This window comes from Lygodium microphyllum, chromosome 28, assembly GCF_053477565.2.
Source record: "Lygodium microphyllum isolate KBCC chromosome 28, Lygodium_microphyllum_v1.1.10, whole genome shotgun sequence".
Taxonomy (NCBI): Eukaryota; Viridiplantae; Streptophyta; class Polypodiopsida; order Schizaeales; family Lygodiaceae; genus Lygodium; species Lygodium microphyllum.
In genome coordinates, this window is record NC_141162.1 from 13,916,545 (window position 1) to 14,060,723 (window position 144,179).

Consider the following 144,179-nt stretch of genomic DNA (forward strand, 5'->3'; position numbering starts at 1 on the left):
TACCAGCGTGTTCCTGGAAGTCAAGAACCCCCTATTGTACACTCAAATCCCGAGGGACCGGCCTCTGTAGGTAGAGGACCATGCGGGAAGATGCTTCATGAAGTTGTTGAGAACAGATAAGAAATTTCATCCATAGCTTTTCAAGCTTTAATAATAATCTTATTAGGCTTCAAAAGAAGCTTAATGAAAAGCTTCATCACTCAATTTCACCCGTCGGCGGCGGTAGCATGAATTGCCAGTCGCTGAATCTGGCAACGACATACTTAGGTCCTCCAAACCCAAGCTTAGTCATAAAAGACTAAAACTACAAGTACTCCAAGTCACTAAGGTCCTAACTTCAATCTTCAGCACTTACTATAGAGACAGTTCGTATTCAGCAACTCATGAATCAGTTTACTACCCTTTGGAAGCCCCTGTTCACACCTGTGAACTGACAGAAGTAGATTACATCAAACAATCGGCAATAAGCAGTCTATACGTACAATTATTTTCTTGGAAGACGGCTGTGACATCAAATTTCGCAATCGTAAAGAAGAAATACTACAAAAGCCAAACTATTAAAAAATATATACAAGCCTTGTAAACCCGCCGCTAACAAGGTTTCGAGTGTGTGAGGTCTTTTGGAATTTTGCAGGATAACTGATCAAACCATGGAAGATTTTATGGCTGAAGGTGATCTACTTGAACCAACAATGGAGCAAAAGTTAGATTTGATTATGATGCAGCTTCAAGAGGAACGAAGAGCAAGACAAACTTTACAAGCTCAATTGGCCAATTTGCAACGATCTATCACCGACCAAGATGGATCACAACCTGAAGATCTTATACGACGTACCATCGATGCAACACTTGAAGCCCAATCTATTCGGAAAGAAACAAAGATAAGTAAAAGAAACTTCAAATTCCGTACTTTCAATGGATCACGCGATGGAAAGGCTGTACTTGCTTTTATCAGTCAATTTGATTATTATTTTCATGAAGAATCATATGTTGAGAAAGACAAAATTAAATGTGTCACTAACCATTTAGTTGATCAAGCATCCTTTGTCAAGATTGTGGGAGAGAAGGAAGGAGTCTCACTTGAAGCTTTCTTGCTTGCACAATGGGGGAATACACACAAAGGTGGAGGCTGAAAACAGTTTTCCTCTTCTTAGTTGTGTAAGCCAAAAAGAACTCTAGTACAAAGAAATAAAAGAACCCTATATATGGGTCTCAAACCAAACTCAACTAACTAAGGTGGCATACTAACTGAGCCACGAACTAGAGTAGATAAGGATAGCTATCATGTAGCTATTATTCATGGGCGGTGTACCAACCGCGTCTGCAACTGACAAGTCGGTGACATAAATACACAATGGTCACCCTGGCGTATCACGAGTGGAGCTCGATATCTCAACACTCCCCCTCAAGCTCAATCCCAATTCCTGCACACCAAGCAGGTCTCTAAACTTGCGCAGCTTCTTTGCGCCCAATGCCTTCGTGAATATGTCAGCTATCTGATCCTCTGTGCTGACATAAACTAGATCAATAAGACCTAGTAAAACCCTCTCTCGCACATAGTGATAATGCACCTCAATGTGCTTTGTTCTAGCATGATAGACTGGGTTATTTGCCAAGTGTATACTACTCATGTTGTCACAATAAATGACAACTGGTCGATCTGTAGACTGATGCATATCATAAAGTAGCTTATGCAACCAAGCTACCTCACATGCAGCCATTGCTGCACCCCTGTACTCAGCCTTTGTGCTCGACAAGGCAACTGTAGGCTGTTTCTTGCTGCTCCAAGTGACTGCAGCACTCCCAAAAGAGAACACATATCCACTGGTAGATCGTCTATCAAAAATACTACCAGCCCAATCAGCATCAGTGTATCCATGCAACTGTATCTGAACCCCAGTCTCATAAAATAGTCCATACTGCAATGTGGACTTCACATACCTGAGTATGCGTCTAGCCGCATCCAAATGCGGTTTCCTTGGAGCCTGCATAAACTGACTTACCAATCCAACAGCATAGCTCAAATCTGGCCTGGTAATTGTCATATAAATCAAGCTTCCTACTATGTGTCTGTACATAGTAGGGTCTTCCAGAAGCTCACCTGCATCTGTGCTCAACTTCACATTCTCCTCCAAAGGAACTAAAATAGACTTACAGCCTGTCATCCCATACTTGGACAGCATATCCAATCCATACTGCCTCTGCAAGAGCTGTATCCCACTTGGTGATCTAATCACCTCAATGCCCAAGAAATAATGTAACTCTCCCAAGTCCTTCATCTCAAACTTCTGCTTCAATAGCATTTTCACATGAAGGATATCTTCATCACTGTCACCTGTCATAATCAAATCGTCAACATAAATGACAAGTAGCATAATACCTTTCTCTGTTTTTCTCACATAAAGTGAGAAATCTGCCTTGGAAATCTGAAAGCCAATAGTGACAAGATACTGTCCTATCTTGTCAGACCATGCTCTAGGTGCTTGCTTCAAGCCATACAAGGCTTTCTTCAACCTGCAAACAAACTCAGGATGAACAGCATGCACATAACCTGGTGGCTACTTCATATAGACCTCTTCTTACAAATCACCATGCAAGAAGGCATTCTTTACATCCATCTTATGTAAAGACCATCCCTTTGATGCAGCCATAGCAATGATTGCTCTTACGGTTGCCATTCTTGCAACCGAACTGAATGTTTCTTCATAGTCAATGCCATATGTTTGTGCATACCCCTTGACTACTAATCTTGCCTTGTATCTGTTCACAGAACCATCTGCATTGTGCTTCACCTTATAAACCCACTTACAGCCAATTACATTTTTACCTTTAGGCAAAGGTACCAATTCCCATGTAGCATTTGCTTCCAAGGCATCCATTTCTTCATCCATGGCTTTCTCCCATTTTTCTTTTCCCATGGCTTGCTCAAAAGAAGTGGGTTCTGGTTCCTGTATCACTTTGACCATATATGCATAGTGAATGGCTGTAAATCCATCATATTTCAGCCTATCCACAGGATACCTAGCTCTCGTAGACCTGCGCAAAGTAGGTTCACTCCCAGGTGCTCTCAAAACATCCCTGGTCTTCCTTACTACAGGTGTAACAATGGAAGGAATACCCAACTCATCATCAATGCTCTGTTCTGAGCCACTGGATTCACCATCCACATAAGAGTGACCTGCATTCACATCAAACATGGGCTGATCAACCTTCTCTTTTCCTTTTCGTGATACCTGCATACCACTATCTGCATTGCTTTGAGAAGATTCTCATGATCTCAATCTGCCTGTCTATGGCGAAGAATGTGAACCACTGCTAGAGGACGCTCCAGGTCCACTAATATTTTGTGACTGCTGCTGTGAATTCTGTGCAGCATTACCATTTTGTGCATCTACATCATCAATCACATTTACTGGTTTATACCAACTGCTCATCTCATCAAAAACAACATCTCTACTCACTGTAAACTTACGAGTAGAAGGGTTATAGCATCTATACTCTTTTTGCTGCAGAGAGTAACCAATAAAGATGCACTTCTCAGCTTTTGGATCCAACTTGGATCTCAGCTCATCTGGCACATGTACATAGGCAATGCAACCAAAAATTTTCAAATGAGAAATATCTGGTTTCCTACCAGTATACCTCTCCTTTGGAGTCATCCCATGTATTGCTGCAGTGGGAGTCATGTTCATTATATAGACTGCTGTAGCAACTGCTTCAGCCCAATAAAAATCTGGCAGGTCTTTTTCATTGAGCATGGCACGAGATACCTCTTCAATATGCCTGTTTTTCCTTTCTGCAATTCCATTTTGTTGTGGGGTATGACTGCATGAATATTGCTACTTTATGCCATGCTCCTGCAGGAACCTTGCAAACTCATTTGAGAGGTACTCTCCCCCTCCATCTGACCTTAGGCATTTTATTTGCAGACCTGTTTCTTTTTCAACCATAGCTTTAAGAGTTTTGAAATGCCCAAAAACTTCACTTTTCTTTTTCATAAAATACACCCAAACTTTTCTGCTATAGTCATCAATAAAAGTGACAAAATAATAACAGCCTCCAAGAGATGCAGCTTTAGTAGTCCACACATCAGAGTGGATTAATTCCAATGGCTTCTCACTCTCTTGAACATGTCTAGGAAATGGTTTCCTTGCCTGTTTTCCAAACTGACAGGCTTCACATACCTTATGCATTTCTGCAACCTTGAATTTGGGTAATCCTGCAATAATATTTTGGGCCTGCATTGATTTAAGTTGCTGTACATTAACATGACCAATGCGTTTATGCCAGATATCAATATCTGCAACTACATCGGTCCCATGTGCAAACATTGCTACACTCAATTCAGACATGTCTGTATCCAATGTAAACATTCTGGCCTTCTTCTTTCCTTTTGCTATCAAGCAACCTTTATTTTTCATATCCTCAACAAAGCATCCATGAGGATTAAATCTGACTTGCAAGCCCTGCTCAACCATTTGACCAACAGAAACCAGATTCTTGGTGATATTCGGGACATGAAATACATCGGACAGGTATTTCTTTTTCCCATCCTGCATAGACAAAGGAATTTTTCCAATCTGCACAATAGGATGTGCAGTATCATCACCAGTCTCCACAAATCCTGGTTTTTCCATTTTCCTTGCATCCTCCATACATTCTGCATGACCTGTCATGTGGTTTGATGCACCTGAGTCAACATACCATACATCATTGCTTTCTTCTGCACTTGTCACAGAATTGTTTATGTGCTGCACCATGAACAAATGCTCATTTCTGTCATCACCCTGTCTACTAGAAGATGCATAATTCCCTTGTTGCAGTTTTCCATTCATGATGTCATTCTGCTTTTTATAGCAGTCTTTAGTCATATGACCCATTTTACCACAGTAGTAGCATTCAACATTACTGTTTGCATTTTGACCTCTTTGCCATCCACCACGACCTCTTTGGCTCCCCCTGCCTCTAGAGTTACCACATCCTCCTCCATAGGACTTGTTTTCTTGAGTTTGCTGCATATTCTGATTTCTACCACGGCCTCCAAATCGGCCTCCTCTACCTCTGCCTCTACCTCTTCCAGCATTTGAGTAGAAGACAGCTTCTTTTGAAGTTCCTCCTGAGGAAGATGCACCACCATTTCTCTGCTCCTCAGAAATTAGAAGAGCAATCAACTCCTCAAAGTCAGGAAATCTTTCACGAACTGAAATGGATGTCCGAAACTGTGCATAATCCTTTCCTAGACCATTCAAGGTCACAGAAACTAAATCATCATCTTCCATTGGCGACCCAATGGAAGCAAGTGCATCTGCAATCTTCTTCACCTTCATGTGGTAGTCATTGATGCTCATATTTTCTCTTTGCACATTATGCAACTCTTGCTTGAGCTGCATTTTCCTGGCTTGCGTATTTGTGCTATACATTTTTGACAAAGTATCCCATGCCTCCTTTGGCGTACTTGCATCTTGAATATGCACAATCATAGAGTCTGAAATACTGATAGACAGCCAGTACATAACTTTCCTGGCTCTCTCATGCCATGCTTTGAATGCCTGCATTTGCTGTTGATTGGGAACATCAGAAAGAATTGGTTCTTCTTCATTTCCTGCAACAAATTCCCAATATCCTTTTCCCATAAGGAAATTCGTCATTCTAAACTTCCATGCTTGGAAGTTGTTCTTGTCAAGCTTTTCAGTGACAATCTGTAAGAGAGAATCAGACGCCGCCATTACAGAACACTGCAAAAAGTTCTGTCACTGCAAAGAACACAGCTTCAGCCTCACAAGGGCTAATCTGCAAAACTGACGAAAGTGGTATTTGACCACACAATCACTTCCTAGTGATGATTTTGCATCAACAGGCAACAAGGATGATTCTGTAACTCCCAATGTCTCTGCACACAAGCATACGATGCAATTTCTATAGTAACTTTTCACCGACCTGTAGAACAATGGCTGCACAGCATAAAACTGGGCCATTTCCTGAGTACGTGCAGAAAACTTCCGCCTCCAAAACAGGCCCTGAAATGGCCTCAAATCAAAAAAAACAAGGTCGCCGAGGGCTAAAGCCCCTTCCCGCAACATATACTGCCCTCTTGCTTCACCGTGAAGGGCGTCTCAACCTGAGACAATGCACTCTTGCAATTTCCGACTGTGCTGCCTGCAGAGATCTGCTCCCAAAACAGAAAATGAAAGCAACACTGCTCCTCTTACCAGAACACCGTGAGCTTGGATTGCTTTCTTGAGCTCCTTACCACGAACAAGGCTCTGATACCATGTCAAGATTGTGGGAGAGAAGGAAGGAGTCTCACTTGAAGCTTTCTTGCTTGCACAATGGGGGAATACAAACAAAGGTGGAGGCTGAAAACAGTTTTCCTCTTCTTAGTTGTGTAAGCCAAAAAGAACTCTAGTACAAAGAAATAGAAGAACCCTATATATGGGTCTCAAATCAAACTCAACTAACTAAGGTGGCATACTAACTGAGCCACGAACTAGAGTAGATAAGGATAGCTATCATGTAGCTATTATTCATGGGCGGTGTACCAACCGCGTCTGCAACTGACAAGTCGGTGACATAAATACACAACGGTCACCCTGGCGTATCACGAGTGGAGCTCGATATCTCAACATCCTTATGGTGGACTATGGTCCGCAAAAGCGTTGATTGTCCCACTACTTGGGAGACTTTCCAAAAGAAATTTTTGCAGAATTTCCTTCCTCCCCAATTCCACGAAAAAGCAATCAAACACTGGGATCTTCTACAACAAAGGGATCGCGAACCTATTTCACAACATACTGAACGTTTCTAGAATACTCTATTGCAACTACGTATACTTGAAGATGTACCTGAAGCAACTCATAAACTCAAGTTTATGTCTAGCCTACTTGGACATTTTTATGCGGAGGTCAATATGTTCAAGCCAACAACCCTTGAAGATGCAATTTCCTTGGCCCATGACACTGAAGACAAAATTCGCGGACAAGATAAGTGACCACAATAATTCCCAACTAATGGTAACTTTGCTTCCAAACAATTCAATTCAAATTTTCGAAGATTCAATCAAAGTCATTTTCTTCCATCTTCATTCCCTAAATCTTGGACAGGACCACCTGCCTTACCATCAAACACAAATCCAAACCCTAAGCCATCCCTACAGTCAAATCCCAACATTCCTAAACTTCCTGCCATTACCAATAATGTGTCCAAAGCAAAACCCATAGTTTGTTACAAATGTCATCAACCTGGACATCTAGCAGCCAATTGTCAATCCAAAAAGCCATGTGTTCATATCAATTATCTGGGAGCAATAGAAGATGAAGAACGTGAAGAGATGCCGAATTTCACGGAAGAAGATGACAACATTGGTACTACTTCTGATACTTTGCCAGGTATGCCAACTCCCCATTCCTTATTAACAATGAAATGTTTTGTGCATGGTAAAGAAAAGACTATTTTACATGATGATGGGAGTACATATGACTTTATTTCTACAAAATTGGTCAAAGAATTGAATTTACATATTGTTTCTACACACTATCGCATCAAGGTTGCATTCCTAAGTACGAGATTTAATGGAACATAAGAGGTGCATAATTTAGAAATTAAAATTGGTTATTATACTGAACGAAGAAATTTCTTAGTTGTATCTTTGCAGTCTAGTGACATTATCTTAAGAAAGCCCTGGTGTCATCAATACAATCCTGATATAGATTATTCTATGCATTCAATTAAAATTTATTTTCAAGGAAAACAAATCACACTGCATGGTATGCACGCTTCCAATAATTTTCCATTGCTTACTCATACTCAGGCTAAACATGCATTACGTAAAAGTAGCAAATCCTATTTAATATGGGTGAATGAAATTCAAGCTAAAGAAAAACATATGCATCCTAGGCATGCACAATTTCTTGCCCAATTCCAAGATTGTTTTGCTGTTGATTTACCACCTGGATTACCACCTGCACGTCCTGAAGATCATAAGATAGATTTAATTCCTGGAACACAACCACCATGTAAAGGCCTGCCATCTTGAGTTCGCGTTATGGCACAACAACTTACAATTAGCTCCTTTGAGAGTACTTTTTGCAAAAAAGGAAAAATTTTAAGATTGAACATCATGGAATGGTGCAATGTTTCAATAAGAAATGCAAACTTTTTATAATTCAAGCAATTAACACGTTCCAAGCACAAATTCCGTAAAAGATTTTCTTGAAGTACAAGTTTCCTTTATTCATCTTTTTTTTGCTTTTGAGATTTTGTTTGAAGTTTTGAAGTTCAAGTCCTGTTTTCTTTTTCACCTTACCCCCTCCCCCCAGGAATGATGAAAATCTTTCCTAGGATTAGAGAGTGAAGGGTTAAGGGAATTTACATGCATGCTTGCTGTGCTTTACTTCGTCATGATCCAATCATAGAAGTTTGGGTTATACTCCAAGTGAGCATGATAGTCCATGTCATGGGATCTAATGCATACATGTGTAATGTGGGTTAGGACATCAGTGAGGAAGTCACCGAAGTTCATTCTGCTAGCAATATACAATTCTTCCTTAGTCAAGATTCGATCAAAATAGGGGTGGACCATGACATATTCCTCTAAAGGTTGTTTGCACATGATGGGGAAGACTCTAAATGAGGTAGGAGCCACATAGGTAGGGTCATACTCAGCAATTTTGATTGCGCATCTCTGCTTGGCATTGGCCATGATTTGGTAGCCCTCTTGTTCCCATTGGAGATGTAGAGCGTACCATTTGTGTAGAAAGAAAGAGTCAGAGTTAGCTAGCTTTGTCAGCTCTTCTATTGCAGAGACCTTTCTCCTGCGATAGGATGTGATTAACCATTGTGTGCAAGCTTGCTCTTGAGAGATCTCACTATCAATCAATTGCTTGGCTACCTCATAAATCTTGATGAACACAAACTCATAGTCCTTCCAAGTGCATGGCACGAAGCGTACTTCCATTGCTAATGTCTCATCGAGGAAGCCTAAGTTACAGCCATTCATAGTTCCTGGCTAGCATGGTGAATGTGGTGTCCAAGCATTTGATGCAAGTGACTAATTCATTCCTTGTATTCACGGCTAGGTCCATGGTCAACGTAAGGATAGATTTACGCTTATAGGAGGGTCTAAAGCCTACGGGAGGTTGGGTTGAGTTGGATAGCTCAACTATTGATGCGTGTCTTCTGTGCTGTTCAATGGGGTGATTGTTGGCCACTTGTGCGATGAATTAGACTTGCAGCTAAATTGATGTGCTGCCATCTGCTTGTGGAGTAGTTAGGACATCAGAAGTGTTAGGTTGAGTTGGGCCTAGGAGTAGTTAGGACATCAGAAGTGTTAGGTTGAGTTGGGCCTAGGAGTAGTTAGGACATCAAAAGTGTTAGGTTGAGTAGGCCTAGGTCCCAACTAGTTGTGGCTTTGATCAATAAATTCATTGTGGTTCTATGGATTTGGTGATTTTTGAGTCAATGGATTTCTCACTCCTAGCTGGCTCATCACTTTGTGGAGATGGGTTGGAGGGCCTAAATTGAGGAGCATGCGTGCTGCTCCTAGACTTGGGCAACCAAATCTAGTTATTGCCTTCGTAGTAGCCTTGAGCGTGCAAGAGGTCTTTGGGCACCTATCACAGCTTGATCGTTCGTCTGTTTCTGTATCACCAGCTTTGTCTCCTAGGCTTTAGGTGTGAGGTTCTACAGTTACAGGTCCATACTGTTTGGTTGCTCCTAGGCAACCACGGTGGTCAATTGGGCATCCAATTGAGATGTTGCTTAGCAGTCTTGGGTGTGGCTTTTTTAGGTCGCAACCAATTTGTCTCGGCAGGGTGGGACAAGTTACAACCCCCCTCCTTAGACCTTGCATTAAGTTCCTCTATCGATGGCATTGCAGGCTTTGATGGAGCTGTGCTGCCCTTGCTGAAAGTCGTCACTATCTAAACATTGCCAATTTGTGAGATGAATGCACTGCGAGTCATAGTCAACATTATAGTGTGTTTTTTTTTTTGAATGCACATCCTAGCAGTGATTCCTTACCAGCGGCCTTGGCGTTAGGCATCACATAAAAGATCATAGGTAGGCTTTTAGTCTCGATAAAGACTGAGATTTTGCACTTTCCTGATAGAGATTGAGTAGGACTGTCCTCCAAATAGATTGAGTTTAGCATTGGTAGGCTGCTACAGGTAGGATTGACCAATGAGGGTCCAATGATTCGTGCGAAAGGATATTATAGTCACCTCCAAGATGTGTGTCTTCTGGGCAATCACTAATATGCATGGGTAGGCATATGCTATCGTTTCCTCATTCTCATCCTCTATCTTAGTGATGGTGGCTACTCTTATGATTATAGACATGTTTAGCATTGGAGGCTTGTGTGGTGGGTGCGCTGGTGTTGGTTGATTACTAGAGCTCCTGGCCATCATGCATAGTGGTACTCATGGTGGGACCCAACTCTTCGGTGGCAGCTGAGATTATGTGACTTTTTGGGACTCACCGCCTGCCTTGGTAGCCTATTTAAGATCCTCCTCTTCATTTGAGAACTGCAGATCAATGGTGGCAAGCACATGCATCCAATCCCGCTCGTCCTCGAGGCAAAGTATATACTTTGTTAGTGGTCCATAGGATTTGCTACCTTGTGAATTTCCTTTCAACATAGTAAAGATGGCATCTAGGTCAACCAAAGTGGTCTTCCAAGTATCCATCTAGAGTCTTACAGCCTCCAATCTATTGCCTAAGAATATGAGAGCGTTGCCTCCAATCAATGTCATGAGCAAGCTGCCAACTACTTGCTTTTCGTTAGGCTCCACACTCTTTTGCTAATGATCTTGGGCAATTTGTCCACCCATGGCATCTAGGCTCTGTCTATGTGGTGTTACATGGTGTAGATGCATCTCTTGATCTAAACTAAGTATGCGAGACTGATGTGCTCACACTAGAGAGCTCATCAAATTCGTCTTCCATGATGGGTTTCGCATCTTTTAGGTGCGCTTGGGCTTCTTTCACCCACTCCTTGAGCTTATCAACTACTTCTAATTGGTGCCTTGGATCAGGATATTCTCCAACCTTGGCACCCCTTTTCTGCTGTCTTAGAAGTAGATGTCTCTACTTTTGTGTCTGTGACTTGCTTCCCCTCTAGTAACATGGTGGCACTATCTATCTTAAGCATAATCCTCATCTCATTGTGCTTTTTCCTTCTTCCATGTCTTCTATTCCCTATTGAAGCTACATCAAGGTTGCTAGGTCATGGTAATGAAATACTGGCCTGCTTTGCCTGTGCTCAAATCATGATATTCAGTAGAATTGGTGTGGCTTTTCCATTAAGTGTTTCAACTCTGAATAGTCCGAATGGTACATATGGCATGATAGCCAAACTAGCGGATGGTTTCCACCTATGGCACTCAGAGTACAAGTGTGTGATGCCACATTCATGGCATCTCAGATCGAGCTTCTCTCAATTGGCTTGTTGCCTTTTTCAGAGCATCGTGATGAGATGTGTCCTGGGTGACCACACGTCCTGCGATGGGTTCTTGGTTCTGTCCTCCTAGACCTCTACCTCTTCCCCTGCCCAACGTCATCACTGGCAATTGGTTTGAAATCCATCAAGATGGGATTACCCTCTTCGTCATACAAGACATAAGAGTTCATGCATGCTTCGTCCTTGTTCAGCTCCTCTACATAGTATATTGGATCATCACTCGGTGGATGGGTCATGATGGGTCCAAGTGGTCTAAGTATCCCTATGGGGTTGATGTCTGTGTTGATGTCCATCCTAGGAACAACTGTCCATCATGATGGGTCCAAGTGGTCTAGGTATCCCTATGGGGTTGATGTTTGAGTTGATGTCCATCCTAGGAACAACTGGCTTTGAATCATTGGGTGCTGGGAGTACTAGTGGATGGGTCATGATGGGTCCAAGTGGTCTAGGTATCCTTGTGGGGTTGATGTCCATCCTAGGAACAACTGGCTTTGAATCATTGGGTGCTGGGAGCACTAGTGGATCTCCCTTTCCATAATGTGATGATGTATTCCCTAGGCAATAAGGCTGATTGTATGGCTATGGGTATGGCAACCTCCTCGGAAATCAACAATGCATTGCATCATGGCCAAACCTACTACAATTGGCACAGGGTCTAGATCTAAGATCCATGCACTCGGCAGGAAGGCGGTTTCCTCCACAATGCACGCATTGCACATGAGGTCATGTGGGCCTTCTCATCATCTCTTGAAGCTTAGCTAACTCTAGCTTCACATCTGCTAGCTCCTAGCTCTGATCGACATTCTTTCCCTTGTCTTGGGTGCTCTGGTTTGATCTTTCACTAATGGTCATAACCCTTTCTGAAGTTCTAGAGATAGTGCTGTCTTAGGTTGTGGGTCTTGAGCTCCTCTCTTTGAGTAGGTCATCCACTCGAATGGCTTCTTCAAAGACCCTAGCTAGCGCATCCCTTTGTAGGTTTGAGTTTCTCACCAAGGCTTTGTAAAGCTCTTCACTTCAGATTCCACTTATAAACATGGTGGAGACCACTCATTCACTAAGTCGCTCTGCGGGGCTGGGATTCTCTTAAAGAGACTTCGCACGTTAGTGACATGGTCTCGATATATTTCTTGTCCTTTTGACCAATATTCATCAATCCAACGATGAGGTTGTCAGAGTATCCCACCTCAAAGAATCTCTTGATGAAGAGACTCTTGAGGTTATTAAAGTCATTGCGTTTGGCACTGTTTAGACTAGTGTATCATGTCCGTCCTTTGTCTCTTAGGTAAAGTTTGAAAGCTTATGTACATTGAGCAAGGTCTGTGAGGCCATTCACCTCGCATACTTGCTCAAACTGCTCCACAAATACAGGTTGTTGAGTTGCTTAGCAACCATATGTATCTTGGTCTGGCTCTTAGAATTTGGGGTGATTCCTAATCCTACTAGCAACAATGAAGTTGCCAACGTTGCTCCGCAGCTATTTTATCTAAGAGGAGTCACTTCGTGAGAAGCTTGCAGCCTCTATAGCTCTCTCCTCTCAGTATTTGGTCATGTCCTAGCTCCATTGGCAAGAGCCAAGATACCTTGGACCTCGTATAATTCTATGTCTTGTCTTAGCTTTTGAGCTCGTTGCTCTTGATTGTATACAGCTATGCTTAACAGCGCTTTCCTTGCCAACATTCTCTCCTCCTCTAAATCAACTAAGATGTCCTCGGATGGTCTACCATGATGCTCCATTTTGGTTTGCAGGTCATACTGGGTCATTAGTTGTTGGGTGTTGATTGGGAATTCTCCCAAGTCAAACTCGTCATTTTCCAAGTTGGTGCTGGCTCCTAACATATTGTTGACCTCTTGAGCAACTAGGGCATTGAACAGATTGACCTAGCTAGGTAGATCTGTGTCCCTAATCGTGCATGTTGTTGTTGTTGTTTCTCCCGATTCAAGTCTCTTAGTCTTCGGCGACTGGGGTCCTTAGCCGTTGTTCAATGTTTGGGGTTTCCTCCTACTAGTGGGTTCGTTCAGCTTATCTTATCTTGGGTGAATTCCTTGTTATTTAAAACAATCCTCGATGTTATGAGCACTCAAATGCTAGTGGTGTGCTCCTCAAAGTGCGTTATGTGAAATTAGGCTTTTAGCTTTTCTATGAATGTCAAATGTTTAATTAACGCAGTGTGCAAATTCAATGAAAACAATACAATGCAGCATACACTTTCATGATTCTTTCATGCATTTAACAACCACTCTAACTAGTTTGTCTGGTCTCTATAACGTCCTAGATGTGTGGTCTAAGGGGTAGCCCTAATCCCCTTTGGGCACCCATCCCTTTTTTACATGCTCGGCCATTTTAGCCTAGGTCCTCTTTTCCTATTCCCTTCTATTTGCATCGTGCCTTCAGCCATGCTTGTCTACATTTACAAATTGCATAAGAGGAGGCTGACACTCTTTTACAATGATTTAGAGTGCACTTTTATGTTTAAAATGCACCTTTCCTCTTTTGTTGCCCTGGACTTTTAAGGTTGTCCTTGCGCTTCTGGCCGCCTTTTTTTGCTTTGACTCGCGTCTTTTTAATTTTCTTTTTGCTTTCTTTGCACTGGGGCTAACAAAAAGAAAATGCCTAGCACGTCTATGATCGAGGTAAAGCAAATATTACATGAGTTTGTTGTTGTTGGTTATATTGACAACAAATATATACTAGAAATATAATATCTTTTGAGTTCACAAATTAAGGCTATTGCACTTATCCAAGTTTTGGACATGGTCTCAAGAAATACTTGTAGGTGATAGTAATAGAGCAACAACTTATGGGTATGTAGATAAAAATTCCTCAACAGTTGGAGCTATATACGAGCATACTTAGACAAGAAAATTCAATCTATAGTAAGACTATACATATACCCTCTAACATGGCAGGAGCAAGAGTTGTAAAATGAGGTTGTGAATATCCTATTTTTTTCCATTGAGATTATTACAACCTTGAACATGATTTATTGTATTCAAATTTGGTTAGCAATGGTTGCCTTACCCACTATTAGTTTATCAATGACTTGTTAGAGTTTGTAGGGTAGTTGCTTGAAACATGTCATGGTCTAAAGAAGCCATTAGATAAAACTTGGTTGCCTAACACGTTGAAATAGAGTGCTAGAAGGCTAAAAAAGTTTATCTCTTTGATAGCCTTGCTAATCAACAATATTAACAAGCACCCTATAATTTACATGGACATGCATGTGTCCCTATGAAGATCTAATTGATACATAATGTGATTGATCTTCAAATGTTTATGGAGTTATTGTTATTGTAGATCTTGTGATCATGGTATTCAATCAAAATAACAACTTACATATCATACAAGATGTATTGTGATGATACCCTTTCATGAAATCAAAAGTACCGTAAAAACAAATAATAGAAAGCAATGTTCTGAACATTTAGTTTATTGCTCAAAATGAATGCATAGTCTTCCACTTGTAATATGATATTCAAAGTAAAGATTTTATTTCCGACTTCCAACAAGAATCCATGAAGAATTGATGGTATGAGTTGTGAATGTGGAATCAAATGTTGTTTTATCTCTATCGAAATGCCTTTTTAGATAATAAAAGAATGGCCCTATAGGGCCACAACTCCCTAAGGTAGTCAAATACTAAGTAAAATATTAAACTTATGAACCCAATGAATCCTTTTTTTGTTAAGAATTTGAAATCTAAATTCTGAACCACCTTGTCAAAGATATCTATGACCCATGTTCATATGGAGTTTGACTTGGTTGTGTTATGTTCAAGTATTTTGCATTAGAAGTGCTAGAATGTTGTTATAGATGAGGCTTTTTTGGACAAGGATTTTTAGTGCCTGTTGAAAATTTTAAGTAGGGAGGACCTTTTGAGTTTTGCAAATGATTATAGAGAGCTCACTTTCACATTGCCACTATGAGTCTTCTATGGTGAACTTTATTTTTTTGTGCCTAACCTTCCATGTTGCAATAGTTGTGTGCTAGAGGTCACTAGGGTAGCCTTACATCTAACTAGGAGTCTACAAGTGAAGTGTTCAAGGGCTGGTTGTTTGGGAAGGTACCACTCTTGCATCATCATGAAAGCTTGAGAAATGTGACAACGTGCAAGACCAATTTTCTCATTTGCTTCATTAGTGGTTGATTGGTTTCATTTTAAAAATATTGTTGCTATATGTGTCTATAATTAGTGGCATATGTACTGACTAGGTTGCTTTAGCAATGCTTGTAAGCAACATTGTTTGCTCTAAAGATCAAATCCAAGAAAGTGATCATGAAGCACTTTAAAATCAATATTATTTCCCCTTGAAGTATTACATTATAAACATTACAGTGAAGAACCAAATGAGGTGTAAAGAGAATTCCAAATTTGTTCACTTCAAACAAGATTTTGAGTTCTCATTTTGTAGGAAGCTTTTTATGCAAGCTTTTCATCCATTCATGTGATTCTTTCACATTAGGTGCAAGTGTCAATAATAGTTATAATAGGCTAATAATAATAATAATAATAATAATAATAATAATAATAATAATAATAATAATAATAATAATAATAGATTTTAATTACAATTGAGCAAATGATTGGCAATTGAGCCTTGAATCAGGCTAAAGCCCTTTAATAAGGCTTACTAAGTTGGAAGCTGCTGTCATTATTGACTCTAGCCCACCACCCACGTAAGTGCCTCACCTCCCCATCAATGCCATTACTACTTTGCTCCTCTCTTGGTTAACACAAGGACGTAGGCTAGAAATGAAGGGAAGAGCAAAAGGAAGAGGAGCAAGAGTAGGAGGAGGGGGAGAAAAGGAAAGATTGAAGAGAGGAGGAGTAGGAGTATTTGGAGAAGAAAAAGCCATGGCAAGTTGAGTTTAGCGTGCTTCTTCTTTGTGCGTGAGAGAGATGAGGTTCTTCTTTGTATGTCTGTGAGAGATGATTGTTGCAACAATTTGAATAACTATTTTGTTTTAAAAATTTCTAAAGTTTTTATTTTGATTTTCCTATTTGAATTGCTAAGGAAAATTGTCCATCAAAGTGATGACTTTGGGCAAAGGGCAAGCCCGTAAAAGAAGAAAACTATCCATCTATTGGGGGTGGGACTATATCGCTTTCATGGGTGCAACTCTATTGGCCCCCTACTACTGTTCACAAAAAAAATTGAGGTTTAATGTAAAATGAATTGCAAGAATTTTGAAATTTAAATAATAAATTTAAAAACCTTAGCTTTTACGAGATTTTTAGTAAAAAAATGGAAAATACATGTAAATTGGTTTCAAAATCCCTCCAAAATTTGAGTCGGAGGTTTTTGTATTTTCTATCAATTTTTTTTTCATGAACACTACCCCCTACCCTTGATCATTAACACCCAACAAAAGGAGATCTAGGGTGAATTGTATATCTTAAAGCCCAAACACATGCAAGTACATCAACTTGTGCATGCTAGTAAGTGGCCTCAAGCACTAGTGGTCATGCACAAGTGGAGTAAACGGTGGACCCCCATTCAAATTTATGCCTTGTGGCTGCGTAGAGGAACGAGCAACAAGCAAAATTGGCTTCCAAGAGAGAGAGAGTGTTGCGTGCAAATTGATGAGGGTATGCTTGAAAGGCATGTCACCTTAACTTGCAGAGTGAAACATAGTACCATAAAAGGTAGATCTACTTAGGAGACAGTCGGCGGGCGGGAGCTCCCTAAAAAATGGAATTCAAGCAAATGGTACCTGCCCACACAACATATACTTAGACTCTATAGCTGGCATTAGTAAAATTGACTTGCGTGTGTCCCGTTTCTTATCTCTATTTTCTGTTCACTGGCGAATCTGGAAAAGTGCCACGTCAACAGCTGAGTCATTGCATACGCAAACATTTTTTCATTTTATGCTTCGTCGCCTACCGACATACACATCGCTGAAGGAAGCAAGCAGGTGAACAACCAACCACGCCAACCAAGCAAGCACAGGAGGGCACGCGCTCACCAGCAGGTACGCAGGTTTTCAGACATGAATGAGAGAGAGAGAGAGAGAGAGAGAGAGAGAGAGAGAGAGGCGTTGCTTCGGAGCCTCTGCCGATACAATAAAATCATTCCTGTGCTTTGGCTTTTAAATGAACATGCCGGGAGGCCGGATCGTGGCCTTATCATTGTTTTGCCACAGCTTTAGGAACGCATTGTACTCATTTCATGAGAAACATGCGCATCGCTCGCATTCCGTGAGAAAAAAATTCGTATTTATCGGTGCATTTTATCAGTTCGATTTCAAGCTCTCATCCAGTGGAGTTGTCTTGTCTTTGCCCTTTCTTTGAGATGTTCGTCACCTGCAAAGAATTGGTTGTGTGATATGGATGTGTGTAAGATTGATAGACAGAGATCCAGAGTACAGTATTAGTAGCTCATTGAAAGCTCTTTCATCTGCACAGTAGTCTTCTTGACAAACATAGTTTAGTGAAACTTGACTAGAGCTAAATAAAACCTTCATTGAGGTGAGTGATCTAACTGACTTGGAAATTGTCATGATACTGAATGCAATCACACAACACTTCCTACTGAGCCAACATAATTGCTCTAACAATATAGATGACCTGGAGCACAAAACATCAAAGGTTGCATGCAATTTGAAGCCAACATAAAAATGTTGCTGCTGTGAATGCTGAAAAAAAAAGGAGATCACCTGGGAAGAATTAGTGTTTGCAATCACCATACTAATTTCCTTTTAGGCTCCTAGGCTCTTGGAATTGAGGGAACTAAAGCATTCAATCATAAGGAATTTGCAAATCCTTCTAATAGTTCGATTGCATCTATTCAGCTGGCTGCAAGTATTTCATGTTTCTGCAAGTTGGCTTTGATGGGCATGACAATTATAGACCGAGTATTTAAATAGCAAGTTTAGCATAATTTCTGTTTTGGGCCAATTATCATGTGCACAAATTGACATTTGGGGCTACAATGACTTACTCATACAATTGGAGTACTATATCAATAAATCTAGTGCAAGATTTCTTGGTTGAGATGAGTTACAATGCTCTTGTACGTAGGTTAGTGGTCTTTGTGCTGGCATTGTCCTTTGTGAGGTGGGCTTGGTGGGGTGTCCCATGGATGGAGCTAATTTATTCCACTTCAATTGTGCCTCCTTGATGATAAGCTAGCTTTTTGATATTATCCTTGAAGACCCCCAAATATGTATAAGGATTGACATACTCCACTAGCTGCTGTCCATAGGTAACGGTTGGTGTTGATCTCTTGACCCACTATGGGTGGTATTAAACACCATAACCGTGGCCTTACCAAGGTTAACTAAGGGTCCATTGTCCTATGCATAGAATATAGTGCATCTGGATGTCTTTGTAGTCCCTGTGGGGAATCAACTATTAGTATGATATCATCCCGATATCATTTGCATATAGTAAGAGGGGCTTCCAAGTACCAATGAGTGGGGCTCCTCTGTCTCCTTTGAGAGATACAGTCAAAGATCTCATCACTCTATAGTCCAATAAGTGTCAGTGAGAGAGCGCATCTCCACTTTACTCCAATGGTGGAATGAAACATGAGTTGAGAGCCCCTCAAGTGTTTGTACTTTGCAAACCACTTGCTCATATAATGGTAAAATACACCAAGTGAGCTCTCTAGGTACCCTCATGTTGTATTATCTGTGCATTAGTTTTGCTCCAGACATTGTGTTAAAGGTCTTATGGAAATCCACAAAGCAACAATAGATCCATCTCTCATGAGCTCTACCCTCCTCAATAATGGCTTTAAGTGTGAAGATACGGTCCATTGTCAAAAAACCTCTCCTAAATCCAACCTAACCCTATGCTCTAAGGCCCACTTTTTTTGATTGCAGACTCAATTCCTATCCTAGGATGATTTAATTTGGCCTATTTGTAGTTAACCATGATCATGTCGTAATTCATACTAGAACTTAGGAGGAACATGATAAATGTAACAAACCCCTCTCGAGTGAATGATGTGAACATATACAAGGAATAGGTAGATCAATCTCCAAATGGTATCAAGCCTAGAGCCTTGCAAAAGGCTTCAAAATTCTCTCTAGAGAGAGCTTTCATAAACACATTTGCCAAGTTGTTCTGTGTAGAGACATAAACCAAGGCAATTTTCCCTGCATGGAGCTTCTCTCTAACATAATGATAATGCACCTCAATATGCTTAGTGCGAGCATAAAAATTGGATTTCTTGCAATTGCAATGGCACTCTGACTATCAGTGTAAATAGGAGTGGGTAATTGCTGTCCCACACTAGGGAAGTTGAGGGTGAGTAGATCCCTAAGAGATTACTCTTCCCCCCTTGGGTTTGCTTAGAAAAACCCTACAGGATGGCCAAAAAGACTACAAGAGGGTTATAAGATTAGGGTAGGGGATTATAGAGGTGGGATGGGGTTGAGGGTAGAGGGCGGGAGGGCTGAGCTGGGGTTAGGGGAAGGGTGAGGCCTGGAGCACATGGTAGGAGGGATAGGCAGGGCGCTTGAGTTGGGGTTAGGGTAGGCCGTGAGTTGGGAGCAAAAGACGAGAGGGCTAGGGTGAGGGCAGGAGGGTGATAGGCGAGGCAATGGCGACAGGCGGGGTGGGGACGGGAGGCTTAGGCGAGTACACACACACACACACACACATGAAATGAAACAATATATTAATAGAGAGAGAGAGAGAGAGAGAGAGAGAGAGAGAGAGAGAGAGAGAGAGAGAGAGAGAGAGAGAGAGAGAGAGAGAGAGAGAAAGTTATATCAACGTCTACAATAGGCCAAGTTGGCCTATGAGACCAGAACGTTACATACAAAATGTCTGGGAGATTTCAAAAGTCCCAGTGAAGCTAACGTTTATGCTATGTTGAACTAAATTGAGTGGGTACAAAATGATATCTAGACTGGATACAATCTAGAGGTACTCCCATTGCGGTGTGGAACTGCTCCTGGAGTGTTCATCCTAGGATGTCCCGCATGGGTCGGTCTAACATGGAGAGACTAAAGCGGCGGGGCAGGGCCCTCCGATGGCGGCGTAGTATCCCTTGTATCTTCGACATGTGTCTTCTGCGGGGATGGGGGCCGGTGGGGTGTGGGCGTCGGGCTTTGCCTCTCGCTGTGGCTATTTCTAAGGTGGTCCCCCGGGGTCGGGAGGCCGGTGGGGGTTCGGTGGTGGGGAGGGTAGCTGGTATTTGGGAGAATTCGTTGAGTGTGCGTTGGTTGGTGGCTCCTTTTCTTTGCTCCGTGGTTCGTAGGAGGTGGTCTCTGTGGCGTCGTATTTCCAGTAGAAAGAGCCCCAGGCATCTCTGGTCTTTGAATTCCATCACCTTGGAGAGTGGTCCGAATCCTTCGCTGAATAGGCAGTGGAAGCGTCCCCGGATTTCGTAGTACACTGGGCATCTACAGATATAGTGTTCCTCTGTCTCTGGCTCGAGATGGCAGAGCTGACAGATTCGGTCTTCTGGGGGGAGGGGGTTGGCCCCGTATCTGCCCGTTTCGACCCGTAGTTGGTGTGAGGACGTGCGGATCTTTCCGATGGCACTTCTGACCCCGTGAGACAGGTGTTTGTCCATGTAGCTTGGGCGGGTGATGAAGCCATCTGGGGAGATGTGCAGGAAGTGCTCTCGGTAGAAAGCCTTCTTGGTTCCTAGTTCCGACGTGGGGGTCACCCATGTCCTAGCTGTGTCTGTCTGGATGGTATCCATTCTGATGATGCGATTCACCTCCTCTCGGCTGAGCTCCAGGTGTGGGCAATCTAGGCTGTATTGTAGTGGGGGGAGGTGTCCATGTGTAGGCCATGGAGCCGTAGCCAAGTCTCTGTTCGGGCATACCAGCACTCAGTGTCCCCTTGTGTTGCTAGCTGTTTGGATGACTCCAGGGCGAGTTTGGGGTACCGGTGCCAGGGTAGGTCCCATATTCGGTGCAAGAAGGTCACAGTTTGGAAGAGGGCCTCAGCCACGAGGGGCGGTGCCCCTAGCTCTGCGCGGATGATCTCGTGTGGTACGGAGGGCTTGCTTCGGATCATCCGTGAGATCATAAGTATTAAGGGTCTCTCCATCTGCTTCCATCCCTCATAGGTGGCCTCCTCCTTAGGCAGTGGCTGGTCTTGTGGGGCCCTCCGCGTGTGGTAGAGACTGGACCACCATATGGGAGGCCCGTATAGGAGGGCTGGTGTGACCAAGGTGTCAAAAAGCCAGAGCTTTGTCCAGGGTTCCTGGAACTGTATGCGGGCACATTGGTTCTCCATTGACCCGAGGGCTGCATAGCCTTGGGTTAGTCTATCTTCTGCTGCTTTTCTCAAGGTAAATCTCGGTCCAGAGAATGTAGTTCCCAGATAGACGTATCTTTGGACCGCGTCCACGGTCTATCCGCCGTATGTGAAGGGGGGTACCGACCGTCGGAGCCATTGGGTTGACGTGTTGAACACCATGACCTCGGTTTTCCCCAGGTTCACAGTTAGGTCTTTGTCTTGGCAGAAGGTCTGTAGTGCGTCCAGTTGGCGCTGTAGCCCTTCAGGTGTGCTGGAGATGAGGACTATGTCGTCCGCATATAGTAAGATGGGTATCAGTGTCCCTCCCAGGCTCGATCCCTCCTCGCCCAATCTATCTATGTACTCTGAGATCTCATCAATGTAGAGGCCAAATAAGGTGGGTGAGAGTGGGCATCCCTGCTTAACTCCGATGGTGCTGGTTATCTCCTTTGACAGCCCTCTTGGTGCCCGGACTTGGCCCGTTACCGATTCGTATAGTGCCACTATCCCCCATCGCATTTCGGTTGGGACCTCCAGTTCCTGTAGTCTCTGCGTGAGCCTCGCTCATGGGACTGTGTCAAAGGCCTTGCAGAAGTCCACGAAGCAGTAGCACACCCGTCTTCCGTGTGCTCTGCCCTCCTCTATGATGGCTCTCAGTGTGAGGATATGGTCAAGGGTGCATAAACCCCTCCTAAACCCTGCTTGTCCTGCCGCCCGATGTTGGTGTTGCTCTGCCCACTTGCTCAGCTCATGGTCCGGTATGGATCCATAGAGCTTGGCTAGTACATGGCCAACCATGATTGTTCGGTAGTTTGTGGGAACCATGGGGTCTCCGGTCTTCAGGATAGGTATTATGGTGTTGGCTGACCAGCTGGCAGGGAAGCCTTCACATAGGGCTTTGTTGAACATGTGTGCTAGGAGAGGTGCCAGTATGTCTCTGGCATGGGTCAAATGCTCTGCTACCAAGCCTTCGTGGTCTTGGGCACGGCCATTTTGGAGTCTATCAATGGCGTCCCGAACTCGCCCCGTGCTGAAGAATGTGGATGATCTGGGTCTGCTCCTTGGGGGCCGGGGTAGCTGGGGCTGCTTGGGTACTTGGTATAGTGAGGTTGCATATGCGTGCCAAGTGTCTGGGGAGGTGATGGGTGTCTGGGCTCGGGGTTCCTGAAACGCCTTCCATGCCTCTCTGCTGTCCTGTCTTAAGAATAGCTGGTAGAATTTGTGTTCCACTTTGGAGAGGTAGGCTCGTTTCTTCCGTCGCACTAGACGACGGAAGATCAAGCGTGCCTGTTTATGCGTGTGTACTCCCCGTGCTTCGTCCTGTTGAAGACGGAGCCGGGTTTCCTTGCACTCAGCGTCGTACCAGCTATTTTGTGGGACCTTGTTCGGAGGGGTGGAGTGGGGGGATGTGTGGGGGAAGTATTCGGCAGCCGAGGTGTGTAGTGTGCCCGCCAATTGTGCTGTGACCTCCTCCAGGGGTGCGTGGGGGTCCATTTCCTGCAGGCTTCAGTAGAGATGGTCGGAGTATGCGCTCGCCGTTAGCCTGGTAAAGTGGTACCTGGGGAATCTTGGGGGGGGGGTTGCTTGCTGGGGGGGTTAGGTCATACCTGTAAGTTATGTCAAATTGCAAGTAGGCATGATCGGCAGCCACTACGAGTGGGCGAGGTGATATTTTAAAGGACTGGATGTCGGGGATAAGTGATAGAGGGCCGAGGATATAGTCCACTGTGCTTGCTCCCAGTTTCTGTGTGGGTGCTCCATGTGCCCCCCGTCCGGTGCAATTGGCCGCGTGCTTGTGTGGGAAGCATGTGAGGGTCTCTGACCCGGGCCATCTGTTGAGATCGTTGAGGATGGCTAGTCTGTGTGCCCCCCCTAATGCCAGTAGGTGTTCACCATATTCGGTGCATTCAGCTGTCCTGTGATGCCCGGTTGAGTCCTATCTCCTCTGGTGCGATCTCTTTGTACATGTGGTCTTCGCTCTCGAAGAAGGGGGTTTGCCTCTGTGCTGTGCGTGCGTTGAAGTCTCCGGCCAACATGACATCCCCCAAGCTGGAGTAGTGCATGATATCTTCGTACAGTGGTAGGTATGGTGACTCACCCTTCGGTGATGCGTATGGGGAGTGTGTTGGTGGGAAATAGCACACCGCCATATATATGTCTCGGGGGCGATCTGTGTGTATCCGGATCCACATGAACCGGGCTTCCTCATCTTTCCGCATGACTTGCACCGTGGGCTGTAACTCCTCCCTGTACAACACAGCCACCCCTCCGGACCCTCGGGTCCCTCCTTTTGTTCGGGCTCTAGGGTGGCATGCCATCTCCCATCTATATCCCCTCACTTCTGGTAAGTAGGTGCCTGGGCTTTGGTGTGTAGAGGACGATGTCCTTGCCGGTGAAGGTCTCCTGGAATAATCGTGCATCTGTTTTCATAGCTCCGTTGCAGTTCCACACTGCAAACCTCAAGTGGGTCTCATAGGTCGCGCCCCGTCATTGCGTTTATCTGTGATGATGACACGACCATCTCTGTATACTGCCCATTTTCCCGCTTTGCGAGCCTCCAGGATCTGTGGCATGCATTCTTTGTTTTCCCTCTTGCTGATTAGGCGGCTGCTGCTCCTACCAGGCGCCCTGTTTTGCTTGCGTTTTTTGCTGATGTTAGCATCCATACAACCCACGCATCTGTTTCAGCTTCTGTTTTGATGTTTCAGCATCTCCTCTTGGCTGGGTGCTTACATTATCAGGCCGCTTTTACTGTTTTTGACAGTTTTTGACTGATTTTTAGACTTCTTACCACAATTTTTGTCTTATTTTGATTAGATTTTGGGTTATATTGTATGTGAACTCTTGTTTTTTGCAGCCTGTGCTCGTGGTTTGGCTATGTTCCCTCTCCAATTACCTTCTTTTCTCTACTTCTTTTCTAAATCCTCTACAGATGGTTGCTCCATGCACATCCACTGATGATATGTTACATGGAGATTCCTGTGAGGCTCTTGCAGCTTCAGAGAGGGGTTTGGAGACGAAGAAGTCGAAGGCCTAGTGTTACCATTGTGGCAAGAAAGGTCATTTAAGGAAGGACTACAAAGAGTTAGCGGCTTCCAGGAAGAAAAAGGAGCAGAAGAAGTGGGATGCGGACTCTTCCGACGAGCCATCATTTGCCTCAGATTCTAATTCCGATCCTCCGGCCCAAGCGAAGTCCAAGGTGCGGAAGGGATCCTCTTTTTCGGATCGTGGGAAGGGCTCCATGGCCCTTTCCTTAGTTGCTTTCTAGTGGTGGTGATGCGGTCATCCCTCACGACTCTCCAGTGCCAAAGAGGGAGTGTGAGAGGGTGATGAGATGGGGCAGCCGTGCCTCATCTATATTTCTATACAGATGCCCAGGATCCAGAGAGGGACATCCTTGACACATTGACCGAAGTCTAGCAGGTACAAATCCTGGAGCTAGGATTGATATCTAGGTTCATGATGGGCTGGTTTCTTGACAGAGAGCGGGTGGCTTTCGTCTGGAGCTCACATAAGGGGATACTTTGGCGGTCTGGTCAAAGAGGGGGAATCCATGGTCATTTATGTGCTGTGGCATTGGTGATAGGATGGTCACATGTGCTACTTCAGCGGCATTGTTGACAGACATTGAGAGCTGCTATGATCTTCTCTATCTTTAGGAGCTGGTACGATCTACATCAACATTAGGTTCTCTCCGAGACACCTTGGTGGTGGCTTGTGCACCCACTACTTAGGTATCCATGGTTTTACTATGATGGACATTGTTGTGTATACTATGATGTGACCTTATCATTGTATATTGTATTGTATGAGATCACCCATGATCTGAGAGAGGGTGTTAGCAGATTAGTTAGCTCATGGTTGAGTCTAGACTTGTGGTTCAGCAGGCTGGGCACAGAGACATTTTAGGCATTTTATTTGCCATTGTTTATTGTGGATTGGCATTATTTGCAGCCAGTCGACCAGCATTAAATGCTGGCCGACCTGTCATATTTTAGGCATTTATTTTGGCCTATTTATTGTTAGCCTCCCTCCTCCATATTCATTCATCACTGGACAGTTCTTGGAGAGAGGGAGGAGGTGCTAGTGCCTCCATAGCCGGTGACTCACATTGTATCTGTACTGTCTCATGTCTTGGTATATGGATTCCATTTCCCGAGCATACATCTGAGTTCTCATCTGTATTGTGTTATCTCTTTCTTCTCTTTTGTCTTGTGTTCAACAGTTTATTTCAACACATGTTTATGCTTCCATTGCTGCACCACTTCTGACACTATGATACCGTGAGTTATGATCATATGTAGGACGGTACAACTGTTTGAAAAGAATAATAAAGGAATATGTAATAAACAATACAAGAAGACTAAAAGTTGTAAATAAGGATAACTCTAACTGACAAATAAAAGAGCTTTAGCTGATACAATCTCATGGAGATGTAGAGGGCTCGCTCTAGCCTGGGCAATAATCTCCTGTGTCTGTTATGGAAGTGTCATCTATTTCGGGGTTTGGAACATCTAGATCAGCCTAGTTGGATGACTTGATCAATCAATATCCACCACATATGTATAGATGATTGAGATTGTGGCTATGTTAAACCCTCCTGGGTCTCTCTGGCGAAGAAATTTGTAAGCTCTCTCTCGATGGGATCCCAGTGTCTTGGAGTTGCTGTACTCTTGAGGAGCGAATCCTGAAGCCATCGTATCTCTAGGAGGAAGTCAACAAGGCACTATTGGTTAGTGAAATCCATGACCGTAGATAGTGGCCCAAACCTGTCTCTAAATAGACAACGGAAATGGCCTCAGATCTCATAGTGTGCTAGGCATCAATAAATATAGTGCTTCTTGTTTGTGGCTCTCGTCAACACATTTGGCATTTGCGTTGTTCTAGTCCATGCTAAAGCCATGTAACTCAAACCAAGCTAACATGTGTGCATATCGACATGAAGTATCACCCTTCTTGGGAAGTTGTCGAGGGGACTCAAGAGCCAACCGTGTGTATCTATATATGGGTAGATCCCATAGGTTGTGTACGTATGTGACTGATCAGGTGAGGGCCTCTACTACATGTCAGAAGTGGTGCAGCAATGGAAGCATAAACAACATGCTGAAATAAACAGCTGAACACAAGACAAAAGAAAAGAAAGAGATAACACAATACAGATGAGAACTCAGATGTATACTCGGGAAATGGAATCCATATACCAAGACATGAGACAATACAGATACAATGTGAGTCACTGGCTGTGGAGACATTGGCACTTGCTCCCTCTCTCCAAGGATTGTCCAGTGATGAATGAATAAATGGAGGAGGGAGCCAGACAATATATAGGCCAAATAAATGCCTAAAATATGACTGGTCGACCAACATTAAATGCTGGCCGACTGGCTGCAAATAATGCCCAAACCTCCATAAATAATGACAAATAAAATGCCTAAATAATCTATGTGCCTAGCTTGCTGAATCACAAGTCCGGACTTAACCATGAACTGACTAATCTGCTAACACCCTCTCTCAGATCATGGGTGATCTGATACAATACAATATACAATGATAATGTTGCATCATAGGACATACAACAATGTCCACCAGAGTAGAACCATGGATACCCAAGTAGTGGGTGCGCAAGCCACCACCAAGGTGCCTTGGAGAGAACCTGATGTCGATGTCGATCGTACTAGGTCCTCAAGATAGAGAAGATCATAGCAGCTCTCAATGTCTGTCAACAATGCCTCTGATATAGCATACGTGACCATCGTGTCGCCAATGCCGCAGTGCAAAAATGACCATGGATTCCCCGTCTTTGGCTCCAAACGAAAGCCACCCGCTCTCTGTCAAGTAACTAGCCCATCATGAACCTAGATGTCAATCCTAGCTCCAAGATTTGTACTCGCCAGACTTCAGCCGATGCGTCAGGGATGTCCCTCTCTGGATCCTATGCATCTGTATAGACATATAGATGAGGCACGGCTGCCCCATCTCACCACCCTCTCTAGCACTGGAGAGTCGTGAGGGATGTCCGCATCACCACCACTAGAAACCAATTGAGGAAGGGGCTATTAAGCCCTTCCCACGATCCGAAGAAGAGGATTCCTGCCGCACCTTGGACTTTGCCTTGGTTGGAGGATCGGAATCAGAATCTGAGGTAGATAAGGACTTGTCGGAGGAGTCCGCATCCTGCTTCGTCGTCTGCTCCTTTTTCTTCTTGGAAGCCGCTAACTTAGTGCATTCCTTCTGTAAATGACCTTTCTTGCCACAATGGTAACACTAGGCCTTCAATTTCTTTGTCTTCAAACCCCTCTTTGAAGCTGCAAAAGCATTAGTGGAATCTCCATATAGCGTATCATCAGTGAAGGTGCACAAAGGATCCATCTGTAGGGGATTTAGAAAAGAAGTAGAGAAAAGAAAGGATTTGGAGAGGGAGCACAGCCAAACCACGAGCACAGATTACAAAAAACAAGAGTTCACATACAGTATAACCCAAAAACTGATCAAAAGAAGCCAAAATTTGCTGCACAAAGTCAAAAAATCAGTTCAAATCTACCAGAAACAGCAAAAACGGCCTGTTCTGCCCGTCGCCCAGCCCAAAATAGTACTGAAAACAACAAAATGTGGGCTGCACACTCCATAAACAGGCGTAGGGAATTGTCGCTAGCAGCCTGACGATGAAAACACAAGCAGTTGGACAGCAGACGATGGCAAATCTGCAGAAAACGCAGGCCAAAAGGTCACCTGTATGGAGCAGCAGCTGCCTGATCAGCAAGAGGGAAAACAGTCTTGAAATCAGCAATAAAACACAGCAGAAACACAAAACCTGAAAATTGATACCATGTTAGAAGTGGTGCAGCAATGGAAGCACAAACAACATGTTGAAATAAATTGCTGAACTCAAGACAAAAGAAAAGAAAGAGATAACACAATACAGATGAGAACTCAGATGTATACTCGGGAAATGGAATCCATATACCAAGACATGAGACAATACAGATACAATGTGAGTCACCGGCTGTGGAGACACTGGCACCTGCTCCCTCTCTCCAAGGATTGTCCAATAAAACACAGCAGAAACAAAAAACCTGAAAACTGATACCGTGTTAGAAGTGGTGCAGCAATGGAAGCACAAACAACATGCTGAAATAAACTGCTGAACTCAAGACAAAAGAAAAGAAAGAGATAACACAATACAGATGAGAACTCAGATGTATACTCAGGAAATGGAATCCATATACCAAGACATGAGACAATACTGATACAATGTGAGTCACCGGCTATGGAGACACTGGCACCTACTCCCTCTTTCCAAGGATTGTCCAGTGATAAATGAATAAATGGAGGAGGGAGCCAGACAATATATAGGCCAAATAAATGCCTAAAATATGACTGGTCGACCATCATTAAATGCTGGCCGATTGGCTGCAAATAATGCCCAAACCTCAATAAATAATGACAAATAAAATGCCTAAATAATCTATGTGCCCAGCCTGCTGAACCACAAGTCTAGACTCAACCATGAACTGACTAATCTGCTAACACTACAATCAATGTGGCCACTACCTCAGCTCTGATGATCTCAGGTAGTACCGAGGACTTACAACTGATCATCCTAGAAATCATGGATACTAGTGGCCTCTTCATCAACCTCCATCCATGATTTGTGCGACCTGATTGTGTGGTGATCAAGACTGGAGCCCCATACCTATACTCCATAGAAGTAATGTGGATGTGACAAGTGTATCAAAGTCACATCTTAGTGTGGGGCTCATGAAACTACACCTATGAGCACATCCTCTCTGAGCCACCTAGTGCTACATATCCTCATGTTAGTCTAGTATTTGTCTTCTCCCTCATAGAGAAAGTGGGATTTGTAAATAGTGCCCCAAAATATGTATATCAATCCACACACTCCAACTCCTCCTTCCCATATGTGAGTTTAGGTGCTGATGTTTTGATGCACTCTATTGTAGTGTTGAACACCATCACCTTGGTGTTACCAAGGTTTGCTGAGAGCCTACTATCTAATGCATAAGAGTGTAGAGCATCCAAATGTCTTTGTTGTCCATTTGGGGAATCAGCTATAAATATAGTATCATTTGCATACGAGAGGAGAGGTATCCAAGTGCAAGCTAGTGGAGCTCCTCTATCTTCTCCCTGGGGTACGTAGTCAGCGATCCCATCGATATATAGGTCAACTAGTGTTGGTGACAGGGGGCATTCCTGCTTCACTCCAATGGTGGAGTGAACAGGAGCTGAAAGGCCCTACGGTGTCTATACTATGCCAACAACCCTCTCATATAGTGCCAAAATCCCCTAACTCAGCTCCTTTGGCACTCCTGTAGCATGTAGTCTATGTATCAATTTGTCTCTCAGATTGTGTCAAAGGCTTTGCAGGTTGCAGAAATCCACAAAGCAGCAATAGATCTGTCAACCATGAGGCCTACCCTCCTGAGAGAGAGAGAGAGAGAGAGAGAGAGAGGCTATTTGTACCATTGCGACAAAAAAGAGAGAGCTTATTTGTCTGTTTTCAGTATGCTGTAAATAGCCACGAAATTAGCTACGCCCTTTATAAGACTGAAAGATGGATTTTGGAGGCGTTGTTGTGAGGCGGATTATACCATCGGACAACAGCTGTCTATTCAATGCTGTCGGGTATTTTTCTTCATGTTGCTCTGTATTTCCTACTTTCCTGAGTTGTCATTTTGTGTATTGAACTCAAAGTAGTCATTGAGGTGCTATCTCCATACTATTAAGTCTAATGTAGACGGTCTTACAGGTATGTGATGGAGAATAACAAACACAAGGCATCAGAGCTACGACAGGTGCTTGGGGTTGTGAGGACAAGTTTTTTGATCTTATCAGTATATAAATTGGTACTTATTTGTTGAGCTTTACAGGTGATAGCTGCAACTGTAATGAGTGACCCTGCTACTTATAATGGAGCAGTTTTAGGGAAGCCTAATGAAGAATATAGTGCATGGATTATGGATCCTGAAAAGTGGGGAGGTAATGATTTACAACGAATGTTGTAGCTCTTTTTTTGGCTTGAAAATGAGTCTCTGTATTTAAACTTGTAATTTCTTTGTTTTTTTTCGTTCATTTCTATTCAGTTTGCAATAATTTGGCAGCAAGGCCATGATGTTTTAAAGATGATTAAAAATGGCACAGATGAGAGCCTTGGTATGCCAAACTATGGGCAATGCCATGGTGATGGTGATGAAAAATGAAAGTAAATTCTATTGTCCAGAACAACCATGCAAGGTTGAAAGCCACATAGGCTAAAAGAAGTAAGCACATTAGGCCCTAATGCATACATACCATTTATACAACAAACAGCCCATTTGCTAACATCCTCCACACTTGCACGTGTGTGTGACACATTTTTGTGCACGCACACGTGCACCAATCTGCTGCTACCCAGCCAGGAGGAGGTTCGCCCAGTTAGCCTCTGCTGCTGTCATCACCCCAGCAAGCATGAGCTGTCGCCAGCTGTTTTTGCTCTATATGAAGATGTCATCAACCTTATTTGGTGGCATGCTTCTGTGTTTTCTGCTGCTACTCCTATTGCAGATAGTTGCCTACTTTCTGAAGCAGCTGCTCATCTTCAGGTGCTGCATTTCGGGCTGCTGTCTATTCTGAAAGCTGTCACCTATCAGCTGATGCTGTTGCTAGCTGTTTTTGACCTTTTAGTCGCCATCATATTCAATGAGCAGCTACCTATGTTTTCGTACTTATGATACAGAACATAAAGGGGATGGACATTAGATTCACTTCCCAGTTGTAGAGCCAGATGGGCTCATCCCTGAGCTTGGGGCCAACAGCATACTTGGGGACCACCGCACCTTGAGAGTTAGCGTCCCATACTACCAATCTGCACCATCCAAGTGTATGGATGCATCGGTCATTGGACCTAAAGTCTAAAGAGTGCTGATCATACAATGATGTGTACAAATGTGTCATGAGTTCTTTAAATAGGATGCGACTGTCCTAGCCCTAAAGTGCTCCTAGTGTATTCACACAATGTCACTTTATGACCCAAGGTTATGTCAAATGTTGACACCAATCTGTATATCCAAGGATTTAACAATTTCTCCATTATTAATGATTGCTGTCCTTAGTAATATCCTTAGGGACTAATTGGGAAAATGACTCTTCAATGAATGTCTGATTGCCAAGTTGCCTTCGCCTTTGGGATTTTTTTCCACTCTATTAAATACTCAGGATAAATTGTCCGACGAGATTGTTAAGTCCTGTAGTCAAAGATGAATTTGGGTTTGAGTGGAATGTAACATGAAATGTTGGAGCTTGTTGGGATAAGGTGTTTTAGCAAGTGAGGTTCAGGGCTATCCTTTTCCAAGTCCTGAACTACCTGGGTCCCTCTATGGGGTGTTTGGTGCCTATCCCTGCCAATGCAATGTTGATCTTCGTGGAGCTATCAACTGAAGGAAGTGGAAATAAGTGGACTTGTTTGACGAAACTAGGGATGTAAGGTCTCAGCCTTGTGGTAGCATTTGCACACTTGTTGACAAATGTAACGAGATATACCTTTGAGTCATAGAACTTCCTCGATTGGGACAATCAATTCACCTTGTTCCAATTGTTCTTTCAAATGACTCGTGGGAACATTGGATGAATTAGGATGTCTAGAGGCAAATCCAAATGGTAAGACATGCTATTGATTTTCTTGGTAATTTGAAACAGTCCATAATACTTTGAAGATAATTTATAGTACTTGGTTGGTTGAATGGAAGTCCTGTGCGACTTTTAAGGTAAACCCACATGCCCTCCTAGGATTTTGAGGAAAATTTGGTTTGGTTAGCATAAAATGTAGTGTGATCTTGGGCTGTCTTATTGCTTTCTTTTGCAACCATCTATATTCTTGCATATTGTGCATGAAGTCAAGTATGGTCTTCATCTTTACTCCTTTGAGATTGATGCTATTTCCCGCATGCCTTGCACAAAGTCAACTATTGTTTTGGCTCATAATTGTGCATCAACATAAACTAGCTATAATTGGTAGCGAAATACTAGTATAAGCGGACTCAAATTGTGGAGGATAATGCTCCTTATCAAATCGTCCATGGGAGACATGTGCATTGTCCTCTTGATCTAACCATTGGTCCAGAATACTCCTAGGACAACATGGAAAATTGGGTTTCCAATTTTTGGAAGACTGTTTGCCAGAAATGGCTAGTGTATAGAGTATCAGGCATCGCCTACATAACACATGCTCATATGTTAGGTAGGCGATGGGTCAAGTGCAGACAGATGACATGATTGCAATAACATGCGTGAGAAGGATTGTGATAGCATGCAAGAGGATTGTATGAGAGTCAAGGCACTTGGGCATGTGGAAGACGAAGGTGATGGTAGGTGAATGATGTGCAGGTCATGGGTAGCAAGATTGTGCCTTGTGGATCATGCACAGCAATTCAACTTTTTTATTTTTGGGATAGGGGGGTGGGGATGTAGAAGACGTTCAAAATATGATGACTTGGTTGTTGAGCTAAAAATGTATTAGCTTGACTTAAGTAGCCTCAAAACATGCTTAATTAATGAAGAAAACCTTTTATTCTAAAAAGCAACGTGATCCTAGAGAGTTACTGTGTCCCACATGCAAAACCCTAATTTGGGTGTCCCAAACTTAATATAAATATGCATGCAGTTCACCACTCTCTCTAAATCTCGTTTTTGCAGGTTTTAGCAGCCATAACTCTGTTGTCCACATCCCGTTCGCGGAGGAGCATCGTGGTCAGAGCTTACACCAGCCACTTGCTATCATTTGGCGCTTGATTCCAGTCTTCTTCGCATGTTTGCTACTGTCACCAGGTCCCAAGAGCTGTCCTCTACGGTTGGGTGTTGTCGCCTATAGTTGGTTGCTGTTACCATTAGCTAGTAGTTGTCACTAGGATCTTTTCTCTTCTCTGAATACTGTGTTTGCAGTTTTTGGTTGCCGCCCTGACATTCTCTCACCTTTCTTTGCTGCGTTTGCACTTAACAATTGTCGCCAATGCTTAATACCCCTCTCATCGTAAAACTGCTCAAATGCTTTAGAGATATATTTATTCTCATTATCAGACCTTAGGAATTTTGGCCTATACCCAAACTGGTTCTCAAAAAGGGCAAGCCAATGCTAAATGGTAGCCAATATATCCAATATTTGCTTTATGGGGTATGCCTAGACCTTATGCGAGTAATCATAAATGAAAGTAATAAAATACTTCGTACCACCTGACGACTTATAAGGCATATGTCCACAAACATCAAAATGAACAAGAGCCATAGAAATTGTACATAATCCATTCTGTGAGTGTGCAAATTTGTAGCTCTCATCGTGTCTTCGTTTCTAGCTAACCTTTAAGAATGATCGTGGATTATACCATATCTTGGTGCCATTTTGGCTTATCAATGCTTCAACTATCTTCTAGAGTTTGATGAATAAGATCTTATAGCCTTTCCTCTTTCAATTTGTCCTTGTTTTCTTTATTGATGACATACTGATTAGCTCCTGATTTACAACAAGATACTACAGAATCATTTGTTATATGTGAATTTTTTTTGATGTATTAAGGTATCATAGATTCTTTGCTAAGGAGAATGTTCTTTTATGCAAATAGAAGCGGAGTACTTAGGCCCTATTGTTAGTGAGAAAGGGATACAAGATGATTCTAAAAAGGTATAGTGTATTAGAGATTAACCAACATCTACTACCACTACTTCATTTAGGGGATTTCTTGGTCTATCATCATTCTATTGCTTTTTCTCTCTTCTCAGGTATCTGCGTTTTCAGTCTTTCTCTAGCATTGCCATCTGTACTAGATCCAGCCTTCCTTGGTTGCGTTTGTTGATGTTCGACACTTGGAGGCATTTATGTCAAAGAATAGTAGCAATAGCCTCTTCTCATATGGTGTGGTGGGTTGTCAAAGCAATGTGATGATGAGGAGGCGAAGGTAGTTGCATGTGGTTATGAAGGAAGGATTTGGGTAGTTTATCAGTTGCCTCATAAAATGAATGAAGGATGGAATAATGTTGAATTGTTGGAACACGTAGAGTCTTTTCTTCTCAATAGCTTTGACATTTGGAATCTTCAAAAAGTTGTCTCTACCATGTTTTCCTTCATTGTATTCCTTGTCGTGTTGATAAGGATAGAGGCAACGAGTGGGTCTATCTTTGCACTAATGCTTTGGGTCTATCTTTGCACTAACGCTTTCATTGCATAGTGTGCTTGCTGCATGAGTATTGTATATTCATTATTTATTCACTTTATTATTCATTGTGTTCACCGTCTTTGAGTTACCCTAACCCTAACCCTAACTATGTTTTGAGTTTATCAGTCTGTGCTTTGTCATACGATTGCTTTCATGCTTTTTGTGTTTAAAGCATTTCTTCACATGGTATTAGAGCTAGGTACTCTTTGAGAAACCTTGGCCTTTGATTGGAAAGCTCATTCCTGAAAGCAAGAACAACAGAAGGGTCAGATGACTTCGAATACATTCACAATACCACTCCAATCTCCATAGCCAAACATGGACAGAAATGATCAAGAGTGGGCCTCTCAGCTTGCTACTACTCGATCTAACTTGGGCGAACCATCGGACTACCATGGAGTCCACATATTATATCAAATTTCTACCGCTGAGTAGAATCTCATCCTTATGCATAGGGCTCAGTTGGAGCTTGAAAGTAAGCTTGAGTTTTCTTCTTTAGAATCGGTGTAGAAAACTAATGATCTTGCAGGATTCCGACGGATTGGCCATCCGTAAGTGGAATCTGGCTCGGATTACACATCACTTCCACAGTACTTCTTTTTCGAATGCTAGGTACGAACCCTATTATTTCAGATTCTATGCCAACTGATTTTGTATTTTTTGTTGGATTGAGAGATGCTAATCAAGAAGGGACTCTTCAAAACAAGCTTTGGTTTGTGAGTAATGAGGAAGACATGTATTTCTTCATGAACTCAAAACTAGATAATAAGCTAAAAGAAGAACTTGTAAGTATTTTTATCCTTCCTTTTCCTTCAAATGATTTTATTTCTCATGGTCAATATGAGGTAGGCGCATCTTCATCTAGTGCATTTAATTGACAAAAGAAACCTACGATGTTTCCCACAACAACATCCATCACAAATCCATTTGGGGTCCTATACATCCCTCCCTTATCTTCTATTGCACATTCCTTTCAGCCTCCATTAAGTGCACTACATTATCCACCACACACCATATCAGGATGCTCTATAGTGTACACATTTGGGTACAGCCTTTAGGACCTCTATATACTTGTTTCCGGGTGGTGTACGTGTGATGGAGGCTTGATCTTCCACACACACACTTTCGAGTTTCCCCCCGTCAAGTTATTCTTCGAGTATGGATCGTTTTGGTATCATAGCTTGCCTCTATGGCATTACCTAGTGGACCATTCAATCATTTTGTAGTGCGCTAGTTGACATTTAGACAAGGCTATCGTGTCCCAGTGCCTCCATCTACACCTACGGTATCATATGGACCTATGTTTGTTTCGGAACCTTTGTAGCAATCGACAGTCATTGGATATCAACAACCTATTTTTGCCTATCCATCTTTGCCCCCTCCTACTTCTTATCCACCATTACTACCATCTTATCCACTATCTTATCCCATTTATCCATTTCTCAGACACCTCATGGTTCTAGTTCCTCATCCGCCAAGCATGCATTTAATGATAAGACTCGTTTCAAGGGTCAAACTATGCCACTTGGTTAAATTGATGAGGCATGTCTTAGACTCTTAGAACCTATGGGATTTAGTGTAGGGGATCGTGCACTTGTTTCATATGAGGTCGCCTGCTCATGGAAGGCTCGTAATGCCTCCGCTATTGTTGAGCTTATGTAGGGATTTTTGCGTGTTAGCATTTTAACTTAGCATCTGAGCATTGGGCACACTTGAATGATTGCTATGCGGCTCGGGATAGGACCCGTCGCATCAATTTGGATCATGAGCTTCAAAATTTAAAAATCATAGACAAGGATGACTTAAAAATCAAATTGGTTGAGTATCGATGTCTCCTCGCCAAGTTCTCAAGAACTGGGGCTCTTAAGTCCTTCGACGATCAACTTATACTTTGGTACATTCTAATTGATACAAAGAATATATGGGAGACACCATTGTATAAACTTTTGATTCTCTTCTACTTTAAAGCTATCATGATACTTTCTCGGTTAATGTGGCCAATGCCCATAGTGGATATTGAGGAATATTGACTGACTACACAATTCTATTGTCTTTTTCATTTTCAAGCTTGCCTCCCTTATTAAGGTGGATATGTACTTGTGGAATATATTTAGGCTGAGTATATGCATTGTATTGCACACAAAGTCACATGACACATTGAAGCGATATAGATCACATGAAGTCTCCACAAGATTGACAACCCTAATAAATGTGTTGTGTTCAAGATAAGGCTTGAGTGACAGCTCCTTTTGCTTGTGAAAAAGCTTCTACCATCTCTAATATCTTTCTTTTTTGTGGTGGATATCCCAAATCCAAGAACTAGACCCCCGTACCCTAGTTGGGTAACCCCTAGCAAGGAAAGCTGGGTGGTGGCAACCCTTAGTAGGGGCAATAGAGAGGCCAAATCCACACTGCCACCAGTCCGTCATCACTGTCCATGAACTACTCAACTCTAGAGGGTTTGTTTGATTAGTTTGCAAAGGTCTACATCGTCTTTTTAGAGACATTGGATACGAGTTTTGTTCACATTTGCGAGTTGCCTCGTAATGAGGTGCCTGTAGAGGCCCGCTCATCATAGTTGAGCACGTTAGTATGTGTTTGGCTTGTGGACAGTGGAGCTACCTATCACATGACTTCTAGAGCGGATATTTTTTATTTTTCGAGCCCCTGCAATCGAGAGTATCCGTATAGGAAATAACTCCTTGGTCACGATTTAGGCCCAGAGACGCGTCAGGTTTCCTATTGACTTGGGTCTAGATCTTGCTGCGTTGGATGATAACTATCATGTTCCCTAGCTTGGGGTGAACTTGTTGTCCGTTCAATAGCTTTGCTAGTTGGGCCGAGCGGTTTTCTTCACAATGACCACAATTGAGGTTCTAGACTCTCAGATTGGTTTAGTGATTACTCGAGGCAAGGCATAGCCTAATGACCTTTTACCACATGACACTTTCTTACCGAGCCGACTACCAATGATATGAAGTTCCATTGCTTCCAAGATTTGGCCACTACATGGGAGCCTACAACTTTGAGCTTCTTTGGTATTTTTGCTAGGACATCTGAGCTATAACTCTCTTTATGAGTTGTCGCGTTAAGGGATGGTTGAGGGTCTTTCATACCTAAAACTCTCTCGAGAGGTTTGTAAAGCATGTCAGCTAGGTAAGTAGCATCGTACACCCTTTTCTCAGTAGTCTATCACTCGTGCCAGGGAACCCCTTAGGCTCATTCATGTAGATCTTTGTGGTCCCACATCCACTACCGCCTTAAATGATGCACTATACTTCTTTTTGATAGTGGATGATTTCTCTAGATAGTAGATACATGTGGGTATACTTTCTCAAGCACGTTTGATGCCTTTATTTATTTTAGTGTTTGGGTGCTATTGGTCCATAACCAAATTTTCCATTGTGTGGGCACTATAAGGAGTGATTCTGGTGGCAAGTTTACCTCCCATGAGTTTTTTGAGTTTCTACAAGAGCCGTGCATTGTTCACTAGCTTACCTCTATCAACTTCCCTGTATAGAATGGAGTCGTAGAGCATAGGAACCAAACTGTCCTAAATACGACACGCTTTTTCTGTTTGTAGCAAAGCTTCCTAAGCGCCTTTGGGTTAAGGCTGTTAACACTTTAGTGTACATTCTCAACCGATGTCCGATTGCGGCAGTTCCTAAAAAGACTTCGTACGAGGCATTCTTTGGCTCTCTGTCTGTTATTTCTCACTTCAGAGTTTTTGGTAGTCATGCTTATATGCACACTCTTGATGACAAGATAGGAAAGTTCACCTCTCAAGCAGATGTCTTGATTTTTGTGGGCTATTTTTCTAAAGTGAAAGTCTTATCATTTGTTCGATCCTCAGACAAACAAGGTGATCGTTTTAGGAGGGATGGCATCTTTGATGGGAGGGACATCGTGTAGTCCTCTAGACTGGACTCTTCATACCCACCTTCGCTCACATTATTTGAGATCGTGCTTACTAAGCTGAGTCTATTTTCTGCTCCTAACCTTCATATAGATACTTTAGCTCCCTGGCCTTCTCTGTGAGACTTGTTACCACTAGTACTAGTAGACCATGCATGATTCGGGGATTCTTCCATTGGATCTTACTCTAGAGGACCCTAGGAGGTATGCTTAGCTCGGCCCCATGCTTCAAATGCATTGTTGTTTACAGTTGATTACATTGTATATTTTGAGCTAGATAATTGGCAAGAGGCTCTCCAAGACTCTCTATGGCGTGAGGCCATGGAAAAGGAACGGGACAATATTGACCGGAATGAGACTTGGACCCTGGTGGATCGTCCTTGTCACAAAAAGGTCATTGGGATGAAGTGGATTTTTAGGATCAAGCTAAAGGTTGATGGTACTTTAGACAAATACAAGGCTCGCCTTGTAGTGCAAGGTTTCAAGTAAAGGTACAACATTAACTATGAAGAAACCTTTGCACTTAACTATTGCTCGACCGACATCATTTTGTCTGTTGATTGCGCTCATTGCTCACCATAGTTGGCCGATCTATCAAATGAACGTCAAAAGTACCTTTTTGAATGGTTATTTGGAGGAGGAAGTCTATGTGGAGTAGTCTCTCGGCTTTTCTTCTACTGACCGAACTGACAATGTATTTCACTTGCAAAAAGCTCTTTATGGGCTGAAGCAAGCACCGAGGTCTTGGTATTACAAGATGGACGAGTTCTTATGTACTCATGGATACCATTCTACCCCTATGATCCTAATCTATACGTGCACGTTACTAGCACGGGGGTCAACTATATTCTGCTTTATGTTGATATACTATTAACTGACTTAAATTCTGTAGCTCTTGTAGAAATTAAGGCCTAGCTTTGTGCTACCTTTGAGATGACTCAAACTTAGGATTGTTGTCTTATTTCTTGGGGGTGGAGATTATGAGATTCGAGGGAAGTATCTTTCTGTCATAGTAGAAGTACGCTCTACAACTGGTGGAACAATATTGCACTGATCAAACATAGCCAGTGGCCATGCCTCTAGATCCCATTGTCCATTTGCACAAAGATACCTTGGGTCCGTCTTTTGATGCTTATATCTATCGTTTTATTATAGAGAAATTACTTTGGTTGATTCATACTAGGCCAGATCTTACATTCTTAGTTAGTTCACTTAGTCAGTATTTTAATGTATCTAGAATGTCTCATTGGACTGCTTGTCTTCTTGTGTTAAGATATTTAAGGTGTAGCTATAATTTTGGACTAACTTTTGGATATGGTTTATGTTTGCAGGGGTACACTAATTTTGACTGAGCGGGAGATTCTGATATCCAACGTTCTCATGGAGGCATCTCTACACCTTGGGCATGGCACCCATCTTTTGGGCCAGTCGTAAGTAAGAGGTGGTGGCGGCTTCCATGACCGAGGCAGAGTATCAAGCTCTCTTTGATGACACTACGTAGGCTATCTATGTGAGGAACTTGCTAGTTGCGCTAGTTTCCTTGTGAGTCGCCTATAGTTGTCTACTGTGACAACCAGAGTGTCATTGCCCTTGCGGGTAATCCTATAATCTCCCCTTGGACACGACACGTGACGGTTCATTACCATTTCACTAGAGAGCAGGTTGAGCTAGGCACCATTCGCCTAGAGTTTGTGCCATCAACAAGTGATAATTTTGTAGATATTTTGACCAATGTGGTCAACCAGCTGCTTCCTACAGCATCTACTATCTACCATGGATTGGCTTGGGTACACCCTCCTCTACTTTTTCAGACTGACAGGGAGAGGGTGCTTTCCTTTTGCTTCTCCTTTCAGCTTGAGAGGGAGCGGTTTTCTCAAGTGACAGTGATGATGTTTACAGCTTTTTACTTTCAGACATTCATTTATTATGTATTGTATATTATGGACATTTGTAACTTCATCTGCACTGCGAAGATGACATGATTGTAAAAGGACACTTGGGCAAGTGAACAATTCCCTTGCAAGGGCACTGTTCAAGTGGCACCATTGCATCGCATTCTGCATGAGCATGAATATTTGCATTACCCTATGTATCATCGTTCTGTTCATGTAAATATGAATCTGTGCGCATTTATTCCTTTTTGGTCACCCTTGGAGTGGTCGACTCTGGATCCATCATAATCGTGGCGTTGCATATGGCAATCTTCGAAGGCAATCTTTCTCTATGCTTGCATGCTAGTGTTGCTTGTCTCGCTTGCTTTCTCGTTTTGTCTTTTTCCCCACATATTCTCCATATGATTGGCACACACATACTTAGATATCCCTAGGTACTTATCCTAGTAGTGTGTGTGATTATTTTACTTTTTTAGAAGGTCTTGGGACTATCCATCATTATTTTCTCGTACTTCGGGGCACAATGACTCAATAGGACGAAATGACTCAATAGGACGAAAACTGATTCAAAACCTTTACTTAATACTAAATCTTTTGTATAGATTACACCACAAGTTCTTAAAAAAAAAAGAAAACAATCACAAAGTCCATTGTTGATTCCATCCACCTTTGCTGGACTTGGTAGGCCCTTGGGTAGTCAATGAGCACCCTTGGTCCAATGCCTAGGCTTCTTTGGGGTATTCACTTGGGCTTCTTCGGTAAGATAACCATCGCCTTTGTAGTCTTGGTAGGTCACTGGGCAACGAACGTATATCCTTTGCTTGATGCCTTGGCTACTTTGGAGTGGGATACTGTGGGTTACAAGCAAATATATTTCAAGGGCTTCTTTCTCACGGCTCAATTTGGGGCATGAGAGTGAGTATTGAGCTAAAAATGCATTAGTCTAGCTTAAACAGTCCGAAAACATACTTAATTAATGAAGAAAATCTTTTATTTTAAAAAGAAACGCGATCCTGAGAGTTACTATGTCCCACATGCAAAACCCTAATTTGGGTGTCTCAAACTTTCTAAAATAGACATGAAGCCCACCACTCTCTCTAAATTTCATTTTTGCAAGTTTTAGGAGCTATAACTATTCTGCCCACACTCTGTTTGCAGAGGACATTGCGGTCAGCCACCTGCTACCATTTGGCACCTGATTCTAGCCTTCTTCATGTGTTGTTATTGTTGCCAGGTCCCAAGAGCTATCCCCTAAAGTTGGGTACTGTTGCCCATAGTTTATTGTTGTTGCCATCAGCTCGCAGTTGCCACCAGGATTTTCTCTCTCCTTTGAATGCTATTTGTAGTTTTTGGTTGCCTCCCTAATATTCTCTTATCTTTGTCTATTATGTTTGCACCAAGCAGCTCTTGCCCAATATTTCTCTCTCCTTAGCTACTTGCATTTTTAGTCTTACTCTCTCCAACACTATAGTCTGCATCAAATCCAACCTTCCTTGGCTGCATTTGTTGGTGTTCGACGCTCGGATGCCTTTGCTGTGATTTGGGATCTGTTCGGAGCATGACTCACTCTACAACTCAAACTCTACCTTGATCCTAGAGATACGAGAGTTCGAGGTTCAATATTCACTGCATGAGCATTGTATATTCATTATTCATTCACTTTATTATTCATTGTGTTCACATCTTTGAGTTACCAATTCTAACCCTAACCCTAACCCTAACCGTGTTCTAAGTTTATCAGTTTGTGCTTTGTCGTACGATTGGTTTCATGGTTTTTGCCTTTAGAGCATTTCTTAACATCGGCATTGAGGTTGGCTGAATTTAGTAATGAAACAAAAGGTGGCTGAATTTGACATAAGGCCGCAGAGCTGAAAGTTTATCTTTGTTGCACGAAATCCAAAAGTAGATAAAGGACGCGTTGTCGGGTGACTTGGAGTCATCCTAGTGGCAATCATCCTAGTGGCATGTCAGCTATCACATCTTCATCGTCTTATGTTTGTGTAGAGTTGCGAGGAGCAATGAGTTAGTCCACTCGCATGTTGAAGCACATTTGAGATTGAGACAAGCTGGAGTGTTTGTGGCTTGATTGAGATGAAGATTGTTTGAGGCAAATTGAGATGGAGTGAAGAGCTATGCCAGGGAGGACAAGAGCCGATAATTGTATAAATCTCTACTTTATTGTTGTAATAATATATTGGCAATCTCTTCTATCTTTCTTGGGTTCTCTTTTCTTTTGTTGAGTCATGCATGAAGACTATAAATCTTATAGTTGGTGTTACATCAATAAATGTAACTTATGGAGAGACAAGCGCGAGGGATGACCGTTCGGGGGCCTTGGGCACCCGAACGGGGTCAAGGGGAGCCTAGAGAGTAAGTGAGTTTAAGGATAGTATGACTCACTGAAAGTTGACGGTTGGTAGTCAGATCAGAATGAGGAAGCCAGCAACCTTCTAGGTGAGGCTGGGCGGTGAATCAAACGATCTCTCTCGTGCTGTTGGGACAGTTGAGCAGAGGGGGCACTTAACTGAATCTCAGACATTATCATAGGTGATCAACATAGATGTTATCTAACATTGGTATCAGAGCCGTTAGGCGACGTTACCTAGAAAGAATCGAAAGGGCTTTATGTTCTTGTCACAATGGAAGCGTGGTGGGCTTTTTCGGAAAAAAACCATTGGGTTTGTTCCTATTTGGAGCCGTCGGGTCTTGTTCCTATCTGGCGCACTGGCGCTTTACTAGTCGGCAGCGGTGTTCATCAATCCTGCAGCTGTCTATGTCAACACGAAGCAGTCGCACCAGGCTAAAGCGGGTGTCGCCAGTAGGGAAGAGGGACGGTGGACGACAGGATTTGAACCTGCGCAGGCGTCACCAGCAGGGAAGGGGGACAGTGTAAGATGTGTCGGGCGAAATCCCGCCTTAGTGACAATAGTGGTCACAGCCAGTTTATATGTGACCTGGCCGAGGGAGTGTTTAATCCCATTTTCATCTTGTGTTTCTACTCGACAAGTCTTACTCTCACGCGTCCGGCACTGACAGCTGCTCTATCACTATAATAAGGGAAGTACCTCATCTTGTACGCAAATTTCTTATATTTGCTTTCTAATTCCAGTGTATTAATGGAGGGCAAAGAGAAAAAGGGGGTAACTGAAGATTCCAGTTCCGGGGACCATCCTATGGTGGATTCCCATGAAACGGAAACTCAAGAAGAACAATGGGAAGAATTTTTTGCTACATGAGAACAATTTGATGATTTAACTGCTCGTGTGCAAGTACAGGGGGCTCAAATGGAGTTGCTAACTCAAGCACTCACAGAAATAAAATCTCAATTAGCCTTATTATTAGAAAGGGATAAAAATAAGGTAGAAATCTCAGACATTCCATCTTCATCGAAAGATCTAGATGTGATTATGAGAGATCCTAGGGAACCCCACCAAAAGATGAGGGATAACCCTATGTTAAAAGATATGAAACCCCCTTAGTTTCTCGGGGAGGAAAAAGACAGATTTAAAGACACTATCTTTAATTTTCTCAAAAAATGGGAGGATTTGCACAAACTTAAGAATACTCCATTACATCTCCAAGCGCTGGAGGCCAGTTTAACCTTGGGGCCAAAGGCATATAAATAGTGGAGAACTTTAAAGGAGGCAATTAAAATACCTGAAACTTGGGCTCAATTTGAATCGGTCTTTTTGAAAGAATTCCTTTCTGAAAATGAAATGGAAAGAAATTGGGAAGATTGGGATTATGTCAGACAAAAGGGAAGACCTTTGCTGACATATCTGGAGGAGTATCGTGAGATAATCCTCAAATTGGAAGGAATAGATGAATTTCAAAAGACGAGGATTCATAAGGGGACTAGATAAGGCTTGTAAAAAGGAAGTGAAAAGGAGTTCACCTAAGATGCTTGAAGAGGCAATTAAATTTGCATTAATCAATGAAGATAATACGCGTCCAGGTGCACTCATTAGTCTCACTGATACGGAGCCCAAGAGTAAGGAATTTGAAGCCTCAACATTTGTAGACAAATTTAAAAGGAAAATGCCATTTCTTAAGGGCAATAAACAACCCTTTGAAAAGAAACAATATGTAAGGCCAAAGTTAAGTCAAGATGACTTTGATAAGGCCAAAAAAGAAAGGCTGTGTTTCAATTTCCTATCCCCTAACCATGCTACCTGGAATTGCCCTCAAAGGAAAAAGGGGGAAGATAAAGGAAAGGATAAGGACAAGGGCAAGGGAAAAGAGAAACAAATCCATGTAATGCAGACCCTGGAATTAAAGGGGCATGAAAAGTATAAATCTTTAGAGGTCTTGCACAAGGATGTACAACACAAGTGTTGTATGTCAACTTCTATGTGGCAGCCTAATTTTGGGCCACATGATTTAGTTAGAGTGCATGGATTGATAGCTGGAAAGAGGGTTAGAGTCATGATTGATGACTCAGCTACCCACAATTTCATAAATTATGCACTTGTCAAAAAATTGAAACTTCCCCAACAAAAGAGTAGACGTCAATATGTTGTTCGTATGATGCAAGGTCAGGATAATAAAATATGGGATACAATGGTATCCAATTTGGAAATTGAGATCCAAGGATATAAAGATAAACTTGATTTTCAAATTATGAATATGGAAAGAGCCGATATTGCTTTAGGGAGGGAGTGGCTATGGGGATTGGAACCATCCTTAAAACGTAGTTATCATCATAATACACTGGAATTTGAAAGGGATGGTAAGACTTTTGTGGTTCAAGGTGAACAGGAAGTATCTAACATTGGTCCAACTACCTGCTGGTAGTAAAACACATCCAGTTTTTCATGTAAGTAAGCTAAGGAAAAAGCTGGATGATTTGGATAATCTAATCTTAAATGATAATATTGAGGAGCTATTAGATGACCAATCTAACCCACATGAACTGGAAAGAATTTTAAATGTTTGTAACAGACGAACAAGGAACACTGTTTATCAAGAATATCTGGTCAAATGGAAAGATTTTTTAGAAGAAAGCTCAACCTGGGAGCGAGTAAGTACTTTAAGGAAAAGGTTTCCCAATTCAGAGTTGGACCTTCCAAGTATCGTTTTCGAGGACGAAACCGATTCTTAAGGGGAAGGAAATGTTACATTAATAAATGTAACTTATGGGGAGACAAGCGTGAGGGATGACCGTCCGAGGGCCTTGGGCACCCGAACGGGGTCAAGGGAAGCCTAGAGGGTAAGTGAGTCTAAGGATAGTACAACTCACTGGAAGTTGACGGCTGGCAGTCGGATCAGAATGAGGAAGCCGGCAACCTTCTGACCATGGATGCATTGTGTGAAGACTCTTTGTACATGGATCTCGTAATGTAAGTCAAGGCAACGTGAGTGACAATGGTGGTAACATGCTTGGAGGCGGCCTCACTTCATCAAGAGCTAGCTCTCCAAAGTTATATGACTTTCTAGCTTATGGAGCACATGTTAGGAGTGATTGGAGTGGTTGGTCATCCAAAATTCAGTGGATGAAGGGTTTAGTACAGTGGGCTTATCGTGCAACTCTCCACTAGCTAGCAATGAGAGGCATAGCACAGCTTGGGTGTCCCCAACACGAAGTTCACATAAAGGATCGGAACAAAGATAGGTTGGAGCACTCACTCATTCCAACTCATGTCTTTGATACTTTTAATGCTTCTCTACGGGGTGCCTTGGGCCATGCCAAACGTTTCCAACTATCTTCTACATCTCTCCCTAACCATTTAGTGGGTCTTTAAATCTTTCTCATTGAGAAGGAATAGGTGGTGATAGGGAAGAAATTAACCATTCCGAAGTTGAGATTGTGGAGGCAGTTGCAATTTTGATCGTCATGGCTTCTACCCTGAGGATGGCACCTTGGGAGATGTGGAATCTTTTGTTAGGAGTTGTGTGTGTTGTGTGGTCATCTCCTACTTGTGAGCCTTAGTCTGAGTCAGACGAGGACATTAGGAACTCTGACATTGTCTTTGTTTGTCAATTTATGTGTTTCCGACACTTTAGACGGAGGGCACATTAGTGCATTTCTTTTTGTGCACTTTTGGCCATTTTTTAGTGGTTTGACCACATTTAGGGTTTTCCCTCTTTTTTTTTTCCCTCCTGCCCTCCCACTTTCATTATCCATCATTGATCCTTCGTGATCAGCCAGCCCTTCTCATTCTCTCATCCCCCTGCTACAGAGTAGCGCCCACACTGATGCATAGAGCTGTGTGTTGGGGCTGACTGTTGCAGCCATGTACCTTCAGCCATTGCAGTGACATTGTTCCTCCTCTCTCCTGCGTTCTTTCTTTGTCTCCTCTCTGCGTTCACTTTCCTCTTTCCGTTGCGCACTCTCACATGGTATCAGAGCCATGCATGGGAGCCGGAGATCTTGAAGAGGAGCACTCTGTTCGAGGCAGCCCTAGTGCCCAACACTCATCTCAGGTGCAAGTGGCTCATTCTTAGGTGGACAAACACATGTCAACTCTTGCATTTGACAGTTGGCTGTTCTTCTCTGTCCTGGGTGGCATTCCAGCAGCCTGGGCGGCCTGTTTCTCAGGCATCTGCATCAGCAAACCCTGCATTTTCCAGTTGGGAGGCACATAGCAACCTGGGCGGCAGTTTATTACTGCTGGGAAGCTCTGTTTGCAGGTTCTAACCTGTGTTTGTTTCAGGTTACCAGCCTCAGCTTTGTGTTTCTGGCTTATGGGAAGTCTGTTGTGCTGGGCGGCCTATTACAGGTTTGGGCGGCCTTATCTCTGCAGCACTCAGGTGGGCTTCTCCAAGCAGTCAGTCCCTCTCTCAGCTGGGCAGCATCTATTGTGTGCTGGGTGGCCTGTTTACAGGCAATCAGAGTTTGCATTTTCAGTCATAGGGTTGTGTTCTCCCGCCTGCCGACACCTCTGCTTGCTGGACAGTCAGACAGGCTCAAATTTTCTGCTGCAATGGGAGGCACCACTGTTCACGATCCACTCTCGAGCTTAGGGAGTTGTCATTGTAGCATTAGAAGTCTTCGGTGTAGAGTCCTCAATGAGTGCTAAGTGTAGAAAAGCAGTCAATGAGGGTGCGGCCACCGCTCCAGAATCCTTCGAGTCCTTCTTCTTGGTGTCCTTATTGTCCTTGTCAGGGAAACCCTTCTTCCAATGACCGGTCTTACTACAAATATGGCATGCCGATTCCTTCTCCTTGTCCTTGTTGGATTTGTTGTCCTCCTTCTTCTTTTGGTACTTTTCCTTCTTCTGAGAGGCTTGACCAACCAAAGCCTCCGATTTGAAAGCATTCTGTCCCTTCAATTGTTTCTCTTGGTCCAAGACCATAGGAACCAACTCCTCCCACTGAAGAGTGGACTCTCGCCCTGATGCAATAAGAGCGGAATAAAAGGTATTGAATCGTGGCGGTAACTGGGACAATAAAGTGATCACCATGTCTTCGGAGGAAATAGGCTTTCCTGCATTTTGAACATGTATCTAAAGTTGCCGAAGCTTGTTGATGTGTTCCCGAAGCGAAGAAAACTTACTCACGGACAAGGTCCGCATATGCACCTCCAAAGAAACCCTCTTCATCAGGGTCATCCGGTTATACATCTGGTCAAGCTCTAGCCATATCTCTCGAGCCATCGTCAAGTGGTCGATGTGAGCTGTTACGGCTGTAGTACAAGACAGAAAAAGAAAAGAATGAATCCTGGCATTCAGTTTGTCCCAATTAGACTGGGGCCTTGGTCAATTCCGCATGAGCATTGGAAGAGAGTCTGGACTCATCTCTGAGGGCATGTTAATCTTCTCCATCACAAGCTCTGCCAAATCATAAGAGTCTAGAATGGCCAACATCATCACCCGCCAGATGCGGTAATTGTTACCATCAAGCTTCTGATCTAATGGAAGAGCCGGTAGGACAGGCAACTTCCTATCCATGATCGCGTGGAACTCCAAATTAGTCTCTGTAGACATGTTCACCTGCAATGCCTGCACAAACGCAAAATCAGCCCCCTCTGTTTGTGTAAACGCAGCCTATTAGGGCTCTTTGTGCAGCTTCGCGAACCTTCTTTAGCCGTCGGAGGCGATGAAAAGGTAAAATCTACAGTGGAAGGCCTAAAAAACAGCCTTCCTTCCCTTTGAACAGCAATAACTTGTAGCGAATTCACTAGTTGGACTCCTTTCCCGCACGCCCACACTCGCTTCAGCCTTGTTCCGATGCGTAGCTCTCCCGCTCGCCCTCGAATGCTGAAAACGCAGCCTTGTGTCGTGTTGAAATCTCCTCGTGAGGTAGATTCTTCAATCAATTAGTCTGATTTCACCGCTCTGATACCATGTCAGAGTGTAGCGATGCGGAAGTGTAGGATCAAGACTGAGATAGAGTGAACTCAGAGAGAAGAGAGAGAGAGAGAGAAGGAGACAGTGAAATGCAGAAAATCTGCAGTGTGACTCCACCTTGAGGACCTCGATATCCGTCAGCCTACGTGGCGTCAGTCACAGCAGGGTGTCTCTGTCAGATCTCAAGATCCAAGATGGTCAAAGTGCCGAACTGGAATTGCTATAAATAGCAGTGGAAAAATGCCACAAAATGACCAAAAAATAGGTCGGCTGCATTAAACAGTCCAACTGCTGTTGTCCTTGACCGATTGTGCTGACATGGCATCTGTCCAACTGGTTTGTCCGTATTGCGTGATGTTGTGGCATCCTGCATTGCTGATGTGGCACTTTGGCCGTACTGCTCGGCACACTATTGCCCAAGAAATGACTCTCTAAGAATTGATGCATATGCAAGGTCGACTTGGAAGTGCCAATCCAATGCTTTTTGGATAGGAGGGCATGCACACGATGATGGGGTAGCTAGGGTACTTTGGTGGTAGTACTAGTTTTCATGCTATGGTGGGCTAAATATCTTGTCCATTGTGTTTGGGACTCACGGAATTAATGTTGGTCATGCAAATGCTCTGTATAGTGTTGGTCATGAGAAAAAATGCTACTAGTAATATATGCAATGTATGGGAAAATGTATCTTGGTATGGTTGGTAGTATGCAAATTCCCATGTACAGTCACATTACAATGGTCCAAAGTATGCAAACAAGAATGTTTCCTTATGCATTTGGTGCTTCTAGAATGCCATGTACACAAGCAACTAGTCAACAGGATGCAATGCTGCATATTAGTTAAGTTGAAATTGCAGCAATTTAAAAGTACAAAGCACACCCAGATTGTTCTTCAACCAGTCTTGAGTGGTTTGGGTGGTGAAGGGAACTTTCGACGATTGTCTCTAAGACAAGTAGGTTGATGAATTTATTGGTGAATGATATGTGGGGCTTGGAGATAATCACGAACTTGTGATTTGCCAAAGGGGTTGCGACTACCATTCTTGCAATTTCAAATGAATGTTTATAGTTTTAATGCCTTGTTGCAACAATTGAGTCATCAAATTAATGGTCACAACTAAGATGCGTGCTTCCTTTTTGTAAGGTCTGCATTGGTTTTGATGTGATGAAGCTAAGCCGAGTAAAATGTATTGGGCACTTACAATGTGATGTGATGCCTCTTTCTTGAGGTTTTATCGGTAGAAAGGGACATCATGTCTTGCAATCTAGATAGAACTTTATTGATTTTTGCAATGTAATGCATATGAGAGTAATATTGTCTATAAATATTGTCTATAGAATGTTTGGTGTATGGTCTAATTATAATATTTGAAAGTTCATCTCTCTCTCTCTCTCTCTCTCTCTCTCTCAAACATTTGGTTCAATGTATAAGGACTTGGATTAAGGGGAAGAAAGACCAACAATCTAGTGGAGGTTTCGAGGAAAGTAAAGGTAGAGGTAAAGTTTCCATATGTGTCTTGGTGAAGCTCCAACATTGTTTCACCGATAGATGCAAAATGGATGGAAGAGGATGACTTGGCAGACTATCCTTAGTTGTTGCAACTTTACCAAGATGCCTTTCAGCTAGAGCTAACTTTAATTTAGGCTGACTCAGGTTCAGTAGAGCCGGGGTTTGGAGTATTGCTTGATGCTCAAGAGGGAGATAGCACTTCCACTCCACTAGTTTTGGACAGCTCTCATATGTAGTGGATCTTGGATGTATTCAGTATGCATCCAAGGTACAGTGTATTAGTTTCAGTTCAGTTTTTGATCAGTTTGAGAATCATTTATGGTCACTTTTGGAATCAGTTTTGCATCAGTTTTTGCATTAGTTATTGATTGGTTATTGCAATCGATTTGTGATCAGTTTGGGGTCACATTTGCAATAGTTTGTGATTAGTTATCAGATCAGAAAGTGATTAGTTTATGATCAGTTGATACTCGATTTTCAATTGTTTACAGCTGGTTCCATGGACAACTGCATGTTAGTAACTGCCATTGACAGTTTCAGCCATGGTTTATGCTGAGAATATGCTTTACTATGATTGTGAAGTTAGAAGAGTTGGGAATTATGAGTTATGAATGCATCCAATAGGTTTCTAGCAACAATTTCGGACAAATTTTTCACATTTATGTCATGTTTCTGCTAGCTAGAAATTTTCAGCAAGGTTTGGGGCATGTGGCATGGTTAGACAACAGTGGTGAATGTTGTGACTATGATGCCTTATGGAATTTCTAGTGCAATATGCTTTTCCTTTGGCACAATGCAATGCAATCGAGGACAATTGCAAGGATTTCAAGGGGAGGTCTATCATGATGTGAAATTTTGAGATGCTTTAATCTTGTTGATAACATTTGATTGAGTTATTAATTAAATGTGCAAGGTTGTTTAGCACATGTGATACACATGGTAGTTGTTTCATAGTAACAGACCAAGGAGCTCGAGGATGCAGTGGGTGTCAAAGGCAAAGTTGTGATAAGTATTTACAGAGATTGTCATAGTGTCCTCATCAACCTTGTCTTGGTCATTCTTGGCTAAAAATATCTTTGGGTCAAGATCATCTATCTAGTTCTTGGTTTGATGGAAATCAAGATCTTTTAGATAATCAAGCCAATCCAATTCAGACATAACTTTGACAAGGCTAGTATCAATGAGCAAACTCTTAGATTGTGAGGGTTTTGGATTTAAGCATATTTTCTCAATGATGCGGCCATTAGTTTCATAGTCCACTGAGTCTGAATCGAAATCTTAATTGTCTTGAATTGAAAGATAGTCCTGAAAGTCACGCATCCATTCAATATCTATGCCTTGCTCTTGTATTAGTAGTGAGACAAATAGGTCATTATGAAAATTAAGTAGGACTTGGTGCAAACTTGTCCATTTCCATATGGGGTTATTCAAGAGCTCTTTGAAGATAGTCAGATTGCTATCTATTCAATTATAGAAACAAAACCTCCATTTTCTAACGATTTTTAATTGCAAGCCTATTTGTTGGGGTCAGATAGCCCTAGAATGTGGTGGATGCTGAATCAGGAACTGCCAGTTGGGCTTTAGGGGTTAGTTGGTGTTAATTTTGACCTTGGGACAATTATTTTCATTTAAGTGTTAGTGGTGACACTAGGGACTAGCATTAATTAATTAATGCCAATCTATGGGTCAATAAAGGTTGGGGATCACTCCAGATTGTAAATGGCCTAGCCAATTTAATTATGGATGGGCACATTTAATTTTGGACAAGGTTAGAGGACTGAAATTAATTTTCAAGATTATTTAATTCTAAAAATTAATTAAATGACTAGATAATGCTGAAAAATGGGTTTAGAAGGCTGCCATTTGGCAAAAACGCCCATGCAAATTGAGAAAACGTTTTTGGAGATTGGGTCTTAGCGATTCAGTCAGTTTATAGCTTGGGAGAGGAAAAGAGAGAGCTATTGGTCAATTTTCTAATCAAAGAATAACAATTTGTTACAGAAGACAATAATTTGCGGGCCTCAACAAGCAGGGGTTAGTAGGGAGTCACCTTCTAGGGGCTAGCAATAGCATTGCTAATTGGGTGAGAGCATTTTGAAGATGCCTAGTAGTAGTAGGTGATAGCATTAAATGCAGGCTAGAGCAAACAACAACTAGAATTTAGGGTTTTCTCGCTAACAAAATAAGTTTTCTCTCTCATCTTGACTTTCTCTCACTTCTTGAACCCATTCTCAAGAGATCTTAGCATTTCTCAGCCATTTTCAGCAGATTTCAGTCAAATTTGGTGGACAGTAGAGAGATCTCTGCTGTAAATCCTAAATTTTGGCAGAAATTAGGGTTTTATAGCCACCTCGAGACGTGTGGCAATTGGTGAAGGCATCGTACACTGACTTCGGTACTTGAAATTTGTGTAATTGTCATAGAATTTAGATGCCAGTCCATATTGTAATTTGGGATAGCATTTGGCTAGTTGGTGGTTTCATTTGTCAAGTCTTGAGTGAAAAATCAAGGGGCAATTGGCCCGAATTGATTGTTGATTGTTTCTACAGCAAAGAGATTTTTTGGAATAACAAAGGAGATTGTGAATCTCAGCTTGTACTTATTCCATTAGCAATGAAGTTAAAGAAATTCTGAAGGGGTGCTAGTTTTGGGGCCAATAGGGTGTCTAATGCCCGAGATTATCAAGGTAATTTGTGCATTTTACGTTATATTTATTTGTTGATTGCTATAGTTAAGTGCTTAATCAGGGAATTATCGCGCTTTTCAAGAAGCAAGGTTGGTTACACTATCCCTCCACCTTGGGCTCCTCGTGCGATTACCATACCCACATTTGGATCCACTGTGCACACTTCTCGTATGCATGGTAGGTACTCAAGGATTCCTTTCCTAGTATAGTCCACTCCCCCATTCTATCCCCCTTATCCACCCTATCCACGCACCCTTTGTCTGATGCCTTGTTCTCATTGGGGTGATTGACTTCCTAGGTAAGATAACCAATACCTTTGTAGTCTTGGTACGCCATTGGGCAGCCGACCTGCACTCTTTGTCAAATGCCCTGGTGGCTTTGTGGTGGGACGCCTTGGGGTAAACATTGCAAGCCTTCTCTTTTAGGCTTAGTTTTAAGCCTAAGAGGGGGTGCTGAGCTAAAACATGCTTTACAATTGATTACATATTTAAACAGCCCCAACAAACGCTTAAACAATGAAAAATGCAAAATTGGTGTATTGCCCGAGAGAGATGCAGTGGTCTCCCAAAACCCTAATTTTTGGGGCATCCTTCAACATCTATAAATAGACGGGCTACCTACCATTCAGCCTTATCCCTTTTGTGCAGGTTCTCACTCCTTTGTTGCATTCGATCCATCTGCCATGGTTGGCTCATAGATTGCGTCGTCTTGCTTGCGTATTCGACATTTCATCAGCCAGGCAATAGGTGGCAGCTCTCCCTCTATAGCAAGCGTCAGTGCGGAGCTTGGGTTTGGCCCTTTTGGCCCTTCTTCCTCCTAGTGGCGATTGGTGACCATCTCCTTTCTCTTGGCACTGCATCATTGCTGCGTTTGTAGACTTTTGCCGTTGCCCACTGCCTTAGGTATCATCCTTGCTGTTGCCTTAGTCTTTTGACCCTTTGGTGATTAGCGTTTGGTGTTTTCTTGGTGCTTCACACTCCGATTCTGGTCACAGCACTTGGGATCCATCTCCAGTGGATGTCACTCTTCGACACTTCATTGCATTGCTCTTGGGCATTCTGTACACTCTTACATTTATTTGCAATGTTCATTCACTTTTACATGTGTTTACAACATTCATTCACTTAAGAGTTTCTTCTCTTTGTATTTGTCTTTGTGTTTGAGTTTTGAGTTTTGCATTTGCATTTTGCATTTGCATTTTGCATTTTTTATTTAGGGTTTGAGTTTTTCTTGTCTCTATTTGATTTCAGTCTTGGTTGTACATGCTATGTTTCCTTAGTGCAAACCCTAGCATATCTTCACAGTTCTTGAGAGAGGGAAGAGCATACAAGGCAACCTAGAGAGCGTGGGGAGGAAGAGAGATGCTTTTCTTTGGATTTAGGATTCTGGGACTTTCTTCTATTGTCAGCCCTGTATAGTTTGGCACTATAGATGACTAGTTATTCATTCAAGCCCTGTAATAGGCTTCCCCTTGTAGTATACTCTTTGGTATGAAAGGACCTTACAAGGTGGTTTTGTACTTCATATTTTTCCTTGGGATATTGTGTCCAAAGGGCATGCAAAACTAAACATTCTCTCTTCTTTTAGGGGGAGCCGGGGGGGGGGGGGGGGGGGGGAAGAGGGGGGGAAGAGAGCCACACTAGATCAAGCTTGAGATCCATGGTTTGGAGAATGACACATGTACGTCGTCTAAGAAGTTGGAGTTGACGTGAGCGATGCGCAGTGGCAATGCAATGTCCTGTGATGAAAATGTCAGGTAGAGAGTAAAATGTGAGCAAGAGTAGAGAGTGAGAGTTAGAGAGAGAGATGCACGATGTTCTTGGGTACAAGTTGTTGTGTGTACCTCTTTAGGTTTTAGATAGATATATATGAAAGTACAAATGTGCTAAGGGTGTGCTCACATGTGTGCACATATAAAAGGCACGATGGCCCTTTATTCCCAACAACCTCCCACCTAAAGGCAATCTGCCTTAAGAGGAGAAAAGAATTGGCTAATTCTAGGTATGTACAAAGCTGAAATACATATACCTATCCAACTCCCATCATCTATCAGCAATGAGCAAACCACTCTGTTGGAAGACCCTTTGTGAGAAGATCTGCAGGATTATCATCTGTATGTACTTTGACAAGCTCAATGCTCTTGGTGTCAAGTACATCTCTAATGAAGTGATACTTCACATGTATGTGCTTCGTCTTTGCATGAAAGACGGGATTCCGTGCATTATAGCACTCTGACTATGACAATGGAGAACAGGTAACTCTGTAATGCCAAGCTCTCCCACCAGACGTGAAAGCCATAAAGCCTGCTTGCATGCCTCAGTGGCAGCCACATACTCTGCCTCTGTAGTAGACAATGCAACACACTTTTGTAGCTTGGAGATCCAAGAGACTGCTCCTCTTGTGAAGGTAAACACATACCTAGAAGTGGACTTTTTGCAGTCCGCATGACCAGCATAGTCTGTATCCGTAAAGCCAATTACAGATGCCTTTTGCTTTCCAAAGTAGATTCACAAATCCTTTTATGCCTTTGAGGCATCTCATAATACCTTTCACTGCTTCCCAATGCTTTTTACCAGGGTTTGCTATGTATCTGCTAACCACTCCCACTGCAAAGGCAATGTCAGGACGTGTAGCAGCCGTAGCATACATCAAACTGCTAATAGCTGAAGCATATGGTATCTTGGCCATTTCAGCCTTCTTATCATCAGATGTAGGGCTGTCCTCTGCACTGAGTTTCACATATGGAGGCAGTGGAGCCCCAATTGTTTTCCCTCCCTCCATATTGAAACGCTGCAAAACCTTGGAGATATACTCCTATTGAGATAGATAGAGTAATTCTTTTGACCTATATCTGAGAATTCACATGCCAAGAATGTGGTTTGTATCACCGAGATCTTTCCTGTCAAAGCTGCCATGAAGACTTTGCTTCAGTGAGTCCAAGGTATGCGTATCCCTATTGGCAATCAGCATGTCATCAACATACAGAACTAAGATAATCAGGCTGCCATCTGTTGCCTTCTTGGTGTACAAGCAGTGATCCACTTGACTTCTATGAAAACCTTGAGACTGCATAAATGTATCAAACTTATGATACCATTCTCTTGGTGCTTGTTTCAGCCCATACAAACTCCTTTTGAGTTTATATACCATCTTCTCTTTCCCTTTTGCCACAAATCGTTCAGGCTGCTGCATATATATGTCTTCATGCAGATCACCATGTTTAATGTAGTCTTTACATCCATCTATATGAGCTCCATATCTTCAGCTGCAACCAAACCCAAAATGGTTCTCAATGTAGTCATCTTGACTACAGGAGAGAAGATCTCATCAAAGTCAACTCCATGTTCCTGCTTGTACCCCTTCACAACCAATCTTGCTTTGTACTTTCGCGAGGAACCAGAAGTGACCTTCATCTTGTAAACCCATTTGCATGGAAGGGTTTTCTGCCCTTTAGGCAATTGCACTAAGTCCCAAGTGCCATTTTTCTCAAGAGATTCCATCTCTAACAACATGGCTTTATACCATTTCTTGCTGTCCTGTTTGTCCATTGCTTCCCTGAAGCAAGACGGTTCACCATAGTATGTCAACATGACATAATCAGCCACATTGTTTGCACCAGGAACGAATCTATTAGGTTGTCTAGTAGCCCTAGACGATCTCCTAACTCAATGATCATTGTTTGTTGGCTGTTGAGCCTGCAAATTTTCATTTTCAGCTTGATGTCTTGTATTTCAGCCTGCAAATCAACATTAACAGCTTGTTGTCCTGGTTGTTCCTGCACATCCAGTGGGTCATCATTATGGGCAATGGTTGGCTGATCATTTCCAACATTATTTTTTGCATTTGCAGGTTAAGTTACAGCAGGTATTTGCTGTTGTACATTGGACACATTTTACTGTCCAAAAGGTATTTCTTCTCGGAATACAACCCTACGGACCTCCTTAGTCTTTTCGGGCTGTTTATGCATGTGATCTTCTCGGAAAATAACATCATTGCTACGTACTATTTTCCTTTTCTTGGGATCCCATAATCTATACCCCATTTCACCCTCGTCACCATATCCTAGGAAAATGCATTTACAGGACTTTGGCTCAAGTTTGTTGTGTTCTTCTTTATGAATGTGCAAAAAAGCCTCGCAGCCAAACACTTTCAGGTAAGCATATGAAGGTGGCTTGCCCGACCATGCTTCCTGAGGGATCCCCCCCCTCCCTCGGTCCCAAAGACCTGTTTGGTGACCGATTAATCAAGTGAATAGTTGTCATAATAGTCTTTGCCCAAAAGCCATGGGGTAATACAATATGAGACAGCATAGTATGGATTTTATCATGTATGGTCCGATTCATACACTCTACAACTCCATTTTGGGGTGGATTTTAAGGGACAGAGAACTTCCACTTTATCCCTTTGCTGTTACAAAATGCCTGAAAGGCCTTGGACACATATTCTCCACCATTGTCAGAGCGAAGACACTTAAGTGTTTTATAGGTTTGATTTTCCACCAATGCCAAGAATTTTTGAAACTTGTCAAGCACTTCGTCCTTGCTATGAATAGGGTTAAACCCATACCTTCCATGTAGCATCATCAACAAAGGTGACAAAGTATTTCTTCTCTCCTAAAGATAATCCTGGCATCTGACATACATCGGAATTCACTAACTCTAGAGGGGAAGATTTCAACGAAAGAGACTATTTATGAGATGTCTGTGCATGTTTACCATAAACACAATGATCACAATGCTCAAAATCAGCATAACGAAGACAAGGCAAGTGACCCAAACGAGAAAGCACTTTCATTCCAGTTTTACTCATGTGTCCCAACCGGCCATGCCACAAAGAAACACTTGGTTGCTCGGTCACGGAAACAACATGGTCATGCACACTAGATACATGGAGAGGATACAAGGTATCCCTTTTACAACCTTTGGCAATCACTCTATATTCCTTACAGATCTTCCATGTCCCATCACCAAAGGTGGTATGAAATCCATTGTCATCTAGCTGCCCTGTGCTAATCAAGCTCTTCTTGAGCTGAGGTACATGCCGTACATGCTGAAGTGTGAAGACAGAACCATGCTGAAATTGCAACTGCACACTACCCATACCTGCAATGTCACATGCATAGTTGTCCCCAAGATGGACAATACCATGTCGATCCCTTGTATAGTCAAAAAACCACTCACGATAAGGGGTGATATGAAAGGAAACGCATGAATCTAGAATCCAAGTGTGCATGTCATCATTCGTATATGCAAGTAAAGCATGTGTTCTAAAGTGTGAAGAGACAAAGAGTACATCATTTCCACTGTCACTGTCATGAGCGACTACATTCACCTCTTCAATTTTGACACTGCTATTCTTAGATTGACTCTCTTTCTTCTCTTTCTTGCTATCATCTGTCTTCTTGCCCTTTCCTTTCTCTTTCTTTCATTTGTAGCAGTCATGTTTATAGTGACCCTTCTTGCCACAATGATGGCATTCAATATCCTTACGATGTGATTTACTGCGTCCCTTGCTATTAGATTTGCCTTTCTGCGGTGATCTGCCCCTAGTATGCAAAGCACTAGAAGACTTATTGGATGCATTGTTCTGCCGATTCATTTCTTCTACCATGAGTAGAGCACTCTCTACATCAGCATACAAAAGCATCGCATTAGAATCGCTCATAGTAGTCCTGAATGTATCCCAATTCTCTGGCAGAGTACAAAGCAAGTACGTAGCCTTAAATTCTTCATCAATCATGAACTTCAAGGCAACCAGCTGGCTGAAAATGGAGTTCAACTCACTCAAGTGAGTAGACATTGCTGTACCCTCCATGCGCAAATCCATAAACTTTTTCAGCCAGTAAACTTGCTTGCGGCACTCTTCTGGGCATATAGTTCTTCCAGTCGAGTCCAAATAGCATAGACAGAATCCAAACCTTCAATGTTAAAGAGCAAGGCATTAGAAATTGATAGCTCGATGGTTGAGCGTGCAAGCTTATTTAACTCATCCCAGTCTTCCTATTCCATATTTGCGGCCTTTGCCCCTTTGGTCTTAATCGGCCTTGCTTACTTCTTCTGCAATAGGATATTATAGCACTGTTTTTGCCAAATTGCAAAGCTATGTGCTCCTTCAAGCTTCTTAATGTGCGTGAGATGACTGCTGTCACGGCTGCCAACCATGATTTTCAGCCCAAATGAGACCAAAAAATTCAGCAAATGCAGGCTCAAACTGTCACACAAGTGACCAAGGTATAACTAAGTACCAACTAGTAATAAATAACCACGTAAAAGCAGAAATTTCAGATCTGCAAATAAATTTTCAGAAGCACTAAACCTTGTGCTACAACACTTCACAACTAATTACAGCTGTTCCAAGGACAAATACATCACATTACATGAGAAGTCCCAAATTTTAGCCGCAATTTCTGTTGTACATGCACCCACGGGCACAAAATTTGACACTTATGGTCAAAAGCCCCAAAATTTTTGTGCTCAAAGCATCAACCATACATTTGCACTCTCTCTGACATGCATAGAATAGGCCAATTTGGCAAAATAGAGCAATTTCAGCAAAACCCCCAAAATTTTCAAGTGCTAGGTGTCCAAATTGCATGGAATTAAACCTGCATGTACATAAAATGACCAAATGGTATACAAATTTCGCCCAAACAGCAAAAGCCCCAAATTGCACGAGGTCCAATGTGCATCAATGTTGAGAAATTGGATAAATTTCAGTCCAATTCTTGCATGTACATGAAAAGCCCCAAATGTCGGAGGCTAAATATCACAAATTCCTGCAATTTTTGAGACAAATATCAATGTCGTGTCTTGCTCGCATCAAATCTGGACAAATCCCCAATTTTTTGGCACAAATTTGCCCAAAATTCTGAACTGTGCTTACACGCACGAACACCTGTCAGTGGGCAAAGGACTTGCTTTTAGGGAACCTTTGAAAAAATTAAAAATTTTGCAAAAGAAAATTGACGAATCTGCCCCATTTACAGCTGCCAGCCCGTCGCATGCTCGCGTGACCTGCTCATGACCTAAAAAACGACGTTTCAACCTGCGCTTGACTACACGAGTTGTTGCGTGACTGAAAACGTGGCCTGTTGACCTGCGCCTAACTGTGCGAGCTGGGGCCTGTTTGTCTAGTGAAAGAACAATGACAAGTTGACTTGCACGGACTCTGAGAAGTGCGAACACCTTAGCCGCAGCTCTGATACCAGTTTGAAGTGAGCGATGCACAGTGGCGATGCAATGTCTTGCGTTGAAAATGTCAAGTAGAGAGCAAAGCGTGAGCAAGAGTAGAGAGAGTGAGTTAGAGAGAGAGATACTCGATGTTCTTGGGTACAATTTGTTGTGTGTACCTCTTTAGGTTTTAGATAGATATATATGAAAGTACAAATGTGCTAAGTGTATGTTCACACCCGTGCACATATAAAAGGCACGATGGCCCTTTATTCCCAAGAGGAGAGCTCGCCAAGGTCTTTTTGGTAAAGGCTAGGAATGGCATCCATGATCCAACACAAACCTCTTGATTGTGACCTCAAACTACAACAATCAAGGTATCCAGTTAAGAGAGAGTTCATGGGCATAATGATGAATATGCTATCGATAGGGACTAAAGCTCTCGTTAAGAGGAAGAATGTGATGGCATCATTAATTTGAAGCTTAGGTAGAGCAAGAGTGTGCTCTATAAAAAGTGTAGAGGCCTAAGATGAAAATTTGTAAGATGACAAGGGTTAATTTGCCAAGGGCTTGTTAAATTAAAAGCTAAGGTTAAAGATGAAGCGTTGATTGAACCATGCAAATGAACTGGACCAATGAATGAGAGAGTAAGCCTATCCCTAAAGCAAGCCCCGAGTGTGAAACATTGAAATAATGATGATGTCTTTTTCTTTTGCAAATGTTTTGCTTTACACTATCACGCGCTTGACTTAGGTTAGGATGACTTTCTGACTATGGTCTTTTATGTTTGTCAAAAGCTTTTTATATATTTTTACATGTTGACTAAACTAAGGACAATTTTCATGAAGTTGTGCTTTTAAACCATAACTTTTTGTGACAGGTGCTATTGAGCTAGCAATATTAGCAGACTATTATACACGTGAAATTGCTGCATATGATATCCAAACCACTCGGTGCGATCTTTATGGCCAGGTATGCCAAACTTTTCCAAAGGGCTAGAATGTGCCTTGTCGCTTGTACTTTGGTGTAGCTTCCTCATGGTGTTTTAACTTTTAACCATAGGGTAAAGGCTATGGAGAGCGTGTGATGCTGATTTATGATGGCTTGCACTATGATGCCCTTGCTGTAAGTTAGAGCTTCAAAACTAATCTTTCTCCCTACATTTGTGACAATGAAAAGTATAGTCCGTATATTTGATCTGTGCTATCATTAGAAGCGTCTTTTTGCAGCTTCTTATAGATGTTAATTGGTAGAATGTTTGAGTGAAGGGAAGAGCATGCAATGGGAGTGCGTGTTAGAAGTGGAGCAGCAGTGTTGAGAGTGAGAGAGAGTGAATGCCAAGATGAGTATACTAGATGTGTCGGTACACAAAGAATAAAAATGTATTTATATGTTAGGGTACAAATAAGGGTGTGTTCACAATCGTATAAGTTTGCATGGAGACAAAGGGACCTTTAAACCCAACAACCTCCCACTTAAAGGGCCGAAGTGGTACCTTTAAGCTAACCTACTCCCACTATTCGAATGCAATGCTCATGTTGAGCCTTTGCAAGATTTTCATTGAGGACATTTACAGGGTTATCTTGGGTTTTGATCTTAGTCAGTGTGACAAGACCATCATCCAAGACCTATCGAATAAAGTGGTACCGAACATCTATGTGTTTGGTACATGCATGGAACATAGCATTCTTGGCCGGACATACGACACTCTGGCTCTATCACAACCAAGCACTAGAGTACTTGAAGAAAGATCAAAATACTTGACTAGATGGCCAAGCCAAATAGCTTCCTTAGAAGCTCCTGTGGGGCTGAAATATATTCAGCCTCTGTAGTACTCAGTGCCACAATTTTTTGCAACCTTGAACACCAAGAGTTAGCCGCACTAGCCAAAGTAAAGACATACCCACTAGTAGATTTCCTAGTGTCAAGATCTCCTGCCATGTTCGAATCATAGAATCCTTGCAACTCTAGTGTACCCTTTCCATAGCATATAGACTTCTCTTGTGTACCTTTTAATTATCTGAAAATACATTTCATTGCTTCCCAGTGTGGCTTGCCAGGATTAGACATGAATCTGCTAACAACTCCCACTGCATGAGCAATGTCACGGCGAGTTGCAATAATAGCATACATCAAAGATCCACAAGTTGATACATAAGGTATGCTCTTCATAGCACTAAGAGTTGCATCATCCTTTGGGCAATCAGCTTTGCTAAGCTTTGTATGGCACACCAAGAAGCTTAGCATCAACCATATTAAACCTGTCAGGTACGTTGCTAATGTACTTGTGTTGTGAGAGAAACAACAAGTGCTGCCCTCTTATCTCTTTCAATGCGCATGCCCAAAATGTGTTCAGATGTCCCAAATCTTTTATAGAGAAGGCTGTACTTAGCTGCCTTCTAAGAGCATTCAAAGTACTCTTATGCTTTCGTGCAATCAGCATGCCATCCACATACAAGACCGGCACGATAAGACTTCCATCATCAGCCCTTTTAGTGTATAAGTAGTGATCTACATGACTGCATTTAAATTCATGGTTGAGCATGAAGGTATCAAACTTTTTGTACCATTGTCTAGGGGCTTGTTTCAGCCCATATAAGCTGCGTTTCAGCTTACAAACTAAATGCTCTTTTCTTGGAATGGCAAAGCCTTCTAGCTATTTCATGTACAACTCTTCATCCAGATCACCATGAAGAAAAGAAATCTTCACATCCATTTGATCCAACTCTAAATCCAAGAATGCAGTGAGAGCAAACAAAACACGGAGCGTAGTCATCTTCACCATTGGTGAAAAGACCTCCTGGAAGGCTATATCTTTCTTTTGTGTATAGCCCTTAGCAACCAATTGTGCCTTGTACTTGGGCTTCCCATCAATACATTTCACTTTGTAAACCCATTTATTAGGGATAGCTTTCCTATCCTTGGGCAAAGGTAATAGGCCTACATCCTCAGGTATGTGCACATCATTGTAGGTTGCTGATTTTCAGCATTTTCTTGCTGCTGTAACCTGTTTTCAGCATGTTTTTCTTGTTGTCCTATTCCATCTTGTGCATCTATTTGTTGTCCATTATCTTCTAGCTGTAGCACAATGGGTTGCTGCTCATTTTCAGCATCAAAAGGAACAGAATCTTCAGCTAATGGCTGTTGAATGGGTGGCTATTCTTGCTGAAATTTGACCTTCTTTTTGTCAAGGTCACCTTTTTGTAGCATGTTTCAGCAACTTCACCTCATTAAATACTATGTCTCGGATGTGTACAATCGTCTTGCCTTGAGGAAGCCAAACTCTATAACCCATCTCTCCCTCATCTCCATATCCCATGAAGATGCCCTTGATGGATTTTATGTCTAGTTTGGTTCTTTGTTCTACAAGTATATGCACAAAAGCATCACAACCAAAGACATACAAATGGTCATATGAAGCAGGTTTGCCAGACCAAACCTCTTCAAGAATGCCATTTTCCAATGCATGATTTGGAGAGCGATTGCATACATGGATTGCAGTTTTAAGAGCCTCTCCCCAAAATTGTTACAGGAGACTAGTTGTGGACAACATGCATTTGACTCTCTTACATAGTGTGTAATTATATCTTTCATCCACACCATTCGATGCAGGATTGTAAGGAGTTGTGAACTCCCTTTTAATGCCATGCATCTCACAAAACTTGTTGAACTCATTAGAAACATACTCACCTCCATTATCCATTCTTATAGCTTCTAACTTAATGCCTTTTTGTGTGGTAACAAAAGCATGAGACCTTTTAAAGATATTCAACACTTCCTTTTTGCTCTTTAACACATATACCCATGACTTTCTATTGAAATCGTCAGTGAAAGTAACAAAGTACCGTGCACCCCCATATGAAGTAGTAACAAGCATGGTGCACACATCAGAGTGAGTAATAAGGAGACTTCACATGTTTTCCATATATGCAATCATTACAAAATTTGAAACTAGAGCCTTTAATATCAAATCTTCCTAAAGACCTTACCAAGTAATGCTGTACAATGCAAATAATGCAAAGTCCCCTTTTTGCTGCCTTTAACAATCAGCATAGAGCCCTTGTGGACCTTGTAAGATCTACCACCAAAGGTGGTAAAATACCCTCTTGCATTAAGTTGCCCAATTGACAATAGACTTTTCTTTATGCCAGGTACATATCTGACATCATGCAAAATCAGCTCTTGGCCTTTTTCAAGAACCAAGTGAATGGTACCTACACCCTCTATCTCACATGTATAGTTGTTGCCCAAGTAAACCTTGCCTAGGCAACCTGCAGTGTATTCAGAAAATGACTCCAAGGAGGGAGTAATATCAAAAGAGATACCATTGTTCACTATCCATGATTGGGACAACCCATAATGAGCTGAAAGTAAGGCATCAATTACTTACTTTTTGGTGATGTGCATATCACCTGGTGTTGTCATAGTGTCTACATTGCATGAGGCTGCAACAAGTATCTCTCTTGTGTTAGAGAGCTTTTCAATGACCACACTAGATGCAACATTTGCCTTTGCAACTTCTCTTGAGGGAGAGCCGTTATCATCTTTCTTGTCATCTTTTATATTCTTTCCCTGTTGTTTCTTTCTTTCTTGCTTTTTCTTGCAATACCGGCACTGGGGCTTTTTATGCCCTTTACGCCCACATTGATAGCAAGTAACATCCTACTGTTTGCTCTTGCTTTTACTTCTATTTTTGCCTTTATTTGTTGCATTACCTCTATTCTCTGACCTATCTCTAAGATGATAGGTTGAACCACTACTTTCGCCACTAGACTTTCTTCAGATCTCCTCATTGAGGATAGAGCCCCTAACACCATCAAAGGTTAAAGCAATGCTGTGGCTAAGTGAAGCAACCAAAGTCTCCAAGCTATTAGGTAAAGTCATCAGCAAGAAAATAGTCTTTAGTTTATCATTGAAGGGCTGCAAACCAGAGTCTTGTAAGAGGTGACTCAAAATCCTTATGAAAGTACTCAAATGCTCAAATGCTGGCTTAGACTCATCCAACTCCATGTTCACAAGCTTGCGCACGAGATGGACTAGATTTACTGGAATTGTATTTTCATAAGTATACATTAACTTTTTCCATATAGCGTTAGCTGTATCAAGATGCTTAATGTGTGTAAGTACATCATCAGATACATCCTTTTAATGTATGCAATGGCCTTCTTGTTGAGTCTAGCCAATCCTCATTTGCCATAGCTGGAGGCTTAGTTCCAAGAGAGCATCGTCACAGTCTTTGAGAAACCAAATGCCTTGCATCCTGTCCTTCCATCATAGATCAAAGCCAGTGCCATCAAACCTCTTGATTTCACGGAGGGATTTAGTGTCATTGCTGCTAAAAGCACTAGTGGCCATTTGTCAGAAAAAAAAAACCAAGTACCAATGCTGTAATTTATGACAGCAAAACAATACGCTGAATATTCAGCTAATTTTAGCCCAAAATTTCAGGAAATAAGAGCAAAATTTAGTGTCATTGCATTACAAATAGAGCCCAAAAACAAGTATAGCAGTAGAGGGAATGACTTTCAACAATATAACTAAAATTTCAGCACACATGACATGCATACATCACTGCCAGGTGACTTCCATTTCAGTAGTGCCACCAAAAATACATTTGCAACAATCCCAGATCTGCAAATGATCTCTAAGACTTCTGTACCATGAATATTCAGCAATACATCAACTCAATAGGAGCTTCTTGACATGTATATTGAATATATATTTGCCCAAATCAACTTCTTATACACAAAAAAAGAACCCACAAATTCTCTACAATTTCTCCAAAATCTCACAAGCAGGAGATAAAAGACTCAAATTACACTGCTTACATCACCAAGATTGCTTCAGCAATGTCCCCAAATTGCATTACACACATTAATTTTGCCAAAATTCACAAATTTCAGCAAAAGCCCCTAAAATTTCACTAATCAATTTGCCCGAATTGCATTAATATGTGTTCCCCTGAGACCATAAATGAGCAAATTTAGCAAAATTTCTCAAAATTTTGCAAAAGCCCCAATTTCTCAGGTCCAAATGTGCACCAATGTCAATAAATTCAGCTTTGCTAATTTCACTAATACATGAAAAGACCTAAATTTTCCAGAGCCAATGTGCACTTTGTTTGCAATTTACAGGTCAGATGTCATTGTTATGCATCAGCACCTTCAAATTTGGGAAAAGCCCCAAATTTCAGCCATGAAATTTCTGAAAAATTTTAATTGTGCTTCCATGCATGAATTGGGGCTTGTATAGATGTTCCAAGTCACTCAAAAGTGTCGAGGGGGACTGTCGACTGACTGTCGGAAGCTGTTGCAAGCTGCCGCCAGCTGTTGTGAGCTGTCGCCTGATCCTTCTTAGTCAAAACTGACTGCTGCCAGCTGTTGTGAGATATCGCCTAGTCCACGTTGACTTGGAACTATTGCGTGTGACCTGGGAAATGTTGATTGCCCTTGCTTGGTCAAAATGGCTGTACAGATATAGGGTTTTTGACTTGTCGCCTGTCTGTCCGGGACACACACATGCATGAAGCTTATGTCTACACTCAAGTTGGCTTGAAGCTGACGTTTCTATGCGCGGAAAAGTTGAATCTGACTCGCACAAACTTCGGGAAGCGCGCATATCTTAGCCATGGCTTTGATACCAGTTTGAAGGGAAGAGCGTGAAATGGGAGCGCGAGTTAGAAGTGGAGTAATAGTGTTGAGAGTGAGAGAGAGTGAATGCCAAGATGAGTGTATCGGATGTGTCGGTACACAAAGAATAAAAATGTATTTATATGTTAGGATACAAATAAGGGGGTGTTCACACCTGTATAACTTTGCACGGAGACGAAGGGACCTTTACATCGAACATTGCCAAGGTTGAAAGTACACATGTTATGTTGGTGGAGAAGTAACACAAGGTAGTACTTTTTCGAAAGGGGGGTTAATAAGTAGGGGCACTTTTTCCTTTCATATAGGTTTCATGTGAGAGCCCTATTTGATAGACATGAACAAGGGAGAAGAGAAGAGGAAGAGAAAGAGGAAGGAGTTATGAACATGACTAAAATACAATAACTGAGACAAGACACAAAAACACAAACATAGAAGAAAGATAACTTTGATGTAATGAATGAATGCTGTATATGAACGAGTGTCTATAAGATGCTCAAAGGCAGAGCTGTCCAACAGCTGATTGTGGAGATATGCTAGGGTTTGTGAGAGAAAACACTAAGTGTATTGTTAGGAGTCATGTTTTGTCATGTCTTGTCATCTCGTGTGTGTGAACCTTAGTCTGAGTCAGACAAGGAATGTAGGAGCTCTGACATGTCTATCACTTGTTGTGATAGAGGAAATAGCTCATTCTAGAGCAGTTGATTTATTGCCTTTTCAGTGCATTTTTTCCTCTAGTTGGGATTTTGTGTGCATTCCTCGGGTAGTTTTTGCATTTCTCCTTGCTTTACTTGCTGGACATTGTCTATTATTTTCGGGATTTTTCTAAGCATTTTTGGCATTTTTACCAGCATTAAATGCTGGTCGGCCATATTTTGGCCCCAGGTTTCAGGTTGGCTAGATTTTGGGGTATTTGGCTATTTATAGCCTTCTCCACTCAGTTTGACAAATCATTCATTCATCATCTTCCTCCTTCTTTGGCAGGTGCACACTCCGACTTTGTCATCTTCCTCTATCTTCAGTGCTGCCATCATCATGAGCTTGATTTGGTGCCCTCATTGGCGTTGTGGGCTACATGCAAGGAGTGATAAGTCCTCCTCCTGTATTCAGCATTCTTTCCTTGTTCAATGCAGATTTTCCTGCTTGTTTTGGAGCATGACAAGTGCACCAAAGAGGTTGCCAGCTGATCCACCTTCACCAAAGCATTTGTTGCAGGTTTGAGAGGGGGGATGAAGAAGAAAGGAAAGTGCAAGGATAAATGACAAGAGTTCTTCAGACTCCGATTCCGACTCAAAGAAGCCTAAATGCCCATACTGTGGGACAAGGACACATCTAGAGGAGAAATGTTGGAAGAAGTACCCTTACCTTTGTCCGAGAGCGAAGGATGGAGCTAAAACATCTGAGCCTTCTATCTTGACTCCAGTGGTTATCCATCAGTCTGTGTTTCCTTCATATTGTTCAATTGGAGGAGCCTTCTTTAGTGGTTGCCTCGTCTTTTGAAAGGCCTTGGCTGGTTGATAGCGGAGCTTCTAGTCATATGAGTCCATGAGGTGATTTGCTATAGGATCTATACCCTTTTGAGGGTTCAATCATTATTGATAACATTGTATTGGTGCCTATTTGTGGTGTTGACAATTTGCCTTTTTTTTCCGAGCGCACTTCGAGCTCCCTTTCACAGGCTCTTTATGTTTCGGACTTGGGCTTTCCACTCCTCTTAGTTTATGGCCTTACTAGGCTTGGTATCCGGGTTGTCTTGACCAAGTAGGCCATTTGTATTGAGGATTCTTCTACAAGGGCTATTATCGCAATAGGTTGGCATGAAAGCGGGCTTTAGAGACTTCATTCCCCTTCTCTTATGTTGGTTTCTCCGAGGCATTTGTCTATTGCTACACCCGTTCCCTCTTGTGCACCACCTATTCCATAGATTCCTTCCCATCCCCCATCCTCTCCTCTAGGTGGTCCCCTTGTATCCCCATTCCTTTTAGAGGGGAGTGATCTCAATGATGTGGGTGTGGATTCCTTGGCCCCTATTCCTTCAAAGGGGGTTTCCTAGGATCATGAGGAGCTTCTTCATCGGTAGTCTACATTGATGGACTTCATTAACATCAACATTCCTCTTCCCACCCTAGGATCTGTCTTCCTTGGCCTTCTGCCACATCCAAGATTTGAGAGGGGGTGTTAGTAATCATGTTTGTCATGTCTTGTCGTCTCTTGCTTGTTAGCCTCAATTTGAGTTAGATGAGGACTTTAGGAGCTTTGACCTATCTACCACTTGTTTTGACGGAGGTGATAGCTCGTTCTAGAGTAGTTGGTTTATTGACTTTTTAGTATATTTTCTCCTCTAGTTGGGATTTTGTGTGGATTTCCCGAGCAGTTTCTGCATTTCCCAGTCTGTCTTACTTGCCAGACATTGTCCATTATTTTTCAGATTTTTCTAAGAATTTTGACATTTTTACCAGCATTATATATTAGTCGATCATATTTTAGCCCCTGATTTTAGGTTGGCTGGATTTGGGGATATTTGGCTATTTATAGCCTTCCCCACTAAGTTAGGTAGATCATTCATTCGTCATCTTCCTCCTTCCTTAACAAGTGCACACTTCGATTCCGTCATCTTTCTCAATCTTTGTTGCTGGCATCATCATCAACTTGATCTGGTGCCCTCACTGACGCTGTGGGCTGCGTACAGGGAGTGATAAGTCTTCTTTCTGTATTCATCATTCTTTCCTTGTTCAGTGCAGATTTCTTTCTTTTTTTGTTCCTTTGTCTCTGTGAAACCAGCCTTCCTTCTCGGACAAGGTGGTAAATAACCTGATTAAGCACTAATTACATCATGCCCAAAATTCACGTAAATTGAAAATGCACACTTTAACCTTGGGCATTGGACACCTTGTTGGCCCCAAAACTGGTGCCCCTTGTGGTATTTCTTTATCTTATATTGCAAATGAAAGGAGTAAATTGAGATTATCTAATCTCCTCCTCTAATCCGAGTGCCTCTTGCTGTTAAAATTGACTCGCAAGCCTCGAAACAAATTTGCCTTGGTTTTCTTGGGGATTGGCCTTCACCTTGCTCAGTGAAAGACAAAGTCAATCCCAAATCTAATATTGATTGGCTGTACTCTTGAATCTCCTTCAAATTCCTCAATTTCAGCTGTTGTTGGAATTCAAGTTCTAAGCCCTCAATTCTGAACATGCATCTAGAGGTGGTTGTCAAATCCTAATTTCTACTGTAAATTAGTGTTTAGAGCAAAGATTGATTGAAATCTCTTCCTCTAATGGCTCAAATTGTTGGAAAATGTTTAGATAACTTGAGAGATGGATGGGGAACGAGAGAGAATGTTGTTGAGAGAGAAATTTTAGAGTTTCATTGCAAGAAACATTGAAAAGCTACTACTGCCCTGCTCAAACAACCACGGAAGTTGTCATCTACAGCTTGGGATGACTAGAAAGATTGTTGTCATCTGCACCATAGGGATCTTGGGCTGCTGTCACCTGCTCGTGAAGGGCTCCAAACAACTGTCACATGTTTTAGGGCTGATCCCTAGTGGTTGCAAATCACACCAAGAGCCTCTCCTTACTCTCTAATAACCTCCTTCTCTCTCACAATGGCCGGAATAGACTTCTACCAGTCCCTAAATACGTTTTTCCCACTTGTATGGGCAAGTCTTGCCAAGTTTTAGCATTCTAATCCCATTTTTCAACATTATCTAGCTCATTAAATTAATTTTTAGAATTTTAAATTTGAAAATTAATTGAAAAAATTCTAATGTCCAAAAAATTAATTTCACTAGCCTATAATTAAATTGGCTAGGCCAATTTGTCTTCCAAGTATCCCTGAGCAATTATTAGCTCTTAGACTAGCATAATTAATTAATTAATGCCTAGTCTCTAATATTACCATTGATATTAGTGCCCAATAAATTGGTCTAAGTCAAAATCTGATACCGGGTACCACGTAAGACCTAACTTATTACAACTTTTACCTTTGGCACCAACTAATATTTCGGGATCTTGGGTTCCACATTGTGAAATAATTAACTTGCACGTCACATGTGCAAGTCACATTAGCACATATGACTAACTTTTAACCAATTGATAAGCAATGCACTAAGATTTCATGTTATTGTGACACCCTGTGTTCATGTTCCTTCTTCAATTGCACACTCTCACATGTACGACCACAACTGAAACATACAGAACTCAAAGCCAAAAGCAAAGCACAAAACGCAAACACAGACATAAACACAAACACAAACAGAGAAGAAAGATAACTCAATGAATGATGTAAATGAAGGAAAGAGTGTACAAGATGCTCAATGGCAGAGCTGTCCAACAACAGCCGATGGCTCTTATGGGACTGAGTTGAGGAAGTAGTTGGAGAGTGATGTCCACTTAAGATTGATCACGAGTGCTATAACCACCAGTCGGAGCTGAGATGATGTAGAAAGTGGAAGGCAGTAGGTTGGAAACCAAAACGTAGTAGTCTCTAGGGCTTAAAACTGGTAAATGCAGCACTGTAACTACCCAAAGATGATGGGAGGTGATCACTAGAGGTTGTAGGAAGTTGGGTGACAATAGAGGAAGGTGAAGACGATGCTAATTAGGCATGCATTGCAGTTAATGCAAGCTACAACTTGCACTGGAAATGGTTGGATGGTAGGGCAGCCATAGTGCACAAGATACCACAATTGGCTAGGTAGCCACTAAAGGGAGGGTTGGTGGTTGAAATGTGCAAAACAAGGGATGAGATTGAATGGTGGGTAGCTTGTCTATTTATAGATGAGTTGATCCTTCCAAATTAGGGTTTGGCTTATGGGACGCTTTCTAGGACTACTTTGGGTAATTCACATGTTTTAGGGTTGTTTAAAAGAGCTAATCAGTTTGTAATGTATTTTTAGCCTCAATGCCCCCTCTTAGGCCCAAAACTAGGACAAGAAAGGGACGTTAGATAAGTTCAAGCCCATTTACCCCTAGGTGCCCCACCCCAAAGTAGCCAGGTTATCGAACAAAGGGTCTATGTTGGCTACCCAGTTTTTTTTACCAAGACTACAAAGGCAATGGTAATCTTACTAAGGAAGTCTAAGTAATCACCCCAGAGAGGCAAAGGTATCGAACGAAGAGTGCTCGTCTAGTGCCTAGTAGCCTACCAAGATTTGTATAGGCAAATGGAAACACATTGAACTTTTTGTTTTGTTTTTTGTTTTTTTTTTCGTTGAGAAGATATGGTTTGCTTTGTGTTAAGTAATTGTGCTCGAGGGGGGAGAATGAAAAAGGGATGGTTAGATCCATCACATCACAAAATAGACAAGCTATCTTGACCACTCGAGGGTGTCGATGACGAGGTAAAACGGAAGGATGAGTATTTAGATGTGGTGGTAAGGCGATGAAAGAACTGCCAGTGTAAACAACTTAGAATCCGCTCGAGGTTGCTTTGCACAACAAGATACAAAGAATAATGCTACATGATGAGAATGCAAATGCAACAAGGCGCCACTTGGATAGTATGCCTCTTGGGGAAATTGTTCACTTGCCCAAGCGCCCTTTTACAAAGATGATGATCAAGCAATGCAAAGGGGAGGTACAACAAGGGAGGGAGGCTGATGCTAATGACAAATGCTGAAACTTGTAGAATAGCAAGAAAGGGTTGGAACCCCCTCTTAACCATGGATGCTGATGTCGAAGAAGGAAGAGCAATGTTGTGTGGTGCCAAAAACTTGTGAGAGTGCGCAATGGAAGAGAAACAGGAACACACACACACACACACACACACACACACACACAGATGAAATGAAATGATATATTAACGTCTACAAAAGGCCAAAATGACCTATGAGACCATGAGTTACAATCATGTGTATGATGGTACAATGTTTGGGCAAAATATGTAGCACAAAGAAAAATAAGAAAGGAAACTAACTATGGCTATGTGTAAAACATAGAGCTCTGTCTTGTAACAATGAGCTCCAAATGGTACAATCTCATGTGGGTATGGAGGGCCTTGCTCTAGCCCGAGCAATAATCCTCTATATTCGCCTATGAAGGTGTCGTCGGTGTCTGTGTCGAGTCCTAGGACGTCTGGATCGGCTAAGCTGAATGACTCGATCAATTAGTACTCCTTGTTTGTGTGTGGACTATGGCGGTGAGAGATGCTCTCGTGTGGACTGTGGCTGTAACTGTATTGAAGTTTTTTGGGTCTCCTTTTAGAAGTTTGTGAGTTGCTTCTGTGAAGGGCCTCGGTGTCTTGGAGCAGCCGTACTCTTGAGGCGCATGTCACGAAGCCGTTGTATCTTGAGAAGAAAGAGGCCTAGGTATCGCTGATCGGTAAAATCCATGACTCTGGATAGTGGTCCAAATTCGTCTCTAAAGAGATAGTGAAAACGATCGCGAACCTCATAATACGTTGGGCAGCAGCAGATATAATGCTCCTATGTCTTTGGCTCTAATTGGCATATCTGGCATATGCGCTCCTCTAGTGGGATGGATCTATATTTGCCAGTCTCAATCTCTAGCTGATGTGAGGAGGTGTGTAATTGGCCAATAGTACATCTGATCCCATGGGGAAGGTGGGTGTCCATGTATCTTGGGCGAATAATAAATCCATCATTTGTAGTATAATGAGCATTGGCTCGTGGTAGAAAGCCATCTTTGTCCCTAGCTCCTGCCCTGGCATCAACCATGTCCACCTGATATCCAACTGGGTAAGATCCATCCTAATGATCTTGCGAATCTCTGACCTGCTCAGATCAAGAGATGGTGCATCGAGGGAGTACTGGAAGGGGGGTAACTTGTCCATGCTAAAGCCATGCAGCTCAAACCAGGTCGACATCTGTGCATACCAACATGAAGTATCACCCTCTTTGGCAAGCTTCCTGGAGGACTCAAGGGCCAACTGTGCATATCTGTGTCTGGGTAAGTCCCATAGGCTATGCATGTATGCGACTGATTGGGTGAGGGCCTCTACCACAATCGGTGTAGTTGCTAGCTTAGCTCTGATGATCTCATGTGGCACTGAGGCCTTACATCTGATCATCCTGGATATCATGGACTCTAGGGGTTTCGCCATTGACCTCCATCCGTCATAAGCGCGCCTTGATCAGCTATGGTGGTCAAGACTAGGGGTTTCGCCATTGACCTCCATCCGTCATAAGTGCGCCTTGATCAGCTATGGTGGTCAAGACTGGGCCCCCATATCTGTACTCCATAAAGTAGTGTGGATGTGACTAGTGTATCAAAGAGCCACAGCTTGGTGTAGGGTTCTTGGAATCGCACCTGTGAGCATATCCTTTCCAAACCACCTAGTGCTGTGTATCCGTGAGTCAGTCTAGTGTCTGTTGCCTCTCGCATAGAAAAGGTGGGCCCTGTGAATAAGACTCACAGGTATGTAAGAATCCACATACTTCAGCTCGTCAGATCCATATGTGAATTTAGGTGCTGATCTTCTGACCCAGTGTGGTGTAGTATTAAATACCATCACCTTAGTTTTACCAAGGTTCATTGAAAGCCCACTGTCCAAAGTATAAGAGTGTAATGCATCCAAGTGTCTCTGTAGACCCTCTGGAGAGTCAACTATCTATACAATGTGATCTGCATACAATAGGAGAGGTATCCAAGTGCCAGCTAGTGGAGCTCCACTATCTCTTTCCTATGAAATATAGTCAGCAATCCCATCAATGTACATGCCAAATAATGTCGGAGAGAGGGGGCATCCCTGCTTCCACTAGATTAGGCTGATGATGATGGCAACACCAAGCACCAAGCACTAAGCACGGAGCATCGGAGTGTACATGTGCAAACAAAAGATTGAAGAGTATGTGTGTTTGCCAAGTGGGGGTGTGGCTTATAAGTAGGCAAAAGACCAAAAAACTGGCCAACCTGCACGTGTAGGGGCCATAAATGGTGGCTGATCAGCAACAAATGCTGGTCACTCTTTGAAAAATGCCAAAATAAAAAGGGAGGCCCAAGAAAAATCCCATAATACAATGGCAATATCTAGCAAGTGTAGGCACACGGTGGAAAGGAGAAATTCGCCTAGGAATGCTTATAGGAAGGTGACAAGTAAAGAAAATGCACCTAAACAACCAGAGCTCCTATATCTTGGTCAGACTGTGATAGGAGCTTACAACCAAGAGATGATAGATTGACATGACTAGCATAGGCTGGCTAAAACCGCCTCTTAGATCCTGGGAGTGTCTGAAGACCTAATAATCTCATGTGATGAAGCATAGAAGCCTTGGGCAAAGGCTTCGTGAAGAGGTATGCTATGTTGTGCTCCGTAGGACAGTAGGCCATCGCTAACTTGGAATCCATGATCTACTCTTGAACATAGTTATACTGAACCTTGATGTGCTTTGTGCGAGGATGAAACATAGGGTTCTTCGTCAGAGCTAGAGCACTCTGGTTGTCCACACAACTCCATAGGTCCAAGTTAGGGAAAGCCAATCTCCACCATGTGACGAAGCCAAACTGCTTCATAGTTGTAGAATATAATATATGATACTCTGCCTTAGTGAGAAGAAAGGGCCATAGTAGGTTGCTTCTTGCTGCTCCATGGGATAACTCCTGATCCAAGGGAGAACACATAACCTGTAGTAGACCATCTCGAACCCACATCACCTGCCCAATTAGAATCACTCCAACTAGCGAGAGTAACCTCCTCTATATATATGATCCCCTAGGATCGAGTCCCTTGTAAATAACGAAGAACGCGTAAGTTCTCTCTCCAATGCTCCTGAGTGGAAGTCTTCATGAAAGAGGGCAATAGAACCACAACAAAAGAAATATTGAGTTGAGGGTGAATAAGCCAAATGAGGGAGCTAGCAAGACCTCCATAACACATGGCATGTGTAAGGGGAGCTATAGTTGCCAAAGGCTTGGACTTTGGGGCCGTGGGGCAAGAAATAGGTCAACCATTGGCCATACTAAACTCCAAGAGAAGCTTGGGAAATGTACTTGTGCAGTGAAATAAAATTGCCTTGTGCCATCTGATAGATCTCAAGCATGATCTACCTCGTAAGTATAGCTCCCTGTACTTGTGCTGTGAAATAGGTTCATCATGTCAAACTTTTGTCTCAAAATTTGGAGTACGATCAACCTCTTGAGTATAGCTCCCTGTAATGAAAAGATCATCCACGTACAAGATGAGCAAAACACACGTCACCCTCAACTTGAAGTATAGATTGGGGTCATGAGCCAATCGATGGAAGCCGCTCTGTAGAAAGAATTGATCAATCCTTTGGTACCAAGCGTGATGAGCCTGCTTTGAGCCATAGAGGGCCTTCCACAATCTATAGACATGGTTCTCCTTCCCCTTAACAAGAAAACTTGGAGGTTGTGAAACATATTATTCTTCTTGTCCTCCTACTTCTTGTCCTTGGCTTGCACCTTCTTCTTCTTGCCTTCACTTGTATTTGTAGTAAATGCCTTGGTGGAGCTAGAACCATTGGCCCCAACCTCTTAGAGTTACTCGTTATGCTCCAAGGCAAGTAGTGAAAGCTCCTCCCATAAGAGAGTCTCGCGGATCCTTGATGTGATAAGGTTGGTGTAGAAGACATTGAACTGAGGAGATGGTAGTTGAAAAAGATCATAGCCATGTCTTCAGACGATATCATCCGACCAAGAGACGCAAGCTCATCCCTCATGTCCTCCATCTTCATGATGTGCTCCTTCATAGAGGAGGAATCATCAGGAATGAGAATCTGCAACTTCTTCTAAAGGGAAATCTTGTGGGCAAATGTCTTGTGCTAATACAAAGACGCAAGCTTCTTCCACACTTCTGCCACAGTCTTCAACTTGCGAACATGCACAAGGATAGAATCCTACAAACTCATAAAGAGAAAGGATCAGGCTCGAGAGTTGAGCCGATCCCACAAGACTGCTTAGTCCATAGAAGTCTTATCTGTTGGATCCTCCTCAGGATGGGGGATAGAATAAAAAACAAGAACCCAAAGATCGAAGGTGTCGAGTATGCACTCCACCTTACACTACCACAGTGAAATAGTTTGAGTCATCAAGATTGTTTTCTTTGGGTGATCAAGGTAAGACATGCATCTGTACCGAGGGTATCAAGAACGACATCTTCACTTTGGATGGAGCGTTCTGTGATAGATAAATAGAAGGCCGATGGGTATGAATGGGGGACTCCTCTTGTCGACTATAATCACGATAATCATGTCTCTGCTCAAAAAAGTGTTTGAAAAGAAGCTTCTCCTTTGAGTCATCAAACCTATTGAATTGGTAAGACATCTTTGATGTTGCAATCACCGAGAAAGCTGCGTTTTGATGGAGACAGCGCAGGAGATAGAATGCAGTTAGCTACATAGATTGTAGATGTGTTGTCTATCAGGGAAAGGCTGTCGCTTGCCACCAGAAGGGGGTTGCTTGCACTAGGAAGCTGTCGCTTGAGCAAGAAAGTTGCTGCCCGCAAAATGCAGAAAATAGGGGCTGTCTGATGCATGTATACTGTCACTAGTTGTTGATGCTGTTGCCTGGCCTTTTGTAGAAGTTGCCTGGCTGCTAGGAAGGTCAAACTGGTAGTGGACGACCTGTATGGGTTGTGAATGCTGCAAGGCAGGCTGAAAACCTGCGTTTAGGAAACTTGGGCTGCTCTTGCGTGATGAAAATCTGCTCTTTTGCAGGAAATCTCTAGATTGTGTCCTCATTTAAGTGATGATCCCATGTGAGAGTACACAATAGAAGAGAAACATGAACACAGAGAGAGAGAGAGAGAGAGAGAGAGAGAGAGAGAGAGAGATGAAGATGAAGGAAAAATGCTGCACCAACTGAAGAAGAATGCTGATTCAATGGAGATGGACCGATCGGTTTTGCATGCAGCCCAAAGCGTCAATGAGGGCACCAAATTAGGCTGATGACAATGGCAGCACCAAACACAGAGAGTAGGAGTGTGCACCTACAAACAGAAGATTAAAGAGTGAAGAGCGTGTGTGTTTGCCAAGTGGGGATGTGGCTATAGATAGCCAAAATACCAAAAAACTGGTCAACTTGTACTTGTACGGGCCATAAATGCTGGTCAACTAGCAATGAATGCTGGTCATTCTTAGAAAAATGCTAGAAAAATTAGGGAGGCCTCGAAAAAATCCCAGATGACAATGACAACGTCTGGCAGGCGTAGACATACCGTGGAAAGAAAAAACTGACCTAGGAATGCACAGAGGAAGCCGACAATTGAAGAAAATGCACGTAAATTGCTAGAGATCCTATGTTTGTGATAAGATTTTGACAAGAGCTCACAACTAGGAGATGATAGATTGACATGACTAACATAGGCAGGCTAACAGAACCATGATGAATCTGATGAAGAAGGTAGACTTGACATCTCTTAGCCAGAATGGCCAAAGGAGCATCGGCCATTTGGTGCATAGAACTTGCCTATACTTGAACTTGGGGGAGGGCTCTAATGCTAACCAAGTGGCATAGGCAAGCCCGCATCTCAACCTCGGGGGATTGCTCCATTGTAGTCGACAAATGCGAAGATAGTAGTCCACCATGCAAATAGATCGAATGGGTGGAGGAGGAAGACTTGACCCTCTCCAACTAGTGTTGGGTGTAAAGGCCCTTTATGTGCTCTCCCGTGTATATATTACTTCACACATGTGAATCCACCCTAACCGGTGTAAGTGTACCGTACCCTAAGTATAAATACATTCTTTTATTCTTTGTGTGTACCGCACTGGTACACACCTATCCGACGACTCACTCTCACACTATCACTGTCAAACACTGTTCAACTCTAAGTTATTGAACTCCTCGATTACTATACTTGCTCTTAGCTCTCTTTCTCTATCTGCTTCCGCTTCAACTCTGTCGAGTAGACGAGCAGGTATCAGGCGACTGATTGGTCGGGTGTAGCGAACGGGCTAGGTATCAATAGTCGAATGGTGTAGGTGGACGAATCTGCACGCGTGACGGCTTATAGCTTGTCAGACGCGTGATGGCTTACTGCGTGTTAGGTGACTGTTGCACAATGGGACTGGGAGGTGTTCAGCGCGACGGAAGATTGCTGCGTGACAGTTGATAGGTCATCATGTCGCATGAACGACGGGTAGAAGGTCAACGGCCCATTTTTCTTATTTTACTTCATCTTATTTTCCCCTCTCTGTTGGGTGTTCACACATACAAGCACAGAGTGCAAATCTGTTTCTTAAAATTTGGGGCTTTTTCTAAATTTGGTGCCTGACACATATTGCAATGACCTCAGGACCATAAATTGCAGACATTGAGTATATAGGCCTCAGGAATTTTGGGGATTCTCAAATGCAAGTGAAATTTTTGCTTGGTTGAGCCAATTTCTTGGAAATTGTGTACTCTTGGACCTAGAACTTTGGGGCTTTTGCAGAAATCATGAAATTTCTGCAACATTAGCCCGCACTTGATGCTCAGGAATATGTATTTATGCAGTTGGAGCAGATTCACTACAGAAATTTTGGGGCTTTTCACATTGGTGATGTATTTTTGAGTCGTTTTGAGGCTGGACAGTGAAATTTGCAGCAAATTCACTGCTGAGTGGGAGTCTTTAGAGTTTTGGATGCTTCAAATGTTGAAAAAGGGCAGCTTCTCTCGGTACATATGTTGCTGAATACTCATTATGCAGTGAAACAGTGGTAAATACAGCATTTGGGTCATTGGATTTGGGAATTTTGGTGATGTACTACTGAAGTGGGAGCTATCCTTAATGCAAATGTATCAGATTTGATTCGTGCATATGCTGTAATCAGTACTTGAGGCTGAAATTTGCAGTTAAACATCTGCTTCTTGGACACCTTGGAAGTACGAGAGTGTGTACTTGCTGTTATAATTCAGAAACCTTGCTATTGGTTGAAAGCATTGAGTCTTTTATTGCAGCTGTGTATTGCTGAAGATGGTTAGCAATGCATCTACATCTGACACATAATCTTTTTGAGATTCGTAAATTTGACAGAAATGGTTTTGATCTTTGGAAAGATTGTATGCAAGGTATACTCTTTCTAAAGGATTGTGATGATGCTTTGGAAGAACATAAGCCCGTTGCTTTGTGAGATGAGGATTGGGCTAAAATGAATAAAAAAGCCATTACTTACATTAAAGCCATCACAGATGATATCTTGGTTGATATGAAGGGGCTTAATACTGCCTATGTAGTTTGGGAGAAACTTAAGGCTACTTATGAGAATACAATTTCTGTCAATCAGGTACATCTCATGCGGAAGTTGGTCAACTTGAAGCTTGATGAGTCCAATCCTGCCTCGGAGCATTTGAATGCTTTCACTGGTATTTTGAGTCAGTTACAGGATGCATGTTTGCCAACTTTTGATTCTAAATTAAGGGCTATCTTCTTGCTCATGACCTTGCCTGATTCATGGGAAGCATTGGTTGTGTCATTGAGCAATAACCCCAACTTGACATTTCATGGTGTGCGTGATTCTATTCTAAATGAAGAGATTAGACGCAAAGCAAGTGGGGAAAACAGTGGATTAGTCTACAATGTAAGAGGAAGTACTAAAAAAAGGTATAATGCTGCAAATAAAAACAAAAATCGCAGTAAAAGCAAGGAAAAACAACAAGATGTAACTTGTTATCAATGTGGTCGCAAAGGGCATAAAAAGCCTGATTGCAGGTACTTTAAAAAGGAACAAGAACGTAAGAATCAAGCTAATGCAAAAAGCAAAAAGAATGACAAGGATAGCAGCTCTACTCCTAAAGAGATAGAAAAAGCAAATGTGGTATCTAGTGTTGTTATTGAGGAAATAGAAGATGATAAAGATGTTGATTTGTTGGTTGCATTTTCAGATCCGCTTGCTATGACAGTAAATGACATATATATCACTAAAACAGATGTGATAGATGCTTTGTTGTCAGCTCATGATGGTTTGTCACAATCGTGGATTGTTGGCAGTGGTGCTTCCTTTCATGTAACTCCATCTCTAGAGTGTTTTCCTACTTATACAGAAGGTATACTTGGAAAAGTCTACCTTGGCGACAATCATGCATGTGATATTGAAGAAATGAGCACCATACACCTAGCTCTAGAAAATAGTCAAGAATTGATTCTTCATGATGTTAGGTATGTTTCTGGCATCAAAGTTGATGGCTGAAACCTGCAAGACAAGGGATGAAATTGAATGGTGGGCAGCTTGTCTATTTATAGATGAGTGGATCCTCCCAAAATAGGGTTTGGCTTATGGGACGTAGACACGCTCCGGGACTGGAGCCCCAAGAGGAACACCAAGAAAAAGAGAATTCTCTTGCAAGAAAATCTATCTTGTAATATCAATAAGCTTTTATTTCATTCTTTTGATCATCAAAACAAAGAAAACAACAATTCTTCACGCAGCATCATAGTAGATTTCTCCCACGGATTTGATAGAATCAACCATAATCTTCAACATCTTCATAAAATACTTCAATAGAACAAAGAACACAAAGAAATACATCATCTTTGAATGGAAATCAATCACATATTATCCTTCTTCAATGTCTTCATAGTTCTCTTTCTCAATCTCTCATATACAGTTACACTGTTTTGATAGAATTGACTATCTTTGACTCTCTCTCTCTCTCTCTCTCCATCAATAGTACATCATATCCTTATTACAATACTCTCATAATAACCCTCAATAATTCTTCTTAGGTCGTAGATGCACCTCCCAAGAGGTATGTCTGATATGAAGAGTCATCAGAGCCACTACAGTGTCTTTTCACAGCTCACTACTGTCACAGTCACTTAGTCTTCTCTTCAGTCTTCAGCAGATGTTTCTTCCACTTATTTTAGCTCTTTTGAACTTAGATTCATCCTTTCCAAAGGTTAGAAAACTTTTCCAAAGTCACACATACATTCTTCAGAACACTTGCAGAAGATCTACAGAACAGTCACAGTACAGTACCAGAACAACTACAGCATAGTTACAGTACAGAGACAGAGTAGAGACAAAGCAGAGACAGAGGGTCTACAGAGAGTTATCAGAACCTCATAACTCATACTCAAACCATTCCAAACTATCAAAAACTATTCAATAAGCTTTCAAAAGATCTCAATCTTCATCAATCATCAATCCATGCTTCATACAGAAGACAATCAGAACAAAACAGAAGCTATACAGAACCAATCAGAACGTATCAGAACATCACAGAACCTCATATCTCCACTGAGAATCATCATAAACTTCCAAAACATAATCAATATCATCCAAAACACTCTCAAATACTTCCCTTACAACCATACATTACTCTAAATCCATAAAAAACAATCATTCAGATCTCAAAAACAACAAAAATTAGTCAAAAATTTAGTCTTTTTTCACTCTCAACATATTCCCACACTTAGAAAGGAAGTGTCCTCGCGATCTAAGGAAAAGAAGAATATAAGTTCACTAAAGAACTCAATGTTGTCTTCTGTCAGATCTTCAATAATCTTGCCAAAACACGACCCCAACTTATTACCTGTATCTGAGAGAAAAAATACTACTAAAGGAAAACTCCATTATTCATTAACTCATTGAATTAATCATTTAAAAACCATAACAAATTTTTAAAGGATATAAGAGGTTCTCTTCAGCTTTCTACCATAGGCTTGTTATCGACCAACAATCTTTTGAAAAGAGCTCTCGAACAAGTTATTCGCAATCAACACGAACTCATCATATACAATTAAGACAACTCATACATAAACACTAACACAACCATTTGAATGACACCTCCAAAAAGAGAGATATCATTAAGAATCATCCATGATACATTGCAAAGGTATTAATGAAGATGATCCCTTTTAAAAGCTTGGTGGTTTCGAAAGCGATCCATGGAGAAGGATTCGTCTACAAATATCTTTGGAGGATTTTGAAAGAACTGCAAGCAGCACATCCTTTCTAGCAAGACAAGGTATCTGCTAGGGAGACATAGGGTATGAAAATACAGGACATCCAACTGGTGGGAGTCAATGTTCACATTGACATTCATACAAAGTTTTGGAATGGCCTTTTGATCATTATGGGAATGTCTATGCATGTATGCTAGATACCAAGCAAAATGAGCTGTCAATCTCACTGAAGGATCCAGAGATTGTGAATATTGGTAAGCAAAATGAAGATAGTTCTGGTATGCTTGATTGGCAGTTGTCCAATCTCCTGGAATAATTGGCCAGTTTATTTGAGGTCCTGTAAGAGAATCATTCGAGCTCCATCTCTTCTTAGAATCTGCAGGAGATGGAAGTGGCAGGAGATGGAAGTGGAATAAGTAAAAATGGATGAAGAGATAGGTAGACAAAATTATAAAAGGAGGAATAGGTTAAAGAAGGAGTGACTGAAAATTTTAGGGAATCAGTTAGGAAGGGTGTTAATTGATAAATAGGAAAGGTAGAAGGTTTATGAATTGATGGAGAAGGACACGAGTGAGAAGGGGAAAATACTCTATCTTCGATAAAAGAGCAATATGTAAATATGGGAATTTGAGGAAAAGATTGAGGTTGGAAAAGAATGGGTAAGATTGCTGTGGAATTGGTTTGAAAGAGGGAAAGATAGGTATCATAACGGTTAGCCATTTGTTGGTAATACAGTAGGCTAGGAACAGAGGGACCTAAGATAGATCGTCTCTAATAGGCATTAAAAAAAGTGGAATCAAATGGATTATTTTTGGAAAGGTGAGCTAAGAGATCCACCCTCAGTTGGTTAGTGCTCTGTACATAGGTAAAAGCTGTGTTCTGTCGTTGATTTAGGACCACATAATCAATCATTGAGTGCCAGGAATTATCAGGACAAGTAGTCACTTTTGAGAAGTAACTTTGGAACATGTCATCTATTCGCAACTCCAAAGAGTTGACATACAAAACAACTTGTAAAACCACATCTCCCACATACCGGGCCATATCCACTTCATCTGGAATCAACAAGGCTCCCCGTAGATACATATATGAGAGCAACATGGTATCTGTCGTGACAGAATCTTCAAACACCATACGGACCACTTCTGTCAGCAACTCAGGAGACCAAGCCCCATTCCAACCATCCTCTGGAAGAGGAAGATCCATCGTTGAAAGCTTCATGTAAAAGGCCAACTTCTGTAGTTGATAGTGGACAAAGAAAGAATGGTCCGGAGGAACATATTCCTGGAAATGTTCAAATGTAGAATATAGCAGATCCATCCTGGACTGCAATCGTTCCACTTTATCTTGGAAGAGAGGACACAAGGTAGCCTGCCTCTGGAGAACTGCCAAGTCCTGCTATGAGAGAGAAGGAATCAGGGGAACATTAGGGCTTGGAGGAATAGACCGTGACTGTGCCAGCTGGTCTTGCAACTGTTTAATTTGGGAAGCTTGTGATTCCACTGTATCATTAGCAGTCTGTAAGGCTGAAAGTTTTGCATCCAAAAGAGTTTGAAACTCTTGCACTTCTTTGGACATCATTTTCTTCTCCTCTGAGATTCTAGTGATCTCTGATTGAGCCTCTGTTAAGTGAATCTTCAAAGAAGAGATCTCTTCTCTTTGGGTCTCAATCAGTTGGGTTTGTTGCTCCATCTGCTTAAACAGATCTGCTAGGGTATCTTTAGCAGAGGCTAACTCGGATGTTGCCTTATGCAATTGGTCTTTAGACTACATCAGTTCTTATAAAAGAAAGCATACAACTGTTGAACACAGGCTGTTACTGACAGTTCAATTGAACTCTGAATGTCTTTACATGGGAAGGGAATGGCATCTTCCGACACTAGACTGTTCAATGAGGGGACTGATATGTCCAAGGAATCCTCTCTATGTGCTCTGAACATGTTGTTATAGGTGAGATAAGCAGGGACATCACTTCCAGATGTAGCAGGAATTGTCACTGAAGGAAGAATTGAAGGAGCTTTATCTGCCATCCGCTTTAAGCGTTTCCGCTGTATGATCAGGGGAGGAGGAGAATCCAGATTCTCTATATCAATTGGTTCGGACTCTTTTAAAGGTGGAGGAGGAGGTATGGGATCAGATGGAGGAGGTGGAGGGATACCCTTCTTTAAACCTGATTAGGTCAAGAAGGCAGACAGGTAGGATCCATAGGTGACATTGGTAACATTGCCCCTAGTTACTTTAACGAAATGTTGATCCATCTTTGTGGGTAGGTAAGTGCTCCAATTAATAGCTACTCCTTTTAATACCATCTTAGAAGTTGTAAAGAGCTCTTTGGACAAGTAATGGGATGGCGTTTTTGTAGGCATAAACTTGTCTTGGAGAAAGTGGCAGACCAACTTCCACACAGGATCAGTGATCATGGAAAAGGAAACTCCTGAAGTGTTGATCACCTTCTTGACATCCAGAATTTCCTTGGTCTGTTTTTGTAACAGCTTCAAAATCTCATCGTTAGAGAAGAGCTGACGAGCTGTAACAAAGGGTTCACCTTTGTAGGAAAGAGACAAGAGCCTTTCCTAATCCTCGAGGTGTCAAAGTTATGGAAGTACCATGGACCGGTCCCGACTTCTTGCTGTATGAGGCCAGGAACTCATCACACATGGATGGATCTTCTGGAATCAAGGGAAAGGAGGCAGCCACGAAAGTCGCCAGTCCCGCCTTCGTGAGAGGCTCAAAAGTGAGTAGGGAAGAGTAATTCCTATTGACCAGTGGGACATACTGGATAGGGGGAGGAGCATGAGACGCCATTCAGATGGTAAACACATACACCACAACACAGACAGTTACAAAGAATGCCTGCAAAACAACCAAAGGGCTATACAAAAAGGAATCAATCCAAAAAAAAAGACACTCGTACAGACATAGACGTAACTAACCCATGTACCACCCCAGACAAGATACAACCTAGAAAAATTTTGGCATAACCTCTACACATATGCGACCGAAAGCTTCATGCTATGCAACATGCAAGCACCCAAATCCCCGTATCAGGCAATAAAAAAAAAACTACACACCGTACCGGTAATTGTAACACATAGATAAATCAGACTATCATAAAAATGTACATCAAGATGGGACCATAACCTTGACCATCAGTGTTAACTAATAGACTTGTATGCGCCCATTCCACGAAGCGAGTTTATTAAAAAGGGGAAAAAAAATGCAGTAAGGGGAAATTACTTTAATGAAGGGTGCATTTTAATAAATTATTAACAATGGGTGACATTTTATTAGGTTATAAACCTTAATAAGAAAACGACGGTTCCTTCTTAAAATTTTAATTACAAATTATTAAGTTGGAACGGTGCTTTAACGCAACCCGGACTACGATACCCAGACTGGGTCTCTAAATGCAAATTCTTTAATTAAAAATTAAGAGTGACGTGGAGTGTTTTTTTGCGAGCGCGTGCTCTTGTGACGGCTGGTTCATTTTTATTACAAATTAAAGTGCCTCTTAAGCGCACGTAGCGCGTTCAAAGTGAACGGCTGGTTGATTTTTATTATTATGAAATGGTGTGTTTAGAGCGAATGCGCGTGGAAAATGTGGATGAATAAAGAGTTCATTTTAGCAATTAATTTGTGATTAAGGGAGAATGAAAATAAATAAAGCTCATAAAAGAAATACCTGGAAGGGGTATGCAATGGCTTGAAGGTGCACGGAAGAATCCCCCAAAAGCAATGAATCCAGTCAAAGAAAATCAAAGACCACTGGCTGAACAACAAAGAAAACACCTTAGTGGGTTTGTTGATTTTGATTATTATGTTGTTTTTATTTTATTATGATTTATTATTATTTTTTAATTTTATATTTTGTTTGTTTGGTATTTTAGTTGTGTTTGTGTTGGTTTTATAATGTGGTTTGGTTAATTTAGGTTGTTTGAGTTATGTGTATTTTTCTGGATTTGTTTTGTAATAAATTATATGTGGTTGTTTGTGTGTTTTTTTTAATGTTCAAAAGGAATAATAATTAAATATAGATATGTGATGAAGGGAAAAATAAAAGTTCAGCCAGTTAGGAAATATCCACAATTTAGGTTATGAAAATAAGATGTGGATTTTTATGTTTAACTTTTTTTTTTTGGTTAAAAAAAAAATATGGGGGCCGTGTATGAAAATATTTTAAAGTGAAAAATGAATGGAAAAAGGTCAGGGGGGATGGGTAGAATGTTCTAGAAAATTTTTTGCTTTTTAATGTATTTTTTACTAATTTTAAATGAATTTTCTGTATTTTTTAGGTAATTGGGAATAAATTGTCAAATATTTAATTTTCTGTAATTTTAGTGGTGAAAATTTCCACCTGACAAATTTCCAAAAATTTGCAAAAATCTAAGGGAATTTTTAGAATTTTTTTTGGAATTTTTTTGAGTTGAAATGAATTTAGAAATTAACTAAATCAATTAAATCAGGGAAATCAGGTTAGTTTGGTAAGTTGGGTGAAATCAAGTCAGGTAAGTCTTGTTAGTCTGGGTAAATCAGATAAGTCAGACTAAATCAAGTTAGGTTAGTCAAGGGGGACTAGGTTAGTCTGGGTTAGTCTAAGTTAGTTAGGTAGGCTAAGTCAGATACTAACTAACCTAGGTTAGTTAGCCTAACCTAGGGTTAGTTAGTAAGGTGGAGACTAACCTAAGGTGGGTTAGGTAGATTAAGGTTAGGTTAAGGAGACTAGGGCTAGCTAATTGAACTAAGGTTAGTTTGACTAACTTAGGGTTAACTAACCAAACTAGGGTTAGTTTAATTAACTTAGGGTTAACTAACCTAAGTAGGGTTAGTTTAACTAACTTAGGGTTAACTAACCTAAGTAGGGTTAGTTTAACTAACTTAGAGTTAGATTAACCTAATTAAGGTTAGTTAACCTAACTAAGGTTAATTTAATTGAATTAAAGTTAGTTAACTTAATTAAGGTTAATTTAATTGAATGAAGGTTAATTAACTTAATTAAGGTTAGTGAATTTAATTAAGGTTAGTTTAACTAACCTTAGTGACAGTTAGGAGGAGGAGGAGGAGGAGGAGGGAATGGCGGAGCGGCAACGAGGAGGGGAGGAGCGGCGGGAGGAGGAGGAGAGGACGCTGAGAGGCGGCGTGGGCGGTGGCACGGGCCGGTTTAGGAGGCGGGACGGCGCTGGAGGCGGCACAGGATGCCGCCAAACGCGGAAGGGACTGCGGACGTCGACGAGCAGGGGAGGGGTTGTGGACGCCGCCGAGCGGGGAAGGGGAAGGAGGAGCGGGAGGGAAGGGGGACGAGATGGCGGAGGAGGAGCTGCCAGGGCCGTTGGAGGAGGCCGAGGAGAGCAGAAGGAAGGAGGTTGAGGAAGAAGGAGGGTTGGAGGGAGGAGAAAGAGAAGAGGGGGGAGGGAAAGAGAGGTGGAGGGAGAAGAAAAAGAAGAAGAAGAAGAAGGAAAAGAAGAAGAAGCAGGAGGCACGAACGGGCGGGTAACATGTACGTGAATTTTTTTTTTTAAAAATTAAATTTAATTTCGTTTTTATATGTTTGTGTTTTTTCAATATTTGGGTATTCTAATCAAATTGTTTTTTCTTTTCGGTCTTTGGTGTCCTTTTTTGTTTGTTTGTTTGGATTTTTTTTGTTTTTCTTGTTTAAATTAAAGTTAGATTTGTTTTTTTGTTTTAATGTTTATTGTTTTTTTGGGATTATTTTCTTATTATTTCTTTTATTTGGAGTTTTTATTGTATTTGTTGTTGTTTGAAATGGTGTGAATAGTTTTTTGTTTTTTGGTTATATATATATTTTTAAATTTGTTGTTCGGGTGATATTACATCAAAAAAAAGAAGAAAAGAACACATCCCCGGCCCGTGCGCATGCGCGGGCAGGGGTAAAAAAATTTGCAATGATGGATGCAAACGGATAGGGACGGGGATGCGCGAGCCACGGGCGCCACGGGGCGTCCCTCGGCGCGTAAAACCAAAAACAGGCGCGTTCACGCGTGAGGCGAGAAATATGCTTAACGGAAAAAATAAAGAAAAATTAATAAAAACCAAACTGTTTGTCGGATCAAAAATCCGTAAGAAGGAAAAATGGGCCGGGGGACGAGGAAAAAATGTTGGAAATATGCCACACCGGTTTCGGGGCAAAATCAGGGTGTTCACATGGGAAAAACGCAAAAAATAAACTCGAAAACACATACGAGCATTATTATCGAAAAATCCGTGTATCGGAGTGAAGTACGAAAAGAAAAAAAAGTGTGCAGAACCATGTGTCCAACAAGCCTATCACGTTAAAACACAGTTCCTATCGAGATAGGATACGTTCACATGGAAAAAAACTCCAGAAATGGGCTCGAAAATGGACTTGAAAATTAATATGGGAAAAACCGTGCGTCGGAATAGCAGGCGGTAAAAAGGAAAAATGTCCGAAAAAAAGGAATTCACAGGACTGGAACATCAAAGCTCCGTTTGGGGGAAATTAGGAAGGGTTCACATGGAAAAAACACGAAAAATGCATTAAAAAACGCTCGAAAAAATTAATAACTAAAAATCTGGCAGTCGGAAAAGAAGGGAGGAAAAAGAAAAAAGTGGGAGAAAGGCAGGAAGACACAACTGTCAAATCAAACTGAAATTCCGGTGAAAATAGAGTAGGTTCACATGGAAAAATGTGAAAAATAGGCACGAAAAAGACTCGAAAACCCACAAAAATTAATAATGGATGAACCGTATATCGAAATGACACGGAGTAAAAAGGAAAAATATCAGGGAGAAAGGGTAGGACAGGCGCGAGTCATCAGATCAGGGTTCCGAAGCAATCAAGACTCGTTCACATGGAAAAATGTCCAATTTACGGGAATTTCTTCAAAAATTAATAACTTGAGAATCGTCTGTCGGAACAGGGGTCAGTAAAAGGAAAAAATAGGAAGTTCGAAGGGACGAACAGGGCTGTAAGGTTGGATTGAGTTTTCGGTGAGCGCAAGGTCCGTTCGTATGAAAGAAGCACAAAACTAAGAATAAGGGCAAACGGTCACGGAACAACCCCTAGGACAGGGTGAAATAAAATGTTAAGGGTAGGGAAGGGGGCCCATCAGGGTAAAATGAAATCACGGCATAGATGCATGATCAGAACAGGGTGTATACAACATTGACGCGTAGGGAAGCGTCCCCACACTTAAAACCTTAACAGGGAGGTTAAACCAAACATCAAAGACTTGGTTCCTTACATCAGACCAACTACAAACATCCCCACACTTAAAACATGACCAGCACTGAGAAACAAAAGGTGTAGGGTTAGAAAAACTTGGCCCATATTGCCGAAAAGGAATGTCGACTATCAAGATTGTATCTGGAGGTGTTGTTGGCTGCTGGAGGTAACAAGGTGTCTTCACAGCACACATTCTTCGGGCGTCGTGGCAGGGACTACGCGGCAGCACTCAGGGAGGTAGCTGGTTGAAGGAATCACAGGAAATTCGTCGATGGCGAGGGATATTACACTCAACTCACGATCACTCAAATGGAATGAAAGAATAGTCACTCACCCCATGACTAATATCACTTAAGGAAATCAAAATGAAACCCAAAGCTCACACCCGGTTTAAGAAGCAACAAAGGAATGGTGCAGAGGGGGTATGTCAGGGTGCACAATTGATGGTGCATCAGTGCGTCCAACCCGTCTGGCATAGGTGCAAAGAGAAAGGCCAGGGAGCCTTGTAGTGCAGTGCATAAAGTAGAGTGATGTGTCCTGTGCTAATGGCAGAAACCTAGCCCGTGGGTGCATAGAGAAATGGAAACGTACCTGACTCCAAAGGTCATAACATCCCTCAATCCTCACCTCTCGGTAATTGATTGAAGAAACTCCAGTCACATTAGCCCACCCTCTGTCTCACGCTCTGTTGAAAGATACAGAGGGCAGCCATGTCCTGAAACCCGTTGATGTAATCCTCACGGTCACTTGTGCAAAGGTTGTATGTCTTATACGCATTTGATGGTGCAACTGTGCATCCTGCCCAGTGCCGGCATACAGTGCAAGAAGGAAGGCTAGGGAGCCTTGTAGTGCAGTGCACAGAATTAGATCGTGCATTGTGCATTGAGAGGCCCATCCCGTGCGTGCAACACTTCATTCACACCTCTCACCTCTCATTTGATTTGAAAGGAAAGACTGGTCACTCACCCCACCCTCTGTCTCACTCTCTGATAGATACAGAGGGCAGCCCATACTCACATCCCTATCCTGTTAGGATGAAAGCTCACATCACTCAAGGGGTTGGTGATAAAGATCATGTCGACGGTTGGTGTCATCAGGATCTTGAAGATGAGGTGTACCTAGGGAGGCAGCCTACAAATCACGTACTTCAATGATTGGTAAGAGGAGGCGTCTGTTAAGAAGGACAGACGGACAGATATTGTAGAGACAGTGCACCAAGGGAGTTGGCTTCAAATTACTTTCTGAAAAGGTTCTGTTGGTGAGTCAGCTATCCTGAACTGCGGGGTGTTACTACCTTTTCCACAGTCAGCTTCTCGGCCAAGGGTGTTTCCATCTTTTCTTGGAACGAGGCCTGTTATGACAGGGAATTTCTTCATTTTCTCTCATAACAGTTTCGTTTGTTTGTTTTTTTTTCCTTTTTTTTTTCTTCTTTTGTTTTGTTTTTTTTTTCCCCTTTTTTTTTTCATTAAGAAAGAAAATGGTAGAAATACCATATATCAGGACCAACCTTGCCACTGTTGTTGGATCAGACGAGAAGAGAATTATGTTGGATTGGGATGTTTCTGCGAGGGGGTAGCAAAACGAGACCGCCTCATGAGGAGAATCATAAGGGCTATCAGAAGCGCAACAAGGACACTGCGACGCCCAAAAGAGAAAAGGTAGGTCGACTGTGATTGTTAAGATCCCCAGGGAGGGAAGTACTTCTTCAGGCGATATTCATTAATCAGGAAAGGATCATCAGAGGCATCAACGGTCTGTACCTGAACAGAGCCATTAGGATTGACGGCTACTTTGTACGGATCCATCCACCGTTGTTGAAGCTTGTCAAGAAACTTGCCAAATCTTGAATAATAGGCGAGAACAAGATCACCTTCTTTGAACTTCTTATGCTTGATGAAACTGTCGTGATAGGCCTTGCGTCGTGCTTGAGTGGTTTCCATGCACTGTAGGGCCATCCGCCGGATCTCATCCAAGCATTCCAAGTGCAGGAGACGGCGTTGCAGTGACTCACTATCTCCCAAGCATTCTTTAACTGCCACTCGCGAGGAGGGCAATTCCAGCTCAACAGGGAAGACGGCTTCTGTATCATACACTAGCTAGAAAGGGGTCTGTGCTATTGCTGCCTTATAAGAAGTTCTGTACGCCCAGAGAGCCTCTGTAAGTCGATCGTCCCAGTCGCGACGATGTGCGGCAATCGTTCTTGTCAGAATTGAGCAAAGGATGCGATTGGTGACTTCAACTTGGCCATTGGCTCTGGGGTAATAGGGAGTGGACTTACGATAGCAGATCTTATACAATTCCATCAGCTCCTCCATGATTTTGTTAAGGAAATGAGTACCTCTGTCACTTACTAGCTGGAGGGAACTGCCAAAACGGGTGATAATATTCTCATACATGAACAGGGCGACACTATTACCATCGTCCCGCTTCAGGGCTTTAGCTTCACACCACTTTGTGACATAATCCGTACATACTAGGATGTATCTGTTCTGCTTCCGTCTGGTAGGTGGATCAATGGGACCCACAAAATCAATCCCCCACTTCTCGAACGGCTTTAGGGGAAGAATGGGTTGAAGTGGCATGGCTCTTGTTTTGGTGGGTTTCCCCATTCGTTGACAAGCATCACATCTCCTACAGTAATCATATGCATCCTTGTGGAGGGTCAGCCACCAGTATCCTGCTAATAGAGCCTTCCTGGCTGTCGCTTCTCCTGCGAAGTGTCCACCACATGGTTCGTCATGGCATGCTTTCAATACTATGCCGATTTCATCTCCTGCAACACATCTTTGCAGCACTTTATCTTTGCCTTTCTTGTACAGTGCACCGCCTAACAAAGTGTAGGGGGCTGATTCTAAGAGAAGCTTCTTCCTCTCACGACTTGAGATGCCAGGAGGATACTGTTGAGTTGCTAGGAGATTGTCTATGTCTGCATACCAGGGAGTAACTGTTTCAACTAGAAACAAGGAAGCGTTAGGAAAGTCCGGATCATCCTGTTCCTCTTCTTCTGTTTGAGGGATCCGTGATAGATGATCGGCTAAGACATGGGAACGGCCAGACTTAATGACTACTTCAAAATCGAACTCTTGAAATAGGAGCAACCATCTCATGAGTCGTCCTTTAACATTTGCTTTGTTCATCAAGAAGGACAGGGCTTCATGATCCATATAGAACTTGAAATGTGTGGACAATAGATAGTGTCAAAACTTCTCTAGTGCAAACACCATTGCCAAGTACTCAAGCTCTGTCAGTGTGTAGTTCCGTTCCCTATTAGTGACCTTTCAGCTTACATAATATATCGGCTGATCTAATTTAGAGGGGCCCTTTTGACATAGGACAGCACCTAGCCCTTCAACTGATGCACCTTTGTGCACATGGAACTCCTTCGTCCAATCAGGAGGCTGTAAAATAGGTGCTTGGATCAGGCACTGTTTTAGGGTATTAAAGGCCTCTTCTCAGTCATCCGTCCAAAGGAAATGAGCTTTTTTCCTTAGGAGCTTGTGCAGAGGGGCTGCCTAAGTTGCAAAATGTGCAATAAATATTCTGTAATAGCCCACATGGCCAAGAAATCCTCTTAATTGCTGGAGGTTCGTCGGTGCTGTTAAAGCGGCAATCTTTTCAATCTTTGTTGGGTTTGTTGCAATTCCTTGTGCAGAGACAATATGGCCCAAAAGAACTCCTGAGGAGATGCCAAAGACACATTTGTCAGGGTTGAGAGAAATCCCATACTCTTGGCATCTGTCAAAACATTGCTCTAGGTGTCCCCAGTGCTCACGGATCAAACTATAGACACAGAAGTCATCAAGATACACCTCAATGAAATCATGCAGATGGTTTGGAAGGCAACCATCATTACTCATTGGAAGGTGGCAGGAGCATTACAGAGCCCAAATGGCATCACTCTGTAGGCATAGGTCCCCCATTGCATGGTGAAGGTTGTTTTAGATTGGTCCTCTTTTGCTATTTGGACGTGGTTATATCCGCTGAATCCATCCAAGAGGGAATACAACTCATGGCCTGCCACTGTGTCCAACAGTGGTCTGTAAAAGAGATAGAGAAATGATCCTTCTTTGTCTTCGAATTGAGCTTTTGAAAGTCAACACATATTCGAAGTTTTCCGTTTTTCTTGAGTACTATCACAATGGGCGAAACCCATTCACTGTTAGCCACGTGATAAATGAACTCAGCTTCAAGCAGTTTCAATAATTTGGCCTTCACCAGAGAAGAATAATTAGGATTCATCCGTCTTTGTTTTTGTCTTACAGGTTTGGCATCGGGCTCTAGGTCAATGTGATATTGGCATACTGTGGGATCAATCCCCTTTAGGTCTTTGCAGGACCAAGCAAATACATCTAAGTTCTCCTTTAGTAGGTCTCGAAGGACCACTAATTCTTCTTCTAGAAGATTGAGACTCACTTTCAGGTGACATTCAATATCCTCAGCATCCAGGAACGTTACTTGTCTTTCACCTTCCACTTCGCGGATAAATGTCCCACGGATTACTTCTGAGTAGAGGTATGACTCTTTCAAGAGAGTCGTATCCTCGTCTGATGTCCCACTAGAATCAGTGTCCTCCTTTTAAACAGATGACTCATTTGTTTGTTTAAGTTGCTGGAAGGGTATCAGAGCTTTGTTTGCTTTTGTTTGAGAGATCAGGACTCAAGGCTTCATCTTCAGAGGATGCATCCAGGAATGTCACATAGCACGGACCTGCTAGAGGCCGTGGCTTTGAGGGCTTGGGCTTTTGTTGGCAGGGGGCATCATCATCATCTTTTCTTTGGATTGAACAGTCAGGACGACAGGAGCCACTGGTGAACTTAATTTTTATGCTTTTAATCCATTGCTTATACAGATTCTGTATACTTTATGTTCCATCGATCAATCCAAACGGAACCATGGTCATTCCATCCAGCACCCGGAGAGATTCGGCCTCTGAGGTCTCTGTAGGGACATCAACAAGATCATCCTCTATCAGAGGGAATTCATCATCTGTACTTTCATAACCTGCTTCATTTTCTTCCCCATCATTTTCATCCTCATTCTTTGGAGGCTCTGTCTTTGCTTTCGTAGAGGCTCTGTTGGAGAAGAACAGATCTTCTGTCTCTGCATTTGCTTCTGCTTCTGTCACCAGTTCTGACTCTGCTTCTGCCTCTGGCTCTGGCTCTAGCTCTATATCTATTACTGTCTCTGTATCCGCTCTGTCTGTGTTCTGTAGCCGCTCTGTACCTGCTCTGTCTCTGTTCTGTAGCCGCTCTGTATCTGCTCTGTCTCTATACTGACTTTGCTCTGTAACTGTATTGTCTCTGTACTGACTCTGCTCTGTCTCTGCGACTGTCATGTAACAGGGAGAACAATACATCCATGTTTCTATTTCACTGTCAGAGGTGATTTCAAAGGTTAATTCTAGTTGAGGCAGGAGATATTCACCCATGGACAAGGATTTTACTTCCCTTGGCAGTTGGCTTACAGTGCCCACTGTTAGGGACTGTACCTCTGTTTTCTTAGGAAAGATTTGCTTAACAACTTCTTTATCTCCTGATGTACCATCTGTTGCCTCGTTAGAGGAGTTAGTTATGACTTCAATGAATGTGGATCCATTGCCTTTTTGCGATCCATACAGCTTTAACACCGCTTTATTGGGTCCTCTGCCTAGGGTTAGGGTTCCTTTGAACCAGTCCGTCCTGACTCTCGCTTCAAAAAGCCAAGGTCTTCCCAACAGCAGAGGGTATGAAGTGCCATAAGAATTTGGTTTGACCACCAAATATATCAACCAATAATCTCTTCGTGCAAGGGTTGTTTTTACGTATGGGAGGATGCCCAACGGTTTGACTCTGCTTTGGTCTGCCAATCTGATAAGCTACTGTGTAGGTTGAGTTCCTTGCAACCCTAAGTCCTTCATTGTGACATCCGTCATTATGTTCACTGATGATCCTCCATCAATCAATGCATTTGAAATGAAGTATCCTTCTATCCATACACTAATCTCTGGGGTTCCAGGATCTAGGAAGGCATTAGCCACATCTACTTTCTTTACAAGCTCTGGGGCCTTATTAGTCTTGGCTGCTGTTGAAGAAGCAATCCTTAGTCCACGCCTTCTTGTCAAGATGCTTTTGAATCTCTTTCGAGAGCTGGGAGACAGTATCAGCAACTGCCGGAATGTTAAGTTTGGTTTAAAAGTGTCTAGGTCCTTGACCAAGTCATAATCTTTAATAGGATCCACAAGCTTCTCTAGCCGGCTGGAAAATGGGGCTACACCCATTTTTATCTTTTCTTTTTCTGCTAACAATTGCTGCATCGGCACTTCTTCTGTTTCTGGAAGTACTTCTGTATCATCTATCTCTTGGGCCTCTGGTCTTGTCTCTGGGACTGTCTCTGTATCCCTCTGTGGCACTGTAGTGCTCTGTACTGTACTGTTCTATTCTGTACTGCTCTGTTCCTCTGTAGATAGATTGAACTTCACAGTCTTGGCAGGAGAGTCATTTCCATTCTGAACCATTGGTTCCTTCTTCTTAGTGCGCGTAACAGCGGTAACTTCCAACTCGACCAAATTGGAAGCAGGTTCTTGTACCTTCCGTTGGCTATCAATGGCATTGGTCTTTACAGGGGCTGGACTGGGACAGTCCTTTGCAGTGTAGCCTTCTCCTTTACATTGGCTGCATAAGGGCTTGTAATCCACAGATCGTCTAGGGTTTGGACAATTTGGGAAGATATGTCCCTTTTCTCCACACCTATAACATTTGACCTCTGATCTCTGACCACCGCCGGACTGTCGTCCTCTGTAACTTTGAGAGGGAAACCTCCTTGAACCAAAATTAGGACCAAACTCCCTAGGCTTTGGTCCAATATCCTGTGTTGTCATTTTGGATTCCAGCAAGTTGAATCTTGCAGTTTCATCCTTCTGTCTTCGTTCATGCATCTCTTTCAGAGAGCAAATATTCTCTGTATGGTTTTTCCGCAAACAGTAAGAACAGAAGGCTCCAGGAATGGTTGGTTTTCGGGTACATTCAGTGGCTAAATGTCCCGCGTGATGGCACTTTCCACACCAGGTATTAGAGCGCATCACATCTCTTCCAGCTCCCGCAGGAGTGAATATATTGGCGGTATTCACCTTCATCGTCTGTAGCTGCTCTGTAATCACATTCAGAAGCTCTTTCTTGATACTTGCAACTGAGTTGGATAAGTAATCCTTCAGGTTTTCACCTCCTGAAGTGCTTGTTGTGGGATTTTGGAAAGTGTCTGTAATTACTGTATAAACTGGTTGGGTTGATCCAGAAGGTCCTCTGTTCTGGCTCTGATTCAGAGCTCCTGTTGAGACTTGGGGTTGTTGATTCCAGTTGGTGGGATTCCGCTGTTGTTGAGTCGCCATTGGATGGACTGTTTGAGGCCATTGTTGTTGTGGTTGAACCATCATTTGAGGCACTATTGTCTGCGGTGATCACACTGGATTGGGTGCATTATATTGCGGTACTGTTTACATCTGGAGATAGGGGTAGGGAACTGTCCTTGGGATTGCATTTGGTGGGTATACCATTCCAGGCATATGAGGGGGTAAGACTTCTGTTCCTGGAGTCATTGACAGCCTTGCTTCAACTTCGTCATATAATCTTGCATCTTCCACTGCAGCTTGCAGATTGACTGGTTTTCTCAATTCCACAAACTTACGAACTTCTGGTTGTAGGCTCTTGAGAAACACTCCTTTTTGGATACCTTCGTCCAAATAATGGTTAGTCCATCTCTTCAGGATGGATTCCATTCGCGAGACATAAGCTTCTACTCTTTCTCCAGAGGACTGACTTAGGTTCATGAACTCCTCTCGCATCCGCTCTTCAAAATCTTCATGCGTGAATTTAGTGAGGAAGGCCAACTTCAGGTCGTTCCATGTGCCAAAAGTTCCTGCTGCTTGTCTCTCATACCACTGAAACGCCGCGCCCTTGAAAGTGGCGGGGAATATTGCTAACCAATGCTCAGGGGTTCTGGCATTGTTAGCCACACATGCTACCATGAATTTGCTACATGAAGATGAGGGTCTTCATTGTACTCTCCCTTAAAAACTGGCAATGGGACTACATTTGCTGGCCTGTCATCAATATTTCCAGGACGAATCTGACTAGAAAGGGGACCTTGAGTCGCCATGGGGACTTCTGTAAAGAGTGCTTTTAGGGCGTCAAAGGAGGCTTCTGCTGCGAGCTCGTTCTAAGCTTTGATTTTTGCCTTCTCTCTTCTCACGTACCTCTGAACTCGTTCCAATGCTTGCCTCTTTATTGCGTCATTCATCAGGGGGTTGACTTCAACTAGTTGGTCTGGACTCAACAGGATAGTGTTAGAGGGGGCTTCAGTCTCTGATAGACTCTCTGGCCAACATCTCCTCTACTTCCTTCTTCTCAACATCTCTGAATTCAGCTTTCAAACTGAAGTGAGTGATGCGCTGCGGAGATGCAATGTCCGGCGATGAAATGTCAGGTAAAGAGCAAACACGTGAGCAACAGCAGCGAGTGAGAACGAGAGATGCAAGATGTTCTTGGGTACAATTGGAGTGTGTTCCACTTTAGGTTTTTAGATAGATATATATGAAAGTACAAGTGTGCTAAGGGTGCGTTCACACCCGTGCACATATAAAAGGCACGATGGCCCTTTATTCCCAACAACCTCCCACCTAAAGGCAATGTGCCTTAAGAGGAGAAAAGAATCAGCTAAGTCTAAGTATGTACAAAGCTGAAATACATATATCTATCCAACTCCCATCATCTGTCGGCAATGAGCAAACCGCTCTGCTGGAAGACCCTTCGTGAGAAGATCTGCAGGATTATCATCTGTATGCACTTTGACAAGCTCAATGCTCTTGCTGTCAAGTACATCTCTGATGAAGTGATACTTCACCTGTATGTGCTTCGTCTTTGCATGAAAGACGGGATTCCGTGCTAGCATGATAGCACTCTGACTATCACAATGAAGAACGGGTAACGCTGTAATGCCAAGATCTCCCACCAGACGTGAAAGCCATAAAGCCTCCTTGCATGCCTCAGTAGCAGCCACATACTCTGCCTCTGTCGTAGACAATGCAACACACTTCTGTAGCCTGGAGATCCAAGAGACTGCTCCTCCTGTGAAGGTAAACACATACCCAGAAGTGAACTTTCTACAGTCCGCATGACCAGCATAGTCTGCATCCGTAAAGCCAACGACAGATGCTTTCTGCTTTCCAAAGCAGATGCACAAATCACTTGTGCCTTTGAGGTATCTCATAATACCTTTCACTGCTTTCCAATGCTTTTTGCCAGGGTTTGCCATATATCTGCTAACCACTCCCACTGCAAAGGCAATGTCAGGACGTGTAGCAACCATAGCATACATCAAGCTGCCAACAGCTGAAGCATATGGAATCTTGGCCATTTCAGCCTTCTCATCATCAGATGTAGGGCTGTCCTCTGCACTGAGTTTCACATATGGAGGCAATGGAACACCAATTGGTTTCCCCCCCTCCATATTGAAACGTTGCAAAACCTTAGAGACATACTCCTGTTGAGATAGAAAGAGTAATCCTTTGGACCTATCTCTGAGTATTCGCATGCCAAGAATGTGATTTGCATCACCAAGATCCTTCATGTCAAAGCTGCCATGAAGACTTTGCTTCAACGAATCCAAGGCATGAGTATCCCTGCCAGCAATCAGCATGTCATCAACATACAGAACCAAGATAATTAGGCTGCCATCTGCGGCCTTCTTGGTGTACAAGCAGTGATCCACTTGACTTCTTTGAAAACCTTGAGACTGCATAAATGTATCAAACTTATGATACCATTCTCTTGGTGCTTGTTTCAGCCCATACAAACTCCGTTTGAGCTTACATACCATCTTCTCTTTGCCTTTAGCCACAAACCCTTCAGGCTGCTGCATATATATGTCTTTCATGCAGATCACCATGTAAAAATGCAGTCTTTACATCCATTTGTATAAGCTCCATATCTTCAGCTGCAACCAAGCCCAAAATGGTTCTCAATGTAGTCATTTTGACTACAGGAGAGAAGATCTCATCAAAATCAACTCCATGTTCCTGCTTGTACCCCTTAGCAACCAATCTGGCTTTGTACTTTGGCGAGGAACCAGAAGTGACCTTCATCTTATAAACCCATTTGCATGGAAGCGTTTTCTGCCCTTTAGGCAACTGCACCAAGTCCCAAGTGCCGGTTTTCTCAAGAGATTCCATCTCTGACAGCATGGCTTTATACCATTTCTTGTTGTCCTGTCTGTCCATTGCTTCCTTGAAGCATGACGGCTCACCACAGTCAGTGATCATGACATAATCAGCCACATTATTTGCACCAGGAACGAATCTGTCGGGCTGTCTAGTAGCCCTAGACGATCTCCTAACCCAATGATCATTGTTTGCTGGCTGTTCAGCCTGCATATTATCATTTACAGCTTGCTGTCCTGGCATTTCAGCCTGCAAATCAACATTAACAGCTTGCTGTCCTGACTGTTCCTGCACATTTAGTGGCTCATCATTATGGGCAATGGCTGGCTGATCATTTCCAGCATCATTTTCTGCATTCGCAGGTTCATTTACAGCAGGTATTTGCTGCTGTACAGCGGGCACATTTTGCTGTCCAAAAGGTACTTCTTCCCGGAATACAACCCTATGAACCTCCTCAGTCTTTTCGGGCTGTTTATGCATGCGACCTTCCCGGAAGATAATATCATTGCTGCGCACTGTTTTCCTTTTCACGGGATCCCACAATCTATACCCCATTTCACCCTCGTCACCATATCCTAGGAATATGCATTTACAGGACTTTGGCTCAAGTTTGCTGCGGTCTTCCTTACGAATGTGCACAAAAGCCTCGCAGCCAAACACTCGTAAATGAGCATAAGAAGGTGGCTTGCCCGACCACGCTTCCTGAGGGACTCCCCCCCCCCCCAAAGACCTGTTTGGTGACCGATTGATCAAGTGAACGGCTGTCATAACAGCCTCTGCCCAAAAACCATGGGGTAATGCAGCATGAGACAGCATAGTACGGACTTTATCCTGTATAGTCCTGTTCATACGCTCTGTAACTCCATTCTGGGGTGGATTATGAGGGGCAGTGAGCTCCCTTTTTATCCCTTTGCTGTCACAAAATGCCTGAAAGGCCTTGGACACAAGCTTCGATGCCATGTGAAGCTAGGCTAGGGTTTGTAGGAGAAAGCATAGAATGTAGGAACATGACTAAAACACATATGACTTTGACAAAAACAAAAAAACACAAAGAGAGAAGGAAGATAGCTCTGAAGTAAATGAATGAATGCTGTAAAGGAATGAAAGTGTGTACAAGATGCTCAAAGACAAAGCTGTCCAACAATCATTGACTATGGGGGGAGCGGGCTGAGGGAGTAGTTGGAGAGAGTGATGTCCACTGGAGACGGATACCGAGGGCTGTAACCACTTGTGGGAGTTGAGATGATGCTGAAAATGGAAGAGCAGCAGGGTGGAAGCCAAAATGCAGTCTCCAGTGTTGGAGCTAGTAAATGCTTTCAATGTATAGCTTGAACTTGTAACAGTGTGGGGCATAGCTGGAAAAGTGTAGTCTGATGGTGGCCAGCCTGTATTGCAGCAGAACACTGACTGAGAAAGGGTTCTAGTGATGCTGGAGAGCAGGGTGGCCTACCGAACTGAAAACGCAGCTTGTAGTAGCAGCCAAGTTACGAGTTAGAGGAGAGGTCACCAGACTATGGAGGTAGCAGCCAGAGAAGGCAGCAGCAGTAGACAAGGCACCTGGTGCTGGAGACGATGTGGTAGAAGTCAACTGAGGGCTGGACAGCCAATGGATGAGGAGGGTTGATGGCTAGAACAGATAGAACCTGCAAAACAAGGAATAGAGCAAGTGGCTGGGCAGCCTTATATTTATAGATGTGTATTCTCCCAAAGTTTGGGTGTTTGCTTATGGAACACAGAGACTTTGTAATTTTTGAGTTTTGGTGCTGTTTTAGTTAGCTAATTAAGGTTTAATGAGAAATGCTCCTCTTTTATCTTAACAAGAGGAGGAGAGGAGAGGAGGAGGAGGAGGAGAAGATGAATTCTATTAATGTCTCCAAAAGGTCAGAGTGCCTTATGATACGTGGCATAATTTTTAGAGATAGGGAGAGAGGAGGAGAGGGAGGCAAGAGGGGAGTATCTTAACGTTTGCAAAAGGCCAAAATGGCCTATGTGACTGGAGCATGTACTGTTCTCTCATCAAAGAGTATGATCATAAGTACAATCAAAGTATGTCTAACAATTGGATCATATGTAAATATCAATGGCTAAGCTATGTACTGAAAGAATTAATCTAAAAATATCTCTCCTTTGTTAGAGCAAGTGTTGGTGTGACCAATATATCAAAAAACCACTAGTCGGTGTGTGGCTCTTGAAACTGTACATGTTTGTGATGTCTCTCAAGTGCACTTAATGCTGCAAAAGCTCTGGCTATCCTGGCCCTCTTGCATGGGGAATTGTGACCCCTTGAAGGTCACACCCAAAGATCCGGTCATCCAACCCTGTGTGGTGTTAAACACCATAACCCTGGTCTCCTCAAGGTTCACTAAAGGTATCTGTTTGTGCAGAAGATCTGTAGACTGTAAGACATCCAAATGTTGTTTGAGGGAGTTGGAGATATGCATGATGTAATATGCAGATGGATCCATACAACTCTATCAGCTTCTTGGGTGTATGCATGTAAGAAAAGGTTTGTTTTTTTGAAGGCTTGATGATTCCTCCCTTGCAAGTCCCTTAGGCCCATAAGGTTGACACATATATCTAGATTTATTCTTTGTTTACATGTTTTCAATCAATCTTCTTGGGTGTATGTGTGTAAGAAAAATTTCATTTTTTGAAGGCTTGATAATTCTTCCCTTGCGAGTCCCTTAGGACGATCAGGACATTTGCCTAAATTCAATCTCCAACATGAAAAAGAGCAATCCTGGACCATCTATTGGTCCATTCACATTCACTTAAATAGGCCCATTCACATTCACTCAAATATAGTGATTTTAAGTTAACACATATAGATGCAACTATTTGATGTACTCTTTGGCCTCATAAGTATTGAAAGGTTTGAATCCAGCAAGCCTTGCTTTCTTGCAAAGTATATCTACTACAGGCACTCCAGCTTTCTTGATGCTAATTTTCACTGGATCACTCTCTCATGTGTGCTTGGTGTGTTGCAGCTAAGTCCTTTCGAAGGTGCTCCCGAAGAAATTGATCAAACAATATTTGCAGTTGGAAATGATGGGACAATCGGTGTAGTTGGCACAATGGCTGAGCATCTCGTTCAGGATGCCCATAGGTTTGGTACCCCAACCAACCACCAACCAAACCCGGCCCCCCCCAAAAAAAAGAAAAAAAGAAGCGCACTGCCACCACAATACACAGAGAGACACTGGAAAATCCAAAATCGGCATTTTTTAATATCTGTAAGTTCCAAGTATGTAACTCTTACTTCTACAGATGGAGCTGAAGTGGCGCGTATACTAATTTGATGCAGGAAGAGGAATTTTACTGATACTTCAAAGTTCACGCTACGCTGTGGTGCATGCCAAATAGGAGTTGTTGGCCAAAAGGTCACTTGCTAATTTCTTTACTTCTCTTATTGTGCATCTATGTCAAAAATCTCTATGGAACTCAATTTCTGGAAATGAGTGTTTGGAATTGTTGCCAATACTCTAGATTGTATGATACTTCTACTTATCTTTATGCCATTTAGGCTGAACATTTATGTGCATGCCTAACATACAGAAGGAGATTCTGATTATGCAAAGTATTTTATGCATCAGTTCCTTTGTGAAGGATCTCGAAAAAGCTGGCTGTATTAGTTAGGAGGTCTTTTATTTGGCAGATATCACACACCTGCCTGGTATTAGTTTGATTACAAAAACTAATCTGGAGATTTCTTTCTGATCCTTTCTTGGTTCATATGTTACTCCACACTCTTCAGTGTCATCTAGTTGTGTGCGTTTTCTCAGACATTCAAAACCTCTTACTTAAAACCTAAGTGGCCCCTCCCTCTTTCTTGATCTATGTTTAATATTTGAAACCTTGTCTAACTTGCCATCCCTTGTATTTGCCTACTCCTTAAGATGCAAAGATTGCAACTGCTACAAAATTTTGAGTTGTAACCTTCACAGTGTCTGATTTGCAGTTGGAAATCAAGTTAATCCTTGCTCCAGAGAATAAAGAAAATGCCACAGCCCTTATGGTGTTTGCATTGTCATTGACATTTCTCATGTCTCAAAATCAGTTTGTTTTTTATACAGATTTCTACCAATTAATGCTTACTACAAATCTTTTGTTGGCTAGAGATTGAGCATAAAGAGATTCGTGCTTTACCTTTCCCTCTACTGTTCCTTTTTGTGTCTGCACTGTTTTTGCTTCAGTCCAACAAGCAGCAGCACTAGAAAAACAAGCACAACCCTAGGTACAACAAGCACGCATATGTTTAGCTTTAAGGTAGAAATATCAGGCAATCCTTGCTTATATTAGTTATTTGAGTTAATCCATGGAAGATTGCAGGGAGAAACTGAAAAGCAATGGAACACACCCTCTCTTACAGAAGAGAACTTGAGGATGAAGAATCTAGATTAAGGTCGAGTAACTTAAGAGATGCAAGAGGGCTTAAATAGGCCAAACTGATCTGAGTGTAATACTTGCTAGATTGAAGCTCAACTACACACACACACACACACACACAATGTGAATAGTGAATGGAGAGAGAGAGAGAGAGAGAGAGAGAGAGAGAGAGAGAGAGAAGAAGAAGAAGAAGAAGAAGAAGAAGAAGAAAAAAAAAGACGGCCAAAATCGACCTATGAGACATAACCATGTACAATGATGATTATTGCTAAGTATCAAGGTTGACATATTGAGATGCCATATGTGATGGCTAGATGTGATCTATGATGATGGTGATATACAATGCCAATAGAAACTACAAGTCCATCTCAAGCTGATGGGATGAGACCTTGAGTTGGCCAATGGCAATTGGCAGCTCATGTGGCATGTACACATCCAAATATCTAGGTCTCACAATGAATCCGTCTATGATAGTCCTCGAAAAATGGTCTTTATAGTAGGAGACTTTCGTAAGCAGGGGCTGTTGGGGTATCCTGCATGTGTAGCTTGTAAAGATTTTGTTGCATGACTAGGTGCTGTGAGTGAGAGAAACGCATGAAGGGGGAGTCATGGTTGTATTGGAAGGAAGGGGGGGGGGGGGGGGGTGGTCCATGCCAATCCCAAACGTGTAAGCCATTGCTTGACCTGTGCATACCATGAGGTCTTTGCCTCACATCTTGTCCGAGCTAGCTGTTGAGAAGCCTCAAATGCTCTCCTAGGTAGTTGATGTGGATGCATGGCCCGTATTGTGTGGATAAAGCTGATGGTTTGTAAGAGAGCCTCTATCATCATGGGGGTGTAGCAAACTCTTCTCTGATAATCTCATGTGGTACTGATGACTTACTGCGAATCATCCAAGAGAGCATGATGACCTATGGTCTCTTAATCTATGTCCATAAGTAAGTAGCCAAGCCAGGGCTCCACGTTGGTACACCATACATCATGGTTGGTATGACTAGGGTATCAAATAGCTATCTCTATGTGTGAGGCTCATGGAAATATGCCTGGTGGCACTTGTAAAATAATACTTTAACAAAGAAACACAAATACAAGCGTATGACAACAAAAATTGAATAGAACATAGCTAGGGCTAGGGTAACATAGAGAAACACAGATTGTGGAAGGTGGCGATAGCTTGGGTGGCAGATGGGAGCATTGTTCGAATAACAAACGTAGCAATAGAGGTGTGGATTGCATGGTGGAGGTCAGAAACAGGTGCTGGATGAATGGAGACAATGTGGGGGAGCCTTGATTGAGATCTCTTGCGTGAAGGGGGTGTGGGAAACGAAGTTAGAGCGCTTGAAACCTACAAAAACGAGATTGGCTGAATGGGAGGATAGTCAGTCTATTTATAAAAAGTTTGTGTTAGTTTTGACCGTGGGATAGTTGTTAGGACAATAAGTGTTAGTGGTGACACTAGGGACTAGGATTAATTAATTAATTAATGCCAATCTAAGGGGTCAGTTGGTGTTAGTTTTGACCGTGGGATAGTTGTTTGGACAATAAGTGATAGTGGTGACACTCGGGACTAGCATTAATTAATTAATTAATGCCAGTCTAAGGGGTCAACAAAGGTTGGGGACCACTCCAGGTTGCAAATGACCTAGCAAATTTAATTATGGATGGGCACAATTAATTTTGGGCAGAGTCAAAAGGGTTGAAATTAATTTTCAGAATTATTTGATTTCGAAAATTAATTAAATGGTTGGTCTATGCTGAAAATTGGGTTTAGAAGGTTGCCACTTGGCACAAATATCCATACAAGCTGAGAAAACGTTTTTGGGCCCTAGTTTCAGCCATTCAAATCAGTTTACAGCTTGGGAGAGGGAGAGATGGTGTTGTTGGTCAGTTCTTAGACTGATCCTCAGCCATTGGTGGTTGTAGACAACAGCTAGAAAGTCAGGAGCAGTAGGCAAAAACAGTTGTGGCATTAGGAGCTGTTGGCGACAATAGATTGGAGGGCTCCAAAGAGCGGGCGATTGCATTAAATAGTGATTTGTGCAGGCTGTAGGCTGATTCAAGGATTTTTCGGTGTGAAAACTCTGAATTTTCTCTCTTTGTGGTTCTCTAACCTATTCCAGCCCATTCTTAGGAGATCTCAGCTTATCACAGCCATTTGGAGCAGATCTCAGTGAGATTAGGGGGAGAGTAGGAAGATTACTGTTGTAAAACCTAATTTACAGCAGTAATTAGGGTTTAGCAGCCACCTCAGGACCTATGCCAATAGGAGAAGGCATCTTTACATCAAAATCAGCACCTGAAATTTGTGAAATTGTTAGGGATTCTAGATGCCAAGCCATCCATTGTAAATTTGGGGTAGCATTTGGCTTGTTGGTGTCCTATTAGAGCAAGTTGTGGGTGAAAATCAAAGGGCAAATTGCCCAATTTGTTTGTTGATTGTATCTACAACAAAGGGCTTTTGGATTAGCCCAGGAGAATGTGGAATCTTGGTTTTTAATCAATCAATTGGCAATTGAAGTTAAAGAAATACTGAAAGGGGCACACGTTTTGGGGCCAACATCGTGTCTATTGTCCAAGATTATTAAAGTAAAGTGTGTATTTTAATTAATGTTTATTTGCTGGTTGCTGTAATTAAGTGCTTGATTAGGGAATTATCACCCAATCCAAGAAGGAAGATTGATTTTAGTAAGTGTGGATGAAGCAAATATGGTGGGTATGTGAAGAGGCAAAAAAGATGTAGGGATAGCAAGCTTGACCAACTAAGCAAGGGGGACTACCTTAGAGACTACGATATGCAATGCCATGAATATGGTGGATCCAGAGTGGACTACTCCAAAGATTGAAAAGGGATAAATAGGCACGTATGTATGTTTTCAAGAATAGAATGCCAATGCAGTGGAGTTATACAAGAGATAATGCAGTTGTGATCATGCCCATGCAATTGGCCATGCAATAGTGTCATTTGGACAATGCTCTCATAGGGAAGTTATTCACTTGCCCAAGTGTCCTTTTACAATTATGGTCATCTTGATAATGGAGATGAAGACACAAAGTGTTAGATATGCTCAATGCCCCATCCTCGTAAGGTGCCACTGATGATCCATGGTGCTCTAAGTTGTAAGGTCCCCATTATGAGGAGAAGCCATGTGTAAGCATGGACATTGGTTGGGTCCTGACTCATATGCCATATGAGGAGAAGCCATGTGTAAGCACAACAGACATTGGTTGGCATTGGTTGGGTCTTGACTCATATGCTAGATGAGGTCTATGTGATCGGATGGCAAAAGGTGACCTTTGAGGATCTAGCCTTTGGATTAGATAGAGTAGTTATGTTGGTAGCAACTTTAGGCATAATGCATTGAGTTGTGGGGTGTGAGAGTTATGAAGGATCCTTGTTTTGGGGTTCGGGGATTGCTTTTGGTTGGGGGTGTTGAGAAACCCTTTACATACAGTTTGCGTTTTGCGTCTTGCATTTAGGGTTTTGCGTTCTACTTTTTGAATTTAAGGTTTCTCATTTCGCCTTTGGGATTTCACACTGGACAGTCCCAAAAAGGGACTTGGTGCCCATAGTGTAGTGCTACCCAGACAGCTGACGCCCCCTCTCCAGGCGCCACCCTAGATAGTTTCTTGCCTATTTATAGGCTGCCTGTGTCACTTTGAAACCAGCCTTTGTTCCATGGATGGGTGGTTGATCCCTGATTACAACTTAATTACATCAACAAACAATAAATGCAAATCCGGAAATACAAATTTATCTATTGATCTTGGATAATACACACCTGATTGGCCCTAAAATTGGTGTCCCTTTCAGTATTTCTTTAGCTTTATTGAATAAGAAGTTGATTTACAATGGGATTTTCCCAATCCCTTTCGTAATTCAAACTCCCCTTGCTACCCAAAGTGACCAACAAGTCTTCAATCTAATTTGCCCCTTGATTCGGGCACTTAATTGACATTCACCTAATTCATAGACGATGGAAATGCCCCAAATTCAATGGCTGGCTAGTCCACCTGAATTTAACTGAAATTCACCTTCAGCCCTGAAAAATCCAAGTCTTGGAGCTTTCAATTTTTGGCATGCTTCCTGAGACTGTTGCTAAATCCTAATTTCTGCTGTAAATTAGGGTTTTCAGTAGAGAAATTTACAATTTCTCAGCCTCCAAGGGTCAAAATGATGAGATTTTCGGAGCAAGGCTATGAAATGGTGAGATGAGAGAGAAAGCTGTAGAGAGAAAATTCAGAGTTTTGTCGCAAAGAATGATTGAAAATTAGTCAAATGCAGTTGCTGCCTTGCCACAACAGCATTAAATGCTGTCGTCTACAGCTGAGACATCCAAATGAGTTGTCACCTTGTACCTGGATGCAATCGCCCAGCTGTAGAGGGTGCAAATCTGCAATCGCCTCCTCAAAACTCACTCGTGGTTGGCTGCAATGGCTGGAAATAGGCTGACCATGGTTGCTCACAGCTCTCCCACATTTGCTACAATAAGAATGATCTTGTTTTTCCTCTTCTTCAGCCCTTTACCAGCATGTATGGGCAAGTTTGCCAAGTGGCAGTCTTCCCAAATGGTTTTTCTAACATTATCCATCATTAAATATTAATTTTCAGTTTTTAATTATTGAAAATTTATCTAATAATTATTTCAATGCCTAGAAAAATAATTTGACTAGCCAATAATTAAATTGGCTAGGTATCTTCCACTTTGGAGTCTCTTTGTGTCATCTTTCATCATTAGATCAGGGTTAGGTATCATTAAATGCTACATCTCTAGTATCACCAACTAACACTTATGGCCAAATGAACGACCTAGGCCAACGATTGACACCAGATACTTGTAAGTACCTGTGCAACATAACTTATAACAACTTTTGCCTTGGACATCCTGTGATTTTCTCGGATCTCGGGCTTGTAAATTTACTCTAACGCTAGTTGCACCTCACATGTGCAACATTTACTTAATCATGTGATTAAAAATTAATCCACATGTTAAGTGAGGTTTCAAAAATACATGTCCTCATGACACTCATTCTTCACAGCTGATTCATTTAGTCCATCACCTCTTCTCTCTAACCTCTCCACTGCCTTCAGACCCCTTAAGGAGGACATTGCGGTTCGTGGTTCGTGAGTGTCTTCATCATCTTTTTTGTGCTACGACACCCTTGTTTCCTTGTATCACATTCACTCCATGATTTAGAACTTCATCATTCCATTCATCAGAGTTTTTTCTCTCTTCTCTTCTCTTCTCTATGTTTGCCGAGTTCACTCCGTGTTCCTCCCCGCAAAACCTACTATCTCGCTGGTACGTCATCTTTTGACACGGTATTAGAGCTGGATCTACTCAAACAGTGGCAAAGACCGGTGGCGGGTTCGGCATCTGTTTCTCTCCTTCTTCCGTTGCATCAATACCCTAACTGGCAGCTGCTTCCTCCTGCGTTTGCTGTTTTCCAGCTTGCGTTCAGGGCTGATGCTGCTGCCTCCATTTCCCCTTTACTGCGTTTACTGCTGGTAGCTCTTCTGCTGCACCTGGTGGTATTCCAGCACTTGTTCTCTGCTGCTGGCAGCTCAGCTAGTCTACTGGCGGCTGTTCTCTGCAACTTGGCAGCTCAGCCAGTCTGCTGGCAGCTGTTCTCTGCTCAGCCAGACTGCTGGTGGCTGTTCTCTGCTGCTGGCAGCTCAACTAGAATGCTGGCGGCTCCTCCTTGCTGCAGGCGGCTCAGCCAGACTGTTGGTGGTTGTTCTCTACTGCTGGTGGCTCAACCAGACTGCTAGTAGCTCATCCCTGTTGCTGGCGGCTGTTCTCTGCCGGTGGCGGCTCAACTAGACTGTTGGTGGTGATATTCTGCGGCCGGCGGCTCCTTCCTCACTGTTGCAAGCTGCGTTTGCAGCTGGCAGCTCCTCCTTGGCAGCTAGCAACTCCTCCCTGCGGCTGGCAGCTCACTTTCAGCCCTTTCATTGCCCTCCCAGCCCTTGAGGCGGACATTGCAGTTCATGGTTTGTGGCCGACCTCTTCCTTCTTCAGTAAGGCACATTGGTACTCATGGCTTATTTTCCAACAGATGATCAGACTATTGGGTACTCCTACTGTGGCTTCATCGGAGAGACCACCGATGCTTGCCGAGTTTGATCTTTGCTCCCTATTCCCCCGAAGTATATGCATCTCCCACCAGGCACTACCTTTTCCACCTCTCCTTTCTAGGCCATAGAGATTGTTTTGCATCGGCTATCAGAGTACTATGCTCAAGGCAAGAAGACGCATTCGATGCGCACTAAGTCCTTTCGAGCACATGGAGGATCGATTGGCGCTACAACCTCTTGGAGATTGTTGCAATGCTGGCGGTAGTCTTTTCCCGCCTATTTTCGGGTACAGTGGCTACCACGGCCCGCTGTTCTGCAGGTCGCTCCATCAAGAAACATTGATTGTTTGATACGGTCTCCTCATTAGTCCGCTCCTTCGAGAGATCGTGGTTGCTCGACTGCTTCCTCTTCCTCGGCTTCTCGGTTTGCTCCATTGAGAAGCAGCGAGTGTTGTCCACTCATTGCTTAGTCTGAGCCCCACCCTTCACCGCCCTCTATTGAGGTTCGAGAGGCCACCTCTAGTAGTTTTTCACTATCCTAGATACCTTCTTCAAAGGCACTTCCTTCATCCTTAAACATTTTGGAGTCCGTGATTCATGAGTTTTTGAATTCCCTATCTAACTCAAAGGGGAATAATCTTTCTTTGCCCTCCTAGGGGGCATCTACATCTACTGTGACGGCTCCTATTCCTCGAGTTTCAAAGGGGGTTCCCGGCCACCACTCAATTCTTCTCACACCTTGGCAGAGGCCTTTTACCTTCTTCTTCTACCCTTGGATCGGGTGGCTTCCTTCTAGCGGTCATCTCACCTATTGATTCCCAGGATCTCGAGGATCTACCTTGATCGGGGCCTTGGAGGTTCAGTTGCGACTTGGTGATGAGGCCTTCGTATTCCTTCTTGCATGGATGAACGGAGCTAGTGTTTCTCTCTTGAGGTTGAGTTTTGAGTTTTCTAGTTCACTTTGTCTATTGTTCTTTACTGTGGATTACCTTTCAGGTGGAAATCTTGGATCCTAGGGATCCTCTACATTGTCTTCCTCCTCTTCTTTTTGCCTTGGTTACTTGGTTAGCATAGAGCCAACTCCCGAGATTGAGTACGGGCATATCCTTATGGTTCTCGGTACCACACAAAGTCCAATATTTCTCCTATGCATTGCATATTTTCATCATCTTTGTCTTAGGGCGCTTGGGCAAGTGAACAATTTTCCCACGAGGGACACTGTCCAAGTAGCACCTGTTGCACGAGCATTCTTCAACATGTATCTTTCCATCTCTACCTCACTGTTTATCTTCTTTCTCTTTTTGGGCTTGAGAGGGGTTGTTGAGAAACCCTTCACATGTAGTTTGCGTTTTGCGTTTGCATTTGGGGTTTCGCGTTTTGCGTTTTGCGTTTTTCGTTTAGGGTTTTGCGTTTTGCATTTTGTACTAGGGCACTTGGACAAGTGAACAATTTCCCCACGAGGGACATTGTCCAAGTAGCACCTGCTGCATGAGCATTCTTTAGCATGCATCTTTTCATCTGTCCTTCACTCTTATCTTCTTCCTCTTTTTGGGCTTGAGAGGGGGTGTTGAGAAACCCTTCATATGTAGTTTGTGTTTTGTGTTTTGCATTTAGGGTTTCGCGTTTTGCGTTTAGGGTTTCATAGTGGACGGCCCTACAAAGGGACTGGGTGCCTAGTGTGGTGCCACCCTAGACAATTGATGCCCTCCCTCCGAGCATCACCCTAGACAGTCTCTTGCCTATTTATAGGCTGCCTTTGTCACTCATTCTTCACAGCTGATTCATTCAATCAGTCACCTCTTCTCTCTAGCCTCTCCACTGCCCTCACACCCCTTCAGGGGGACATTACGGTTTGTGGTTCGTGATTGTCTTCATCATCTTCCTTGTGCTACATCACCCTTGTTCCCTTGTATCACATTCACTCCATGATTCAGAACTTCATCATTCCATTCATCAAGGTTTCTTCTCTCTTCTCTTCTCTTCTCCATGTTTGCTAAGTCCACTCCGTGTTCCTCCCCGCAAACCCTATTGTCTTGTTGGTATGTCATCTTTTGGCAGGGGGGGTCTTGGGCAGCGGGAGGGGGGTTTTGTGGGTAGCACTCCCGGCTTGACAGTAAAGAGAATATTCATTGGAATTCTTGGAATATTCTCTGGCCGACTCCTAGGGAAGGTTCGTAATATGGCTGGACAGGCCGACTAGACTAGCTTCTTAGGCTATAAAAGGTAGACCATTTCAAAGCCATCGTTAATCTATCTTTCACCCAGTCAAAGTTCTTCTAGCTACCCTTAAGCTCTTCGCCTTTCGCCTATCATTTGTGTTGGTCGCCATCTAAGCTTCACAGTGGAACTGTGTGGAGGGATAGAGCCATCTTTGTATCAATTCATTTGACATTAAAGTAGTTTTTGTTCTTCTCATATTTACTGTATGCTCTCTACTTCTTGCTCAGATACTGTTTGCTATGTCCTATAATTTTTGCACATAGTACAATGTACATAATGTCCAAAACAAAAGTTGTAAACAATACCCCATAGCCATCAAGAGAACCCCCTCCCAAACTGGGAGTGAAAGCTAGAGGAAGGCACCCTCTCTTTGTCAATTGAAAGAAGTAGGGGAGGAAGTATCCAAGCCAATAATGGGTAGTAAATACTGGAGCAAAATTGTGTGATGAAGATACAAACTCTAGGCATATGGTACCTAGCTCAACTTGCCCTTTGATAAAGTGAAAATGTATGCCAATATGTTGCGTTTCAGGTGTGATAATGGGTTTACCAGCTAGTACAATCATACTTTGATTGCTGTAGTAGAGGATAGTCGGTGCATCACATGGTAATTGAAGTGCCGCCAGTAAGCACCTTAGGTAGATGGCCTCCGTGGTAGCATCAAAGAGAGCCCGTACTTAGCCTTGGCTTGGAAGTTAATCCCGATTTGTGTACCCTTGTAAACATAAACCAGAATTGTAAGTTAGGCCATAAGAATAGGTATAATTCAAATATTTCAAGATACAAATATATGGAATTCAATGTGACATTCTAGGTGCAGTAAAATACTGTTTGAGCAAATTAACTGAGTATGCTTATCTGGCCTAGTATGAATCAACCAAAGCAATTTTCGTACAATAGATCTATAGGTGTGCTCCGTTGAAGGGCTGATCCAGTGTATCCTTAGACAAGTGGATAGTGAGATCGAGAGGCGTGGCCACATGCCATATCAGTTCCTAGCAATATTGATCCACCAACTGAAGAGCGTACTTCTTCTGTGACAAAAGAATACATCCCCCAAATTGAACTATCTTCATCCCTATAAGGTAAGATAATAAACAGAGGTCTATTATATCAAAAGTAGCACAAAAATGGGTCTTATTTTCTGCTATGGCAACCGAATTTGAGCTAGTGATAAGTAAATCATTTGCATATAATAGGAATGTAGCTAACCCCCTTTGAAGTGATGCATACATATAAGTTCGGGTCATAGGGGGTAGAATGGTATCGGGGAGTTCGAAGGAACTCATCCATTCGCTTGAACCAAGACCAGAGTGCTTGCTTCAGCCCATAAAGAGATTTTTGTGCAAGCATAAAACCTTATATTTTCAGTCAGCATAATAAAACCTAGGTGGTTGCTCCACATAGATTTCCTCCTCCAGATGACTGGTAGAAAGGCACTTTTAATATTCTGCTAATAGATCGTCCAACTGTGGTGAGTGGCTAGCACAACCAATAAACGGAACGATGTCAATTGCGCAGTAGGAGCAAAGGTCTCTTCATAGTCGATACCTTGCCTTTGTCGAGACCCTTGCACTATAAGATAGGCCGTGTACTTATCTAAAGTCCTATCAGCTTTTAGCTCGGTCCCAAAATCCACTTCATCTCGATGACTTTCTTGTGACTCGGACGGTTTACTAGTGTTCAAGTCTCATTTCAATCAATACTCTCTAGCTTATTCTCTACATTCTTTCGCCATTAGGGATGCTAAAGAGCCTCTTGCTAACGATCAGGTTCAAAAAGTGCTATGTAATCAGCTGTAAACAATGATGCAAATGAAGTGTGAGATGCAAGCGGGGAGATCTTCTAGGGCCCTCAAGGGTGGAATTTGGTGGAAGGATCCCCGAATTCCGCATGATGTGCTAGTACTAGCGAGCTAATGGGTTTCATAGAGGGAGACATGGGAGTTGAAGAATTTGCAGAAAGGTTAGGAGCAAATAGTAGACCCGGCTTAGAAGGCACTATCTCAGATGGAATAATCTTAGGAAATGGTGTAGAGTTTGGTGTAGAAGACTGCACAATATCCCTCTCATAAAAAACTACAGTCAGGATCACCTTGTTTGTCAGAGGATCGAACAAACGATAGGCCTTCACTTTGGAGGAGTAATCTACAAAAATCAGGCGATTATCTCAGCGGGTGAGCTTTTCTATCTCATCATCATGGGTGTGCATGTATGCATGACTCCCAAAGACCCTGAAGTGGGAGATGATAGGCCGAGAGCCAAAAAATGCCTCATGCAGAGTCCTTCGAGGGATAGCAGTAGTCTGGCATCGGTTGAGGATGTATGCCGAAATGTTGATAGCCTCAATCCAAAGGTGTCTAGGAGATTTGTTGCGAACAATATAGAGCGTGCCATGTTCATGATGGTCTAGTTTCTACGTTCTACAACTCCATTCTAAGAGGGGAAGTTAGTAGATGTAAGATGGTGAGAGATGCCATGCTCTTGTAGAAACTCGACAAACTCGTGGGAGATAAACTTGCAACCAATATCACTCCTCATGCATTCTACATGATGGCTAGTCTAGTTAGGAACCCTAGCAATATTGGTGTTGTTTCTGAAGTTGACATGGTTTATAGATATCTCAAGATAGCTTCAGGTGTGGAAGGCCCTCAACCATTTGTTGATGCATCATGCAACAACTCATAAAGAGAGTCGCATCCAAGATGTCCTAAATGAAAATGCCAGAGATGTTAGGTGTTTGTAGGCTCTCGTGTAGCGGCTAAATCTTGGAAGCAGTGCACCTCGAAGCCCTCTGCTGGTGACTCGGAAAGAAAGTGTGTCATGTGGTACAGGCCACTAGGCTGTGCCTCACCGTGAGCAATCACTAAACTAGCTTGAGAGTCAATGAGCTCAACTTTGATTGTTGAACACACACACACACACACACACACACACACAAAATTCGAAAAACTTTGCCTAAATAAACATGGGCCTTGTAGTTGCATCCTTTTCTCCTTCAATATTAACAAGAAACTCTTTGTCAGTCTCTTCCTTTTTTTTTAAAACATACTTTTTCAGTCCATTATCTCTAGAATCCTTACATTAAGGGTCGGAGCTTTTGCAAGCTCAAGGCTCCCCCTCTCAAAGTAATACTTTGACATGAACAGGGTTTCCCACCAATAGACTCTTTGTTCCTAGAAATCTTGTGCTTGCTTTTGTTGGTACTTTATTACATATATTTTTAAACTTACCTATAATAAGTCCACACACACACACACACCCCCACACACACGCATGTTGTTATTGTACTTAACTTTCATCTCTACATTGAATTAATTGGCATCTCTTTTTGGTGTGCAAGCCATCACACTTGGTCGAGAGAATACGAGGTGACTGTTCACAAATGAGGAGCTGCATATGTCTCCAGTTGAGATGGCACGCTTTAGAGAGAAAATGCCGAGTTATCTTGGTTGCCATCCTCGTGTTTTGCCTCAGTATGCTCCAATGAGTCAATTTCTAGTAGGTGTAGTTGATGCTCTAGGTTGGCTGTAGAGGGAGGTGGCTTAGGTACGCCTTGCTCAATTGGTGGAGGTAGTGGCTTTGGTGGATGCTGCGGAGAGCCAGAGACTTCATCTCCTCATCATGCTAGGACTGGTTCCTGGAGATGATGTGAAGATACAGATGCTATGACCTCATGGCTGGTTGGTACTCCTTGCTCCTGTGTAGGTTCTGGGGGACTCATGTTCCATCTTTTCATAAGATAAGCAATGATGATTTTTTATCTTCTTGGTAGATCTCAATGCATTTCCAAATGTCTAAGTGCACCAAAAGTAAGTATTGAAGATTTCCCAAGGCACATGGCATTGTCCACGGCATTGTCCACGGCTTTTGCTCCCCATACCCTCGGACAGCCTTGAGAGGCTTGTATATATGATTGTTTTGAGACTTTGAGTCAGCTCCAGCTTGACTGTTTGAGGACATGCACTTTGTTGTACAATTCTTTGGAGTAATATAATTAGCCACACTTTTTACCGCAAAAAAAAAAAAAAAAGTCCCGAGATCCATTGACACTTGTGGTTTAGCCTTCTCCTAGGAACAAAGAAAGTGTGGTTTAGCCTTCTTTGAGGAACAAAGTATAAAGTGTGGTTCGGGAGTGCAGAGATAAAGACCCTTTTACAGTGCTTTAGTTTCTGAGATCTGATTTCAATCTTACATTAAACACAATGTGGCCAAATGCTAGCTTGAGAGGGGGATAGACAATACCCAAGAAAAACTTATGCTTGTACTTGGGGCATACAAACATGAACTTTAGAATCCTTTGTCATTTCTATACTAATTTTCTCTTCTCATCTTGCAAGATCATAAGACAAGACGTGTGGGTTATGCCCACTTAGTCAGGACGTTTGAATCACCTGCATGCTTTTAAAGACTACTAAAATTGTTTACAGGAGGCCGTTGAGCATGCTAAACGTACTGGACATACCAATTTTCAGGAGTACAGATGAACATAATGCAGCTCCAAGTAAAAGGGTAATGGTAATTTCAGTTGCAGGGCGTGCTAATCTGCTCGTCCTGGCATTTGTACTGTGTGTTTGTGTGAGAGAGGTATACTTATGTCAATTGCTTTATTATCTACTCCATCCAATTGATGGAACAATGATCATGTTTAAGGTGCTCATATTAAAGTCAAAACAGTTTCACTTTAATCACGATCTAAGTGCCACTCTGCAGTTGCTGAAGAGAGTGGATTTGATAGAGTACCATTTACTGCTTGTTTCTCCCTTTGGACAAGAAAAAGAAAGGGTAAGAGCAGAAAAGAGGGGTAGTATTAGCTGAAAGTTCTGTTTCGCCTGCCCTTATGGGCAATCCTAACAAGTTTGCTCTTGGGTGTATCTCCTTATCTTCCTGAGTCTCCTTAATGCACATTTGTTTTGGGGACATGTATGAGGCTGACCTAACATTCTAAGTTTTATTCGGAGCTAAAATATACCCGTGCACTTGTGTTATCTTCTGTACTAGAAGCACTTAGTGAGTATCACTTTGTTTTACATACATACATGCATACATATGTAGAAGTCTCTAATGGCCAGTGGCCTACGAGACCCAACAGAAAATGTGATGATTCCTCACTTGGACAAAACGAAAGGAAAAGTTGCCTAAGCTAAATCTACACTGCTAAAAACTGATAATATTATAGTGCAATGGTATGCATTGCAATGCGCTCTTCATGTCAGCTGCCTAGTTTCATTTCTTTTCCACAGCTATTTACCCATGTTTTGCTCAAATTTTCCATTGAAGAGATGGAGAACCCTTCCCAAACTCTGTTCATTTCTTTATATAATCATTCACAAGCCTTCAATCGACAAGAGGATCTTCTTGATTTGTTATCAATGGCACTATTTTGTTGGTGAGCAATCACAGGGAACTAAATATACATCATACCCTAGTCCACTTGTATGATAAATGGGGTAGGGCTACTTTACACCTCCTTCCAATGCATATGGAGACATGGTTCTTACATTTTGATGAATACATTATGCAATATTCCATTGTATATTCGGGTTGTGAAAAGATGCTTGTAGCAGTGAAATTTTTGCCTTAGCTTGGGGCCTACTTTTTGGTTTGATGGTGGATGCTGGGCACTCTTCATTACATCTTTTGAGACGAATATGTTTGTGTGAGATAGTTTTATCATTAGCTAGGTTTGTTTTTCATGAAATCCTTTTAATCTAGTCATATGTGCTGTTGTATGCCTATTTTTACCTATTCTTTTGGCTGTACATGTATTAGTTCCTAAAATGTGAGAAATTATGTAAGGGCCTATCTACCTGTGTATCGAAGGCTCAATTCAGAACTGTCTTCTATCTTATACTCTCTATGTATGCATCCATAATCATATAGACGTGTTTGTTGGGCTTGAGCTATGGCCCTATTTTGCCTATTGCCTGCTCTCGTTATACGTTTGACCTTTTTGTAATGTTAAGTACCATTTTGATACATGCCTGTATTAATAATGCAGGGAAGAAAAATTTCCCTATTTTGTAGATTGGGATAATCATATGCTGTATGGCTTTTGTTTAATCTTTTTGTTTGACCCTTGAGTTGATGGGATGGTTCGAAGATGGTAATGGCGTCCTTGACCAAAGAACTTGATTGTGTGTTGGTTGCATCTTCATCTCAAACCATTTAGTCATGTATTTTGCGAGGGCTACAGTGCGTTTATCTCCATTCAGTGATCCGAAAAGAGGTCCAATTATATTTCAAGCGCTTCCTCAAGACGGTTTTGAGACCTTAATTGTCCGGGTATGTGCCTTCCTGTTTGGATGTTTTCCGGCTCAGGTAATCCGCCATGGTTTCACGGCACCAACAATATTTTTCTCTAAAGGAAATTAAGACTGACATGAAATGTGAAGTACCTATTACAAAGTGATTCAGGTGCATAAATGTATAGATAATATTATCTGGCCAAAAATACTTATTTTAGAGCTTTTTGCTTTCCTAAATTGTTTTTCTGATTTTCTTATCTTGATTCTAAAATGGAGCTCTTCTTCTAGGTTGGTGGGAATATGGTGTATTGTTTCATTGTAAATGTTGTGTGTCCTAGAAAAGCAATTGGCTATACTATTATCTTTTCCTTAACATTATTTAATTAGTGAAGTTATAGCCTTGTAGAGCAAGAACCCATCTTAAAAGCCAACCTATTGGAGGGGTCCTTTTCACAAGAGGGATGATAGGTTGATGGTGGGTTCATACTATTACATGCAGACAATGTGAGTAGCCATGAAGTTTGTGGTAAGACCATATATTGAGAGAGCCTTTTTTCGCCATAATCTTTTCATATTTGTTTGAACTCCTATCAAAACATAGTGGATGCCAAATTTCTTTATTTCTTTGTTGCAATAAAGTAGCTCCAATTCCCCTAATTAGAGCTACTTGCTTACAATTAAGAAAGTCATATAAATGATTGGGTAGCTAAGTGTGGAAGCATTAATAATTAATAGTTCTAACTATTTAATTGAATCTTTACAATCATTTGTCCAAACAAATTTTCTTTTTTCTTTAGAAGATTCCTTAGGTGGTGGTCTCAACACATTCTTTACAATCATTTACCAAATAGTTTTTTTATTTCTTTCTTTACAAGATTCCTTTGGTAATGTTTTTTCAACAAATTATGGTGAGCAATGGTTGAAAAAGTTTGTCATTCCTTTAAAATGTTGTAGTAGTTGTAAGCTCTTTAGTTGGGGAAATTCTTGAATTTGTGTTATATTTTTAGGATGAATATGTTTACCTTCTTTGAGCTAATGAAACCAATCTGTTTAAGTTCTTTGGTTCAAGTTCTTAAATTGATGTTATCTTTTAAGGATCAATTTGTATACCCTCATTTAAACTCATGGAACTAAGAAATTTTATTTTAGTTTAGTCTCATTTAAGTGTTTGAATTTGTAAGTGTATTGTCTTTAAATTCACAATTTTGCTTCCATGACATTCATATGTTCTTCCCAAATTTTAGTATGAATCAAAATATAATCAAAATACACTACCAAAACCTTTTTTTTTGCCAATAATAAGACGCAATAGTATTAACAAGACATTGCAAGAATTAAGAGTATTCAAGTGTCCAAAAACCATAATTATAAATAGAAGACCCCTAAAATTCTCGAAATTTGTTTCTTGTCTATCATCTTTGGAGGCTAGATTTGATGAAGTGAAAACAAATACTTCTTAGTTCATGTAATAGGGCGTCAATTCCAGGTAATGGAAAAACATAATGTTAACATATTGAGAGGTCTAAAGTGTAGACTTAAATCTTTTTTCACCAATTCGGGTTCCATTTTTGAAGGACTTATTGATGGTTGAATTACTCTATGTTTTAACATGTCATCCACTAGCTTTATTATTTTATTTTCATATATTTAATGTTCTTGTAAAGTGTGGTAGGAGAATTGTCAATTTCTAGGGAGCTCAAGTTTGAACTCTGTAAAGTCAACTTTGGCCTTTATTGTGTCAAGCCAATCACAACCAAGTGACAATATTTTAGGAACAATACAAAACATTCAACAACGACACTATTGTATGCAAGAGCATTGTCCTGTTTGTGAGAGATAGATTTCTTAATTTAAAAAAAATATACTTCTTTCTTGAAAATCAAGATATCCACACATTTCAAGGCTAAGTGGGCCACATAAGTGAAGTAGGTAATGGGTAATTTTTTGGAAACTTGTATTACCTTGTCATTGCACCATTGCATAAGCATATGCCTTAAAGGGTAATGCCAACAAAATGTGTTCTTTGAATTTGAAAATTGTACGATTACTATTGTGGAAGTGTATAAAATCTTATGATCACCAAATGAAATTGGAGCTCGAGGATAACTTTTAGTGACTTTTTCACAACATATATTCCTTGATTCAGAGAAAATGAGTTTATTATGTTAATTAGGAGTAATTTATTTCTTTATTTTTAATATGAAGATAATAGTGTATACAAACTTCCCTTTTGAATTAGTATTGGAGGATTGTGTATGTGGGTTCTTCTTCTCTTGTAGATAGGTAGTTGTTTCTTGGAATGGCTCGAAGAATGACTATTGTATCTTTTGAAATTTGGTGATCTTGGATGGATTTAAGTCTCATTTGCCTTGGTTTGGGTATTATTTTGCTACATGGCCAAACATGTAATCATTGAAACAACTTGATTGTTATTGTGTCTCATTGAGGAAGCTTTTTAAAATTGTGTGCATTTTTGTTATTTGTTTTCATGGGTGTTATTTAAGTGTACATAGGGATTCCCAAGTTGGGATGCTTGATGGTCTCGATTGCTTAACTCCTAGGAGTCTCTTGCTTGCTATAATAAGGTACAAAAGGCACTTCAAACAAAAAAACTCATTATGTACCAACTACCATTCCAATTGGTGGCTTATTATGTTACCAAGGTGAGAGAATTACTATAAAGTAAGCAAACTTACAGTCAACAACATAAGAAATCGTGCATGAATGGATGAAGGATGAATGTGAATTGATGCAAGATAGATACTTCCATACTAGAATTTTATTAACAAGAATGCATTTACTCTCCTATAGCTTCCAAAACCAAAGACACTAGTCTAAACTAATAAACAAATGTTTAGGCCACAATTAGGACATTGTCATTGCCAAAATTAGGAAGAGACTATCCTAGTCTATCAAGCCACAACTCACATCCAAACAGTATGAACAAATGAGATTTGATGCAATATTGATAGTTTTCATGCTACATTTTATTCAGAAGAGCGCATTTACTCTCTATACTTGCCAAAACTAAACATATGAACCTACACTAAGTATTCAGACCACAATTAGGAGGACATCATCATTGCCAAAATCAGGAAGAGACTATCTTGGCCTACCAGGTCAAAACTCACATCCAAACACTAAGTGTTTAAATGAGACACAAAACAATGTAGTGTAGGATTTCCCTTTAACATTAATTAGTGATCTTAATAAGATAATGTGGAGTACACCATAGGCGTTGTTGAAGCCAAAATTCACTTCTAAATACAAACGATCACCTAAATACCACTCACATAGGGTACATTGTGACACCCCAACAGTATGTGTAATTTGCAAATTTGTCAAAGTTGCTTGATATATAATTTCATTATCGGAGGGCTCTAATCTAAGAACTATAATGAACACCAAATGTGGATGTACATAAGGTTTGTAGGTGTCCTTTTATTCCCATAGAGTAAAAGTTGGGTAGGAGAAACTTGGAAACTCACATAGGTTCACAACAAAGGCAATTTCCTTGTCTTCTTTGACTCCACTCTTGCAACCCAAAAAAATGTGGGACTCATCATTCAGATGACTGTAGTCTCATTCAATTATTCCTTGCAGAAGATGAGCATGGTCAATGTTCTCATTATTTGCCTTGCTTAATTTCGCTCTCCACCTGATAGCACAACCATCTTCTCTACAAGGCCACATGTTGCAAGGAGTTATAACATTTTGCACCCTATGCTCCATACCCTCCAAAAGAAATCCCAAGGTGACCATTTTAGATATATCTTCTACAATCGCATGTCTCCTTAAGTACCTTCCACATCGATGTTGTTGGTCCATAGAAGCTTCAAATTTGCTTATCAATTATCGCAAACTGAAATACACTTGAGAAACAAAACTAGACCATTTACTAACTCTTCTTATTCTTGTATTGTGAGTGTATTGTCTTTGGCCCTTGAAGTTTGGTGCAGGTGCACCCTTAACCTTCCCACCTCTACCATTGTGAATAAAGGTGCCAATCACTTTGCTTTCCCACCATCCAACACTCCCCAAAGTATGGATTGAAAATTTTCTAGTGATCGATGAAAGTCCATTCCTTCACATCCACATAAGTTTCTTTAGGGATGCCTTAAGTAAATGTTAGGCTCTTGTTATACCTTGGATGATGAAGAGTGATATTCTCTACAAGGACCTATGACTTTGAGTATCTAACATAATACTTGCGTGCACATTTTCCCTCTGTCATGTAACAATTGACCATTTGGTACTTCTCTTTAGGTCAAATATTTGTTGCTCCTCTAGAATTGTTGATGTTAGATTCACCAAACAATTTCTATCTAGCATCCTCTCATCCCTTGCCAAAAAGCTATTGTGTATATTTTTAAGACCTTGTCAAGAGCCATCATGTCTACCTATCAAATAAGCTTTATAATGTGCACTTTGAAAGGCCGACATAGCAACGTTTGTAGCACAAGTAGAGTACAAGCTAGCTTGTTGAGCATATCGACGAGCTACCCTCATATATGTATGTTTACACTCGAAAAGATTGGTTGTGGGTAGAAAGTGACTTCCATCTCCTTGACTCAACAGACACTTTGCCCAACATAACTACCTTACTTCCCACCAAAAATCTTGGTATCCTATGATTGCAAGTCATCCTCATGTGCATGACCTAGTTTCTTAGAAGCTGATGATGTTGTCCCTTGTTATGCCTCATTAGGCACTTCACTTGGTGAACATCTCCATTAATGGCATAAATCCTTGTGTTCATCTTGGAATTTTGATTTTTAATTTCTCTTTCCTTTGCTAAAAAAATTGTGCATTGCCAATTGATTGTCCTAAACCTCATTAGCCACCATGAACTTGACAAATTGGGCTCTTGGAAACCCACATTGAGCCATTTGCTTATTTAGAAAAGTCCAAAAAGGCACTTGAGCATTATGTTTTTCAACCTTAAACTCACCAACATCAATAGTAAGCAACTCTCTAACATATGGATGCTATGCATGAGCACTCACACGGTGGTCCACCTATAAGTATGGTAACCATGATCAAAATGCACAAATCTTAATGGCCCTCCAAGTCTCATTTGATGAACTCGGTTCACTCAACTTCCTAAACCAATAGTAAACATTTTAAAAACATGTATTTTCTTTGCATATGCTAATTGATTCGAAAAGAAGATGCTTTGAGAGTAAGGTAACACTTGCTTCTTCTATCCTTTACCTTTAAAAATGCTTCAAGGTATGAGGTTGATCCTTTAATACTTTGCATGGTTATATCCAAGGTCCTTTGAATCTTATGAGAACACAAAATTAGGACCACATTAAATTTCATGAGGAATGACAAGCTTAGCCATAGTTGTACGAAAACATTCACATTTTTGGATAGACAAGAGGAATGACAATCTCCAACAGGTTCTTAATGCCATGCTCACCCTCGACATCGTCAATATCCTCATCAATAATTTCAAAGACTAAGTCCCCTGCAATACTTGTTTCCACCTTTTTTGCACTTTGTATTGAGGTCTAGAACAACCTTTTGCTTCACAAAGGCATCCATTGCCAACCTTCTTGTAGACTCCATTAGAGACAAAGTGGTTGGGATGCCCTTGGTGGATTGCACACTTGGTGGTATTGGTTCTGTTTGTGGGGTGACAATGATTAAGTTCCTTGCAACACTTGTCTCCACCTTTTTTGCACTTTGCATCGAGGTCTAGAACAACATTTTGCTTCATGAAGGCATCCATGGCCAACCTTCTAGTAGACTCCATTAAAGAACAAGTGTTTATGATGCCCTTGGTGTATTGCACACTTGGTGGTAATATGTGCAACACTAACAAACAAGTAAGTATGCCACGATAGTGAAACAATGATGGCACACCAAAGTCCCATTTTCCTTCCTAAGAATCTCCATAGAGGGCACCTGTCTTCACTTCCCTTCCATTGTAGTTGATTGTATTGCTTGGTATATTCATAATAGAAAAACTCCAAATTAGAACATCTCAAATGTCCTTGTGCTCCACGAGCTCAATGATGGGACTTTGGATACCCTCTTATTTGTCTAAGAGGCTCGACCCACAAAGTATGATGACTATGCCTCACACATAGCCTCTCGGATGATCTATGAACACAACAATTCACTTGTGGTGAGCTTGCTAGACATTCCATGAAGAGCGATGGTAGCTCATGGCAAACTTCATGATCAAAGTACATGCCCTTTGGTTCTCAACCCTTTATGGCCTCCACATGCATGAGAGGAGCTTGAATATGGCAAGCGAGAGTATGGAGAGAAGATGAAGGGCTTCACTCACTTAGTTTTTCACTCCCAATCACTCTCTCTCCCTCTCAATCTCTTACTTTCTTCGTCACACACTCACACACAATGGAAGTACACCAAGTTCGCATACACATGAATAGCCTATCCTATTCTTTTTCATCCTTTAAATATGAAAAGATTAGGGTTAGGATTTTCCCATCCTGCTTGGGTATCCTACCCCTTTTATGGCATTCTAGATGGTCATGGCTTCTTTATATGCAACTAAGCTTTAGTCTTGTTGAAATAATAAATTGGACATTGAATGATAGTTGGCAAGTAGAATTCGTCTGGGAGGGAGCTTAGATGGCACCAAGTTTTAGAAAAAATAACAAATATCATCTAAAATTTTGTATCAAAATTTATACATCCTAAATTTCTTTTTCTTCACATCTTTCTTCTTGTTATCTTTCTGTTAACATTTATTCCCTAATCCTAGATAAGTGCTAGTCCCATAGCACTCTCACCAACTAGACAGTATTGCCCTGTTGGTGAGAGGCTCTAGGATGTTTGATTGACAAAAATGCCATGGGTGAATGCAGTGATGTGGCAAAAGAGATTTTGGTGGCACAAGAAAAGAAAATCAGAACCATGGAGCTAGCTTCAAGAGAAGGAAGAGGTGATGATTGATGTTGAAGGGATCATGATAGGTGTGGGGCCATCGATGTTGATGGTCTTTGAGGAGGTCCATAGTACTTGTTTAGCACTTGTGCTCTAAGGGGTGTGCCTAATCTGCTCGTGCAATGTGACTGCGTCTTGTGATTATGCAACTAGTAGCTAAATCGAATTCTAAGTAAACTTAGAATGTTATCCCACACTTGAGGATCTAGTTGGTGGAAGATTGTAGTGTAGTGCTATCCTCAGGGTGATAGGTTTTCCAAGCAAGCCTAGAATGTCCCACCCTTGATTTTCCCCAAGGTTGTGACATGGGAAAGGGGCTAGGATTTTATCCTAGGTGTAATGAATGTGCATGTGCTTTTCTTTTTTAAATTATTTTTTTTGAAAAAAAGTAACAATTGAAGCACTTGGCTAGTCGGTTAAGTAACAAATGAAGCACTTGGGAGTCCCAACAATATTTTATTACCAACACCTTTAGTGTTAGCCAACACATACAAGTTAGTTGGTAGACTTTTAGTCTCGATAGTTAATATGATTTGACATTTTTCCAATAATGCATAAGGAGATCCTTTGTATGGATTCACCTTTGTAGTTTTTGGAGTTAGCAAAGGTTGTTATATGCTCATCCAATTGTTATATGCCATTACATTACAATCGTCACCATAATTGATTACAACATTGATTGTGTGGGATTTCTTTGTTGTCCGTTGTGACCCTTAAGTAAGCAACATGTATGGGGTTTCATCTTTCGAGTTAAGATTAGTGATTCTAAAAACTAGAGATAAGGGAGGAATAGATCACTCACGTAGTGGCCTAAGTGTGCATTGGAGACAATCCTTTGCTGAGAAGATATTGCTTGACATGCTCTCATAATTGTAGTGGCCTAAGTGTGCATTGGAGAAAATCTTTTGCTGAGAAGATATTGCTTGACATGCTCTCGTAATTGCAATGATACCTTTGGGTAAAATGGATGTGTACATATGGTGAATTTGCTATCCACCATGTCCTCTAGTAAAACTCGATACAATAAGTTGGGAATAATAGGGTGTGGAGGTGAAGGTGAACCATTGCCACTTGATTAATTCTACTGTTGATGTGAGAAAAGAGTGGTGGTAGCCCGTCTTCATAAGGGGTTACTAGTTGTTGGAGGAGCTTGATGAGGAGTTGAAGATAGTTCCAAGTGATAACAAAGTTGTTCTAATACTAGGGATCCTTGGGAAATTGTACCTACCATCCTCCTTTTCCTGATAATCTTGGCCATACATTCTTGGATAGGGATAGAAAAGTCGATCTACTTACTCAACCTTTCAGGAATATATGAAAGTTTCCTAGGCCATCTTATTTCTTTTCGAAGGGGGTTACATCATTCTAGTAGTCCCAAACATATTTTATTGGGCTTTGGTTTCAAGTATCTCCCCCTCCTTTCTTGAATCATGCATGACTTTTGATAAGCTTCCACATCTAGGGGGTTTAGCCACTTTGTAGTAATATTTTCAGTTATTTATATGAGTAGCTGTACAATATGTAAGGGGAGTGGCTTCCTGAATCTAATCTCCTCATTTACCTCAAGTCAAACATCATAGTAGGGTTGGATTGTTGCTTCTCTTGGTATTTCTTCACTGTCTTATTCCGCTTTTCTTCCTTTTCTTGTAGTAGGAGGTTAAGGGGAATGGGATACTCCATTATCCTTTGAAGTTGAGGCTCATAGAGTGTGGATTATGGTACTGTAGGTCTCCTTTTGCTTTTGGTCTTTCTTTTTATCTATTGGTGAGTCTTTTGAATCCCCTATGTTAAAATTAGGCAAGTTTTGTAGGTCCATGGGGATTGTCATGACTGTGGGTGGGTCTAGAGATATGGGATTGGGTTGTTCAAGTTGCAACAATTGTTCTACCTTGAGTTCGTATTCTTCATAACCATTTTACCTCAATTGTCGAATTAGGTCCTCTCGGTTGCCATTTGAAATCAAATTGATTCCTTGAATCCTCTCTATGCTTTGCAAGGCGTTGGAAAGCAATCTAAGTTAGGCTTTAAGTTGTTTTGGATTTTCAAATAAAGGTATTCACGTTTTTATTAAAGCTTCCCTATATAGCTCTTATTGCTTTACCATGACCAATTTGCATGCCTGTAACTGGACTCTATGTAGGCTTTCACATACACGGCTGCTCCTAGGTCATTGGAGAGCTTTATCAAGGCATTCTCATAAAGCCTTTGCATGTCATTTTCTACCATGCTCATAGTCCCTAACAAGATGGTGGAGATGGTTTCCTACAAGTTTGCATATGAGGCACACCATTGACCCTATATTTGCTGATGCTCTAGATGTCATCTCTCATGTAGATCTATCTTTGCTTTCTCTTGAGCCACATCAATATTAGCATCCATGAGTTGGTGGCTAATTATTGTTATCTATATACTTAGGTCAGTTATTTCAATTTTGTAGCTTACAAGTGACCGGTCTTACTCCTTGAGTGTAACTTGAAGCTCACTCATGGCAGTCTCTTACTCTATAAGTTAATCTTAGAGCTTTCTAAGTGCTATGTCACACTTCCTTTAGTTGATTCTAAAGCTCTTGTACGTGTTTCTCTTGGAGGTCCCCGAGTGTAGTGTCATGCTCTTTTAGTTGGTTTTAGAGATCTGTGAGTGTCAAGTTATGCTCCTTCAACTACTATTGGAACTCATGCTCTTGCTTTTCTTGAATCTCCTTTTGTGCCTTATTGCATACCTACAATTGAGCTTGGAGCTTCTCAACCTATTTTTCTAAGTCTATCAAGAAGCTTTTGTACTCTTCCCATATCCTCTCTAATATTTCATGGAGCTTTTGCTTGGCCTTGAGTGCATTGGATTTGTTTTCTTTGAGCTCTCTCTATTGTTCGCTCAAGGTCTTCTATCCTTCCTGCTACACCTTGCCCCTTGGAGTGTCTTGCACATTGTTTGTGGTATCTATTGGCTGAGAGCTCTCTTTTGGATTGGTTATGGTGACTTCATGTATGGGTTGTGTCTTTGCCAACTCACTAATATGTGCCTGAATGGTACTAATTGAGCCATTAGCTCACAGAGTCATAGAATTAGCAGTTGGTTCCTTAGTCTCACCTTCTCCTTCCCTTTCTAGAACTACTTTCTCCTTTTTGTGCTATAACATTTGCCACTTGCTGTGTGATGGATTGATCCTTGTTGTGCATGGGCTTTTTTGCTGATACTCTAATGGCGCTTTAGTACTATTCCTATGATTTCCTCATTTTGGCTTCTAGTTTTCTCCATTTCCTTTTTGACCTACTTTTAGTAGCATAGATGATCAATCACTCTTCTTTTGTGCCCTCTATATCAAAGTCTTCCAAAGATGAGCTCACTTCTTTCTCTTCTTGGTGCTTCTTTTTCTTCTTGCTCATGTGCCACCACTATGGCTAGGATCTCCTTCTTTTTCTCTTTGTCCCTTTTATCTTTCTATGGTGTCTTGGGAATAATCCTTGGATAGCATGGGCGGCTCTATACATGGTGGCAAGATCTCCTGGGGGGCACTCCCACTACGATAGTAATGATATGGGTAAGTGACCTACCATAGTTAATGTGTTGAGATTCAAGCTCAGTATCTACAGTGACTCAATTGTATAGTTGTAGCTAGTTGTCATCATCTTGTGTGCCATAATAACGAGTCAGTGAGGTTAGAGGTGTCTGGTTAGGTAGTGACTTATTTTCATAAACGATATGTGTGACTAAGAATTAGCATCTTTTGTGTGCTACACAATGATTGAAAAATGAAGAGAAAGTGTACAATGCTCTTTGTTGATGACTCCCATTCTTGGCTATATCTTCGCCTCTCTTTGAACATGGTATCAAAGATTGGCTTTGTGGGAGATACAATTGTGGGGGTGGACTTGACCTTTAGTTAGTGAGAAACCTTACAACAACTTGTTTTTTGTAGAAGCCATATCTTGTTGCAAACTTAGATTTTGGAGAAATGGCCTTGCATCCTTGATTGTTTCAACATGTTCTACAACTTTGTAGAAGAATGTTTTCCCAAATTTTGCATGGATTTTGAGATATTCAACATAGACTTGTGCAGAGTGGTTGTTTATTGTAGTGCATATCACTCATGCCCAGATGATACTTCGTTATTCTGAGATGCTATACAAGATACTTTGAGCATTGGCTACTCAATTCAAAGGTTTTTTATTGCCAGTATAACATGCCCATTAACGTTATTGATAGAGTGAAGGCCCATCTTCATGTATACATGTTGAACATGCAATTAGTGATGCTCATATGGATAGGTTTTGTCTCCTAGATGTTATGCAAATGTTTGAGATGTTGTGAGGTGCTATTGAGTTGAGAATACCTAAGTTATCATAGACTTTTCACTGCTAGTTATTATAGACTCCTTGTCTGTCATTGATTGTAAAAGGGTTTACTGCATCTTGGCATGAGTTCTATGCATCTATTGGTGCTTGTATGGACCTATTTTGAGGTTGGAATGTTATGGTGATGTCCTAACATGTTTTTGAGTTGATTTGGCCTAACATTGTTATTTTGCTATTGTAATCCAGTTTACAACTAGCATTCATATGGACATGTCATCCATAAAACATTTCGATACCAATCGAGTACTTCCAATGGCTATATTGAATATTTGAATGTCATGTATATGTATGAAGATGCTTATGTGATTTTTAGAGCTGTAGATTTGAATTGCATTTGCTATCTTGGAGCTTGGTTACATACCATTGATTGTGGTAATTACATTTGGTTTATGTCTTAAACAGTTGATGATATTTGCAATTATAGCTAATACGCTGTTAAAACAGGGTTGTGGAGACTGTTTGAAGGCATTGTTGTTGCTTGGCTGAAAAGACATTGCATTGTCTTGAACTAGTAGCGTTATGGCTAATGCAACACGAACTGATAATATCACCTAGATTGTGGGGGAGAAATTGGAGAATAAGGAGTTTTTTCTATGGAAGTTTAGAATGCAAAACTTCTTGATTAGAAGAGATTCTTGGGATTTATATGTTGGAGATGAAGTTGAACCGAGATTGCTGATAGAAATCCTACTCCTGAGCACCAGAGAGCTCATAAGTAGTGGATGGAAAGAGCTAGTAAAGTTTTGCATTGGTTCTTCTTATGCATACTAGATGCTATGGCCATGTAAATCACTAACTTTCAGACTTCAAAGGATGCATGGGAGATTATTATGGAAAAATATGGCAGTGTCACTCATGCACAAAAAATTTAGCTAGAGTAGTAGTTCAACAACATGTCAAGAAATGGAAGAAGTATACAAGCTTATACCACACAGAAATTAAAACCATTGCAAATTATCTTTCTTCTATTAGATTGAAGGTTAAGGATGATGGCATGATTGCAAGTACTTTGAATGGCTTTGATAAGGAAAACGAACCTCACATCGATTTCTGTTTGTGTCATCACTATCACTATCAACCACCGAGACCCTTTAGACTACTTATCAAATCAATCGTTTCAAGCGAGTGGCAATGGCTACCTTTCACATAGCCGTGCATGCTCTCACACAAGGATGTAGTGAGCTTACCATTGAATCTGATTGTTATAGTTCTCTTTCTTGAATCCTTCAATAGCTCCATGATTCAAGGTGCTAGCTCAAGCAAGCTCTATTTCCATGCTCCAAGCTCCAACCTCCATAACCGTGTGTGAGAAAAGAGAAGAGAAGAAGGAGAAGAAGAAAAGAGGAGAAGAAGAGCTTCTACACAGTCCCTCACTCTCACACACTCACACACACACACTCCCTCTCATGCACAAGAAGGAAGCAAGAGCAAGAACAAGAAGAGAGCTAGTTTGCACACACACCAAGAATAAGCTTATCGATTCACTTTTTGACTTTACATGCCCTTCTCCCCTTGGGCACCCAACCCACTTCCATGACCGGCCATTCGACCTTGGTCCTTTTTTCCACATTTTCCACATTTTCCTAAATTTTCCTATTTTTATGGCTCCTTTACATGTTGTTGGGGTAAAAGGCCCTTGGGCTTGCCTGCGTATAGTGACTGCCCATATTCTTTATTCATATATATATGAGATAGTGCAATAAGGCTGTCATATCATTCTTGATAGCACCTACATTGTGTGTGCTCTTCTCTCCCACATCTTCCTCTTCTCCTTCTCCACTGCCATTGCATCACCTTCAACTGATATCAGAGTGGGTCCTTCATGAGCGCTTCATGATCTCTTCTCGACATCGACACGAGGTATGGGAGTTCTTCTCTCACTCAGTTTTTAGCTCACAAGTTCACATTAGGGTTTGAGCTTGTGGTAGCCATTGGAGAGATTGGTTGCTTACCTAACTTGATTTGGAGCCTTCTTGGGATTCTTGGCAACACCCCTGACCTTGGCAAACACCTACAACAACCTCAAGATAAGGATCTACATTAGGCCTCATCACGTGATGGCCTACAGGTCTATTTTAGCTTCATGTCAGACTCCATTAGCTACTCCTCCCCTCTTATCTCACTTGATGCCTACCATGTCTTGGTTGAGGCTTGTGTAGGCCATCTTTGGCCCCTATTGGTGCCTCCCTTGGGCTCCTTGATGATCAACCATGTGCTGAATAACCCTAGGTAGGTTTGCGCAGAATCTGCATCCTTTTTTTTACAATAGCAGGTCATGAGTTTTCAAGCCCCTTTTATACTCCTTGGGCAACTCTCTTATTCCATTAGCACTCGACTTGGATGTCTCTATTGTGTCCTAAGCATTGGCTCTTGGACTTACCACCAACTTAAGTACTCCCCACTTTAGATTATTGACTGTACCTATAGCACACATGTTGTCATACAGGGCAGCCCCTTGCTTTGCTGTTAACCCCAACACGAAGAAAGCAAAAGAAAATAAAAAAGACGCAGGGCAAAGGCGGAAAAAAGGTAGCCCGACTGAAGAAAGAATAGGAGAAAAGGCCAAAAGCGCAAGGGCAACCTTAAAAGTCCAAGGCAAATACAAAAGGGGAAGGACACATTTTAAAATAAAAAGGCGCACCTTGAAATCGTGTAAAATAGCACCGGGCTCTCACCCGTGCAATTTGTAAATGTAGACGGGCGGTGGAAAGGAATCTAGGAAGATAGAAGGACAATGGGAAAAAGGGCCTAGGCTACGGCCGGCCATGTAAAAAAGGGGAAAAGGGGATGACCGCCCAAAAGGGATTTAGGGTTTTGTATATAAAGTTGAAAAGTGAATGAGAAGCTCATTCTTGTGCATGGCAAAAAGTAGCTCTCCTCTTCTTCCTCTTCTTCCTCTTCTTCTTGTTCTTGCTTGCTTGAGCTTGTCCTTGAGAGAGGGAGTGTGAGAGTATGAGGGAGTGAGTGTGTGAGGGTGAGGGACCAAGGAGGAGAAGCTCTCCATCTTCTCCTCTCTTCTTCTCTTCTCTTCTCTTCTCTTGTCTTGCTCGTGGCAATGGAGCTTGGAGCTTGAGGATGGAGCTTGCTTGAAGCTTGCACTTGGATCGTGGAGCTACCGGAGTGCACGGGAGAGGAGGTAACTCGATCGGCATGGAGGTAAGCTCACTACACCCATACATATGGATGGCGTGTCGGCTATGTGAGAGGTGGCCATTAGTGCTCGGCTTGGAACGCTTGAAACAATAAGCGGTCTGAGGGCCTTGGCCGTTGAGCGAAAGCTCCCACATTTTGGTTCCGTTGCCGGGACCAACGGATTCAAGCCTTGAGCGCTTGCGCGCTTCGAATCGAGCATTGGAGTAGGGTTTGCCTCGAATCGGTGCTTGAGATAGGTAGGAAGCGAGGGGGTTGAAGATGGTATTCGATCTCCTTGGCAAGTAGGTTTGTTGTTTTTCTTGAGATTTATGTTGTGAGATGGAGTAGTGTAGGTATTTACTTTGTGATTTGGACGCATTAGAGTAGGAGAAAACAAAGAAAAAAAAAGAAAATAAGCATTAGGGTTACTGTTGCAAAACAGGGCAGAAACATGGCAAGAATTGTGCAAAAGTGGTAAAAAAATTACTTGTGATGCCTAAGGTCGGCAAGTGAGTTATTGGGGGTGCCAATACCATACCTGGAAGAGGGTATAAGGGCCAGAAGTGGCAAGAAAGGCCACATTGTGCATTGCAGGGTTTCAGGAGAGCAGGAGAGAAGAGAAAATCTTGGCGAGGAAATCCGCTTCAATCTTGGCATCAGGGAGATCTTCGGCTAGCCCAGGTAATTCTACACCTCCCCCTACAGTAGTAGGACCAATCTGGAGTTGTATGACAAGGAGGAAGACCCCCAGCGCCCTGCACATCGAATTTTGCGAGCTGCGGCAAAAACACGTGCGGTGTTCGGTGCGTCCGTGTCACGTCGACTCTGGTCCGAGGCCCAGACTCGGCCCTCGGACCACCCGGTCCACTCGGCCAACCCTAGTCGGCCTCGGACCATCCGAGGAAAAACCCTTCCGAGACTCAAACTCGGCCCTCGGCCACGTCCCACATTCGGCCCTTGGCCCAAGTGCCTCGGCCCGCCCGAGTGACCTCATCCGAATTCGTCCAAATCGTCCGAACTTAGCCCTTGGTCCATGCGCCTCGGCTCGTCCGAGTGACCCACTCGGACCCTGCAATTCGGACATGTTAGGCCGAGTTTAGATTTTCTCAGATTTTAACCTGAAGACAGTGAAATTAACCGAGAAACCATATAGAGCCGAAACCATATCATGGATCCATTACCGGGCTAAAACTTAGAGTAAGTGGTTTAAACTTGGCTATAAACGGTCCTCCAAATTGTGCATGGCTTTTACCGTAACGGCCTTGCGGGCCGGGGGGGACTGACCCCCCAGACCCCCGCAGAGGGGGCTTTGCCCCCTCCGCACCTCCCCCGAGTAGGTTGGAGAGAAAATGCGCGTTGTGACAGATCTCCCAAATTAGACCCTAGTGTAGTAATGGCTCTACACGAGCATGGATTCTCACTTGCAAAAGAGCAACCAAAAGCCCGTACCCAAATAGAGACAAACAGAGACCCTAGAACCTCAATGGGCCCATCTAGCCAACAAGGGCAAAAAGGACACACTGCAGAAACACATACGTGTTGCATTCGGACTGCATCTAGTCAAAGCCGAAAGCAACAACATCAAGCTACAATAGTGAGAATGACTAGATATGACAGTCCTGACGATACATGTACCTTGAGTAGTGCTACACAAGCGACCCAAGACATCAGTGGAGAATCCACATCTAGTCGTGCAGTTGGGGACTCAAGGGCATTTGTCAGAAGGCTTAAATTTACAAGCCAAGACCTGGAAGATGAAGACATAGTACCACATGCTTATCTTAGGGTCAAACTCACCGCAAAAAGAGAGCATACTATCGATGCTCTGATTGATGAAGGAGTAGATTTTAACATCTTGACCTATGAATCATGGACCCTACTAGGCCAACCAGAGCTCACACCGACTAGTGCAACTCTTAGCCCTTATGGGGGACACCCACAAGCACTCATAGGGAAGTGCAAAATCCTTGTGACAATTGAAACAGAAAGCTTGCCTATCCTATTTCATGTTCCTCCAAATAGTGCTAGCTGCGGGAAAGAAACCCTCCTTGGAAGACCCTTCAAAAGGGCGACCAAGTGTGAGGTCGACTATGTAGCACAGAGGATACACCTGACACTACCGGGTGTGAGGATAGTCACAACCTTTAGCAAGGGTGACCTCTGGTGGAGGAACCACCTTTGCCTTTTGCACTAGCAGAGAATGCAGCATCTCCATTGTTGCTTCCTTCTCGGGCTTTCAGTCTCAACTCCTCCATTAATAATGCACAAAACTCCTCAAAAGTCAAAGCTTGAGGTCTCACCTGAGTATTAAGGGCAATTACTAGTCCATCAAACTTTTGTGGACAAATCCGAAGACACCTCTGAGCTAGCTCTTCGCTAGTCTTTTGTATCCCAGCGCCAGCCATCTGGTCACGCAGATTCTTAATCCGAGTGATGAATGCTTCAACCGTCTCTCCTTTAGCAAACTTCTCCACTGCTAGTTGATTCTCCAAGTTTTGAATCCTTGTTTGGTTTCGTGTTTCATACTGACTCCTTAGTACATTCCAAGCCTCTAACGCTTTGGTTGTATGCTGAATCAAAGTCAGAACACTGTCAGAGCAGCTTGTAACTGGAATATTCCCTCACCCCGCAACTCGATGCAATGCACCTCGAGTTTCTACCAAATTAAACACTCCGTCTAACCTAAAGATTAGACCCACAACAGTCACCGTTTTGCCATTCGGTCACATAGACCTTATCTGATATACAAGTCAGGACTCACGGGCTCACATTTGGCTTCTCCTCATAATGGGGGCCTTACAACTTTGAGCACCATGGATCATTGGTAGCACCTAATGAGGGTGGGGCATTGATCATATCTAACATATGATACTCACATGGCCACTAACTTATCACTTATTATATTTAGTTTGTTACACCTACCTACAGCTGGCAAAGATATAGCGCCAGTCGACTAGTGTAGTTTGTTATGCACTATTTGACTTAGAAGGCTACTTTCCTTTATGTTGTATCTTATCCATACTTTGTGTACATTGTATAGTGTGTGGAAAAAGAAGAAGAAATCAACAAAAGAAACGTTTTGGTCTCCATCTCTCTTCTTGTGTTCTTGAGTGAGCTTCCTCTTGTGTATACAGTGTGTGTTTGGCGTAGTAGCTCAAGCAAGTCCCCCCACCACACGATTCTTGACATGGTATTAGAGCCGCGCCACTGAGAGAGGCTGATTTTGAAGGCTAAAGTGAAGGAGAAGAAGCAAGGTTCGAGAAAGCAAGCAACGGGTAAGAAGCTCTCCCATTCTTCCACTCTCTCTTGGAGAGTGTCTATGGAGGCACATGAAGCAGGGTTGAGTGAAAATCTCAGATTACTGTGAGATTTGGTGTGCGAGAAAAGCACTGTATATTCTGTAGACTAGCTCTTTAGGGCTGAACGCAATTCGTTTTGGCATCTGAGGCCGTTTCAAGCCCCATTTTAGAGCCGCAAGGTTGTGGATAGCAATTTCAAGGTACACTATGATTTTGGTTGTATTGACAGAAAGTGGGTGCATAGGTTACAAATTTCAAATCTGTAATTTTTGAGGTATTTGATAGGAAGCATAAGGTTCATCTAAAAATAGGTTACAGATTACATGTACTATTGAGCAATTAGTTAAAAAGGTTGCTTGGTGTATTGTTGTGCACTAGTTGTGAAAAGTTGTAGAAGACTAGCTTACTGTGTTGTATCTTTTTTGTGATAATGGCACAGAACAATGGAAATCCCATTATTGAGAAGCTCGATAAGAACAACCACCCTTCATGGAAGTTCTGTGTGACGAACTTCCTCATTGGAAATGGCCTTTATGAGTTTGTTTTAGGTGAAGAAAAGGAGCCAGAGTTGGATATTAACTCCGATTGCAAATGAATTAAAAGCATGGAAAGAATGGAATGCAAAAGACAAAAAGATGATGTACTGGCTATTTGCAGTCATTGGTAATACGATGTTGGGATATATCAAGCATGCAGAAACTTCACATGCATCTTGGACAATTTTTGAGAACATATTTTCAGTAAATACAAAGGCACAAAAGATTCAACTCAAGCAAGAGTTGAATACCTTGAAGAAAGGAAAAATATTTGTCAATGAGTATGTTTTGAAGGTGAGAAGGATTGCAGATGCTTTAGCAGCAATTGATGTAATGTGTCATGATGATGATTTGGTTTCATCCACTTTGAGTGGTCTTAATAATGAGAAGGCATGGAAATCATTTGTTAGTTCAATATATGTATGAAAGCCATTTTCAAATTTTGATAAGCTGATCTCTCTCATGATTACTGAAGAGATCGAGATGCAGGGTGACTCATCTTTAAAAAATGATGAATAGGTCCAAGCATTTTACTCAACCCTTAAAAGAGCTTCCTCAATTAAGCCTTTTAGGAAACAGGGTTCATTTGTGTAACTTATGGCATTGACACAAAAACAATCCATGCATGTTATTTGGAAGTAAACTTTATATTGTCATCTTAACTGAAATACAAGTCTTGTCCAAAAAGGACGGATTTCACAATCCGTGGGGATGCATCTTATTTCCTCCAAGTTTCCGCCCTTACACTAGTAATAGGGCCTCGAGAATCTATCTTGAGTCATGTAGATTGTTTGAATAGGACCCGGAGGCAAGGAACTTATAGCTAGATTCCCCCCTGGCTTCCAAGTGTCCTTCTACATTCAAAATAACCTATGGAGAGACCTCTCATGGTGGGTTCAGTCCACGTTCCCATCACGGTTATTTGGAACCCCCTTGGCTAGGGTTGGTAGCTAGCTGGGGGTACCTTGGCATGCCCTCCTTGAATTCAACCTGAATCATTATTCAATTTTTTGTTGTGAGCTTGGGTCATTCATTCCTTTCACAGACATTGATCCTAGATTTACAAGCACAAACAAACAATGAAGGCGAGTGCTCTCAAGACATCTGCTAGGGTGAAGTCCTCATCTTTGACGCTAACGTTGCCTTTCTTGATCATTCTTTCCTTGGTGTCATTTTTCCATTGTTTCCCGCGGGATAGAGAATACCCTCTTCTCGACCTCACTACTATGTACTAGGGTAGAGCAATTACACGATAGTTTCAAATGATGGCTCCCCTGGGTTACTATCCTTTGGTCCCCCTATCTTAAGATCTTGGTCTAGGGTTTTGTTGGGTCAATTCGTAATTATCTTTCCTATGTTAGAACTCTATCGAGTTCTAAGTTCACCCTAGGGTCTCCTCGTCTTCAAGATAACGGAAACTTATATTTACTCCTCTTGCAAGATAACGTAAACCAAGTCTATTTACCATTCCGAAATAGCTACGAGCAAAGTCATTCTCCTTGTGGGTACTACATTCGAGCTTCCTTGTGTTAGTTTTGTGATATTTCATATTCTAGAAATGATATACCTAAGCGTGTTTTGGGCTCATCGCGGTTGGCTATTGGGGTAGAGACCAAAGAGCATGTTGACTACAAGTCAAAATATGGTCGTAAGGACAAACCGATTTATTTTGCGACTAAGGTCCTAGGTGGGTTGGCTTTGCTTATCGGCCAAGACCTCATTTAGCAAACTATTCCTTTCAAACAAGCTCAACATTTCACGTGCGCATCCTAATCTACCTTTTTAGATGCATATCCCATTATGTGGTGCGATTGAAGCTATTCATGATGCCGTGCAAGTCCCAATGCAAGTCTTCCCTGAGTTGTCGATGCAATGAGAGATCCCTATTCATAAAAATCCCTTCTAGTACATTTATGCAACTCAGAAAGCATGACCTAATTACTGAAATGCTACTATACATGCGTTCATTGTAGCTGCAAATTAATTCTCTATGATGGACTATGGAGTATAGTTGTCCTATATGGAATATTCATGTTCCCCAACAATCTACGATGCATCTACGAAAGTTAGATCCTAATACTTGAATTGTTTGTGCTATAATTGTAGATACTCAATCTAATTCTAACAACTCATGATTATTAAACCCTTTCTGGCTACCTTTCAAGTATGAAAATTACGCAATGCGAGGCATGACTTTCTTCCTAATAATGCCTATGCTTAAATATTCGATTTCAATTTTCTAGACATGGTAGCGGTACCTGATTTTGGAGAGTCAAGTTAGCGTTTCCACCTGATAAACCATTTGTGTTAATAGTGGCGTCTTTTCCCAACCCTTCTCCCGTGGTTGCAGCTTTTCCAATTACCTAGGAGAGCTTATGCTTTGGGGCCATTTTGGAGTTGGAAGCGACCTTCAATTCCTTCGAAGGACTCCTTGGTGCTGGAGTTCCCTATGCCTTGTCTTTGTTTTTGCAGTCTCCTTGTCAATTTGATGCAGTCGATGGAGAGGTTACAAGGATTGCGATGGGGGAGACGGTACTCGAGCCTTCGCCCAAGGAAGGAATTGTCCTTGGGCCTCCTCTCTCTCTTTCTCTCTTCCTCTCTTATTTTAGATTTCCCTTCCCTCTCTCTCTCTCTCTCTCTCTCTCTCTCTCTCTCTCTCTCTCTCTCTCTCTCTCTCTCTCTCTCTCTCTCTCTCTCTCTCTCTCTCTCTCTCTCTCTCTCTCTCTCAAGCTTAGCAGCATGGGGGTAAAGAAGAATGGCCGTTGATGCTCAAGGAGGGGGGAAAAATAAAGGAGATAATTATCGTACCCTCCCCAAGGAGGGGGGAGATTTATAAAGGGTAAGGTGGTAATAAATTGAGGGGGTTTTCGTCGTCTCCCTGTCTTTTCTTAGTGTCGACTTGGAGTTCCACTCCCCCTCACGTGGTCGTAATCTCTACCTATGTCCACACTTTGTTAACTTCGGTTTATCTATCACAATCTCCTTCTCCGCCCCCAGTCATCGGTTCCCTCATCACTGATTTCACCTAGTTCAACTTCCCCTCTCCTCTCACACTTCAACTCCCCCTCTCTCCACCAATCGACGACATTGACAGGGGGAATGCAATAATACAATGATATAATTTCATTTCTTTATTCATAGGGGAATTTTTTTTCTGATGGCAGCTATGACGGCGGAACAAAAGGGGGGGGTGTTGTTATTATGGTGGCAGGGGACGATGGCTTATTACATGTCACTTCAATCTTCACGTCAAGTCTTCATCAACTACTTCTTCTACTTCTTCAAGCTAATAAGAGCTTCCATTCTTCTCTTTCCAAGATTAGAGAACATCCCCAATCTATACATCCACATATTAGAACACTTACCATGCTACTTGTGAGATGGCTAATTGCTCAACAAAGCAAATGGCACGATCGTCTAATAGCCTTGAGAAAATCATTCAGCTAGTGCCACATCCACCTACGAGTCTTAGATCTCCTACGCCCTTTTCTCCCAAACGGACACAGGAAGCACTACAGCAGTTGTCAAGGGCGACTGCTCAATTCCAATTCTATCTTCATCTAAGCTTCCAACCATCCAAGAGGTGGGACATGACGCCATCTGTAGCTCTCGACCCAAGGATATGCATGAGCAACCTAATGTGACTAAATCAACTCATGCTCGATCTACATAGATGAGTGCTCAAAGGCCAACAAAAGACACAACCACTTCTGATCGCCCTAGGGACTTGACACCGCAATCCACCAAGGGTATCCAGCCCACTAAACTAGCTGCTACTACTTCCAATTAGGGATCACAACAGTCACAACCCTTGGCCGTGACAATGGCCCTTCTGGAACATGTCCTTAGAAGTTTACCTGTGGAGGAGGTGTCACAACCAACTTCCTCGACAACTCCGACACTTCCAAAGCGCCTAAAGCCTAGGCTAGAGGAGTTAAACAGAAGGGAAGATCTAGACTCTCCAAAAAGGGAGGCAGTTGTATCCTCACAACCTAGCAAGGCTGTCCAACAGGTCAGAGCTACATCCCATGAGGACACACCAAAGAAGGGGAAAGTTGAGGCCCAACCAAGCACATCAACTGTTGACCTAGTCCAAGGTCCTAAGTCATTGAGAGATGCGCCTTCATTGACCAGGAAAAAGAGGAGAAAACAACGAAGACAACAGCAATCACATGTGGTTGTGGACCCCAAGAGCATTGAGACCAAGAGCGATGGAGGCATGGGGAAAAAAGCATCAAGTCCCTCCACCAGTGAACCCATTGATGTCTCTCCTAATAGCGGTGAAACCTCAGTCACATCCGTGTGCTCTGAAAAATCAAAGCAGCCATTGCCATCAATAGTTGCTTTCAAAACTCAATCCATCGACAATAGAACTCACGCTAACCAATCAAGAGTGGATACAACGCCGTCACAACAGGATGACAAACCTATACCAGTCACATCCGAGGAGAACCATGACAAAATAGCAGCAAAACCTCAAGAATAACGCACAATCCTCGAGAGCATGAGCAATCCTAGCGTAGAACAATCCTGCTCATCTAGGCCTGAGCCCCCAGCTGTACTAAAGCCTAAGGAAACCCTTAGAACTTTGCATGAGATAGCAACTGAGCAAGCCTTCGTTGAACGTAGAAGTGTCACAGAATGCTTAACTGAGTTGGATGCTAAGCTCAAGGTGTTCCACGAGTCTACGTCCTTACGGATGTGGGCACAATCCCAAAGGGGCATCTTGGAGATTATTTGCCCCTTCCTCTATCCTAGGAAGAGCAAGAACATCTTGACGAACACTATAACAAGCTCTTACATGAATGCATGCGACTCATCTCTGACGAGGAGGCTGACGAATTGCGCTTAACCGTCACGTTCAATGATGTGCTCTGCCAACCGAATCTTGTGGACATAGAGCAACTAAAGTGACTAACAAATGGCCGAAGTCAATTTGAAGAGCGTTGGTGTGAGAACCGCGTTGCAATGACCGAACTAGGGGCTCAGATCATGATAGTCTCAGAGGAGCGATTGGCCAAATGGCGGTCTCAAAAGGATCCAACCTATCTAGCACCAACTTCCCTTCGAGTGCTAACTGACATTCGGGGTACGGACTTAGCTGGAACTAGACTAGAGAGCCCTTTGATTGATAAGGTTCTCACTGAGGAGGAGTTACATATTGCCAGTAGACTCAGTCAAGGTTCCATGCTACTCGACGTGGCAAAATATCTATCGGTATTAAGTAAGCTGTCGCAAATACTAGATGCGTGTGCCACGCTCCAGTACAACCCCGACTTCTACAATTGGTTCTTATCCTCGTGAAGTGACATTATGTATATAAATAAACACTGATTCTTGTGTCACCTTGTATAAACAATATCAACACACACAAGTAATGATAGTCAAGCGCAGGGAGGAGAGTTGGGTCTGACAGGCTAAGCTCCTTGAGTCCTCCTCTCATCACACATTTAAAAGAAGTGAAGGGCATGCAACCCACATTGCCGCTATAGGAAGCCATGACCAACAACACTGATGGTGTAGACCAGGTGCAGCCCCTTTCTATACACTTCTTTCCTTTTTGGTCTATCCTTCCGAGGATGTACCCTGTCCCACTCCATGACAACCAGTCCACACAACTTAGCATAAGCCAATATCCGCTAATGACTGGAGGCAAAGCGAACACGGGAGCCAGAACATTTTGTTTTTTTTTATGCGTAAAGGGGCCAGATCCCCACTTATACACATTTCCGCTACTTTTCGTAATATATGCGACCTTAACAAGTAATGAAATAGGCATCCCAATAAACATCATAGAATTTTGAAAAATTATATCGTATCATGATTGCATTTGATTTGATGCACTTAACACAAGCCAGCATATACTCTCATGAAGTATCAAGTGGATGCAGGATAATACAGGTCCTTGTGCGAAAGTGTTCAATACCCGATCACCGCAACACCAACAACCCCACAACGAGCCGCGGCAAAGCCACACTGCCGAAAGCAAAAATCACCCTTGTCGACCACCCACATCGCATGGACCAATGCACATTCATGGGCCATGCTCTCTTTCTGGGTCAAGCTCTATAGTTGGCTCACGGCAGTCGTTACCTCAATTGTATGAACATCGCGTGTGTCGCACGGAGGTTTGCAATATCTCAAATGTATCTCCCCATCTCGACAATTGCTTTTCTAACAACGAGGCTAGGGCACAATCATCACTATAATATCAATTTCCTGAGCCTTCGAAGCTTGACATTTTCCAACCCATTGAAAGGCTGATAGCCTCAACATATTGTAATGGTTGTACTTAGGCAGGGCCCAAAAAAAAAGAAAAAGAAAGAAGAAGAAGAAGAAGAAGAAGAAGAAGAAGAAAAGAAAAGAAAAGAAATGAATGAAAAGATAAAAAGCACCCACGATCACAGCATAACACCTAGGGGTCCTCAAATTAGGTATGTCCGGTGACCTTGATTGACTGGCTCCGTCCCTAGTCCCCTAGCCCTTTAGCAACACCCACAATTGTTCAGGGCACATCAAGGGCATGACACACCTGGGGAGCTTGTCTCGCCTATGGTTAAACCTGTCACCCTGACCCACTTGCACAATTCTCTCTTGCACTCTGCCTTAGTACCATTGCAGTCAGTGGTGATAAGCACCGCACGATTGGCCATGAAAAGTACACCGTACTCATCAAGCAAGTCTAATAGTTTCCAACTACGGAAAGTGTGGTGTCCTTGTATTCAATTATGCTATGTCGTGCAGTCACAATGCAAAGGATGTCTCATATACCTTCACGAGGACTTCTTCTCCACATGGACAACTTTGCTTCATCCACACATTGTTATGAGAAACTAGCCCGCGG

The 144,179-nt window shown here is 42.1% G+C and overlaps 1 protein-coding gene and 1 pseudogene across 2 annotated transcripts; one reads left to right on the forward strand and one right to left on the reverse strand.

Annotated features, from left to right (window-relative positions):
* Nucleotides 1–17,110: 17,110 nt before the first annotated feature.
* On the reverse strand, nt 17,111–22,231 carry LOC148011186 (uncharacterized; annotated as a pseudogene).
* Nucleotides 17,274–117,837, forward strand: LOC148011187 (OTU-like cysteine protease family protein). Of its 2 annotated transcripts, XM_087670024.1 has the most exons (9): nt 17,274–17,429; nt 30,186–30,306; nt 30,431–30,476; nt 30,552–30,660; nt 61,203–61,294; nt 61,385–61,447; nt 103,152–103,270; nt 103,469–103,544; nt 117,275–117,837. In XM_087670024.1, exons 2-9 carry the CDS (start codon nt 30,236–30,238, stop codon nt 117,329–117,331), a joined length of 633 nt encoding a protein of 210 aa, XP_087526150.1. In that variant the 5' UTR covers nt 17,274–17,429; nt 30,186–30,235; the 3' UTR covers nt 117,332–117,837. The 2 variants fall into 2 exon arrangements, with proteins under 2 accessions (XP_087526150.1, XP_087526151.1); XM_087670025.1 differs by lacking the exon at nt 61,385–61,447.
* The last annotated feature ends 26,342 nt before the right edge of the window (nt 117,838–144,179 follow it).

Bases quoted from the DNA above. Each gene is read 5' to 3' on its own strand.
- LOC148011187 (XM_087670024.1), top strand. From the start codon at position 30,236: ATGGATTTTGGAGGCGTTGTTGTGAGGCGGATTATACCATCGGACAAC. The intron at 61,295-61,384 runs GTATGCCAAACT...TTTTAACCATAG, and splicing joins GGTGCGATCTTTATGGCCAG to GGTAAAGGCTATGGAGAGCG. The intron at 61,448-103,151 runs GTAAGTTAGAGC...GGTGTGTTGCAG, and splicing joins TGCACTATGATGCCCTTGCT to CTAAGTCCTTTCGAAGGTGC.